General features: G+C 44.6%; 12 protein-coding genes across 15 annotated transcripts; 6 read left to right on the top strand and 6 right to left on the bottom strand.

Moving 5' to 3' along the window:
• Positions 1 to 2,711: 2,711 nt before the first annotated feature.
• LOC310795110 (tubulin alpha-1C chain) lies at positions 2,712 to 5,591 on the bottom strand. The gene is made up of 4 exons (XM_083657140.1): positions 5,496 to 5,591; positions 4,289 to 4,511; positions 4,029 to 4,177; positions 2,712 to 3,942 (listed from the first exon to the last, which is right to left on the bottom strand). Exons 1-4 carry the CDS (start codon positions 5,496 to 5,498, stop codon positions 2,965 to 2,967), a joined length of 1,353 nt encoding a protein of 450 aa, XP_083513266.1. The 5' UTR covers positions 5,499 to 5,591; the 3' UTR covers positions 2,712 to 2,964.
• Positions 5,592 to 14,428: 8,837 nt separating this feature from the next.
• On the bottom strand, positions 14,429 to 16,218 carry LOC310794680 (tubulin alpha chain-like; the record flags this gene model as incomplete). Its single annotated transcript, XM_083656680.1, has 3 exons — positions 15,996 to 16,218; positions 15,494 to 15,642; positions 14,429 to 15,409 (listed from the first exon to the last, which is right to left on the bottom strand). The coding sequence occupies exons 1-3, from the start codon at positions 16,114 to 16,116 to the stop codon at positions 14,429 to 14,431; spliced, it is 1,251 nt and encodes a 416-aa protein (XP_083512806.1). The 5' UTR covers positions 16,117 to 16,218.
• A 4,214-nt stretch (positions 16,219 to 20,432) lies between these two features.
• On the bottom strand, positions 20,433 to 24,151 carry LOC310795160 (tubulin alpha chain). The gene is made up of 4 exons (XM_083657209.1): positions 24,067 to 24,151; positions 22,014 to 22,236; positions 21,509 to 21,657; positions 20,433 to 21,420 (listed from the first exon to the last, which is right to left on the bottom strand). Exons 1-4 carry the CDS (start codon positions 24,067 to 24,069, stop codon positions 20,440 to 20,442), a joined length of 1,356 nt encoding a protein of 451 aa, XP_083513335.1. The 5' UTR covers positions 24,070 to 24,151; the 3' UTR covers positions 20,433 to 20,439.
• Positions 24,152 to 26,687: 2,536 nt separating this feature from the next.
• On the bottom strand, positions 26,688 to 28,236 carry LOC310794807 (tubulin alpha chain-like; the record flags this gene model as incomplete). Its single annotated transcript, XM_083656859.1, has 3 exons — positions 28,017 to 28,236; positions 27,772 to 27,920; positions 26,688 to 27,668 (listed from the first exon to the last, which is right to left on the bottom strand). Exons 1-3 carry the CDS (start codon positions 28,135 to 28,137, stop codon positions 26,688 to 26,690), a joined length of 1,251 nt encoding a protein of 416 aa, XP_083512985.1. The 5' UTR covers positions 28,138 to 28,236.
• Positions 28,237 to 35,170: 6,934 nt separating this feature from the next.
• LOC310794678 (tubulin alpha chain-like) lies at positions 35,171 to 38,456 on the top strand (the record flags this gene model as incomplete). Its single annotated transcript, XM_083656678.1, has 4 exons — positions 35,171 to 35,251; positions 36,905 to 37,127; positions 37,224 to 37,372; positions 37,476 to 38,456. Exons 1-4 carry the CDS (start codon positions 35,249 to 35,251, stop codon positions 38,454 to 38,456), a joined length of 1,356 nt encoding a protein of 451 aa, XP_083512804.1. The 5' UTR covers positions 35,171 to 35,248.
• Positions 38,457 to 39,137: 681 nt separating this feature from the next.
• Positions 39,138 to 48,698, bottom strand: pmelb (premelanosome protein b; the record flags this gene model as incomplete). The annotated part of the gene is made up of 12 exons (XM_083656486.1): positions 39,138 to 39,297; positions 39,443 to 39,536; positions 39,652 to 39,857; positions 40,972 to 41,074; positions 41,195 to 41,332; positions 42,290 to 42,526; positions 43,452 to 43,784; positions 43,926 to 44,082; positions 45,988 to 46,124; positions 46,299 to 46,445; positions 46,696 to 46,791; positions 48,641 to 48,698. The coding sequence occupies 12 exons, from the start codon at positions 48,696 to 48,698 to the stop codon at positions 39,138 to 39,140; spliced, it is 1,866 nt and encodes a 621-aa protein (XP_083512612.1).
• A 2,309-nt stretch (positions 48,699 to 51,007) lies between these two features.
• LOC310794361 (SAP domain-containing ribonucleoprotein-like) lies at positions 51,008 to 56,453 on the top strand. Its single transcript, XM_083656352.1, has 11 exons — positions 51,008 to 51,056; positions 51,810 to 51,909; positions 53,828 to 53,877; positions 54,023 to 54,093; positions 54,453 to 54,504; positions 55,235 to 55,308; positions 55,400 to 55,437; positions 55,649 to 55,674; positions 55,772 to 55,840; positions 55,987 to 56,067; positions 56,275 to 56,453. The coding sequence occupies exons 1-11, from the start codon at positions 51,024 to 51,026 to the stop codon at positions 56,314 to 56,316; spliced, it is 636 nt and encodes a 211-aa protein (XP_083512478.1). The 5' UTR covers positions 51,008 to 51,023; the 3' UTR covers positions 56,317 to 56,453.
• Positions 56,454 to 60,908: 4,455 nt separating this feature from the next.
• Positions 60,909 to 70,676, top strand: LOC310794417 (trypsin-like). The gene is made up of 6 exons (XM_083656419.1): positions 60,909 to 61,024; positions 61,313 to 61,388; positions 67,898 to 68,054; positions 68,552 to 68,690; positions 69,337 to 69,594; positions 70,331 to 70,676. The coding sequence occupies exons 2-6, from the start codon at positions 61,322 to 61,324 to the stop codon at positions 70,478 to 70,480; spliced, it is 771 nt and encodes a 256-aa protein (XP_083512545.1). The 5' UTR covers positions 60,909 to 61,024; positions 61,313 to 61,321; the 3' UTR covers positions 70,481 to 70,676.
• Positions 70,677 to 74,294: 3,618 nt separating this feature from the next.
• LOC310794501 (cytidine deaminase-like) lies at positions 74,295 to 79,149 on the top strand (the record flags this gene model as incomplete). Its single annotated transcript, XM_083656485.1, has 4 exons — positions 74,295 to 74,490; positions 75,913 to 76,024; positions 78,107 to 78,164; positions 78,376 to 79,149. The coding sequence occupies 4 exons, from the start codon at positions 74,295 to 74,297 to the stop codon at positions 78,517 to 78,519; spliced, it is 510 nt and encodes a 169-aa protein (XP_083512611.1). The 3' UTR covers positions 78,520 to 79,149.
• A 7,714-nt stretch (positions 79,150 to 86,863) lies between these two features.
• Positions 86,864 to 94,235, top strand: pink1 (PTEN induced kinase 1). 4 transcript variants are annotated; one of them, XR_014553609.1, is made up of 9 exons: positions 86,864 to 87,287; positions 88,118 to 88,393; positions 88,546 to 88,649; positions 88,765 to 88,950; positions 89,130 to 89,293; positions 89,453 to 89,580; positions 90,290 to 90,520; positions 91,955 to 92,288; positions 92,673 to 94,235. XR_014553609.1 is itself a non-coding variant. In XM_083657235.1 (8 exons), the coding sequence occupies exons 1-8, from the start codon at positions 86,931 to 86,933 to the stop codon at positions 92,219 to 92,221; spliced, it is 1,713 nt and encodes a 570-aa protein (XP_083513361.1). In that variant the 5' UTR covers positions 86,864 to 86,930; the 3' UTR covers positions 92,222 to 94,235. The 4 variants fall into 4 exon arrangements, 1 of the variants encoding a protein (XP_083513361.1); XR_014553610.1 differs by having other exon boundaries at positions 91,955 to 92,672; positions 92,718 to 94,235; XR_014553611.1 differs by having other exon boundaries at positions 91,955 to 92,707; positions 92,871 to 94,235.
• Positions 94,236 to 95,225: 990 nt separating this feature from the next.
• agmat (agmatinase (putative)) lies at positions 95,226 to 98,765 on the top strand. The gene is made up of 7 exons (XM_083656721.1): positions 95,226 to 95,616; positions 96,381 to 96,583; positions 96,808 to 96,856; positions 97,010 to 97,205; positions 97,301 to 97,480; positions 97,620 to 97,704; positions 97,787 to 98,765. The coding sequence occupies exons 1-7, from the start codon at positions 95,267 to 95,269 to the stop codon at positions 97,858 to 97,860; spliced, it is 1,137 nt and encodes a 378-aa protein (XP_083512847.1). The 5' UTR covers positions 95,226 to 95,266; the 3' UTR covers positions 97,861 to 98,765.
• Positions 98,766 to 101,084: 2,319 nt separating this feature from the next.
• On the bottom strand, positions 101,085 to 111,017 carry dnajc16 (DnaJ (Hsp40) homolog, subfamily C, member 16). The gene is made up of 15 exons (XM_083656355.1): positions 110,932 to 111,017; positions 110,337 to 110,517; positions 110,151 to 110,217; positions 109,691 to 110,015; positions 109,021 to 109,205; positions 108,715 to 108,819; positions 108,385 to 108,543; positions 108,038 to 108,168; positions 107,470 to 107,653; positions 105,991 to 106,170; positions 105,657 to 105,733; positions 104,835 to 104,915; positions 104,485 to 104,574; positions 104,205 to 104,375; positions 101,085 to 101,869 (listed from the first exon to the last, which is right to left on the bottom strand). The coding sequence occupies exons 2-15, from the start codon at positions 110,507 to 110,509 to the stop codon at positions 101,419 to 101,421; spliced, it is 2,379 nt and encodes a 792-aa protein (XP_083512481.1). The 5' UTR covers positions 110,510 to 110,517; positions 110,932 to 111,017; the 3' UTR covers positions 101,085 to 101,418.
• Between the last annotated feature and the right edge of the window lie 24,856 nt (positions 111,018 to 135,873).

Raw genomic sequence — 135,873 nt, 5'->3', positions numbered from 1 at the left:
TTTAATTAGCCCGACAACTCCTATAGATCGACCGTGTGTTCACATTTGGAATACATTATGCGCCAGGTAGTTTTTCCTTTTGTCTACCAATATAGTACGTATATGGTAAGAATTAGATTAACTTCCTGGCTAGTGCAATATGATAGTATTCATACAGGTCAGGGTAATTTAGAGGCCATTTTGTTTTTTTGTCTGTGTTGTTCAGTGCATTTATTGAAAAGAGAAAAAAATAATTTCAATAGATGCATTTGATAAGTGAAAGCTGGTCAACATAAAAGAGAAAAATTGAATAACAATAAAAAATATTTTACAACACTTGTGAATGTGTTACACTTTGTGAATTCAAAACAGAAGGAAAATAAATCTCCGCATTCCATTTTTGGCTTCAGGAAATTCTGGATTTATTGGCAAGATTCCACAACTAAAAAAAATCCCAATATAATGTTTAACATTATCCAGTAGAAATTCAGTAGTAACTGAGGGAAGAAAGTATTTTTAAACACCAGCTGTCTGCCAGACTGAGACGCCCCCTCCCTCCCCTGGCCCACAGCAAATACTACGCCCCCTCCCTCCCCTGGCCACGCCCCCTCCCTCCCCTGGCCCACAGCAAATACCACGCCCTATTTTAGACCAGGGCTTTGGTCTGCAGCCCCTTCGCATGTACATGCAAAGCAAATTAGACCACAAAAACGGCAATATTAGATCGTGAAGGCATATGGATAGATTTACTTCCTGCTTTACACTTGTAAGCATGACAAGCTACCTGCACAAACTATTTAGAGATTTGAGAACACAGCACAAGTGAGCCATCTTGTGTTGGTCCCAAAACAAAGGCTGTACGACACTGCCACCTAGTGCTTAGGCCTGATAACACGGTCCTTGTATTTTTATGCCCAACTTGAATCAGAATCAGAATCACTTTTATTGCCACAGTATGCAAGTTACATACGAGGAATTTGTCTTAGTGTCTGTATGCAGCGTAGCGGTCATATCAATATACAGAGATAAGAAGTAGGAAGATAACTAAAGACAATCGCAAAGTTGCAAGTGCAATCAATCAAATCAATATCTACAGTAGCCTATGTACATGAGTGGTGAAGTGTTCTGTGGATGATAAATATTAATTTACATTGGATTTACATGAGATTTACAGACTGAGTTAAATAGACGTTGAACAAGGTGGAGGCAAATATCTGACACAATTTAAGAATGCAACAAAAGTTAGGCCAAAATGTTTCCATAGTATAGGGGGGTACGGTGGTGCAGTGGTAAGCGCTGTCGCCTCAGAACTCGAAGGTCCTGGGTTCGACTCCCACCTGGGACGCTGTGAATGCTGAAGGAATGTGTGCCCGTCCGCATGTCCTCGAGTGCCCACCGCCCGGGTGGGGTCGTCAAAAGGGCCTTTCTGTGTGGGGTTTGCATGTTCTCCCTGTGCCTCCCGGGGGCTTCCCTCATATAGGAACCCCTCACAAAAACATGCAATATCATGGTTGCTAATGTGGTTCCTCCTCTGGTCGTTAAGGGCGCCTGTTCAGAGGGAGGGGAACTGGTTGAAATAGTGTGAACCTCCCACGTGCTATGTCCTACCGGTGAAGCTTCCTCTGTCAGGTGAAAAGAAGCGGCTGGCTAACAGAGAGCCGCAGTAACGAGTCCTGAAATCATCGATGCTAACAGCCCTGGTTCTTCACAGTTTTCGCCTATGGGAGTTTTGAATGGGTTTTTGGCGCGATGCTTCTAATAATCTCTCTGGGCAACGCTGGCTTAATCAAACGCGAACCAGTGTTTAGTAACATCATCTTCACACACGAGGACCACTTTTATGAGTTTTGAAGCTTTTATGTGCCGTTAAAAGGGTGGCTAGCTAGCAAACGGCTAAATGAGACTACACTTTTGAGTCGATGGAGATATATACGTCAATAACGTCACCACTCAAAGGACGAACACGGAAATTCTCTTTCCCTCACCTGGTTCAGCCCGTTCAGCCCGGGGTAATCAGTGCACACATCAACAGTCCAGGTTGAGTGCTGACGTGACGTGGAAGCCTATGCGACAGTGTGTAGTTCTGGATTAGCTTAGCTCGAGCTTTTTACTTCTAGGGCTCGCATTTACGCTACAAAACTCATGAAAGTGGTCCTCATGTGTGAAGATTATCCCGCTGAACACTGGTTCGCGTTTGATTAAACTTGCGTTGCCCACAGACATTATTTGAAGCATCGCGCCAAAAACCCATTCAAAAATCCCATAGACAGAAACAGTGAAGAACCAGGAAGTTCGGGACTTCCGCATTCAGCCTACAAAAATACGTCATCCCTGGGGCTCTCTACTGCCCATGTCTCGGAGGAAGCACGGAGCCAGTTTCGGCTCTCCCCAGGTCGGCAGAGGGTGGAGCAGCAACCAGGATAAATAAATTGGATTAGCATTAATGGGGGATAAAAATGGGATGAAAAATCGGGGGACGGGGGGGCATATATATATATAAAAAAAAAAAAGTTTCCATAGTAGGACCCAGCACTATGCAAATAACCTGGAAACACATTTGAAAATATGACAATCTAAACAAGGAAAATTCCTACAAATTACATTTTCATAAGCGTTTACTCGTGTGCTTGAACCAGCAGATAGCCCACTTATTACACTTAACCAAATCAAGGTCAGAAAAAAAGGGAGCTATGATGAGACATAAAAAAAAAGGCAAACTAGTGCATTCAGTTAAAGTTAGTTTTATTTTCAGTTACACAGGCACAGAACAGATTAAATAAATAGGCAAAGTGAGAACAATGAGATCTTCCAAGAAACAACTGCATCCGCCAGTCCAGTGATCAACAACTTCTTTGTGGAGCGGCTGAGACATGAGCAACCTCAGGGCTTCAGATCTGGTGCTCAGCAAAATCAACTCAATAACTGTCAAAATAAAAATGAACTACAGCGACGTTTTAACATTGAGATCTCAAAATAACTGCCTGCCTAATACTCTTCCCCTTCATCCTCCTCTCCCTCCGCTGTATCTGCTCCCACCTCCTCATAATCCTTCTCCAGAGCTGCCATGTCCTCTCTGGCCTCAGAGAACTCTCCCTCCTCCATACCCTCACCCACATACCAGTGCACAAAGGCACGCTTAGCGTACATCAGATCAAACTTGTGGTCAAGACGAGCCCAGGCCTCCGCGACAGCGGTGGTGTTGCTCAGCATGCACACGGCCCTCTGGACTTTGGCCAGGTCTCCACCAGGCACTACAGTGGGGGGCTGGTAGTTGATGCCAACCTTGAAGCCAGTTGGGCACCAGTCTACAAACTGGATAGAGCGTTTGGTCTTGATGGTGGCAATGGCAGCATTGACATCTTTGGGCACCACATCACCACGGTACAGAAGGCAGCAAGCCATGTATTTTCCGTGGCGAGGGTCGCATTTCACCATCTGATTGGCCGGCTCAAAGCAGGCGTTGGTGATTTCAGAAACGGTTAACTGCTCGTGGTAAGCCTTCTCCGCAGAGATAACGGGGGCGTAGGTGGCCAGGGGGAAATGGATACGAGGATATGGCACCAAGTTGGTCTGGAACTCTGTCAGATCAACATTGAGGGCACCATCGAAACGAAGTGATGCAGTGATGGACGACACTATCTGGCTAATAAGCCTGTTGAGATTGGTGTAGCTAGGCCGTTCAATATCGAGGTTCCTACGGCAGATATCATAGATGGCCTCATTATCTACCATGAAGGCACAGTCAGAGTGCTCTAGGGTGGTGTGGGTGGTCAGGATGGAGTTGTAGGGCTCCACCACAGCGGTGGACACCTGGGGAGCCGGGTAGACTGAGAACTCCAGCTTGGACTTCTTGCCGTAGTCCACAGACAGACGCTCCATCAGCAGGGAGGTGAAACCAGAGCCGGTGCCACCTCCAAAGCTGTGGAACACCAGGAAGCCCTGAAGGCCAGTGCACTGGTCAGACTGAGGAGAGAGAAGAGAAATGTTACACTAACAAATTATATTCAATCTGAGCCTAAATAATAATTAATTCATCAGGATTTACCCACCAGTTTGCGGATCCTGTCCATCACCAGGTCAATGATCTCTTTGCCGATGGTGTAGTGTCCGCGGGCGTAGTTGTTGGCAGCATCCTCCTTGCCAGTGATCAGCTGCTCAGGGTGGAACAGCTGGCGGTAGGTCCCAGAGCGCACCTCATCTGAGCAGACAAACGCAGAGTAAATCAATTGTGGATCTGCAATTTTGAGACACTGATACTGACCACTTTCATTTGGTCCAAATTAATTTTTTAGTCAGAATTTGAGTTTACCGATGACGGTGGGCTCCAGGTCCACAAAGACAGCCCTGGGGACGTGCTTTCCAGCTCCAGTCTCACTGAAGAAGGTGTTATAAGAATCGTCTCCTCCTCCTGTCGTTTTGAAACTGGGCATCTGTCCGTCCGGCTGGATGCCATGCTCCAGACAGTACAGCTCCCAGCAGGCGTTGCCAATCTGGACGCCAGCCTGACCAACGTGAACTGAGATGCACTCGCGCTGGGGAGGAAAGAAAAACAAAAAACGCGTTATTTTTTATTTATTTTTAATAATGCGTTTCTGCCAGCAGCCACCGAACGATTTCCAGTTGGATTTAGGTTGTCACCCCTCATCACATGCTGCAGAGAGAAAGCTAGGTCGAGTCGGTGGGATGTGGGGGGGGGCGGTGCCGGGGGGGGGGGGGGGGGGGGCAGGGAAGAAAAAGGCTCTGTTGTACAGCAGGAGATAGCTGAGCATCATGGGAAAATCACCTGACACAGGCTGCAAGCTAAATTCACCACACAGAAGGAGACTCATTCAGAGACAACTAGCCTACCGGCAATCACATGGTGGCCGATTATTCATTCATGCATCAAATGATAAGCTATATATAGGCCGGATATTTTAGAATTAGAATAGTTTTAAGATTTCCAAACTGTCATGAAAAGACAAAGATATTAGGATGTTTTGTTTGACAGGAGGAGGGCCCACTAAAGAGGCCCGGGCCTCACGTCAAACAGGGGGGCGGTCAAAAGTACCGGAATGTGGCCGTCAGGTCCGGTCCGGTCCGGTCCGGTTCAGGCGCACATTGACCTCACACATCACTAACCGCTGTTAGCTAACTGGGTCAGTGTGAATTGCAGAAAGGGAAGGAAAAAAAAGAGCAAAGCGGCGGTCACGACTGAAGCTATAACGGTTAATCGTCTTTGAAACTGATTTATAGGCTGCAGGCAGGATGCGCGCGCTGAAATATTAATGAACAACAATAACTCATGTAGAGTGATGGAAAACGAGACTTACGATGAATCGTCTCGAAGCACAAGTCGACGCCCTAAAAGTTTTCTTTCAGTGAAAGACGGGGAATTGTGCTGATTCATTGAATTAGTGGTAAATCTGGCCTGCCCCACGCGCCTCCAATCACAATGATAGCGCCGAGACCGGTGATGCTCTCTTGGATAACAGAGCAGAACGTTCCTCTTTTGATAGCCTATGAGGCCTACTCACCATTTCTCCTGATGCTGAGAAGAAGCCTGGAGGGAGAGTTGGAATGAAAAGGAAGAGGCTAAATTAACGCTTACAGATAGGCCTTTATGAGTCCTGTGTAAGACGTTAGTACTGAGATTTTGGGCTGGGTGGGGCATTTTATACTCTCCGACTCCGAAAAGGGGGTCGCGGAATCTGATTGGCTGAGCGTCGCACGAGCTACTCCCCCATTGGTTAAACGAGAACAGTTGTCTTCCGCATTGGCACGCCACCCTCCCAGTGACGAATCTATTTGTCTTGATTCTTCAGAAAGTAGGGCAATCATCACAAGAGAGGGTGTCAGCCTCTCACTAGTGTTATGGAATCAGGATACTAACGTGCGTAGCCATTTAAGAGAATGGGAGGTGCTAGTGATTCTACGTAGCGAGTGAGTGGTGGAGAGAGAGAGAGCGAGTGGGCGTGTGCGTGCGTCAGTCAACGTCGGGTCAGTCAAGGAAGTGGCTGTGTTTGAATGAACGAGAAGTCTAACGTAGTACCAAGTTAGCACGTAGCATAACAATAATACTGTACTGTACGGAAGAAGTGGTCGGAAATAAAGGAAACATCATCTCAAGGCTAAAGGTGTGTCCCGGTGTGCTGCTGTGTCTCCCGCTGCTGTGTATTGTGGGTGGTTGGTCCCGAAGCTAAAATACTATAGCCTACTTCGGCCCTGGAGGAGAGCAAACCTCCCCTGTGCTTCTCGACCACGGTCTGGGAGCAGAAGCAGGAAAGATCTTCCAACACTGGCGACCGCGGCAGGACGTTCTAACGTCCAACAAGCAGCAGTGGTGAGCACAAAAACAGTTAAATAAACCGGGAGAATTAACTAGCCCACCTGGCTAAAAGCTAAGCTAACATGGCGGCCGCTAACCAGCGTCATGCAGCTGAAGACACGTTTGAGTATGTAATGAGCCATTTCGATCCATTCATGATACTGGATACAGTAGAAGGAAGTCCTGTGGGAATAAAAACGGACTGTGGGATTGAAATGAATGAAGAATGTGAACATTTTCGCCCCTTCCCCGGTGAAAAAGAGACAATGAAAATGAGGGGAGGAGGGATTCACACGCCATATGAGTCCGCTCAGCCAGAGTTTTCAAGCAAGAACCCCTTTGCTAATGCTGGCAGGGACTGTTATTGTGAGTTGGGAGGAAAGGAGCCGTGCTACCAGGTGTACAAGCACCAAACTCATGCTCCGCCATTAAAGCTGCACAACACAGCCATGCCCCATGCAGCCCCCACCATCACAAACCCATTTTCCTCTGCCCGCCCGGGGAGTTTCATCCAGAGCACGCCCGTCTCATGTCATCCTCCATGCTCCACATGTCCAGTGCTGCACACCATCTGTTGTAGCCCACCAACAGACACCAACTACGGACACCAACACTCACCAGAGCAAAGACATAGTGAGACTGTGCAGTTAAAGGGTTTCTCCTCCAAAAGTGAGCGGCCAAAATCACATGCACGCCGAAGCCACCGTGCACAATTCCAACTGTCATCGGAGAGTGAGGAGGAGTACGACCCGAGGGAAAGAGTGCCCACCTTGCGTCCTGGACAATACGATGGGACCACCCCATGGAAAGAATTCCTGCACAGGTTTGAGAGCTGTGCTCAGGCTAATTGCTGGTCGGAGAGGACTACGGCTGTCCAGTTGAAGTTTTGCCTGGTGGGTGCAGCAGGGGCGATCGTCCACAGAAATCCACGGTCATCGCAGTGGGATTACTGCCGCCTGGTGGAGGAGATGGAGATTGCATACGGCCCCTCTTCAGAGCATGCAGTTGCAGTGGCTATCGAATTGAGACAGCGTGTCCGCAAAATGGGTGAGCCTCTTCATGTTTTAAGAGATGACATATACGGGAGAGTGTCAATAGCCTACAGCAACCGGAGTGAGAGTGAGCAGGACGCAATAGGCGTTGAAGTTTTCACTAACGCTGTGGGAGATGCAGAGATCGTACAGAAACTATTGGAGCAGCGGCCACACACGCTAGCCCAAGCCTATGACATTGCCCGCCGTCATGAAACCACCAAGCGGGCAGCGTCATATGTCACCAGCCTCATGCACTCAGGAGCGCACAACATGAACGAGCGGAGGCCCCGTGCTGCTGTGATCAGGGAGGGAACCGAAGAGGAGCCAGCGGAGGCTGCTGCAGCATTCCCAGCAGCTAGATGGAAACCTAAGCCCTCTAACCCCAGCCCACAGCACACTTTTCATGGCCACGCCTACGCTCCAGTCAAACAAGGAGGCCGTAAAGACATTAATTGGGAGGAGATTCGCTGTCATAACTGCTCGGGCCTGGGTCACATGAAGAGGAATTGCCCCTCCCCAAAGGGAAATATGAGAGCCCCAGCTTCAACAGTCTCCCCTGACCCCACCGAGCCAGCTGTGCTCCACCTTAAGTCTCATAATCAGGAAATGAGCATCCACATGCTCGTGCATGGGCTGGAAGTGTGTGCTGTTTTGGACAGTGGGGCACGGAGAAGCGTGTTGCCTTTACGCCACTACAATGCTATTCACCCAGCTGAGCGGCCTCCACTCCAGCCCTCAACCGTAGAGACTCTGCTTGGTGTCGGGCCCGGCGATGTTCCTGTGCTCGGTGAAGCTCATGTCCCCGTGCAGATTAACAACCGTCAGGTGGGCGTGCACTTCCTGGTGGCCGACATAGCTACCGATGAGGCCCTGCTAGGCCATCCATTCCTGACCCAAGCCCAAGCACGCCTGGACTTTGGAAAACAGCGCATGGTGCTGTTCGGTGAGGAAGTGCCATATTTCCACTCACAAGGCAGGAACAGGGGAAATGCGGTGAGAGTGGCCCGGACTGTAGTGCTGGAGGCCGGACAGGAGTATCTGATACGAGGCCACGCCCGCTTCAATGAACCAGTCAAAAGAGAGACAATGCTGAGCCCCACCAAGGGCTTTGTTGAAAAACATAGACTGCTCGTAGCGCGAGTCCTGGTGGAAGCTCAAACGTCTAAAAATGTGCCACTCCGCATCTTCAATCCTGGAAACACCGCTGTAACCATCAAAAAGGGGGCCATCGCAGGGTTCCTCCACCCCGCCAATGCTCTGCAACCTGCGGGCACCACTGACCAGTCAGCAGAGACTGGTACTAGCTCCACCACTGTTCCCCAGCACCTGCAGGAGCTCTATGCCCAGAGTTCTACTGAGCTCAACACAAAAGAACAGCTCCAGCTGGCACAATTGCTGCGCACCTACGACAGTGTGTTCTCCACTGGCCCAAATGACCTCGGCCGCACCAGCCTGGTGCAACATGACATTTTAACCCAGCCTGGCGGCGTCCCAGTCAAGCAGGCACCACGCCGGATGGCGATCGATAAACAACAGAGCGCTGACCAGCAAATACAACAGGGCCTGGAAGCGGGGCTGGCCCGCCGCAGCAACAGCAGCTGGGCATCGCCTATAGTGATGGTGCGTAAAAAGGATGGAACGTACCGCCTCTGCATCGACTACAGGGCGCTGAACGACGGCACCATTAAGGACGCGTACCCGTTGCCCCGCATCCAAGACACACTTGACACCCTCTCCACTGCAAAGTGGTTCAGCACGCTGGACCTCGCCTCCGGCTACTGGCAGGTCGAGCTGACCCCCAGAGCACGCAAAGCAGCAGCCTTCTGCACCAGAAATGGACTGTTCGAGTGGAATGTCATGCCGTTTGGATTGTGCAACGCTCCGGCGACATTCCAGCGCCTGATGGATCGCGTGCTGACCGGTTTGCAGTGGGAGACCTGCCTGGTCTACTTGGACGACATCATTGTGCTGGGCAGGGATGTGTCCGAGATGCTGGAGCGACTGGGCCAGGTTTTCGACCGACTCCACCAGGCCAACCTGAAGCTGAAACCTGCTAAATGCTGCCTCTTCCGCCGCCAGGTAGCCTACCTGGGGCACATTGTCTCAGAGGACGGTGTGGCCACTGACCCCAGCAAAGTCCAGAAGGTGCAAGAGTGGCCAGCGCCAACATCACTCCAGGAGGTCCGCCAATTCGTCGGCCTTGCATCATACTACCGGCGGTTTGTAAGAGACTTTGCATCCATAGCGGAGCCCCTCCATGCCCTGACGAAGAAACACGCACGTTTTCAGTGGACTGAGAAGTGCCAGGCGGCGTTCGACGAACTCAAGCGCCTGTTAACCACCGCACCAGTCTTAGGCTATCCACTTGACCAAGGCGACATGATACTGGACACCGACGCAAGCGATGTCGGCATTGGCGCCGTCCTCTCACAAGTCCAAGAGGGCAGGGAGCGCGTGCTGGCGTATGGGAGTCGCAAGCTGTCCAAAACCGAACAGAATTACTGCACCACGCGGCGTGAACTGCTGGCCGTGGTGGAGTTCACATCACATTTTCGGCAGTACCTCCTGGGGCGGCCCTCCATCGTGCGCACCGACCACAGCAGCCTTCGGTGGCTAACAAGAATGAAGGAGCCTGAGGGACAGCTCGCCAGATGGCTGGAGAGACTGGGCGAGTACAACTTTGAGATCGTCCATCGCCCTGGCCGCTTGCACAGCAACGCAGACAGCCTCTCCAGGAGACCCTGCCGCCAGTCCTGTCCATGTAAGCTGTCAAGCCCCTCCCGTCATCCAGTGAGTGTCAGTGATCAGGCTGTGCAGTGCGATTTGGACTCTGACATCAATCAGATGATGTTGAGTCCAGTGGGGGTGGAGAGACACTCAGTTTCCACAGAAGTGAGTCCAGTGGGGGTAAATGAAACTCCACATACTGAGAAAGACAATTTAAAATCCCCTGAAAGAATCTACCGGACTGAGACAACCAACAACGCTGAGCTGTTCGGCGGCTGGTCTCCAGAGGAGCTGCGACAGGCTCAGGAAGCAGATCCAGATATTGCACCTATCATGACCTGGATGGAGGCCAGCGGAGAGCGCCCCCCATGGGTAACAGTCTCCCCATGCAGCCCAGCCACAAAGACATATTGGAGCCAATGGAAGCGGCTCTACGTCCGAGATGGAATACTGGTTAGGAGATTCTACTGCCTGGAGGACACCCAGTTCTATCCGCAAGTTGTGCTGCCCCGTGCCTTCCGGCCCGACGTCATGAGACAAATGCATGATGGGCAAATAGGTGGACATTTCGGGGTGGAGCGCACTGTAGCCCGGCTACAGACCCGATACTTCTGGTACCACATGAGGGAGGACGTTGCCCTCTGGTGTGGCACCTGTACCAGCTGTGCATCCAAAGCCAGGCCCCGTAAGAGACCACAAGCCCCCATGGGTACTGTTCGCGTGGGAGCCCCCATGGAGCGCGTCGCCCTGGACATCATGGGGCCACTGAATGAAACAGAACGCAACAACTCTTATGTGCTCGTGATACAGGACTATTTCACAAAATGGGTGGGAGCTTTCCCCCTCCCCAATCAGCGCGCTGAAACTGTGGCTCAAGTGCTGGCATCAGAGTGGGTGTGCCTTTATGGAGCGCCACAGTCACTGCACAGTGACCAAGGAAGTAATTTTGAATCGGAGGTGTTCCAGCAGATGTGCAAGCTGTTCGGCATCGAGAAAACACACACCACACCTTTCCGACCACAGTCTGATGGCCAGGTTGAGAGATTCAATGCCACCCTGCAAAAGATTCTAGCCACAACAGCCGAGCGTTGCCACTGGGACTGGGATCTCATGATTCCCTACGCTGTCATGGCCTACAGAGCAACAAAGCACAGTGCAACCGGTTTCACCCCCAACTTCATGATGTTTGGCCGAGAAGTGAGTGAGCCAGTGGATCTGGTGGCTGGCCTGCCTCTGGACCCTGACACAGCCCCCTCAGCCCCTGAATATGTCCGAAACATCCGGGAGCGCCTGGAGCTGGCACATCAAATCGCCAGAGACGCTCTCGGTGAGTCTGTGAAATGTGCAAAGAGACAATATGACAAGAACTGCTGCCGCACACAGTACCAGATCGGTGACGCTGTGTGGTACTTAGTCAAAGGCACACAGAGAGTGAAGAACAGAGTCAGGAAGTTCCTTCCAGCATATGAAGGGCCATACTTTGTTCTCGGAAACTTGGATGATCTGGTGTATCGCATCCAGAAAAGCCCAAAGACCAAGGTGAAAGTCGTTCACCACGACCAGCTCAAGCCCTATCGCTGCCGCGACCCACTGGACAACGCCTGGGCCGTGGAGCGTGCTCAGAGATGGACACCTGTGGAGGTGTCACCCCCAGCCTTGGACGACGTGGATCCTGCAGACTCTCCCCTGGGTCTATCTCAACTGTTCTCCGGCACTGACGCTGGGGAAGCCTCCAGCTGCACCTCATCAGATCCAGCAGTGGACAGTCCTGCAGCTGCCGTTTCACCTTCCTCCAGCCCTCCTCCTCTGGACTCTGCTGCTCCTGGGGAGTCGGAGGATAGTGGGGGTGGTGTGGCGGCGCAACATCAGCGGAGCCCTCGTTCCCGAAGGCCGAACCGCCAGCGGCAACATCAGCGGAGCCCTCGTTCCCGAAGGCCGAACCGCCAGCGAAGATCACCCACCAGGTATGGTGAGTGGGTGGAACATTGAGTTGAACAGTTCATGGACAGTTGCTAAGTTCAAAGGATAACTCATCCTGACAAGGTGTAAGCCGAGCGCTGCCTTGCTCAGAAGAAGAAGGAAATAAGTTGCTCAGAGTTACACTAACTGAAGAGAAGAAAAAAAGAGTTCCTGCACTTTAAAAAGAAAATAAATGTTTTGCACTGTTTTGCTGCTGTCCAAATGTTTATATGTTCTCAAAGAAAAAAAAAAAAAGCCTTGAGTAGTGGTTTGCATACCACCTGTGATGTGATCAGAAGCTGTGCTATAATTCCCTGGGAGGGTAATGTTTTTGAGTTAAAAGAAGTTTAAGTTTGGATTTTCACGCTCGCTAATTTGCTCAAGATAAGCCATAGCCTGTATTATGGGTGTTATGAATGCCTTTGTGATGGTTTATGTTCACTGTGATATATGCTCACTTTAAAGATTATTGCTGCTACTTAATTAGATTGCACTGAAGACCTGCACCTTTACTATTGCCCACTGTCTTACACCTAGAGTGAATGCAATAAGGATTGCTTAAAGGCATGTTAAAAAAAAAAGAAAAAGAAAACATGTATCTACTGTGCTGGAGTGCAATTGTTGTGCTGAAAATTGCCATCCAGAGTGGGGGTAGTGTTATGGAATCAGGATACTAACGTGCGTAGCCATTTAAGAGAATGGGAGGTGCTAGTGATTCTACGTAGCGAGTGAGTGGTGGAGAGAGAGAGAGCGAGTGGGCGTGTGCGTGCGTCAGTCAACGTCGGGTCAGTCAAGGAAGTGGCTGTGTTTGAATGAACGAGAAGTCTAACGTAGTACCAAGTTAGCACGTAGCATAACAATAATACTGTACTGTACGGAAGAAGTGGTCGGAAATAAAGGAAACATCATCTCAAGGCTAAAGGTGTGTCCCGGTGTGCTGCTGTGTCTCCCGCTGCTGTGTATTGTGGGTGGTTGGTCCCGAAGCTAAAATACTATAGCCTACTTCGGCCCTGGAGGAGAGCAAACCTCCCCTGTGCTTCTCGACCACGGTCTGGGAGCAGAAGCAGGAAAGATCTTCCAACACTAGGCCGCCACAGACATCATGTCAATTGTAAATAATTTCTGATGGAATGACGCTTCGTTGCGTTTTTGTATTACGTCTTTATTCGCATTATCAACAGTTATTCGACTCGGTGGCTGGCTGAATCCACCCAGTTCTTTTGTGCGAATTGAAACCAGCTGCTCATCCATGTCGATTACCTAGCGTTAGTAGACTAGACACATCATCAGCTCACAAATCAAGCACAATAATACACTCTTATAATGCACCATTCTTCCAGTTTCACTACTACTACTGGTAAATATATACGTCGTATAGGCTACATAACATGTCTCTGGGCGAAACGAAGTGTGTGGCGATAGTCTGGCGAGCCAGACTGTCATGCAGCTCTTCAAAAAAAGAAGAAGAAAAAGTTCCTAGTCTATCCGCTTGGTGGCGCTGTAGCTATATCTATGGCCACAGCCCCATGCCACAGCCCCCCTGCCTAATTCCATCGACAGTCAATCACAAGAGGTCGGCATAATGAGAAGATGAATGACTATTTCAATGATCATAGGTTGAGTTCTCCTATGGGCTACATTACAGATAGCCTAGTTATGAATCAATGTAACCACAAACATATTTACAGGTGCTGCTCCTACTCATCAAATTGAATGAGGGTGCATGGTGTAATGCTTATCCTTTGCATGCAAAAGATTTGTGAGCCAGTAATTTAGCTGGGGCGGTTAAAATGATACTGCTGCGTGAAACAACCATTTAAAAGCAGTCTTTCCACAGTCAGACTCAGACCAGCAAGGGGCTAGCCCCCATTCGCTATTCATAAATGTTGAATTCACTCAACCGTGCACTGTGCTGCCTTCTTAATCACATGAAAAAGAAAATATATAAATAAGATGGTGTTTGCTGATGTAGGCTATATTCTCATATACTTATGTGTACTTGGCCATCAGCTATATTTGCCTCTGTATAAGAATAAAAACCTGGGTCCCTCTGAGTACACTAATGGTGTATCTCATAAATAAGTCACAAGCTACAGTGTAGCAAGAGATGAAAGGGAGGATATAATGCAGGCAAGCAAAATATTCTTCAAAGTGAAAAGGCAAGCTCCAATAAATGTGTCAAATGGTGATGAAATGTGTCTTCAGGATGTTGGTGCAGTTATGAAAAACACCACAATTATGTTCATTCAGAATTTTATTCACAGGCCAGAAACAATACAAATACTTTTCCAATGTTGGCTGGTGAAGTGAAGAGATAACACATCAAAACATCGAGACACTGACGGATTTAAGTGCATTGATTTTAGATATTGTGCTTTTGTAAGATTATTTAAGCAGGTATGAGCACAGAAATTCAAATGACTTAATACTCCTCTCCTTCCTCCTCTCCCTCGCCCTCGATGGAGTCGACTCCCACCTCCTCATAATCCTTCTCCAGAGCTGCCATGTCCTCTCTGGCCTCTGAGAACTCTCCCTCCTCCATACCCTCACCCACATACCAGTGCACAAAGGCACGCTTAGCGTACATCAGATCAAACTTGTGGTCAAGACGAGCCCAGGCCTCCGCAATAGCGGTGGTGTTGCTCAGCATGCACACGGCCCTCTGGACTTTGGCCAGGTCTCCACCAGGGACTACAGTGGGAGGCTGGTAGTTGATGCCAACCTTGAAGCCAGTTGGGCACCAGTCTACAAACTGGATAGAGCGTTTGGTCTTGATGCTGGCAATGGCAGCATTAACATCTTTGGGCACCACATCACCACGGTACAGAAGGCAGCAAGCCATGTATTTGCCGTGGCGAGGGTCGCATTTCACCATCTGATTGGCCGGCTCAAAGCAGGAGTTGGTGATCTCAGACACTGAGAGCTGCTCATGGTAAGCCTTCTCCGCAGAGATAACGGGGGCGTAGGTGGCCAGGGGGAAATGGATACGAGGATATGGCACCAAGTTGGTCTGGAACTCTGTCAGATCAACATTGAGGGCACCATCGAAACGAAGAGAAGCAGTGATGGACGACACTATCTGGCTAATAAGCCTGTTGAGATTTGTGTAGGTAGGCCGGTCAATATCGAGGTTCCTACGGCAGATATCATAGATGGCCTCATTATCTACCATGAAGGCACAGTCAGAGTGCTCTAGGGTGGTGTGGGTGGTCAGGATGGAGTTGTAGGGCTCCACCACAGCGGTGGACACCTGGGGAGCCGGGTAGATGGAGAACTCCAGCTTGGACTTCTTGCCGTAGTCCACAGACAGACGCTCCATCAGCAGGGAGGTGAAACCAGAGCCGGTGCCACCTCCAAAGCTGTGGAACACCAGGAAGCCCTGAAGGCCAGTGCACTGGTCAGACTGAGGAGAGAGGAAATAAATGTTACACTGTAACAAATGATATTCTGAGCCTAAATAATAATTAATTTATCAAGATTTACCCACCAGTTTGCGGATCCTGTCCAGCACCAGGTCAATGATCTCTTTGCCGATGGTGTAGTGTCCACGGGCGTAGTTGTTGGCAGCATCCTCCTTGCCAGTGATCAGCTGCTCAGGGTGGAACAGCTGACGGTAGATCCCAGAGCGCACCTCATCTGGAGAGAGAGATGGAACCACACATTTGGGGGTTTTGATGAATTGAAATGAAGAAGCAATAATGGCATTTATCTTAAACATGAATGAGCAAACCTACATACAGTATGTATCTCTGATGTGTCTCTGTTTCCATTGACTCTGACACTGTCGGCATGACAGCTTTCATATTTGTGAATTGGATAATTAGAATACAAAAATGTCTAATTAATGGCCAAAATGAGTGAACACCGGTTCAGCACCATGGAGAGCTCAATTCGTTAGCTGCTGTCACGTCGGTGAGCGAGGCCTCACTAAATGGTTAAGTGATTGTGTGCTCCAACTGCTATCAGAAGTCGTATTTATGAGAGTTTACCGATGACGGTGGGCTCCAGGTCCACAAAGACAGCCCTGGGGACGTGCTTTCCAGCTCCAGTCTCACTGAAGAAGGTGTTATAAGAATCGTCTCCTCCTCCGATGGTCTTGTCACTGGGCATCTGTCCGTCCGGCTGGATGCCATGCTCTAGACAGTAGAGCTCCCAGCAGGCGTTGCCAATCTGGACACCAGCCTGGCCAACGTGGATGGAGATACATTCGCGCTGGAGGGCGCAGAAAGAAGATTTAGCATCTGTCCATTGAAATCATCATGTACCTCCTTCAAAAGAAACCGGAGGAATTGAACATGAGCAAACTCAAACAATAGGGCCTTGCAAACCTCGGTGCCCAGTGCATCGAAAATATAAAGATGAACAAAACCGTGACGAATAGATTCCACAAATAATTTTGTCATCGTGAAACTGACCATGCATGTTTTTTATGAAACTGTTTGGCTGATTTCTATTCTAACAAAATCTGTTCATCTGTTTTGCAGCAATCCAAACAAGTTCATTTCGTCTATCTATTATTAACTATTAGTTTTTCTTATTGAAAGACTGTGTGTGCCATACAGCACGTCACAACAACATCACGTGACGTCTCTGAGGAAGACTGCAGGAAGCAGCAGTCGAAACTGTCAGGTATGACAAAATACACACAGTGTTTTGCAGCAATCTATCTATTGTATACATTTTCTTCTGATCTCTGCTGTGGCATAAGACCAGACCACATACTGTGCATATGCTTACAGGGAGAGAGGATTATCTAGGTCAGACTGTTGTGCTGCTGTCTCTTTAACAGATACAAACGCAGCATCTATCTCCACATGAATTATTTGTCCTTGTTTTTTTGTTTTTTTTTACATTTGTTTTTCAGTGTAAAGATAAGTCATTTTCAGTTATTTGGTTTGATATAATATACCAATATGTAGCTGAATAAAGATGGCCTAATCAGGCGTGCCATATTCACTGCAGTTCAAATGCTCAGAACAAAGAAAGGATGCAAGGGGCTACATTTTTACATGCAACTGCACAAAAGGGTCTAATAGAGAGACAAACTGCCTAGTAACAACCTTAGTATAGCAGCTAATGACAAACGATATGTCTAATCTGATTTCAAGAGCTATGAGGGGAAGAGGATTACGCTTGGCAGGCATGAAGGCATGCTGCACTACGACATTGATTTAAACATGTGAAAAACATAATTTCCATTTGTCTGAAAATATGGACTGAAAATGAAAATCATTCAGAGCTATTTAAATTGGCGATATATAGGCTGCAATCTAACAGTCTGGCTGCAATATGACAGGTGAAGAAGACAAGAGAAATCTCATACAGGCTACGCGGCTACGCCCATACTCCCCTCTCCCCAAATCCCCATCTAATGTAGCCTAAATTAGCTTTTGAAAGAAATATATTTGGGGATGGGAATCAAAAAACGAAATAAATGAAATGTAAAATTGTGCTTACCATGATTGCTTGTCGAGATTATGCAATGTAATGAGACAAGTCTGAGCGAGGAGTGTGTGTGCTTCTGAGAGATGCACGGAGTCTGGAGCTGAACTGATGACGCGTCGCGCTGTACCTCTCTGGAGGAGGGCAAGGTGCATGGCTGCCTGTAGGCTATAGTGCGCAAAACCCAAACCCGCCATCTGTCGCATCGCAGTAAGCGCTTCTTCCCATCGCCCCCTAATCGTCGAGGACCCTCAAATAGATTCGATAAGATTTTAATCCCCCGCAAAAAAAAGAAAGGAAAATAATTGACCTGTAGGCTAACGACAGGACAGGGAACGCCCTAAATCTTAAACCTCATTGGGACCCCCCCCCCCCCATGGAACAACACCAGTTTTTTTAAGGCTTGAATATCTTAGATATATATATATTTATATTTTATATTTTATATTTTATATATTATATATATATATATATATATATATATATATATATATATATATATATATATATATATATATATATATATATATATATATATATATATATATATATATATAAGGATATACAGTGGTAAGAACATATAGCCTACAGTGTTTTAAGATGTAGGCTACAAAAAAAAATCACAGCTGTTTTTGGAACATTTTAAGTAAATTGTGTTTCATCTTTCATTGGACAGTTTTCTCTGGACATATTTTAAACAAATTTACTGAATTGGTCAACGGCCCATTTCAGTTGGTGCTTTTTACAGAATTTCTATTTCTCGAGGTGGAGCTGCTCTAGGCATTAATAACCAAGTTGAGTTAAACCTTGACTGAAGTCCAGTGAAACAAGAACAGGCAAGCCAGTTAAGCCAGACTGCTGCTACTCAGTCAGGAGTGAGTGAGTCATCAGTCAGTCTCTTGGCTCTTCTAGGCTGGCCCTCCTGGGTCTGGCAAAAAGGGATAAATAAACTTGTTGAAAAAGATCATCCTAGACCAGCTAGTTTCTGATGGACATGCTTTTGCTTTGATTTAGATGTGTGATGTATGATGCTGGTAGGCTACTAAATTAACCAAGTCCATATTCCACGAATGAAAACACATAATTTCCATGTATTTGTTATTTTGTTATCTTAGCCATTTGAGTCTGCCAGTTTGTTCTCAGAAAGATTTATTCAAATAACATTGGTTCATTGAGGTTGGATAAACCAATAAAATAATGAATGCCTTCAGGGCAACTCTGCTTATGAGAAATGTTAAAACTCTGCACCCATTTTGACACATAACCATCTTATATGCTGAGCTACAAAAAAAATCCACAATTTACAAAAGGAACTATGCTTGTAGGCTACATATTCCAGGCTACCAAGATCACAAAGAACATACATAGGGGTTTGGAGATTGGGGCCTAATTGAGGATTAATCCATAAAGCATAGACTGTAGGCCTACACAATATTGAGACATTTGGAGTATATTAAGAAACATACAGTGTTAAAGACATACATATTTCTCATATATCTCTGTCCCAGATACTGTGTCCTGAGATGCATTGATCTTTGACATCTGCCTTTGGAAACAGCTGGTTCAGATTTGAACCCCAGCAGAACCATGAACCAGCATGAGTTACTTACTTCAACTGCTGCCTTTTTTTGTTTAGGCATTTAGCTGCTACTGTCATCCCCAACACTTTACAGTGAGTGAGATTCATGTTTTGTGTCTTGCTCAAGTAAGCCTACTCTTCGAGAGCCACTGTTGCTGACAGGCAAAATGGCTGTCGCAAGCATCAAACCTACGCTCTTTTAGTTCAAGCTGTTAGGTCACTATGTCACCTCATCATCTTCTGAGCTTTTTCTGGACACACATCTCACCTGATTGATGCGACAGTGATGCCACACCTCGTTTTGCAAGGACTTTGACTAGAACTTGCATATTCAAATGTTTCATCTAGCTCAGACACACATGGGTAAAATGCGGCCCCAGGGCCCGACCCGGCCCCTGGACCATCTCAATCTGGTCCCCAACATCCTCAAAGAAAAACAAAACAACCCCCAAAAACTCAACAAAAGGCAGAATTATGTTAGTAAATCTCATCTGCTACAGCCATTGGATTTCTATCACTATTATATCGGGAGATGAATGAGAAATTACCAATAACCTAGGACGTCGATTCTGAAAGCTGGCTATATTCCACAAAATGTTAACAGATTTTCAAGTGCATGCATTGTGCTTGTTGTATAGCTATCGGTCTCACACATCACAAGTGACTGCTGTTCTTCATGAGAATGATTGTGTAGTTTATTATTCAACATTTTACTGTTTTACAAAGTAAATATTTTCTATTCTATTGTAGAGCTTATGATGATACAAGAGAGATACTCTTCAGTCAAATGTCCTCTATTTATGCTGATTTTGTTTAGATGGATGATTATGAAAAACTTGAGTTGTGTTTCAAGAAAAGGGAACTTCTTTGTAGGAAATGTTATTTCCCAGGCCTGGGAGCAAAGGCAGAATGTTCTGTTCAGAAAGTAATGATCTGTTTTGTTATTTAAATTGTACTGTGATTTAGTTGTATTTTTATAGTGCTAGCTTATGTTATACTGTATATCTTGTGTGTCTTGTAAGCCCATGTGGGCTGAACACTGTTAAGTGTTAAGTGCATGACACAATGAAAAAAAACAAATCAAAATCAATCATATAAATTAATGCTAAACATTCTCAAGACCGTGTTTACTATTCATGTTTCACCAGTAAGAGCCATTTTTATTATTACCAGACAATAATAATAATAATAATAATAACAATAATAATAATAATAATAATAATAATAATAATAATAATAATAATAATAATAATAATAATAATAATAATAATAATAATTAATAATGAACAACTTGATGTCAGACAGGAACTTTATTCAGTAGATAGCCAGAGTGACATTTCTTGTTGGAATGCATATCGAATGACACTGTAATAATTTCAGTTTCCTGTTCAACGAGCACCTTAGTTTCCCTTTCAATACTCCTCTCCTTCCTCCTCTCCCTCACCCTCGATGGAGTCGACTCCCACCTCCTCATAATCCTTCTCCAGAGCTGCCATGTCCTCTCTGGCCTCAGAGAACTCTCCCTCCTCCATACCCTCACCCACATACCAGTGCACAAAGGCACGCTTAGCGTACATCAGATCGAACTTGTGGTCAAGACGAGCCCAGGCCTCCGCAATAGCGGTGGTGTTGCTCAGCATGCACACGGCCCTCTGGACTTTGGCCAGGTCTCCACCAGGGACTACAGTGGGGGGCTGGTAGTTGATGCCAACCTTGAAACCAGTTGGGCACCAGTCTACAAACTGGATAGAGCGTTTGGTTTTGATGGTGGCAATGGCAGAATTGACATCTTTGGGCACCACATCACCACGGTACAGAAGGCAGCAAGCCATGTATTTGCCGTGGCGAGGGTCGCATTTCACCAACTGATTGGCCGGCTCAAAGCAGGCATTGGTGATCTCAGACACTGAGAGCTGCTCATGGTAAGCCTTCTCTGCAGAGATAACGGGGGCGTAGGTGGCCAGGGGGAAATGGATACGAGGATATGGCACCAAGTTGGTCTGGAACTCTGTCAGATCAACATTGAGGGCACCATCGAAACGAAGGGAAGCAGTGATGGACGACACTATCTGGCTAATAAGCCTGTTGAGATTGGTGTAGCTAGGCCGTTCAATATCGAGGTTCCTACGGCAGATATCATAGATGGCTTCATTATCTACCATGAAGGCACAGTCAGAGTGCTCTAGGGTGGTGTGGGTGGTCAGGATGGAGTTGTAGGGCTCCACCACAGCGGTGGACACCTGGGGAGCTGGGTAGACTGAGAACTCCAGCTTGGACTTCTTGCCGTAGTCCACAGACAGACGCTCCATCAGCAGGGAGGTGAAACCAGAGCCGGTGCCACCTCCAAAGCTGTGGAACACCAGGAAGCCCTGAAGGCCAGTGCACTGGTCCGCCTGAGGAGAGAGGAAATAAATGTTAGACTGTAACCAATGATATTCAATCTGAGCCTAAATAATAATTAATTTATCAAGATTTACCCACCAGTTTGCGGATCCTGTCCAGCACCATGTCAATGATTTCTTTGCCGATGGTGTAGTGTCCGCGGGCGTAGTTGTTGGCAGCATCCTCCTTGCCAGTGATCAGCTGCTCAGGGTGGAACAGCTGACGGTAGGTCCCAGTGCGCACCTCATCTGGAGAGAGAGATGGATCCACAAGTTATTTGGGGGTTTTGACGAATTGAAATGAAGAAGCAATAATGGCCTTTATCTTACACATGAATGAGCAACCCTACATACAGTATGTATCTCTGATGTGTCTCTGTTTCTACTGACTCTGACACTGTCGGCATGACAGCTTTCATATTTGTGAATTGGGTAATTAGAATACAAAAATGTCTAATGAATGGCCAAAATGAGTGAACACCGGTTCAGCACCATGGAGAGCTCAATTCGTTAGCTGCTGTCACGTCGGTGAGTGAGGCCTCACTAAATGGTTAAGTGATTGTCTGCTCCAACTGCTATCAGAAGTCGTATTTATGAGAGTTTACCGATGACGGTGGGCTCCAGGTCCACAAAGACAGCCCTGGGGACGTGCTTTCCAGCTCCAGTCTCACTGAAGAAGGTGTTATAAGAATCGTCTCCTCCTCCGATGGTCTTGTCACTGGGCATCTGTCCGTCTGGCTGGATGCCATGCTCCAGACAGTAGAGCTCCCAGCAGGCGTTGCCAATCTGGACGCCAGCCTGGCCAACGTGGATGGAGATACATTCGCGCTGGAGGGCGCAGAAAGAAGATTTAGCATCTGTCCATTGAAATCATCATGTACCTCCTTCAAAAGAAACCGGAGGAATTGAACATGAGCAAACTCAAACAATAGGGCCTTGCAAACCTCGGTGCCGAGTGCATAGAAAATATAAAGATGAACAAAACCGTGACGAATAGATTCCACAAATCATTTTGTCATCGCGAAACTGACCATGCATGTTTTTTATGAAACTGTTTGGCTGATTTCTATTCTAACAAAATCTGTTCATCTGTTTTGCAGCAATCTATCTATTGTATGAATTTTCTTCTGATCTCTGCTGTGGCATAAGACCAGACCACATACTGCGCATAGGCTTACAGCAGGCCCGGCGCCACGAGGGGGCGATAGGGGGCTTTGCCCCCTCAGTTCAATTTTCTGCCCCCTCACTTGATTTTTTTTTTTATAGAATAGTTCATCTATAAAGGCCAGTTAGGCAATGTTTGTACCTGACATGTTTAGGCTGCTGTTTCTGCAGTCTTCATCAAATTTGATCAGTTTAAGTTGATGTAGGCTACCCCCTATAAACATAGCTCTGTTGTTTCAGAATTTGCAGGGAAGCACTATTCGCTGTGCTTTGGTTGTCACAAGGTGTCGGAGATGTAGCGATTTATTGAATTTGAACCTCACTGCATGTTGTAGTGCTCATGACGTGATTAAAACACACAGACACACACACACACACACACACACACACACACACACACACAAAAATTTGTTTATTTTTTTGTCGATTTTTGCAGCAATTGTTTATTCTATGACTTTTCATATAGACATATATGTTCAGAGTGCTCCAGACAGGTCCCGCATTTCACGTTATGCAAAGCTCAGCTCTATTAATGCCTTAATCTGCTGCTGTGAAATAAATGTTTTATTTGATTTTGAATAGTAGTCTTTCTTGTGTTGTTATTGCGCTTTTCAGAAGTTATTATGGTTAAAAAGTCCAGAAATAGGCATAGCGGGTATATAACCTATCTTTTACAATATAAAAATATCATATTAAAAAAAAAAAAAAAACGAAAGAAAGAAAAAAAAAATCAGCCCCCTCCCCAGTTATAACCGCACCCTCAGTCATTTCATTGTGGCGCCGGCCCTGGCAGGGAAAGAGGATTATCTAGGTCAGACTGTTGTGCTGCTGTCTCTTTAAAAGATACAAACGCAGCATCTATCTCCACATGAATTATTTGTCCTTGATTTTCTTATTTTTTTTTTTACATTTGTTTTTCAGTGTAAAGATAAGTCATTTTCAGTTATTTGGTTTGATATAATATACCAATATGTAGCCGAATAAAGATGGCCTAATCAGGCGTGCCATATTCACTGCAGTTCAAATGCTCAGAACAAAGAAAGGAGGGGCTACATTTTTACATGCAACTGCACAAAAGGGTCTACAGCCACACAAATAGAGAGACAAACTGCCTAGTAACAACCTTAGTAGCAGCCAATGACAAACGATATGTCTAATCTGATTTCAAGAGCTTGGCAGGCATGAAGGCATGCTGCACTACGACATTGATTTAAACATGTGAAAAAAATAATTTCCATTTGTCTGAAAATATATGGACTGAAAATGAAAATCATTCAGAGCTATTTAAATTGGCGATATATAGGCTGCAATCTAACAGTCTGGCTGCAATATGACAGGTGAAGAAGACAAGAGAAATCTCATACAGGCGCGGCTACGCCCATACTCCCCTCTCCCCAAATCCCCATCTAATGTAGCCTAAATTAGCTTTTGAAAGAAATATATTTGGGGAGGGAATCAAAAAACTAAATAAATGAAATGTAAAATTGTGCTTACCATGATTGCTTGTCGAGATTATGCAATGTAATAAGACAAGTCTGAGGCTGAGCGAGCAGTGTGTGTGCTTCTGGGATGTACGGAGTCTGGAGCTGAACTGATGCTGCGTCGCGCTGTACCACTGGAGGAGAGAACAGTGTGCCGTGAGCAGGAATTTCTGACTTCCGGTCAGGATTTTTCAGAATAAAAGCTGTCATTAAAAATCGATAAAATACACAAATTGAAGTTATGTCACACAAATTGAATAAATACCCATGCAAACTACACACTAAATCAAATATATGTAAAATTCACTCTTTTCACACACATTTTACAGCCTACGGTAACGGCCACACAGAGTCTGACCAGTATAATGAGACCATGAAATATTGGTCAAAAATTCAAATGTTGGTGCGTTGGGGAAAATTCACTGCAGTCATGTACATCAGTAGATCTTATATCATGCCTAACTAGTGGCTAACCCAAACAGGTGTAAAATTCACTCTTGTTGACATTTGAAAAAACACATTTTACAGCCTATGGCCGCACAGAGTCCGACCAGTAAAATAAGCCCATTTTGAAATATTGGTCAAAATTATCAGAATTATGTTAGTAAATCTCATCTGCTACAGCCATTGGATTTGTATCACTATTATATCGGGAGATTCATGAGAAATTACCAATAACCTAGCCTAGGACGTCGATTCTGAAAGCTGGCTATATTCCACAAAATGTTAACTGATAGATTTTCAAGTGCATACATTGTGCTTGTTGTATAGCTATTGGTCTCACACATCACAAGTGACTGCTGTTCTTTATGAGAATGATTGTGTAGTTCATTATTCAAGATTTTACTGTTTTACAAAGTAAATATTTTCTATTCTATTGTAGAGCTTATGATGATACAAGAGAGATACTTTTCAGTCAAATGTCCTCTATTTATGCTGATTTTCTTTTTTGATGGATGATTATGAAAAACTTCAGTTGTGTTTCAAGAAAGGGACCTTCTTTGTAGGAAATGCTATTTCCCAGGCCTGGGAGCAAAGGCAGAATGTTCTGTTCAGAAAGTAATTTGAGTGCCAGCGACGCCAAATGGCGTCAGGAGAAATTTACCGTAGGCTGCCAGCGACGCCAAATGGCGTCAATAACTCCAAATTCATATTTTGACGGGGGGATGTCGATCTAAGCCTCTTACATCGCCTCTTACAATATGGGAGCTATTGAATGTGTCTAACCTATTTTACAGAACCCTTAGGTGGCGACAGTGCCCTCCCGATTAGACAAAGGCCAGGAGAAAAGAGAGAAGTCATGAGGAAACGGAATACGGAAATCGCATCGATATGCTTGAAGCATAACGTTAGCTGTGCCTGTGAACAGCAGTCATCTGCTGCCACAATTGAGCCCCATCCGTGTCCGCTGCGATAGTCCATCCATATGATTTAGTCGCCGACACGGCGACACCAGCGTCTTTCTGAAAAGTTACATTATTCTCAGCTGGGAGCCGAGGACACGCTGTAAAAAAGCGGGGGGATGCAGGCAGCGGACTTTTCAGTGCAGATCAAACTCAGAGCAAACCGCAGCAGAGACACGACTCCTCCCACCACGGAGGAGGAGGAGGGGGGTGGGGCACGCAGGGCACAACAGCATACAACCATTGACAGTACACACACACCCAGGCAGCAGCAGGCTCGATGCATAGAGAGCAAACAAGCTAGAATAGGCTATCTGATGCCCACCAGCAGTAAATCAAGACCAGCAAGAAGGTGTAGGGTCTGCGCACGCAGGGGCCAGCGCTGCTGGTTGCAGCTAAAACATATTATTTGGCCAAACAAAATTCCTTTGTTTTCACTCTTTTATTGAAGGAAATTATTTTTGAGGTGTCATTATATCAGAAAATATTAGCTTAAGAGTCAATGATGTGCTTGAAATGTTTAATTTCACAAAAGGCTCATTATCTCAGCTTCAAGAAAAAAATTGCTGTTTTTGGCTAAATCAAGCTATCTTCTCCGGCTCATAACTAAAGAACGGAAAATGGGATCAATAAACTTTTTTTTGCAGATGATAGAAGAGAGTCTCCTCGTTCTTTGTGCCTGTTCGGTGTTTACATAGTAATATCACACAATATTCTGTAGGCCTCGAGAAATCACTGAAAACGCTCTGAAACTCTGGCACTGGGAGCGTCCGTTCTCCAAAAGTGGCTGGCACTCAATGTGTTTGTACTGTGATTTAGTTGTATTTTTATAGTGCTAGCTTATGTTATACTGTATATCTTGTGTGTCTTGTAGCCCATGTGGGCTGAACACTGTTAAGTGTTAAGTGCATGACACAATGAATAAAAACAAATCAAAATCAATCATATAGATTAATGCTAAACATTCTCAAGACCATGTTTACTATTCATGTTTCACCAGTAAGAGCCATTTTTATTATTACCAGACAATAATAATAATAATAATAATAATAATAATAATAATAATAATAATAATAATAATAATAATAATAATAATTAATAATGAACAACTTGATGTCAGACAGGAACTTTATTCAGTACATAGCCAGACTGACATTTCTTGTTGGAATGCATATCGAATGACACTGTAATAATTTCAGTTTCCTGTTCAACGAGCACCTTAGTTTCCCTTTTAATACTCCTCTCCTTCCTCCTCTCCCTCACCCTCGATGGAGTCGACTCCCACCTCCTCATAATCCTTCTCCAGAGCTGCCATGTCCTCTCTGGCCTCAGAGAACTCTCCCTCCTCCATACCCTCACCCACATACCAGTGCACAAAGGCACGCTTAGCGTACATCAGATCAAACTTGTGGTCAAGACGAGCCCAGGCCTCCGCAATAGCGGTGGTGTTGCTCAGCATGCACACGGCCCTCTGGACTTTGGCCAGGTCTCCACCAGGGACTACAGTGGGGGGCTGGTAGTTGATGCCAACCTTGAAACCAGTTGGGCACCAGTCTACAAATTGGATGGTACGCTTTGTTTTGATGGTGGCAATGGCAGAATTGACATCTTTGGGCACCACATCACCACGGTACAGAAGGCAGCAAGCCATGTATTTGCCGTGGCGAGGGTCGCATTTCACCAACTGATTGGCCGGCTCGAAGCAGGCGTTGGTGATCTCAGACACTGAGAGCTGCTCATGGTAAGCCTTCTCTGCAGAGATAACGGGGGCGTAGGTGGCAAGGGGGAAATGGATACGAGGATATGGCACCAAGTTGGTCTGGAACTCTGTCAGATCAACATTGAGGGCACCATCGAAACGAAGGGAAGCAGTGATGGACGACACTATCTGGCTAATAAGCCTGTTGAGATTTGTGTAGGTAGGACGCTCAATATCGAGGTTCCTACGGCAGATGTCATAGATGGCCTCATTATCTACCATGAAGGCACAGTCAGAGTGCTCTAGGGTGGTGTGGGTGGTCAGGATGGAGTTGTAGGGCTCCACCACAGCGGTGGACACCTGGGGAGCCGGGTAGATGGAGAACTCCAGCTTGGACTTCTTGCCGTAGTCCACAGACAGACGCTCCATCAGCAGGGAGGTGAAACCAGAGCCGGTGCCACCTCCAAAGCTGTGGAACACCAGGAAGCCCTGAAGGCCAGTGCACTGGTCAGCCTGAGGAGAGAGAGAGGAGATAACATGTGACCAATACAGTCAAATGATTTACATTGACATTCTGAACCTACATTGGGAATAACTTCCTCCTTAAGTTACCCACCAGTTTGCGGATCCTGTCCAGCACCAGGTCAATGATCTCTTTGCCGATGGTGTAGTGTCCACGGGCATAGTTGTTGGCAGCATCCTCCTTGCCAGTGATCAGCTGCTCAGGGTGGAACAGCTGACGGTAGGTCCCAGTGCGCACCTCATCTGGAGAGAGAGAGAGATGGAACCACAAGTTATTTGGGGGTTTTGATGAAGTTAAATGAAGAAGCAATAACAGTATCTATATTTATGAGAGTTTACCGATGACGGTGGGCTCCAGGTCCACAAAGACAGCCCTGGGGACGTGCTTTCCAGCTCCAGTCTCACTGAAGAAGGTGTTGAAAGAATCGTCTCCTCCTCCAATGGTCTTGTCACTGGGCATCTGTCCGTCCGGCTGGATGCCATGCTCCAGACAGTAGAGCTCCCAGCAGGCGTTGCCTATCTGGACACCAGCCTGACCAACATGGATGGAGATACACTCACGCTGGAAAGAGAAGAGAGACATTTGGAAATGATTGAAAAAGTTTCAAAATTTCATAATAATAAAAAAAAAAAATCAAAAGCCACATCAGTTTTAGTGAAATGATAATCAAGTAAAGACTTAGTAGGTTAGCACCATAGTGCGACAAAATCAGCAGCAGCATGACAGGGCAAAACTGACAACAGAAGATTGTCACCTTTTTGACTTTAGACCGAGCAGGATAAGTGGACAATTCAGCAGTACCCATTAGCATGCATTTTTAATGGCTTGCTGGTCGCCATGCTGACAGTGCGTTTCATCCACTCTGCCCAGCAGGGATAGGGTTTCTCTGGGCGTGGGCCATTTGTGTAGAGTACCGCCTCTGGCAGCTTCTCTCAATTTACAGTCTGATGCTGTCATGAGCATAGTGAGGAGGACCAGGCTTAGTCAGGACCAGGCTTAGTCAGGACCAGGCTTAGTCAGGACCAGGCTTAGTCAGGCCGAGTGAGAATCAAAAAGACCATTATTAACGTTATTTATTCTATCCATATTGCAGCATGCGGGTTCAAAACTGCTTCTGTTCGGGGTCAGCCTGCCCACCACATAATGTTATATCATCTCCCCACACACACACACACACACACACACACACACACACACACACACACACACACACACACACACACACACACACACACACACACACACACACACACACACACACACACACACACACACACACACACACACACACAAATCACATTGAATTGCCAGGAATATGCTTGTCTTGTATTCCATGTGACATCGACTTTTATTATTGTTGTTTGTGTAACTGATGTAATTTCTGAACTGATGATTAATTCATGTTATTTTTCTTGTGATATGTTTACAAATATCACACACACACACACACACACACACACACACACACACACACACACAGGCCTACAATGACTCAGAATAATTTTCTTTGCATGAATGAGGCTCAATTGAGTAAAATATCATTTTCATTCATAGTCAAAGTTCCAACGAAGTTTCTACCTCCCCCCCTCTCCATATTACGCATGGACAGTACTAGTACTGCTATGAATTGCTGTGACAGCAAAATAAACTAAAATATGGCTATATTTTTGAATGGAATGTGAACTTACCATGCTGTTACGTTGCGCTCGGCGGTTGCAGATGCTCCTTGAACGGGCGTCTTACAGTTCGACAGTTATGGGTTCGATGTAAGAGGTTAATGCCGCACATGAAGGTGGGCCGCTCTATTTATCCCAGCGCAGCCACGGCTGCTGCGTCTGCTTTCGTGCCATTGGTCCGATCCCAGTCACTCTGGCGCCTGCGGCTTTCTATTGGACAAACGAGAGCCGTCATTTCCTAAGGACCACCTCCCAGACCCCGCCCGACACGTTCCCGGTTATTGTGCAGCAGCAGCATGGCGCTTTTGAGCTATTGTGTGAAACTGGTGCGTAATTTTGCGCATTGGGAGGCCTGCTACTAGCGCATTGGCCCAGTCTGGTACTGAGCAAATAGTTTGTAGGCTATGCACTCTCACAGTCAAAAGCCTTGGCTATAAATACAGAATAGTACATCAGAATGAAACAAAGAATAGAATAGAATAGAATAGAATAGAATAGAATAGAATAGAATAGAATAGAATAGAATAGAATAGAATAGAATATATGAGACAGAATGCTTACTAAGTAGTGGCTCATTTTCTTTCATCTTTAGGCCTTACATAATAGACATTGATGTATGAACACCTGCCAGTAGTCAATCAGTTGATCTGCCCCCAAGTGTTGCCCCTAAATATCAAACACAGAAGAAACCTTTCTGCAGAGTGGGTCTATTTGAAAAGTTTGCAAATAATCAGAGATTATCAGAGAAATCAGAGAAACTGGTTTCCACAGTCTAATGTGCTATTTTGACTCATCATCAAGAAATATGTAAATATCTGCAACATATCAACTAAATGATAGCTACAATATGGGAGCTATCTGATTCCAGGCTATACAGTCTTCTCTGCAGATAATGGAGGTCAAACTCCCCAGTAGAGATGAGGATCTATACGGCCCACAGAGCCGCAGACAGACACCCAACCCCCAGCTAATAACCCCCAGCCCCCCGCCCGCCCAAGATCCAACCGTTGCTAGGAAATGAATAAGGCAGTTGCCTGGATACAGCCTATAGTATCCACATAAACGCCCCCTTTATCTGGTGGTCACATGACCCAGCTTAAATAGCAGCACTAACAGGCAGCATTGCAGCTGCCCCAGTGGGGGGGGTTTGGGACTGCCCCAGTGGGGGGGTTTGGGACTGCCCCCTGCCCGTTTCACTGTCAAAGTCTTTCTGCCTGCTTGTCTTGTGTCCAAGGAGACAAGTGAGCCTGCTTGATTGCCTATAAAGTACGTAAGTGACGTCCTCTTTTCAAAGTGATGACAAGAAATAGGCTATATATATCAGTGGTTCTCAAATGGGGGTCCAGAGAACCCCAGGGGTCCTTGAGGGGGTTCCAGGGGGTCCCCAGCCCCCAAAATGGGGGCAATTTATTTTAGCTAGAATTCCATTCATAAGTAACCAGTGTTGGGGGTAACTCATTACAAAAGTAACATATTACATGTAATATATTACTTTTAGCAGTAACTCAGTAATATAACTTATATAGGATTTCAGTAATATTATACCAGTTACTTTGTCAAGTAACTCAAGTTACAAATTGAGTTACATTTTATTAAACCAAAGCACATATTTAAAACAGATACAATCATTTCCTAATCAAACTGTGTGTTTTTATGCAAATAACCAATATAGATGACAATAACAAAGGAAAAGAATAACATTTAGAATGTTGTATTGTTTACACTGACTTCAAGGCGGTTGAAATTATTTTTCAGGTTGGTTCCGGGGCGGCGATGTCATTCTGCTGCTGCTGTTGTTTTGGTAATAAAAGTAATGAAAAAGTAGTGTAATAAGTAATGAGTTACTCTACACAGAAAGTAATATTATTACTTTCAAATATTACTTTCAAATGAAAGTAACTAGTAATATGTAGTATATTACATTTTGAAAGTAACTTGCCCAACACTGTAAGTAACACAATGACTATTTTGGTCATGGGTTTTATACACTTTCTGTAATAAAACATCTAAAAGCATCAATCTTATTATCATATGGGGGTCCGTGGGACAAAATCCTATCAAATGGGGGTCCGTGATCTAATCTTTGTCAGTTTAGGGGTCCTTCATGTGAAACAACTTGAGAACCACTGATCTATATTATGAGGTGGAGCGACCGGGGGGGTTGCCTCGGTGAGACACAGTGCATGAGAGGGAAGGGAATGTGAGTGAACTCACATAATAGGCTACTGATATATACTGACATATAGGCTAATTCACATATTTGTCAAGGCAGTTGGTTCTACACCTAACACCCATCACCCATTTACTTGAATCCCTATACAATTTCACTGGAATTCTGCTGCTATAGGGAACAGTTTGAAACCTATAGCTTCTACTTCCTGCCAGTTATTGTATTAGCAAATGCTGCAACAGGAAGTACGCTAGACTAGAGGCCATGTAGAGTTGTCAAGTTGAAATGGTCTATTATGTTCCTGCTTTAGCCGGATAGTAGGGATGTCACAATATATCGTCCCACGATATATCGCGATATCAAAATGTGACAATATGTATCGTTGAGATGAAATCTCATATCGCGAGAAAAAGAAGCTGAACATGGTGGCACTGATCTGCATCTGATTGCATGCTCGCTCTCCTTTTCATTGCTTTGTTTGAACAGACGAGGGACGTTACAGTCAGACACGGAGGATGAAAATGGTGAAATTACTCAAATTAGCGTGGAGGATGCCCCCTCAACTTACAAATCGATCGCAAAAAATATTGTTAAAATATCGTATTGTATCGTTATCGTGAACCCAATATCGTGAACTGAGTGTATCGTGACACCCCTACCGGATAGTAATTGATGCTGGTTATGCATAGCGTCTCTGTTTATGTGCGTCTTCAACATTCAGCTTTCAGTGACAAAGACCACAAACATGTCTTTCATAGTCCAGCAAACTACTATAACCTGACATTTTTAAATGCCTTGGTTGCTAACGACAACAAAGGAGTCTCTATGACAACAGACACTCTTACGGTTGCCCCAGGGCTATAAATAGTTTATAGTTTTAAGAGAGGGGACGTAGGAGAATCACATTTGTCAAGGCAGATTTTGTGATACAAACTCAAGAGAAGTCGATCTCAGATTAATGACTGCTAGGTGTTTTTTGTGTGAATATCATGTCTGCAGTACACGCTGCTGCCATCGTAACAAAGCATGCCAAGAAATATCAAGTAAAAATCTGATTTTATGCATACCGTGCATAACCGTGTAATAATCATGTCAAAACCATGACTCGTTCATTTTGTAATCAGACATAATATATACACAGAATTCTCCTCTGACAGGCTGAGAATAATGCATTGTCACTTTGTTGGGTATCATATTCTCTGAGCAGCATGTAGTGCGGTGGAGGAGGACCACTCCCATCCTCCCTCTCTCCTCTTGGTAAGCAGCTGCTCAGACACTCCCTGTCTCACAGCTGCTGGGGAGGAGTGGTGGAGGAGGGGGGGGGGGGGTGACCTCGGCTGGGAGCCATGATTGCTTCCTGTCCTGTCCTGCTCTTTCATCCCCTGCAGGTCATACTGAGTACAGCAGTCACAAATTGGCCACTGTAAATAATTTCTTCAATTCCCTAGAACAAATTAGCAGAACTCCCATGACACGGAGCGTTCTCGAGACAGCACACCCTGTTGGCTCAGTGGTTACTATAGCACTGTTGCCTCACAGCAAGCGGGTTTCTGGGTTCGAACCCCCGGTCCATCCCAGGTAACTTTCTGTGTGGATTTTACATGTTCTCCCCATGTTTGTGTGTGGGTTTTTCTCTGGATGCTCTGGTTTCCTCCCACCTGCAAAGGCATGGGTTATAGGGTTAATACTCCTGTCAGTGCCCCTGACGAAGGCACGAACTGGGAGTTGGTCCCTGGGCGCTGCACTGCGGCTGCCCACTGCTCCTATAGTTCTAGGAAGGTTCCTAGTAGAGGATGGGTCAAATGCAGAGGATGCATTTCCCCAATTCAACTGTGAGGATGTTATCCAGGCCCGCTTCCAAGGCAGGAATCACACTGGACACTTGAGTCAAGCCTCTTTTCAAATGGCTCTGTGGCTCCCTGCAGGAATCCGGAAGCTTCAGAAAGGCAGCGCTATTCAAGCATCTCGTCTCATGTTGTAACCCAGGAGGCCCAGCTGTGAGGAGGACCATGCACTCCGCACTACAGTGCTGCCATACTCAACTGCACCAGGCACTTTTACTTCCCTCAGATAAGACACAATCAGGCAAACGGGGGGGGAGCACCGGCCAAAGCCAGGCCAGCAGAACAGCAAGGAAGGCACAGAGGGGGGGGAGGGGGGAGAGGGAGGGAGGTGATGGATGGTGATCACGTGATCTGCCCACTGAATGACATCATTGCGGAGAATCTGGGACAAAGAGGGAGGAGGAGAGGAGAGGAGAGGAGAGCTGGCAGGCCCGGCTCCAGACCCAAGTTACAGAGGGGGCCTGCCCCTAGCTTGGGGGGGCCAAGCTACCCAAGGGGGGTCCGGGGGGATTCTCCCCCGGAAGAAGATTTTGTACATTTTAAAGTAAAATTCGTCAACCTGGTGCATTTGAGAGCAAAATGAAGAGGCTAAATCTGTGAAGAACTACACACATCTCTAATGTGTTGTGACTTTACAAATAATTAGGCCTAAACAATTAATATTAAGTGTATTTACACATTGTGCACAAATTGCATTCATTGTGACAAATTTACAATAGTTAATATCCAGCCAGAATCATTGCAAATGGATGTTCAAAGTAACAGTTAGCAATAGCATTCAGTTAATCAATGCCTAATGAGAGCCAGATTCCATGTTAAACTTTAAAACAGAAAAACGGAAAAAAAATTTCTTTTTCTTTTTTTTTTTGAATGGGGGGGGGGGCAGTTTGTTGAATGGGGGGGGGGGGCTATAGAATGTGCATAGCATACATCATATACACTGGTCATCTGCAACTTGATATGGCCACTGGGCCATTTCTTAATGATTTTTTCCATCTATAACCTTGTAATCTTTGTTTGCTCATTGCCTCGCATTATGCAGCAGCTTTGCTTGAGCTGTCTCTTGCAGGAATGAATGAGAATTACCTAAAATGTGTGGATATTTTGATTTAAAAAAGGTTGGGTTATTTGTTAGCTGCCTGCTCACGTCTCTTTGTATATGCCTGTATCTACACTGTGAACCCTAAGTCTATGCACATTAACTAATGATCTTATTGTCTCTGTGGGTGGGGGTGGGGGTGGAGACAAAAGGGAGGGGGAGGGGATCAAACCAATGCAGCTCTCTTTTTCTGCACAGATTTTATTGTCATTGCTTATAATTGAAATAAAGAAAATGCATAATATGAAATTCAGAAATGCAAAAATAAAACAAGAAAAATGTCACACGGCATTAAAAAATATATGCAAGAACTCACATAATCATATTTTCCCAAAATATGAATATACTAACCCTCCTGTCATCTATAACAGGTGCACAGGCAATAGATAACATTGGAGTAGCAGCTTTAGCAGGTGTCATTTTCTTCATTGATGAACGCATGGGCTATGTAGTAACAGCACCCCTCCCCCCTCCTCCACAACCCCCCTCCCCCTCTCTCTCCCCCCCCCCTCCCTCCTCCCTCCCTGCCTCCCCCCTCCTCCACAACCCCCCCCTCCCTCTCCCCCTCCCCCTCCCCACTCCCCCCCACCCTGGAGAGAATCCCCTGCCCTGGCTGAGCTGCATGTATAAATCTGCTAGCACCGCCCTCCCATTCAGCAGTTGTTGCATCGACCCCGTTGGGTAGAACACGCAACGAAACACACACAAAATAGCCTATTAAAAAGGATCTTTCTTCGTATTTTTTTCTCTCTCCCTTGCTGTTTGAACCTCTGGAGAGAACATGGTAAGTGGAGGAGTTGTTTTTTTCCAGCCGTATGTGTCGGAAACAAGTTTATGTTTTCCATCTCTGTAGGCTGTAGTCTCTATGATTCTGATTCATCTCTATATATTTCATCTTGTTCCCCCCCTCCTCCTTTTTAAAATCTTTCAAAGTGAAACAGCATATAGATCGGATTTGTTGGTGCACAGATTATAGGCTGCAGTGGCACGAAGTGATTTGCATTGTGTGTTTAGCAAATAGAACAATGCACTGACGCAGCTTTCAGGCTGGTGTATAGTGACAGCCAGGCCACGACAACATAGCTAGCCTACATTAACAACAACAGTATTCTTCAAGGTAATAACAGATGCAATCAGATATTCTCATATCGACTGTGTTAAAGTGGGAATAGCCGAAAATCAGACACACCACCAGACATCAGACACCCCTGTCTTGAGATGCAGCCTGGGTGGGGTCGGGATGTTGATAACAGATTCCAACTGTCCATTATTTTAATTCACACAGCATCGATTATTTATTTTGAAGCCTATATCCATATTAAAAGGCAAAGTAGACCGCTTTAAAGGGTGTAACGCGACTTCTGCTTTGATTGAAGAAGACAAATAGCCTAATTAAACAAACGCGCTTTCGCTTAATTGACTTTCACCTCAACTGCTCCGCTCGTCCGTTAGGCCCGTCTCATTCTACAAAGTAATTAAGCGTGATAGGCAGCACAGTTCGATTCATTTCATTGCTTTACCAACAGATTCTGCATCAAGTCATCCGGGCGTGACTGTTCTAGAATGTTGACGTGCACCACGCGTGTGCAGGGGACGGCCGGGCCCGCAGCATGAGAATAATAATATGAATGGACGGCATGTGTGTCCATGATGCTAGAGAGAGACAGAGAGAGACAGAGAGAGAGGAGGGTAAAGTAAAGGACAGGGGGACCAAAAGACTGGAGGAAAGACGTAGACGAGAAGCGAGACCGGCATTTGCTGCTGTCAGACATTTGTCCCCTGCAGATCCCAGTGGAGGGTGGTGCCTCTGGCTGCAGTACCAGCCCATCTCACATAGGGGGAGCAATTGAATAATCCAATTTATACAGTAGCCTGTAGAGATAAAGATGGGAGTGCTGCATTGGGTCAAGACATCAATATAAGTTAGCAGAGTAAAAATCAGGTGCTCTTCCAGGATGGTGCATATATAGATACAAGATAAACAAAAAGAGGTGTTCAATATGGTTGCAGGGAGTTCCTCAAGGTGCACATATAGGTGCACCTGTATGTGATTGCTTTCATTACCCTGATGAAGACTCTTTGAGTCGAGACGCGTTGGTATATATATCCCTGTAGAAGAAAGGATTTTTAATATCACTCAGAGTGCCTCGGATGTCTTCCCTTTTTGCTGCCTTCAACACCTGAGGAACTCCCTGCAACCATAACGGACAGCTACCTCTCTTTTTTATAGGCTACAGTAGATGTGAAGATGTGCATTTAATGCTATCAGCAGTTAAAAAGAAAAGGAAAAAAGAGTGATGCAACGTGCTACTGATCCACCATAACTCTGAATTTAGAAGTCTTTGTTGGATTATCATTTCTGTAAACCTGATTTGATATTTTTATGATTGTGAAATGATGAAACACGTTTTTCAAAATGTCTCTCTTCTCTTTCCAGCGTGAGTGTATCTCCATCCATGTTGGTCAGGCTGGTGTCCAGATAGGCAACGCCTGCTGGGAGCTCTACTGTCTGGAGCATGGCATCCAGCCGGACGGACAGATGCCCAGTGACAAGACCATCGGAGGAGGAGACGATTCTTATAACACCTTCTTCAGTGAGACTGGAGCTGGAAAGCACGTCCCCAGGGCTGTCTTTGTGGACCTGGAGCCCACCGTCATCGGTAAACTCTCATAAATATAGATACTGTTATTGCTTCTTCATTTAACTCCATCAAAACCCCCAAATAACTTGTGGATCCATCTCTCTCTCTTTCCAGATGAGGTGCGCTCTGGGATCTACCGTCAGCTGTTCCACCCTGAGCAGCTGATCACTGGCAAGGAGGATGCTGCCAACAACTACGCCCGCGGACACTACACCATCGGCAAAGAGATCATTGACCTGGTGCTGGACAGGATCCGCAAACTGGTGGGTAACTTAAGGAGGAGGTTAATCCCAATGTAGGTTCAGAATGTCAATGTAAATCATTTGACTGTATTGGTCACATGTTCTCTCCTCTCTCTCTCCTCAGTCTGACCAATGCACTGGGCTTCAGGGCTTCCTGGTGTTCCACAGCTTTGGAGGTGGCACCGGCTCTGGTTTCACCTCCCTGCTGATGGAGCGTCTGTCTGTGGACTTCGGCAAGAAGTCCAAGCTGGAGTTCTCCATCTACCCGGCTCCCCAGGTGTCCACCGCTGTGGTGGAGCCCTACAACGCCATCCTGACCACCCACACCACCCTAGAGCACTCTGACTGTGCCTTCATGGTAGATAATGAGGCCATCTATGATATCTGCCGTAGGAACCTCGATATTGAACGGCCTAGCTACACCAATCTCAACAGGCTTATTAGCCAGATAGTGTCGTCCATCACTGCTTCCCTTCGTTTCGATGGTGCCCTCAATGTTGATCTGACAGAGTTCCAGACCAACTTGGTGCCATATCCTCGTATCCATTTCCCCCTGGCCACCTACGCCCCCGTTATCTCTGCGGAGAAGGCTTACCATGAGCAGCTCTCAGTGTCTGAGATCACCAACTCCTGCTTCGAGCCGGCCAATCAGATGGTGAAATGCGACCCTCGCCACGGCAAATACATGGCTTGCTGCCTTCTGTACCGTGGTGATGTGGTGCCCAAAGATGTCAATGCTGCCATTGCCAGCATCAAAACAAAGCGTACCATCCAGTTTGTAGACTGGTGCCCAACTGGTTTCAAGGTTGGCATCAACTACCAGCCCCCCACTGTAGTGCCTGGTGGAGACCTGGCCAAAGTCCAGAGGGCCGTGTGCATGCTGAGCAACACCACCGCTATTGCGGAGGCCTGGGCTCGTCTTGACCACAAGTTTGATCTGATGTACGCTAAGCGTGCCTTTGTGCACTGGTATGTGGGTGAGGGTATGGAGGAGGGAGAGTTCTCTGAGGCCAGAGAGGACATGGCAGCTCTGGAGAAGGATTATGAGGAGGTGGGAGTCGACTCCATCGAGGGTGAGGGAGAGGAGGAAGGAGAGGAGTATTGAAAATAATGACAAATGTCATGAATGCTGCATGCTCTTCTGGTAACTGATACCTAATAAAGATTGATCTTAATTGGCATTTGGTGGATTTCTGTATTTCTTTAATTATGTAATACAATTATTTAATAGCAGATTCACTGATCTGGGGGGAGATACTTGTGTTTATGTAATTTTGTTTTTCAGAGGCTTATGGACTCTGAATGAATGGGTCCCAAATCAACAGATTAGTTGGAGGAAGGTTGGAGTCTCGCACAGTTAGACAATCCCTCACACAAGTGTAGCGGTTTCATTAATTAGTGTATTAACGGGCGTTGGAAACCTAATAATGAATTACTTGCAATAAGACAACACTACAGACCCATTTTGAGCAAAGTTTATTGGAAAAAGAAACACTCAAATTCAGTTTTGCCCAAATTCAAACAAACACTGTTACGACCAAACTTACTTCAAGCAGGTACAAAAAGAATCATGTCAGGTTTAAAATATAATTCACGGGATCAATACTTGATTGAAAATTTAGGAGAAGCCAAATCAGACACTTTCATGACGTTTTGTTTTACAAAATATGTATAAAAATGTAAAAAAGAAAGAGAGAAGACATTCCAGGTGACTATAATGTAAGTCAGATGTAGGCTAGCTTGGTTGTGTATGAGGTTGGCAGTGTTGTGTTGGTCTGTTGGTCAGTCACACCAGCCTGTCCTGCAGCAGCGGGCAGTGGTCCACCGCCCCCCGTCGACTCAGAAGGTTCCAGATCGCCTCCGTTCCAGAGCAGGTGTGAGCCTGGCTCACCTGCGCGCCTCCAGACGCTACGTCCTCCTTCAGGGGACGATAGGACTTGAAGCGCCTGGTGAGAGAGAACGGAAACATCCTCGTCGTTTCTTTCGCATGTGTCTGAGCCTGAGGTGAGTAAATAAGGAATAAGCTAAGATGTATGCCAACTTGATTACTTCCTGGATCATTATAATAGCATAAGACGAGTCAGTTCTTACTTGTAAGAATATACCACTGTTCCTACTGCCAGAGCAACTAACAGGACCCCCAACACCACCATGGCTATAGTTCCGGATGAAGACAGACGAGAGCCTGAAACAAGAATAGACCCAACGATTATTATGCTGTCAATCGAGATAGAGATCCATCGTCTTACCAAACATGCACATTTGTGCAAACGTCTCGTACGGCGAGTGAAGTGGCGTACCCATGCTGACGGTGACTTTGGCGCTGGTAGCAGCTAAGCTGACGTCGTTGGCCACGGACACGTTGATGCAGTAGACCCCGGAGTCGTTGAAGAAGTGACGCAGCACCAGCTGGCACTCTGGAGACGGCTCCACCATGTTGCACACGGTGTGGATGGGCCTCAAGCACTCTGCATCCAGAATCACACTGCACACCTCTTTGGGAAGGCTGGAGGAGGAAGACAGGTAATACAGTGCGTTTCATTTTCACATGAATTCAACATGGCTCACAGTCCTTTTTGTAGATGTGGCTCAAAGCATCTCAACATGAGGTCCGGGGACCACCAGGGGTCCTCGAGGGAGTTCCATGAGGTTCCTCCAGCAAACTGACAAATTGTTCAACGTCACCATTATTTCATCTACAAGATGTTTAGACAATTAAGAGAATGGTTTCACTCAGGCCCGGTTTTACAGGGGTGCAAAAGCACGCATTGCACCCTTATTTTAATTGTCTGCATTCTCAGTTGAAAAGAGTGGTAAAATAAATAAATAAATATATTTAAATAAATGCTGCAGCTGCACACTTACTGTTTAAACTTGAATAATAATTGTTGTTTTTCTTTGTTATTTGATGTGAATTTATGGCTTTTTGGCACCTACATGTAACCTTTCAAGGTTGAGATAATTGTATTATCATTATATGGTCCAAATATTTCAGTAAAGCACTTGAAACACTTGAAATATTCTTGCTTGGCTGGTATCATTCTACTTGAAATTATGGTAAAATGCATTATTTTTAGTAAAATAACATGTCAAATTTTTCACGGGTCGGCCCGTGCATGTGCACCCCTTCCTATCTAGGATGCATCCCTAGTCATCTTGTTCTGGAACCGGCCCTGGTTTCACTGTTGTGTCTCTACCCACAATATTCACCTTATGTAGCCCCGCCCACTTGACCCATTGTGTCACGACTTCCTGTTCGGCTGTTTTACTAGTCTGACTCACCTGGTCAAAACCTAGTTTGACTCACATTATGAGTCAGACTAGGTTTATGAGGAAGTGTAAACACAATCAGAACCTCCGATTGCGTTTACACTTCCTGTTAATCTCTCAAGCCAGACTGCCTCTTCTCCATAAGGTGAATAAATAGTCGTGCAATTCTGAACCAAATAAAATCTGTCAATAAATATATTCTCAGATTTGGGTCCGAGAGACAAAATCTCATCAAATGGGGGTCTGTGGCTCTGCCTGGACTAAATCAGGGGTCCTTAATATGAAAACGGTTGAGAATCACTGGCGTTAAGCATCGCGATATACTGATGGTGTCGTACGGGAGCACTCACCTTCCCTGGCAGGTGACAGTGAGATCAAACACATTTCTCTCAGCTTCGAGTGTTGTCGTCACAGCGTTGTCCATTTGCACGATGTCAACTTTCTCAATGCCCCCTGAAGACAAATACATGAAACAGAAGAGGATCGTCATTGAAAACAATATCAACAGCCGGCGTTACCCAATGGAGAGTTTCTAATCATGATGAACGTGGGATTTAAGTCATAGCGACTCACCAACCACTTCGATGCCAGTGCAGAAGGAGCCATAGCGATATATCACACAGTCATCGTCTGAGGGCTCATCGTCCGCATCCCGCTTAGCAACTATCACCACTGCAGCTTGGCCTGTCGGTGGCGCTGTCCCCTTCGCACCTTGTGAGGAGAAACAGTAGTAGGGGATCAATACTGTAAGATCAATACTCATAGCAGACTCCACCGCCAAAGCAATTCAGAATGAAACCACAATAGAACTCAAAGCACAACAGAGCTATCGTTCACCTTGAAGGCCACATGCCCCAATTGTGTCACAGCGAGCTTCCTCCAACATTTATTTACATCTGATTTGCATTTGAGGAATTCAGATCATTCTGCTCTGAGGGTCAGCTCTAGGAGGTCAGCCTAACACTTTATATGAAGGGGGGTGAATTAAAGCTGACATAAAACACTTTAAATATGAACACATAAATATGACATGGCAATTGACATGATCATGAAATAGACGTTATGAATGTTGTCATTAAGTGTCATTCGGTTGATAAAGTCACTTTCCATGCAAAGGTGACACTGTTCTAGATGTTTGTGCATTGAAAATGACATGATCAACCGAATAACCCGAATAATAAAGTGTAGTGACTATGCTGGGTCCAACACTTCATCACTCAGCTGGGTGGAGGAGAGGTGTTTCTGACGCGCTTCAAAACACTGATGTCCAGGCGATGTTTACAGTTTGGGTGAGAGGTTCAAATTTAATTATGTTTACAGGCAGCAAAATTATTAAAAAATTAACTATCGAGCTTAACCTGAATCTATTGCAAAACCTGATAAGCGTTAAAAACCATGTGATCTCCGCATGGCCCAAGCATGATGGCAAACCTGTGACAGCTGTGCAATATAGACTTCACCAGCTCACCTGCCCACACTGCTGCCACCCAGTGGAAAACTTGATATAGGCTAAAACTAAGAAACAGAAAATGACATGAACGGCTCCTAGCCTCCGACATAAAGTGTTACTGAGGTTCTGTCGGTGTCTTGCTCAAAGACTGGCAGTGAGATGCCCCCTGCTGCCCTAAATATGTGCAACTGACCACATTTATTTTGCTTTCAGCTTACCTGTAACAAGCCTGGCTACCGTCCCGTCGCTCAGAGCCTCGGGCGTCATGGAGGCTGCTGCTGTGGCCGAGTCTGCTGGCATGTCGGAGTGGACGGAGGAGGAGGAGGGAGGTTCCTGGGCAGGCTGAGTGGTGGAGGAGGTCTCCTCCTCTGTGTTGTCCTCCTCCGTGTCTGATGGACCCACGTTCACGTTCACACCGGCTGCCTGCGTGGACAGCAGCAGTGCAGCAGCTCTCACTGCAGACAGGTAAGGTTGTCGAGACTTTTTTCAGATCTCGAACCGACATGGTGGAATGAGCTCCCCCCTGCAGCTAGAACGGCCACATCTCTGCCCATATTTAAAAGAAAACTAAAAACTCATCTATTTACGGTACTATCCACTTTCCTAGCTCTCCCTCTACTGCATCTCTTTGACCCCTGAATTGTTTTATACACTGTAATAATCTGCACTCCTGATCATCTTTTATCTATGCATATTTTTTATCATGATCACGTATTGTCTGTTTTAATCTATTTCCATTATTCTGCTATGTTTTATTGTGTGATGTATTAATCTGTTGTACGTCGCTTTGGATAAAAGCGTCTGCTAAATGACACTAAAGTAAAAGTAAAAGTAAAGTTGTGTGAAGTATGTTGTTAATGTTTCAGGGGGGCATCTGGGTAGTGGACTAGACTAGAGGTCAAAGCACGGTGGAGACCCGGGTTCAATTCCCAGCAGCGGTACTTCCGGGTTTTGGTCAGACACTCCTATATAGACACAATTGGCCGTGTCTGCGGGTGGGAAGCCAGTGGGGTATGAGTTCCGGTCATTGCACTAGCGCCACCTCTGCTCGGTCGGGGCGCCTGTTGAGGGGGAGTAGAACTGGGGGGGGGAATAGTGTGATCCTCCCACGCACTACGTCCTGCCGGTGAAGCTCCTCACTCTGAGGTGAAAAAAGAAGCGGCTGGCTGCACATGTATCGGAGGAAGCACGTGCTAGTCTACGGCTCCCCCCAGATCGGCAGAGGGGGTGGAGCAACGGCCAGGACAGAATTGAAAAAAGCTGTTTCCGTTCGTCAGGAGTGCGGTGTGTGTGTGTGTGTGTGTGGTGTATTCATAGCCTGTCAGTGCATATCAACGCTTCAATAAGCTCCTCTTATACAGTTTGTCACCTGTGCATTACCTGTGGTGCCCACAAGGGCAGGTGGGCCAGGGGCCTGGGTGGGCGTGTCCACCGGCGGGTCACAGGCCTTATCGGGGATGACGGCCTGGATGACCACCTTGGGCTTGTAGGAGCCGGCGTTGACGTAGGTGTGGGTGACGGTCAGCTCCCTGGATATGAGGGCTCCGCTCGCGTCGCCAAAGTCCCAGTTGAAGGTGACGTCGGCGTTGCCGAGGTACTCGCTGGGGTCGTGCAGCGTGATGGTGAAGGCGATGGCTCGGTTCTGGATGAAGTGCATGTCCCCCGCTACGATGTCGTCCACTTGGTCCAGGGAGACGGCGAAGGGGATCTGATCTGAGGGGGACACAGATGGACAATCACCCTCTCAGACACAAGATGAGTCTCGACTGAACAAATGACGGTGGACAAACAGACAACTGGACCTGGAAGCTTACAGCATGTAAATGCATGAAAGTATAAATGTGAGATGTGAACCTGTGATGGAGAACTGAGTGGAGGCGTATCCCAGAGGAATGAACTTTTGCTTGCTGCGGTAGTGGTAGATGACGATGTCCATGTTGTAGGAGCCCAGCGGGATGTCGTCGGTAGCGATGGTGAGGGAGGAGGAGGGGCCGTCTGACACCTGCCAGTACTGACCTGCACAAGTTCATCAATCATCAGCCAGTGAAGTGGACTTTGAAGACGTGACTGTGATGAAGTTCGGATTGACTAATATGGACGATCACTAATGTGCCAACAACAAACTCTGGCTCCTCACCTTTCATCCTGGTATATGCATCGTATACTAGGGTTGGACAGATAACAGTCTACAAGTACATTGGCCTTCATGAAATATTGTGTATTATATTATATATTATACTATATTGTGTATTGGTTAGTCAGTATTATCTCTGATATAATGGAGGTTTCTCCCTGGCCACAGCTACATAAAATCAGGGTGTAAAACACGCAATTAAATCTTATCTTCTTTGTGTGTTTTTGAAGGAGCTGCTAACTACCGAAAATAAATCATTACTGTGTGTTTTAAATGGAGTGTTTTTCTATCATGCTGTTCCCACCCAGCCAAGTGTCACATGTTGAGGGAAACACTTTTATGTCTAGTCAAGAGAGAGGGTCTGATCACATGACCATTATTTAAGGCTCTTACATACATAAGCCATACTGGGTCATATTTCAGGTCATGTCATGTGATCAAGAAACTCCCTGACCCACAGAAATCAACATGATTTAAATTTGAGAAGCTGTTTGGACTGAAATCAACATGATTTAGATTTGAGAAGCTGTTTGGACTGTAATGTGAAATCAACATGATTTAGATTTGAGAAGCTGTTTGGACTGAAATCAACATGATTTAGATTTGAGAAGCTGTTTGGACTGTTAGTAGAAATCAACATGATTTAGATTTGAGAAGCTGTTTGGACTGTGATGTGAAATCAACATGATTTAGATTTGAGAAGCTGTTTGGACTGTAGAAATCAACATGATTTAGATTTGAGAAGCTGTTTGGACTGTAGAAATCAACATGATTTAGATTTGAGAAGCTGTTTGGACTGTGATGTGAAATCAACATGATTTAGATTTGAGAAGCTGTTTGGACTGTAATGTGAAATCAACATGATTTAGATTTGAGAAGCTGTTTGGACTGAAATCAACATGATTTAGATTTGAGAAGCTGTTTGGACTGTTAGTAGAAATCAACATGATTTAGATTTGAGAAGCTGTTTGGACTGTTGAAATCAACATGATTTAGATTTGAGAAGCTGTTTGGACTGTAGAAATCAACATGATTTAGATTTGAGAAGCTGTTTGGACTGTTAGTAGAAATCAACATGATTTAGATTTGAGAAGCTGATTGGACTGTAGAAATCAACATGATTTAGATTTGAGAAGCTGATTGGACTGTGATGTGAAATCAACATGATTTAGATTTGAGAAGCTGTTTGGACTGTAGAAATCAACATGATTTAGATTTGAGAAGCTGTTTGGACTGTAGAAATCAACATGATTTAGATTTGAGAAGCTGTTTGGACTGTAGAAATCAACATGATTTAGATTTGAGAAGCTGTTTGGACTGTAGAAATCAACATGATTTAGATTTGAGAAGCTGTTTGGACTGTAGAAATCAACATGATTTAGATTTGAGAAGCTGATTGGACTGTAGAAATCAACATGATTTAGATTTGAGAAGCTGATTGGACTGTGATGTGAAATCAACATGATTTAGATTTGAGAAGCTGTTTGGACTGTGATGTGAAATCAACATGATTTAGATTTGAGAAGCTGTTTGGACTGTTGAAATCAACATGATTTAGATTTGAGAAGCTGATTGGACTGTGATGTGAAATCAACATGATTTAGATTTGAGAAGCTGTTTGGACTGTCGAAATCAACATGATTTAGATTTGAGAAGCTGATTGGACTGTGATGTGAAATCAACATGATTTAGATTTGAGAAGCTGTTTGGACTGTGATGTGAAATCAACATGATTTAGATTTGAGAAGCTGTTTGGACTGTGATGTGAGAGGAAGGCTCCACTTTACCCCAGGTCTTCCACACAAACACATAGCTGGGCTCCTTGTCCTTCTGGAAGGGAGTCCCATCAGGGAAAACATCTCCCCACTCTGTGCTCTGTGCTGCTGGGTAGACCGCCTCAGACTCACGGTGCTTCGTTCCTGCAGCGAGAGAAAGAGCATTGTGATTGTTAGAGACTCTGCCACAAATAAGTCAATAAAAAGTGTTAAACATGAAATATGTCGCTTTGAGGCCTGATTAGAAAGGGGAAAAAAGTCACATCAACTATCATGGTAGAGTGTGTGCGTGTGTGCGTGGTAGGTATGGTGTCTTACCGTTGACTATGCAGTCCTCAGCCCAAACCACCTCTCCATTGGGCTGCAGCTTTTGGTTGTGTGGGAACTCCAGGTCGATGGTGAAGGTCACCTTGGCTCCAGTCAGAGTTGGAGCATCATTGCCCACATTGAATGTCACTTTTCCACCTGTATGGAAGCAGACAGGAAGACATCCATCCATGGATACATGACATGACAAACAGCTCGAGAACGTTTATGATGAAGTGCAGCATGTCGTCGAAATATGACCATGGAAAATGCATAAGAAAGTGTTAAAGCTGAAGTCAGACATGGCAAGAGAGACATATGACTGATATAACTTTTTGATTTATGCAGGACATTGACAATACAGGCAAATAAAAGTAATTCATGCCGACAATATTGGCAACATGCGAACCTTTCCAGGAGTCTCTGTAGCGTGGGTCTCCATCTTTCCAGATTGGGTACATCTTAGTATTCCATGATGGATATCGAGTGAAGCGGTTTTTGGGCTCTGGAATATCAGAAGAAGCATAATATATTTGAAAAATAGAACTTGCATACTCCATAAATGTTGTCCTATTAGTAAGAAATATGCAGGATATTTCTGAATCTTTGAGCACTTTGACCTTCTGCACTTTTGAAAGAATAGGCTTTTCACAGACTACCTCATGTGACAAAAGGTGAATGTGACCGAAGGTGCCCACTAGTGACCGAAAGATGGCATTGTCGCTGTAGGTGTTGTTTGATAAGCAACATAATTCTCTGGTCCCTCCAATCCCTCTCATGTGACGGTCAGCTGAGAGAGCGAGCATGTGTGTGTGTGTGTGTGTGTGTGTGTGTGTGTGTGTGTGTGTGTGTGTGTGTGTGAGAGAGAGAGAGAGAGAGAGAGAGAGAGAGAGAGAGAGAGAGAGAGAGAGTATGTGTGTGCGCGAGTGAGAGAGAGAGAGAGAGAGAGAGAGAGAGAGAGAGAGAGAGAGAGAGAGTATGTGTGTGCGCGAGTGAGAGAGAGAGAGAGAGAGAGAGTATGTGTGTGCGCGAGTGAGAGAGAGAGAGAGAGAGAGAGAGAGAGAGAGAGTGTGTGTATAAGCATGCATGTAGCTATGTATGTGATTTGGTCACAGATTAAGAAGACTAATATTCCCTCTCAAAACTCTAGCAGAACTAAGCTATAACTAAATTCGATTAATTAAAATTAATTCTGGATTATTAGCCTCCAGAATAATCATACCCATTCAATGGTTTGGCTTCAACCGTTGGTACGGTGTAAGTAAGTGATCAATTATAAAATCAGGATGAATAACTTCTATAAGATGTTGTTGAGTCAGGTGGCAAAATGACTCTCTAAAAAGCCAAAATTGTAGATAAACTGACTTCAACTGTGCTAAGAATATCTTTAACTTGAGTGTCTTTCATGTGTTTTTTTCTATCCACACTCATAAGGCGAAGTTATACATCACATGACACAGATTAATACTTTGCCCTACAAAGGGAACATTCTTGGCATTCATGCTTGGTTGAGTGCAAATGTCACAGGAATTATTTGAAACTTAAACAGATCTTGAACTAGACACAGATTATTTAGACGAAGACAAGTGTTTCTCGGTTGGAAGTGATGAAATGCAGCAGCTGTTTATAATACTGGATTTACTTCCATTTATAAGAGAAAAAAATCATGGCCAATTAAATCAAAATGATGTCCTAATTTGAAGCCACTGTGTCTTAGTCTTTAGAGCACCTTTTGACCTTTCAAAGGCAGAATCCTTACTCCAAGCAAGTCTCAAAGGTAGCCCCTCAGACTGATTGACAGTCAGAGCTCTAGACTAAATACTTATGAAACTGCTAGAGGTTTGCATTTTCCTTCTTTGCAAATATTTGTGTAAATGCAGCTTTTTATGATTGTGCATTAAAATGCACAGAGGGGGGTCCCATGAACGTCCTGTTTAAATGTTATAATAAAGCAACAGCATCATTAATAACGATGGAGGGCTTTTCTCTGCCATGCTTTTTAGTCCACTTATGTCCTGGTGCTAAAGTTCATATTAACTACCTCATGATGTAAGAGTCATCGTTAGAATTTCAGAATTTCATAAAGCTTGATAAGAATGTTTGTTAAAACCCTTACTAAAAGTATAAACGGTCATTCACAATTACTTTTTATTATCTTCGCTAGCAATAATTAGAAAATATCTCAAGGTGTTTGAACTTGAGCCATGCCCTGAAACTACAGCTCCATGTCAGTACCAAGCCACCAGAAGAATTCAATACTCCACGTGGGTCCTTCCATTATTTTAAACAGAGAAATTTAATTTATAATTGAAATAATTGAATTTCAATTGAAACATTGTATCATCTGTACTTACTTGCCCCAGCGTATGAAGCTACTGCCAGCAGCACCAACAGTACAAGAGACGTCCGCATGGTCAGAATGATGAAATATCCCTTCTTGTCTGAGCAGCGGGACAAAGCAAACTGGCCTTATAAACTGGTCAGATGTCTGAGCTCAGACAGAGTGGCAGGAGGAGGAACCCCCCCCCCCCCCCCCTCTCCCACAGGAAGCCCACCTCGTCCCATAAGACCAGAAGGGAGAGACTTAGGGGCACCTGGGGTCTACTGGTTGTGTGTTGAAACGTTACAGTCGTAGTACTGTACATGCCAGGGATTATATAGGTCTGATACAGTAGTGCAGTGCAAGGCAAGCACCACATAATCACATCAAGAAATGCTAACGTCCATATTTTTGGCTACAGATCGGGTTCTGCCTTATTGCCTATTGCTGCTTAGTATTGCTTATTGATGCCTATTCCTTATTGCCTATTGCTCATTGCTTGTTGCCTATTTGTACTATGTCGTAAACGGAGTCCACAGCACAAGAATTTCACACGTGATACTTGTACCATGGAGTGACAATAAAAATCTTGAATCTTGAAATCTTGAATCTTGAATCTTGAGTCACAAGGTTACTAGAGCAGTGGTTCTCAAAGTGGGGTCTGGGGGACCCCACGGGTCGTTGAGGGAGTTCCAGGGGCTCCCCAGCAAAAAGGGGGATACATTGTCTCTTGTTGTTTTTGTCATGGGTTTCATACACTTTCTGTAATGAAACATCTCAAAGCAAAAATGTTAATTTGTGTCCGTTTAGGGTTCCTTGACCTGAGGAAATTTGAGAACCTGACTGTACTAGAGGGTGTATGATTTCAACATTTTCAAACAAGCCTGCTACTGCAATGTTGAAGGAGACATGATTTATCATTTTCTTTTCCTCACCTGCTCAAATTGTACTCAATAGATCTAGTACAGCGCACTGCATGGCTGTATACTTTTTCATTAGCCTTATGTAATCATAATCAGTCTACTCTACTCACATGGCAACATGGCCATTTTTCCAAGGCCTCTGTGCTGTTGCGTGGGCATATTTGCAAGGCTTCTGTGAGTGCATTGAACATTTCAAAAGTGAAACTAGTGTTACATGTTATGATATCCCCAAAGTATATAATGACTGAAATGAACTGTACCGAGGATCAATAGAATATTTAGATGATGAAGTTTACAGTGTTATCAGTTTGACTCATTTATCAATACACAGATATGATGTCAATCAATACTATCCCTTGTGCCATAATCCACGGTGAGCAGTCATATGGAGGCCCAATTCTTGACATTTTGAAACTGGACAGATTAGAAATGTGGAATCTAGCAACGTTAGTGGGTCACCACTCGCAATGTGAAAGCATGTGCTTATACGAATAGCCGTCTAAATCTCTTTTTAAATCACATGACCCATTTTGGACTGCCTCTCCAATTAGCCCTAATTATTTGGGGATTTACACTGAAAATTCACGTTGCTACTTTCAACCGATGATTATCTGTCATCCAATTTACAGCACGGAAGACGTTAAACAATGATATTCCTAATAGGTTAAATGGGTTGAACATTTTGTACGCCTGCGACGTCAATATGGGATCTGCTGTAATACCTGCAATGTAAATGTGTGGGGCGGGGAGCCGCGGGTCATTTTCTGTGTCACGTCTAGAACAATAGGTCACATAATACTAAGACAGACTGTGCTTACAGAGGAAAAATGGGAGGAATGCAACATTAATGGGGATTATCGAAGCACTTAAAGCGCTAAATTCATCCAGCTTTGTCCTACAGAAGTATAAAGTCACTTTGTTGGAGTTTTTTTTGGGCTATAATATATATATTATGCCTATATGTGCCAAACTGTGACACTGTTTAAAGCTCTTTTCAACAATGGCAGTATTCAAAACAAATCCAAGTCAAATCCGTTTCTTTTCTCATGCTAGGTTAGCTGGGGAACCCTGTAACTCCACTAACGCCTCATCGCTTTAGCACCATGATGTGGAAATTAAAATCCAATCGAGAATGTTGAAAAACATGTTTTTTATGTCACAAAAAAACAATCTCAATACTCGTTAAGAAATACTGTCAGTTACACCTTTTCTCTGCTTTTCCGTTAATTGGAATTAATTTTTATGCATGCGTTTATGCATCATGTGGAACTGATGTTGTGATAAATAAGCAGAAAATAAACGAATATTTATCTCAAAGTGTCCCAATGATGATGATGATGATGATGAAGAACATGTAGCCCAAGGCAAGCACATTCAAATCCATCGGTAGATTGCACGCCCGGCCAGTTGGCGGTGCTGTGGGGAAACGAGTGACAGCGGAAGGTCTCACTCAGAAGTAGGAGGAAGTTATTCCGAGTTCGACAACAAAGAAAGATGGCTGAAGTAATAGAGCTCCAGAAGCTGAAGGTTGGTAATGTTAGAAATATGGATTTTACTACTAAGATTAGGTCAACTCGCGTGTAAAGAATGGCTTCTGGTTTTTGTTAGTTGCTGTTTCCGAGACCGCGGTGCGACGCGACTGAACGGCGTAAAGACAAAATGTGCATTTAGCTACTGTGCCGGGTCGGAAGGCCGGCGTGTGTGTGTTCACGCGCTGCTCAATCAGCTGAGCTAGCGTTAGCGTAGTTAGCTAGTTGAATAGTCCTTATGGAATAGGCAACTGTAAATGCGTTAAGTTGCGGTCTAAACGGACAGTTGCATGCCAGGAAAGCTGTCTAGTTAGTCCTTTCATTTGGTTATATGCACGCAGATGTAGCATTCCTTCCTGGTGGAGGGTTTGACTGACTCCTAGCCTCATGAACGCTACGTTTCCATCACGCATCGCCTTTGGCTCTGGGACTCGGTCACACAACGTTACCATCTGTGCTCTGCTGTGTGTGTGTGTGTGTGTGTGTGTGTGTGTGTGTGTGTGTGTGTGTGTGTGTGTGTGTGTGTGTGGGGGGGGGGGGGGTGTAACTGTGTTGTTTCCCCGATCCAATTGCGATACGATGTTGGGAAACGAGTTAAAAAAAAAGCCAAAGCCGATGGGTGAGGGGAACGTAAGGGGCTAACTTGACTCCCAGAATGCACACAAAAAACCGATGAGTGCAAGTGAATATAAGTATGTTGTTTGTTACCGCGTCGTGATCAGGATCCTAACCATCACTTTTGCTGTTCCAGCTTGCTGAGCTGAGGCAGGAGTCTGAGGCGCGGGGCCTGGAGACCAAGGGAAACAAAGGGGAGCTCATTGCCCGGCTGCAGACCTATCTGGAGGAGCACGGTGAGGCTGAATAAACCACAAAGTAGACAAAACACCAACATTAACATGTGCTGTTGGTGGTGAGTGGAGTGTAATCAAATAGTTAAAGTAAATGCACCATGACACTTTGAAGGTTGGCTCACCCAAACTATCTTCAGAAGTGATAAGAGATGCATTTGATTTGAGCAAAGTCTAAATGCCTTGCACATGCGTCTCGACTTCTCACATAAATCAACTCTGGAAATGGATCCAGCCAGCCAGCATTTGGCCACATTGACTGGAATTCAGTCCAACAACAGTGAGAATGGAAATACAATCAATCAAAACCGGTTACAGGCAGTTTGGACAGTAACGTGCTTCTCAAAAATGGATTCTCAGAACACTCGTGGATCAGGAACAAGTGGCACGAGATACTGTCAAGTTGAAAGAACTCAGAGACATACGCTCACAGCAATCTGCATTTTACAGAGGAAATGAAATCTGATTTGAGTGTCTGTAGTGTAGACGTTACGGGGAATGTAAATGTGATTTTAGTGTCTATAGTGTAGACGTTACGGGGAATGTAAATGTGATTTTAGTGTCTATAGTGTAGACGTTACGGGGAATGTAAATGTGATTTTAGTGTCTGTAGTGTAGACGTTACGGGGAATGTAAATGTGATTTTAGTGTCTGTAGTGTAGACGTTACGGGGAATTAGGGCATTCACGACTAGTGAATTTTACTAGTCGACTAGTCGTCCCTAAAGGTAGTCGACTAGTCGACTAGTCGTTTTTAATTTATTTTTAATAAAAATTTTTTTTTTTTTTTTTTTTTTAATCTTTAAGAAAGAACATGAGGTATTTACACGACATACAATACATGGACTATCATATCCCATATCCCCCACAAAGAACATCAAAACACAACAAAACAAAACAAGAAAACTGCATAAGATACACAATAATCCAAGAACAAACAAGACTATTGGACAAACAAAAACAATGCATTCAGCTCCTATCCTGATAAGCCTAATGACACTGGGGTAAAAAGTTCTTAAAGTCAAACTCTGTATGTGGTTGCCATATTTTGGGGATGTCTAAGAATCTGCCTTTGCTCTTGTAGTAAATGTTATCCAACGTATGGTAGCTTGAGAGTTCATTCCACCAGTGAACTACAGCTGGGGGATTGGATGGTTTCCAATTTAAAGCTATGCATTTCCTAGCTGCCAACAGGGCAAGATCTATGTATTTACTTTGAATGCATTGTTTTTGTTTGGTTGTTTGTCCAATAGTCTTGTTTGTTCTTGGATTATTGTGTATCTTATGCAGTTTTCTTGTTTTGTTTTGTTGTGTTTTGATGTTCTTTGTGGGGGATATGGGATATGATAGTCCATGTATGTTCTTTCTTAAAGATAAAAAAAAAAAAATTTTTTTTTTTTTTTGCTAAAACGACTAGTCGACTACTAAGCACAGTGTCGACTAGTGGTTTTACTAGTCGACTAGTCGACTAGTCTGTGAATGCCCTACGGGGAATGTAGAAAAACGACATTTGTACATTTCCCAGTAGACCGAAAAATGTGGATTAAAAAGCAAGCCCAAAAAAACGTCAGACATGGCGTGTTCACATGCAGGACACAAACCCAGCCCTCCTGTGTGAAAGGCAAATAATCTATATTTCCCTGGAAATGTACAGATTTACCTCTCTTGGGAAATGTATAGATATCGCAGCAAAGTACAGATCATTTACTGTTTTTCTGGGGAATGTATACATTTTTCTACATTTACCGTTAGAGACATTTTAAAATCAGGGGTACAGGAAACACATCAACTCAAGACAGAATCCAGATCGGAGATGCATGTTATCTTGGACGTGTAAAAGGGGCCAGTGTGTCTTTTTTACGTTCCTTATTTTAAATGAATCTCCCTCTCTTTCTCTCTCTTCAACATGTGCAAAATAACAGAGGAAGATGTGGATGTGAACATTGATGACGTTTTGGCAGAGGATACAGAGGTAAAGTGAATTTGACGTTGGATGAACATGCAGAACTCTGAAACTGATGTGAAAACATTTCACTATACTCTACGCCCCTTCGCAAACCTCATGTGACCATTTTGTGAAGTGGAATAGTCGTTGATGTTTCTCCATTTGACTTTAGGACTTTGCTAAAGTCGAGAGTGCCACCGACGCAAAGATCGACAAGGATCCTGAATCTGCTGAGGGTGATCTGTGAGTTTCTCTACCAGAACATCTCGCTTTTTACTCTGGATGTAGTTCTGCTGGTGGATGTTCATAACTTGCTGGAAGATTTTGATTCATTTTTTAATTCAATTTTCAAGATGTTTATTGTCACTCCGGTTGCACGAGTACACTCGTGTGAAACTCTTAGGCCAGGAGGCTCCGCAGGACATAAAATATAGCAAAGCAACACGTGATACGTATGAAACGTAGCATAATTCATACACATTTGTTTTCTTTGGCGATGTACTCATTTCCTTTTAAATATTCATGGAGAACAAATCTATAAGTTGCATCATTTAAAAAAGTGGATCCTAGCTTAGATCATCTAATTTCCTTTTCCCCCCCAGAACTGGTGACAAGAAGTTGGTGAAGATTTCTGCTCCAACAACTGCCACTGAAGTATGTATGACATAATGCATAAAGCTATTATCTTCTCAAGCAATACAGTTTTCCTCACAAACATTTTATGACTTAAGTCACAGCGGTAAGATCAAACCCCTGCCTAGTAGGGGTGGGAATCACCAGATGCCCACGATACGATACTAAAACGATAGTTGAGTCACGATACGATAGTATTGCGATATGCTAGTATTGCGATATATTGAATATTGCGATATATTGTCTAACTCCTTTTCCTACCTTTTCCTTGGCCCCACCGGAAGTAAAACATGCAGTGTTGTTTTGTTTTTGCCCCACATGTAGGCTACATTATTAAGCTTCTCTGAACTCAATACGCCACTGCAGGCGCGGACTGCAACATCGGGCAGATGCCCGGTGGCCTGGCATGGCATGGCCTGCAATTATTATTTTTTTATATCGATACTTGGCGTCCAAATATCGATACAATATCGTCAGGCAAAATATCGTGATACTATGGTGTATCGATTCCCCCCCCCCACCCCTACTGCCTAGAGTTTTCAGGGATGTGGACATTAAATTACAAATGTAAATCAGACAAGTTTCTTTCATCTGGAATTTTGGTCTCCACATAAGTGAGATATCCAAGAGCACATAATAGTATCTGAAACATAGGAGATATTCACTAGTGCAACCCATGCCTCTGCACCTGCACCTTCAGCTGCCGTCTGTGCAACTTACGTACTTTAAAAACTGTACCTTCTGTCATCAGAGGCTACAGAAGAGAGCTGAGCGCTTCAACTTGCCTGCAACAGCTGAGAGCAAGAAGGCCGTACGTGCTGCAAGGTCAGATCGTCATTCCTCACTGTTCTGTTGAAGAGTATTAAGCAAATGTGCACGACGTTCACGTTGAAATGACTATGCTCCTTCTCTCCAGATTTGGCTTGCCCGACAACACTTCCGGTCCCTCTCCAGGTCTGTCAATCCATCCCGTCTTCACTAAACACTTCATTTCGGTCTTTGTGTTACTGAGCTGGTTTGTGTGCTAGTTGCCATTTTTAATACACCAATAAGTCAGCTGACTGTGGTGCTGATGAATGAAGAACAAAGTGATGTTCTGATGGTGTTATATTGGTCCCTCCTCTTTCTCACCCGTCCACTTTGTTCATCTTTGTCTCCCCCACAGGTCTCGTTGCCAACAGCAAAGCTGCTGTAAGTCTTCCAAATATTTATCTCATGCATTTCCTTTCCTTATGTCGTTAATTTGAGACGATATTTATTGAAATGTCTTTGCTGTGTCCCACAAAAGGTGGACATCGATCAGCTGAAGAAAAGAGCGGAGCGATTCGGCATGAACGTTTCATCCATTTCGCAAAAGGTGAGAATGCTGAAAGCTGGGAAAACGTGGTTGATCGATCGATGTTGGAAATCCTCTCATGGCTTGACAGTTTTTTGAAGACAAGTTTTCTGTATTTTGATGAAAGAGGTTTTGAGTGACTTTATTGGCACCACCATGTTTTCCAGGTTGAAACGGATGAAAAGCTGAAGAAAAGGAAGGAGAGGTTTGGAGCGCAGACGGGTGCAGTCGCCACGGGTGACGTCGAGGTAAATATTGTTCCTCTCTTTTCACGTTTTCATTATTGTTCCGCTATCCGATTGGTCCAGAGGAGTGGTTGGGTATATTTGATCAACTAAACAAGTGGCCAGAGAGAATGTATGGGTTTTTCATTCATATTTTACGGTAATTATATCATGTAAAAGGTGCGAGAAAGACAACAACGTATTGTTTTTTCCCCCCTACTTTTTCTACAGGCAAAGAAAATGAAGCGCGCCGAAAGATTTGGAAAAGTGTAAATAACGAGTGTTGGGTTTTAGTGCAGATTTTGTTTAGTTTTTATTTCTAAAGCATTTTCATTACTGTACACTGCTTCATTTCTCTGTCCATTTTGTAACATTTTGTGATTTAAAATAAATCGTTACCAATTTTTTGACATCTGCTTCCTTGTCTTCCTATTTTGATAACCTTTGATTTGCACTGTATTTCAGCCACTGGGAGCGTATTACTGACTTCACAAGCTGATTTGTGTGGATATTTGTGATTTGTTTTGTGTTGAACCTGAGAGAATATTAAAGATCCACTGCTGTCTTTAGATGTATTCCCAGACTGTTCATTTGGTCGCCTACAGTTGTGACTATTGTTCAAATGTGTAAATTAGAATAGATGGGACAAGTGACATCCAGTTAGGATCCACAGGAAGTAGGAAGAAAGGAGTGTCCTGAAATTAATGGTCGTGTATGTTTCCAAATTGGTTATAGCAGTATTATGGTTAACCCTAACCCGCATTTCACATGGACTCCTAATAATTACTTTGAAATAAATTTTTTGTGAGTATCTTTAAAAGATTTAAATGTGGGTTTCACTATTTTCCCACACATCACAAACTGCAGTTGCCATATCAAATTCTTAGAACATTTGATCTTGCTCCCAGATTTGAAAAGTGACCTGCTGGTGGCCTAGATAAGTGAATGGTATACACAACAAAGCATCAGTACTCTAGAGACAAGACATGACCACAATGAAAAGTGACATTCTATTGCAGCGGTTCTCACCGTGGGGTCGGCGGGCCACCAGGGGTCCTGGAGGCAGGTCCGGGCGTTCTCCATACAAACTTCAGCCTCATTCATTTAAGAAGTTAAAGGAGAAGTCCGGTATTTTTCAACCTGGACCATGTGAAATCTCAGCCATGTGGGAAAAGTGGCTGCCAACTGAAGTGATCTTTGTCAATAATGCACCAATTTCAAAGATTTCTGTTTACATTTTAGTTCTACATAAAAATGTGAAAATAGGCTCCAGGTTGAAAAACAAAAACTGAATTCTCCTTTAACCAGGGTGGGAATTACATGGAGGCCATGGCCTCTGTTGCCCCTCCCTCTGGCCGTGATGCCCTGAGATCTCTACGGTCACCTTGGCAGTGCCCTCCTACCAGCCTGCTACTGTCAGCTGCTTTAAAAGCATCAGTGGTCTCAGTTTAATATAGCCTAGCCTGCCCTATGCAAAGGATGTGTCATTAGCTCATTTTAACACACATTTCAGAAAAATCACTCTTCACGATGTCAATAGAGCAATGGCCATTGTGCCCTGGCATGTGGCCTTGTGCCCTAAAAAAACGATTGCAACGCGAAGGCCAGATGGCCACGCCCCTAAAATGGCGAAATTAATAAAAAAATAAAATGGATAATAAAAAATATTTGATTCCGTGTTTGAGAGACGATCATCTCATCAAACGGGGTCTGTGGCCCTAAGGGGCAGTTTATTATAGTACAGCAATTTATGATGGTCGCCACCGACCAATATTCTATCATCAATGTCCAATGGACATCGATGATGGAATATGATCATGGTCGGTGGCGACCACAGATTACTGTAGTTATGAATTCACATGCTTGAATTTTTAACTTGCATTCAGTATCAATTTGATGTTGACTCAAGGCGTTTGTCTTTGTGTGCATAACTGAGGTGCTCAGAGCCCACATACAGTACATACTGTATTACAGGTATCCCTGTTAGAGTTAATTGACCTGCTTATGGGAGACACGATGTCTGCAGTCAGTGGACTCAGCATTACTCAGAGAGTATGAAGAGGAGAAACCAGAGCTCTTTGCTATGGTTACCTGTGCCCAGAGAACAATGGAGCTGGAGTCAGAGGTCAGGAATGAGAGAACTGAGTGATAGTGAATACGGCCTGAGGCGGCTGGGAATGTGAGTCCTAGGCCAGCAGGGACAGAATCACGTGTGTCTGAGGTAGCTGATGGTGCAGTGGTTATAGGTTGAGGCCACGTCTCGTCATAGACGCTGGGTTTAAGCTGGCTCAGCCTGGCTGGGGGGCGGGGTCAGGGTGGGGTAAATTCCCCCGTTCTATCCATTCAGCAAAGTTAGAATTTAGCTGATAGCCCAGCCCAGGCAGACACGATCGGGGATTTAACCACCGCAGTAAACGCACATCTGAGCAGACGTCTTGTGTTCTGCTCTAGAACCCCCAAACCTGTAGTTTAGAGCCGCAGCACCGTCTTTTGGTGAGTCAGCCCATGAGATATATGGGCGGTTTTACCCCACTCGCGCGCCAGCCGTTTAACATTTTGTGGGCGTTCCCAGACATGCGGACTGTCTCTATTGCAGAAGAGATGGAGGTGCAGCAGCGGTCAGAACCTGAGGGTGGCTTGGTAGAGCAGACTCTAGAGGAGGAGCAGTGGGCAGCTGAAAGTGCTACAGAAGCTGTGTTGGTAGCTGAAAAGGCTCTGGAGAAGGAGCAGTGGGCAGCTAAAGAAGCTCTGAGTGAGTGAGTTAGCATTAGCATGCAAAAGTACTTCAGAGAAGTTAAGTTATCCTTTGGGGAAATTCCTCCTCTGCATTTGACCCATCCTCTACTAGGAACCTTCCTAGAACTAGGAGCAGTGGGCAGCCGCAGTGCAGCGCCCGGGGACCAACTCCAGTTCTTTTGCCAGTACCTTTGTCAGGAGCACTGACAGGAGTATTAACCCTAACATACATGTCTTTGATGGTGGGAGGAAACCGGAGCACCCGGAGAACATGCAAACTCCACACAGAAAGGACCTGGGAGGGACCGGGGTTCGAACCTGGGACCTTCTTGCTGTGAGGCAACAGTGCTAACCACTGAGTTAGAGCCTGGAAAGGCAGTTCTGTCTCAGTGGTTGAGAAGAACAGGGAGGCGGAGTCTCTAAATAGCAGCTTAGCTGAGCCAAGGCAAACAGCAGCTGAGGGAGAGCACTATGGAACTTAAGAGGCCATTTACACCTAGCACTAACATGCGTTTTCTGTGATCAGATTGCAATCGGATAGTGCTGGTATTAATATGTGTCTCCTGAGTGTCCACATTGAGATCCGATCGCGATCTGTTCAGGCAAGCTCCATAGAGCAGAGCAGTAGAAAAACAGCGGTGAATGTTGCTGTATGTGATTTGAGAGGACGCATTGCATTTACACCCGTGTTCAATGTGGTCACAATGCGTCCCTGGCCACCTCCGGAGGCGGTTTGGCCGATCAGATTGCAATCCATGCTCAATGTGTAGATCCTCCAACCTGTACTTTCAAGTGGTCAAGCACTATCTGATTGCAATCTGATCACAGAGAACGCATGTTAGTGCCAGGTGATTCAGCTGGTCAGTTACAGTTAACTGCTGATGCTTCATCTCGCTCCTGGTGTGTTTGCATCCGTATCAACCGGGCTTTTTGAGAGAACAGAACCTGAACTGGTTCCCTCCCAAAAGGCTGTGATGGGAGGAGGTTGGTTATTCTCCTCGTGAGATTGTTAGTTCGAGGCATAACAGCCAAGCCCATGCAGATCCAGAGAAAGTACTGCACAGATTTCCTCCATGCAAGAAACTCTCAACACAGGAAGTGTTGGGACTGCTGGTGGAGGGGTGTGGCGGTCACGGTAACTTGCTACGTCACACATGATTTAGGAATGATCGATGGTCAGATAAATGTCAGCTGATAAGATGACATCACTCAGTGGCGTTGCTTCAGGATGAGTCTTTAGGGGCAGAGTAATGACAAACAGCCATGTTGGTGATTGGATAAAGCCTTCACACGTCTTAGAAGGGTTGGGGCTGTGATGAGTGTGAGAGAGGTGTTCCTATGAGCTTGTCAATCATCATTTACCCCGAGAGGCGGGGAGATGATTGCGTGGATGAATGAGAGACTCAGTGAGGAGACACAGCAGGGCTCGTGTGTTTGGAGATGCAGGACAACTGATCAAAGCATGGCCAAAGGAATGTTTGGTCATGTGGATATATATGGACTAACTCTCTTCACCTTAAACCGAAGCGAGAAGACATTTATGTTCTTTGTATGTTTTGGACCCTGGGGTCCCTCGTTCCACGTTGAGATCCCGCCCGGCACAACCCAAGCGAGGCTTTGGGGACGCCGAGCAGAGCGGGCTGGGATGGTGCTGGCTGGGAGCCAGAGAGATCTGACCATGAGAAGCGGCGTGGACCTGCGCAGACCACCAGCTACGAGCAGACTCACGGCGATATGAAATGCAATTGAGTGAGCGTTCGTTTACATTTTTTTAATCAAAATAATTCCAACTGAATTATGGATTGCATTGACACTTTGCATATTGAATTGGCAAATTGCAAAATGCATTTTCAAATAGCATGAACCTAATTGCACGCTGAATTGCCAATCGCAAAATAGATTACAAAATGTCATTGTGACAACAAAGCCGTGGATCCTGGTGATGGGGACTATGTGGAGGTGTTCAGTTTCAAGTCACCGTCATTTCCCAAGAAGAAAAAGGAAGAAAGTGAAATCCTAGAAATTCACATACAATACAATACAAAACAAGATGAGAGGCGCAGCATTGTCATGTACTAGGTCAGCAGCATTGTTGTGCTGTGGGAGATAGCCCCAGAGAGATCATGTAAACAGACAAATTGGACAAAGATACAGTTACATTATAAAAGGAATCAGGAGTGTCTTGGCCGCACCAGTTGGAGACACAGTAGCCTGAAGGTGGTTGTGTGTGTGGGGGCTGCCATTGGTGAGTAGCAATGTTCATTTTAATAATTGATCACCTTCATTTGTAATGAGTCATTCTCTTTGTAACATTGCTGGACTCAGACTGTTATCACCCAATAATAGGAGTGAGCTCATGTTATATAACTTACTAAAACAAGTAGATTGTCAACTTTTTTGTCATCTTGATTGGTAGAAAACCGTTAAAGAATAACATTGATAACTGTAAGATAGCTAATGAGTGTCAGCGTGAATTATTTTGTCACGCTATAAATCGGTATAAGCTGCTGTCATTCACTTTTCCTCATTACAGGTGAAAAATATGAAAATGGTTCAGCTGGAAAGGTCTACTGTGACTGTGCTGCTACTTTTGACTTTCTCAGGAACATGTAAGTTCCCCACTTACCTAAAAGGCACCATTATTCCTCAGTGCGTATGAATTCATAGATTAGTTATAGCTTGCTGGGGGTGAGGGTAGGGTGGGGTGGGGTGGGGTGGGTACATAATATGCTAGAGAACGGTCTATGGCAGAAAGATCCCAAATAAATTATAAATTATTTTTGCATTTACAATTTCCTATTTGGCAACTATAGCAATATTGTGCCAGCGATGATGTAACCTGAATCCCTGATGAAGGCCAAGAGGCCGGAACATTGCCGTGTGTTTTCGGCCAAATAAATTGGTGAAACTGAGAGTTCCTTTGTCCTGAAGTTCTGTGAGTGCTACTTTGTGCCTTCAGCACGTTATGCTTCAAACTTGATGTGGGTTTAGCACCACCAACAATACAAACCACCAGGGAGGAGCAACCTTTCAAGGAGCTAACTCGCTCTTTGCTCTTGAAGAGCGAACCTGAAGAAGCAATGATGTAAAACGCGTTGTTTTCTTTGCTCAATTTTATATGAATTGAATCAATCTAACACTCCTGGTGTGCGCTGGATTACTTCCTGAATGTAAATATTTTCACACACACACACAAAAAGTGTGTGTCTGTTAGGGTTGCCAACATTCCATCCCAGCAATACGGGACGGTCGGACCAACCCCCCCCCCCATGATATGATTTTTTTTTTACATTCAACTCTAAAAAATGTGTTATGTTATTCCCTTTACAGTGTTTATTTTCTGTTTTCATTACTAGCTGTTATTGCCATTTCCCTTGATAGAGAAACATTTCACATAATATTGAAAGGTTTGAAAATGCGTGATTTGAATCTGGTCTTTCAAATGTGACTTTGAAAATAATCACACACCAAAGAAGATGGCATAACTGCTGTAAATTGTAGTGCACATACATTAGTCCGGGAGCCATGGGGTTGAACCTCGCTTCGTCGGATAAAGTTTTTTTCTCTGCTGATTCTTGTAGTTTGGGGGTACCTATTCAAAATACAGGAGGGTGCCCGGTGAGTACCCTTGAGCATTTTCAGATATTAACCCCTTAAGTGCCAAAATCGCAGAAAAATAAGGATTTATGAGATTTCACGCAAAATTCTCAAATCAAATGCATCACATTTGTTTTCTCCAATGTCTATTCATAAAGGAGGTCAAGTACAATGTATTTCATTCCAAATTACATAATATTAACCCTTTTAGGCCGTGCCAGCAAAACAAACTTTTTATGACAATATGGGTCGTGCTGGATGAGAACATCCATTGAGCCTTTGCTCATCTCAAGTAGAGATTCAGAGTAGATGATACACACTGGGAGGTGTGACGGGCACATTTTGCTCATGGTCTTCACGGTAGTTAAGCCTATTTGGATCTTGAGCATCCTACTCTAAAACATGCACAGAACATTGTGCATGGCAAACCATGCACTTCACACAGTTGCACTTATTGGAGTTAGAAGGGTTTTCACCTTCAAAATGTGTCTGGGACAAGTTTGCAATCTTCCGGTAGAGTGGTTGGGCTCAGTGACCTGTTGCATGTGTCTTTTTTTGCATCCAAATTCCTCAGTGTTCAATGCTAGTGGCAGATTTACATTGAGATTTCACCACAAGATTGCATGAAAGTGGGCCCTTCTTAACATTCTCAATGAATGCTTCATTCGATGGCGGTAGAGCAGCTAAGTTTGGAACAGGCTGAGATGAAGGCAGTGACTTGGTCGAGGACCTGCTGGAACAGTGCAACCACATTGTCAATGGCCGATAGTTTGTACAGTTTTGAGGACTTTGATGACAGAGCCTTTTCCATAGTAAGACGCTACAGTGTCGCATCCCAATATGCCATGGGCTGGTAAAAGGTTCTTCACAACTTGTGAATGCTTGGCCAGTGTTGACTTGATGTCCACTATTGCCCTTTCCTTGTGGGGCGATTCCATGATGTGTGGGACATCCAGTCCTTCCTGATGGTAATGGTGAAGGAGTAGGATGAACACATCTGTGTCATCAGAAACCACTGAGATTTGATGTGCTTCTCCAGCACACCGGACCTTTTGGACAATGATGGTCTCAGCTTCCTCCTGCTGAGTTTGTAGATTCAAAAAACACAGGATAATAAGATGTAAATATCCCTTGTGCAAGCACTTACTAGAGAGTCTTTTGATGGTATCTGCAACACTGAAGTGGCTAATGATGGAATTTGACACAGAGGGGCAAGGGTTAAAAGAGTCATTGGAGTCATCAGGTGGTAACCCCCCTTCACCGGCGTTTCGACGACAAAACCACTACACCTCTAGAGGGCTCGTCGGCAACACCTGGCGTCCCAGGTGTGCCCTCCTCTGCTTTCAACCCTCCCCTCTGTGTCGTCTCCCACAGTTTATCAGCAGCACCGGGCAACAGCTTCCGTGCCAACTCCAACTCCTCCATGACAGTGGTATTGATGCACTGCAAACTTTGGTTTACATCCCGTTGCTGTGCTTCACTCGACTGATTTGACCTTGCCTTCGCAGATGTATGACAGTCAGAAGGGTATAGTCAACGCGAGGCCTCTGTCCCTCCTCCCTCCAACACGGAAGCCTGTGGGCAACAGCCTCCGTGCCCGAGTCAGACTCCTCCATGACACCATTCTCCCTCAAACACCGAAGCTTGTGGCCCGCCGCTGCGATTCCTGTGGTGCTCTCTTGCACTGTGCTCGTGTTGCTCATAGTCGTTTCCGGTCCAAAGTCTATTACCGCGATATCAGCCGATGAGTCCTCTTCCGCCCCCACTCTCGCAGACTCCGGGGGTATTCTCTTATATTTACTTTTCGTAGCTAAAGCGGGTGTTTCCAACGTGCTGAAAAGCCTGGGAAACTACAGCCATGGGAAGCTAACCCATGCCTGTCCCGGTGGGGTCTGTTCCCTCCTGTCAGCGGTCTCTCCATGCCGCCACAAGGACTTTCCCCTGTCGTCAGCTGACCTTTCTCAGCAGTCACTGGACAAATCCAGAACATCAGATTCAAAAAACACAGGATAATAAGATGTAAATATCCCTTGTGCAAGCACTTACTAGAGAGTCTTTTGATAGATCATATCGGCTCCTTCTTTCTTCCAACCTGATCTCAATGGGGCATGGCTCCTCCCCTGTCACATGGCTCCTCCCCTGTCACCACCAACTTGTAGATGGAAAAGCCGATCTTGGGTCAGCTCACATAAGAGCTAAGGGATGGTGTTTCTAGCTGAGCTCTGTCTCTGTGACATCTCAGGTGATGGACTTGATACTGTAATCATAGCACATGTCTAAGATGAGGTAGACGTCACTGTCTGATAGATATAAAGTCAGCCGTGTCATAACATTTTTGATGAAATCAGCTATGGTGCCATCAGCTGGCCAGTGGATGGTCCAAAGAAGGGCTGATCCATCAATGACAGTGACATCTGCAACACTGGCATTCCTCCTGGAGATTTTGACTTGGAGTGACTTCTTCAGTGTAGACTTGGATTTACAAATTCACATTCCGTCCTCGGTAAACATGGCAGTTGGGACTGGTGCCAGCTCATAGGCGAGGACATCCTTCATGTCAACTTCATAGTCACTAGACAACAGTATGATTACCCTTGAATCGATGGCATTTAGGTCATAAATTGTGGAGATGCCAACTTGGATTGATTTGGTTGTTGTCATTGTCTTCACTTTGTTTGAGATGGTGAGACTTTGTTTGAGATGGTGTTGTAAGATCCCTCTGACCAGGTCTTCTCAACATCTTCTAACATTGCCTCCTCAATCTTTATGGCACTGTCTACAATAGACAGTTGGTAGGGCGATCTTGATGTTCATGATGCTTTCCCCTGGGTGTTCATTGGGATCCAATGGATGGAGGCAGGTTTCCAGTTTCTGACAAAGTCCTTGACTTTGGCATGTGCTTAACCCATGGCTTTAGCCTCCACCTTGTGATAGAGATGAACCTATCTGTCTTATCCTCTTCTATCTCCTTCATGTCTGACACAATCTTGCAGCATATGTGGTGGCTCAGGGCCCATATCTTCAGTGCCTATGGCTTCACGGTAATCCAATGATCCCTCCATCACTGTGGCCGTACCTCATGAAAGTGGACTCTATGAACTGGTTGCTCCACAGGCCATTCCATATTCCACTAATGTGTCGCATCACATGCTGCTCCTGGAGAAAATTGCTTTGTGGAGAAAGCTTCTCCATGGAATGAAGATACTGTAGTATGGCCATACCTGATATGGTTGACATGGCCAGCTGCAAAGTAGTAGGTAAGCATCTTCTGGAATGTGGTCAGATGGAGAAGCCAGTCACCCTCACGTTCAGCCCAGATGTATGACATCATCAGCATCATTGGTTTCACCAAGACCTAAACCCAAAGTCTGGCTGTTCTGGTCTGACTCATAATCTGATCCAAGGCTGCTTTCTGGAAATTTCTTACCGGAACTCCAGAGAGCCCACTATCAGCCATCAGTGAACATATAGCCCCAACAAAACTCATCAATGTGTGCATACCCCCAAGTAGGGATGTAAGGATAACCGGTTTAATGATAACCGTGATACAATTCCTTACAATAACTGTACCGTTTAAAATGTTCATTATCATTAAAACTGTGGTACCGTGATTACCGTGGTACCGTGATTACAGTGCTTTGAAAAACATGGTAAATACTGTCCATCATCAACCAAAGTTGGCAACAGTCTCCCAGATGCAAACGTGCAGCCTTTGAGAAATTATTTCAGTGAGTGTATCAATCCTTTTTGGATCTGAGTTTTCAGTATAAAATGTTGTAAAATGATTTCAGTGAGTCTCTCAGTACTTTTTGAACATTTTCAGCATTTTCTTTATGAATACAGTGATAATACAATAATCGTGATAATTTTAGTCACGATAATCATGATGTGAAATTTTCATATCGTTATATCTCTACCCCCAAGACGTTTTAAGCGGCACAGCCGCATCTATAAGTGACGTGTGTCTGTTTGAGGCGAGATGTGTGTGAGGCGAGATGCAGTGTCCCAGTCATCTTGACTTGGGTGGCCCAAGTGGGGCACAGACTCAAGAAAGGGTAGCACTGATTGTGGCATTTAGAAAGGATGTAGAAAGTTTTCCCTCACCAAAATTTAGCCTAACTTCACTCTAGCTTAAAAATAAGCCCACTACAGCCTCTGAAAGACAGTATTGTTGGCCACAGATGCCAGCATCCTCAGGATTTTGGGGTGGCCAATTAGATTTCAGGGGTGGCCAGTGCCACCCCTGGCCACTCCCTAGAAACTCCCCTGCCGAGATGTGGACACAGGATTTGAGCAGTGCACCTAGACCCCTCCCCCTGGCTGTACAAGGAATTGAGAGTGGAGACAGAAAGTGTTGCAGCTCAAAGCCAGTGAAACATGCACACACCCACACAGTCGCGCACATGCACACACACACACACACACACACACACACACACACACGTACACACACACACACACACACACACACATACACACAGACACACACACACACACACACACACACACACACACACACACACACACACACACACACACACACACACACACACACACACACACACACACACACACACACACAGTGCCAGAGAGAGGGGAGTGGGGGAGAAGGGTCTGACTTGTGCAAACATGCACCACTTCAACACCTGGGAGTGATTTATCAGACTAAAAGTCATCTGCTTATTTCATGTTTTTATTGGGGGGGGGGGGGGGGGGGGGGGGGGGGGCACATGGCGCGGGAATCAAATAGGCTACATTATACATGACATCCTAGCTCCTTTATGAATAAACATTGGAGAAAGCAAATTTGAGGCATTTGATTTTGCATGAAATCTCATAAATGCCGATTTTTATGGGATTTTGGAACTTAAGGGTTAATATCTAAAAATGCTCAAGGGTGCTCACCGGGCACCCTCCTGTATTTTGAATAGGTACCCCCAAACTACAAGAATCAGCAGAGAAAAAAACTTTATCAGACGAAACAAGGTTCATCAAAAAAACAGCCTTTGGCTCCCGGACTACATGTACAGACAGATTTGATAAGATAATACTTTGGGTGTGTTATTATGTGGTCCATGGACAAAAATGAGTTTATCACGCCCGCATCGCCGTCTCCATCTCTTTCATGCTCATGTCGTGTGCTCATTTTTCCACATGAGTGATACTGTGGCACACCCAACAGCTGCACACCACACGCTGCCAGAGAATATAGCCGCGCCCACCTGAGAGTCTCACAAAACAAATGTTTGCAATTGATTCCGAATTATCATGAACATCTCCTAGTTTGAACCTTTACAAGCTGCAGAAGCAGAATTAAACATTTTCAGTTTTTCCTGGACAACGTTCCGGACATCCCAACTTTCAGCAGTGAAACAAGTCTTTTTGAAATGTCTTAGTAGACACCTTTACGAACACATTGGTGAAGACATTTCTTGCAAGGAATTTGTTCCCAGATTTGCCTATTGATTACTCTCTACTGATGACTCTCTATTGATTACTCTCTACTGATTACTGTCTACAGGTGCATCTCATTCACAGAGGATTATCGGTGGCCAAGAGGTTGCGTCGTACCACATCAAATATCAAGTGTCCCTGCAGTATGAGACCGGCTATCACTACTGTGGAGGCACCCTGGTCCACCCTCAGTGGGTGGTGTCTGCTGCCCACTGCTGGAGACCGTAAGTACTGACTGACTTCAACCGGACAAGCTAGAGTTCCAGTAAAGCCATTTAAAGCAAGGATTTCTTTGTTTCTTTCTTTCTTTCTATCTATCTATCTATCTATCTATCTATCTATCTATCTATCTATCTATCTATCTATCTATCTATCTTTCTTTCTTCTGATCAAGAAGGCAGCAGGCAGTTTCACGTAACTTTCGCACGAATAACATACAATACATAAAGGCTCCATAGGGGAGGAGGTGATACAAGATGGGAGGTAGTAGCCGCCTACCAACCATCATAAAAAAAAATTTGTTTGTAAGTGAGAGAAAGATATACATTTCAGCTTTCAAAATTGCATCTGCATTGTGCACAGTAGTCATACAATACCTTTGTAAGAAATGTCTTGGGCATAAGAGACCGCAGACTATTGCCATGATCAGTGTGTTTTTGTGACATTTTTAGAGATTAAATTCCGAGGATCCTTATTTGACCGTGTCTGCTTTGGCCCTCAGGAGCCATTTGATGAGGGTGGTGTTGAGTGAACACAACCTGTACGTAAAAGAGGGTTTTGAGCAGATCTTCAATGTCTCCAAGTCATTTATCCACAACTATAACCGCAAGTCGTTCAACAACGATATCATGCTCGTCAAGGTAAGCCGATAGAGGAAGATCTACAGCGAATATTGGATAGTCGCACTACATCAGATTTTAATGGCAGAAGACCCTATTACACACCAGTGTTGGGGGTAACTCATTACAAAAGTAACATATTACATGTAATATATTACTTTTAGCAATAACTCGTAATATAATATAAGTAATATAACTTATTACTTATAGGATTTTAGTAATATTATACCAGTTACTTTGTCAAGTAACTCAAGTTACAAATTGAGTATATATCTTTTTTTTAATCAAAGCACATATTTAAATAAAGATATAATCATTTCCTAATCAAACTGTGTGTTTTTATGCAAATAACCACTATAGATGACAATAACAAAGGAAAAGAATAACATTTAGAATTTTGGATTGTTTACACTGACTTTAAGGCGGTTGACATTATTTTTCGGGATGGTTCCGGGACGGTGATGTCATTCTGCTGCTGCTGTTTTGGTGAAAGTAATGCAAAAGTAGTGTAATAAGTAATGAATTACTCTACACATGAAGTCATATTGTAAAGTAACTTATTACTTTACAATGAAAGTAACTAGTAATATGTAGTATATTACATTTTGAAAGTAACTTGCCCAACGCTGTAATGGTCGGCATCTAATCACTTTGGTTTGTCTCTCAGCTGAGTGAACCAGCAACACTCAATGACAAAGTCCAGCCGGTCCTTCTGCCTGATCAGAACACGCCTCAGCTCCGGCGCTACACCCAGTGCATCGTGAGCGGCTGGGGGGTGACGCACAGCTACAGTTACACCCTCTCGCCTGTGCTGCGCGCCGTAACCGTCGAAATCATCCCCTACTGCTACTACTACTACTGGGGCAGGATCACTCCCAACATGCTGTGTGCCGGATCCCTTTACGGAGGCAAAGACTCGTGCCGGGTACAAAAAGACCACTGACAGATATTAGGGCTGTCACTTTTTATTCAAAATTCAAATTTAACTTCGAATGTGGGGGGGGAGGAGGAGGGGCATGTTCAAATGTAATTTGCCATGTTCGAACTTCGTATTATTATTAAAAAAAATATATTAATAATTTTTTTTTATTTTTTAATTAACCAAAATTAACCAACTGCTGCTTGCTGGTAATGTTAATCCAGTGTCAGAAAATGTCTCCAGATTTGTCGCGTTAGTCTCTTCCGAGTCTCCAGGGTCTGAAAAGTTGTCTCGAGTTGGATGCAGCCAAGTTTGTGAGGCAGTGTTGTGACTGTGAGCGTCCGAGCTAACACAGCAGCGGAGAGGAGCTGACTGACTGGACCATGAGGACAGCTGAGGATTTTTTTTAAATATTCTTTTAATATTTAATATTATATATATTTATACGACGTAACCGGCAGACGCGGACTGCGTAATCGGGCACGTCGGGCCGATGCCTGGTGGCCTGGCCTGCAAAAAACAAACAAAAAAACAAACAAACAAAAAATATATTAACCAAAAAACTTTGAATATATTCGAACATTTTGCGGGCAATTCGAAGTTCGTTCAAACTTAATTTTGGGAAAAAGTGACAGCCCTAACAGATATACAGACATTCACTGAGATTTAAAACATGATGTCACAGAAGCACCAAAGGGTCTCGTTTTGTTCATTAGCTCTCGTTTGTCTTGGCGTTCCACAGGGCGACTCAGGCGGCCCCCTCGTCTGCAATAACTACTTAGAGGGCATCGTCTCATGGGGCATCAACTGTGCCGACCGGTACTACCCTGGGGTCTACACCAAAGTGAGGCAGTACACCAGCTGGATCCACTGGGTTATCGGCACTCAATGACGGATCCTAAACACTCAGCGGCACCGTGGCAGAGAGGGGCTTTGATTGATTCTTTTAGGTTGCTACTGAAAACACGCTGCTTCTCTAAACTTGTACTCAGCCAGTTCATTCCATTTATTTTTGTCTTCTGTGTCATCTTAGTTGCAAAATGTTCGTTTCTCGTCTGTACGGTCGTCTGAGGTGATTTCTGAACTGTCCCAACAGAGAGAGCAGCATCACTCAACCTGCTCCACTCAGTGTAGGAATTTAGCCAGGAGGGACAAGGGCAAAAAAACCCCCAAGAAATCTCAGAATTCCCCCTAAAAACCATGATCCATTTTGATCATTTTATTTTCATTCAATTCATTTCATTTCCATCTCTAACAGAACACACACTCAGCACCTGCAAGCTGGTTGACAGAAGACGATGAAGAACACACTCACACAAACAGTGCTGTTGTTCACACTACGCTTTAGCAACTTTATGCACCAATTTTTTTTTAAATTAAGTGCCCGCAAAATTGTGTAAATGCCCCCAATTTTTAGACAGTGCCCCCAAAATATTTTTTAAATTTCCTACACTGGCTCCACTTCATTATTCAATTGCTTTCACTCGGTTTTCTGTACAATCTGAATGTAAAGATGTTAATTGTATCTACTGTATAGTTGAACTGTGATTCCTAAAAGGGACGGCTATAAGAAGCCAGTGTTATCGCCCATCTCGAGGTTCAGGCTTTATGGAAAATGTTCATAATTGGGAAGAACATTTGATCTCCGATGAAAACATTTGATTGGAAAGCATTTTTTGTTGCGCGCTATGCGTGCTCGATTCCTAGGCTCGCCCCGCCCTGCAGCTCGCCTGCTGCGCGGCCTCGCCCGCAGCTCGGCTGCTGCGTTGCCTCGCCTGCTCTATTGGCATGCGCAGCGCACAATAGACCCTTTTCACGGGGGCCATTTTGTGTAGAAAAGGCAGGGTAAACACAGGTGCAAGCAAAACAGTAATGAGGGTTTCCAACTTCCAACCAAGGAAGTTGGAAACCCTCATTAGTGTTTTCCAAGCTAATCACCTCAGTGCCTCAGGAACCAGCACTTTACATCAACCTGTCGAGGGACTATTGATGAAAATGAGCTAAGGCTACAATCTGGCATATTTACATGCAAATGTTCATTAATGTTGCACTGTCCCTATGAAAAATAAATAAACCAGTGCTCCAGTAATAAAGTGAGAGATGTTTAGTTTGAATAGAGACCGTGGGGGTGGGGGGGTTGAAAAGGTGTTCTGAAGGACATTATGTGGGTGGGTATGAGTGGGTGGAGGTGGGGAAGGTATTTTGCACACCATCGGATAGTAGTTACCCTGTATCAGTAATGTGGCTGTTTTGAATGAACGGTGCCAATAAAAAATGTATCAACATTTTTTTTTTTTTATAATTTAATCATTCAAAACGGTTCATTGCCTCATAACAATATGTGATCTGTTGTTGTCTGTCGTATGGTTTTTAATTTGTCCCAGTGTTTAACAGCGAAATCTGAGCAGCACATCCGACTTGATTAAAGGAACGAGACTGCAAAGCAGTTGAAGTGGAAAAGCAATAAGAGGTAGCTTGTTGGCCAAAATGCTTAATTATGAGAATAATGATAATAAAAGGCAGAATAAACACAGGTGCGAGCAACACACTAATGAGGGTTTCCAAATTCCAATTTAAGTTTGAAACCCTCATTAGTGTTTTGCTTGCACCTGTGTTTACCCTGCCTTCTCGACACAAAATGGCCCCCGTGAGAAGGGTCTATAAAATAAGTCGAATACAAAGTAGATGAAATAGTTAAAAAAGAATATGATAATATTCTGGAATAGAGTCTTCTGCACCAAACCTCTCAGTCTGAGCTGATGGGTCAGGAGTGCAAAAGCCTGTCGATTGTCCGGAGGCTGCATACAACTTTATCCACCAACATTAATGGGTGTTCCTTACACATTGTGCGTCAGTAATATCAAATGATCAAGGTACAGATACAAAGTAACTGAGCAATTGTTCAAATATCCAACCGCCAGTTTCCTGTGTACGCAAGCAGCCAGCATTTCTTCACCCTATGATTTGAGAAAAGTGTCTTGTGGTACAAATGCGTAAATGCCTTCTGTTGTTTACGTCAAAGCATAGACACCTGGCCTCACACTGTCATCAGCAGCAGCCCATCATTCGCTGCCCTGTGTGTCTGCAGTCAGCACTTGAACAGGACGTCTCCCCTGTTTACCAGTTTCTCCTCCCGTGTGGACAGGAAGCACCACACACTCTAGAAGCAGAAGTGACTTTATAACAGGGTGATTATTAAAAGCTGCTGCAGTAATATATAGGGATGCACCGATATGAAAATTTTGGCCCATGCCGATAACCGATATTAACATTGCTGTTATGGCCGATAACCGATATTTACCGATGTCGATATGATCTGTATAAAACCACATTTTTATGATCATCACATTTTGTACATACTGAAAAACACATGTTAACACTGAATTTGAAAAAGTTATGCATTTCTTTATTTGCAAAGCCTTTGGAAAAGCCCATAAATCATAGATTTACTGCATTATTTCATATCAATGTGAAGAATTTGGCTGATAATGATAACCGATATTAACATTACAACATCTGACCGATACCGATATGACCGATATGTTAAAAAATGACTAACATTGGCCGATACCGATATGATTGCCGATATATCGTGCATCCCTAGTAATATATATATTAATTAGGGTTGTCAAAAGTATCGATAGTATCGAAAAAATCAACACTAAAAATTTTAAACTGATATAATACTCATTTGCAACAGATATCGATAAGTATCAATACTAAACATGTTAAACTGATACAATACTAACTTGCAACAGTATCAATATGAGCAGTGCTTTCTCTTAATGAAAAATCAAACCTACTACCGATTTGCCCCTCCCTGTCATTGGTGGGTATCTGTTGCTTCAACAAGCTCAACGTGTTCTGATAGGCTGATGACTAGATCAGGTGTAATCTGCTCTGTTATGATAGGCTGATCACTAGAGCAAGTGTAATCTGCTGTGTAAGGTCAAAGTTTTTAATGAGTTTTATCAAGCCTAGATTATGGAGAAGCGTGCGTCTGTCCGTCCATCTGTCTTTGTTTATTTTTTATGCCTCTTGATGTCTTGTCGCATCCCCCCGCGTGGTATCAAGTATCGATATTTTCCTAGGTATCGGTATCAAAGCAGAAATTCTAGTATCGTGACATCCCTAATATGAATGATACTATATTACTATAAGGGCATTAAACAAATTAGCCCTTAATTAATTAAATTGTATTAATTACCCAATAATTAGAGCCACTAAACAATTTCTAGGATGAGGCCTATGGACCAATAATGCATGTTGTAATCGTGCCACAAGCATCAAATCAAACACATTTCTTATCTTCATTGATTAAATACCACTGGAACATTCATGGCGACAATAAAGAGGAGTTGTTTTTCTTGTGTTGGCGGCTATCTGTTTGTCACGATCTCTGGTCCTGGCATCACAAGAGCAGCTCGAGCCAATGAATGAGCTTCTTACACACAAACTGCAACAGCTCATTAGCCACGCTTCACTTCCCCTAAACAGCTTCGGGCGGGCTGTCCCATCCAGACCACGTGTGACACAGCGTGCGGGGACAGGCCACCACCCAGACCACGTGTGACACAGCGTGCGGGGACAGGCCACCACCCAGCAATTGTTCACTATCTCTCTCTCTGTCTCTCTACCTCACTCTCTCACTCTCCTTAAAACACCAACAAAGAGGGACCCAGTAACGCGGAGCTCAAATAGCCAATATGGCAAACGTGGAGAGCGGTGTGCGCTGGGTGACTGAAGCGGTGGCAGGAGCCAGTAGACTCCCCACTGAGGCGGACAACTGGATCAAACCTCTTATTCGCAAATCCCAGAAGGCCAAAGAGTTTGCCTACTGTCCATACAGCAAGTTCAGAGTAGGAGCAGCGCTTATGGCACACGACGGAACAGTCTTCACAGGTACAGTTATCATTTCTCATCATGCATTTTCAAATTGTTACGCTGAACAAAATTAAGACTTTTATTACAGTATAGAACAGCAAGTCAAGTCAGAACAATTAAGAGGTGCGTATCAACTCAATATCTTATGCCTGTGATACACTAGAAGACTGGTTCATTAAGATGTTTTATCACGACTGAGAAAACGGACTGAATTACACTGCACAACTGACTCAGACGAGGCAGTATACACTACAAGACTTTTCACATTCAAATTCAAACATGTTTGATATCATCTTTGTGGCTTCGACTGGTGTCGGAGGGCAGTTTACACTTGAAGACTAGAAATGTGTACCCAGTATACACTAACAGATTTAACTGCAGACAACAACTGCAGACTAGAGTCAACAAAGACAGACTGAGCCCAAGTGGAAATCCTGTGTAAAATCAGGGGGGAAGTCTTGTAGTGTAAACTAGGCATTAAAGAAAACTAAATCTGGGCTGGATTAGGCGAGTGCCCAGGGGCACCAAACTCCGGCATCTGCGGCCAACATGACTGTCTTTCAACATGACTGTCTTTCAACATGACTGTCTTTCAGAGGCCAACTGTCTTTCAGAGGCCAACAGTCTTTCAGAGGCCAACAGTCTTTCAGAGGCCAACAGTCTTTCAGAGGCCAACAGTCTTTCAGAGGCTGCAGCGATCTCATTTGTAAAGCTACACTGAAGATATTAGAGCCAGACCGATACTGGATTTCTGAGGCAGATGCCGATATTAGGGACTAAAAAAATTCCGATATCGATATATCAGCCGATATTCTTATTATATTTACACATTATATTACACAATTGTTTTTGCAATGATCCCTCAAATATCAAACACTGGACAAAGATATGACTTGACATGACTTGAGATATGTTAATGTAGGCAGGATATTTTACAGCTTATCAATCAACTTGGAATTTTTTTTTAAATGACATCAATACAATGAAACAGTAAACTTCACTGGGAATTTAATAATTTTAAATAACTAGAAATACAGAAATGCAAATATAACAAATATAAAATATAAGTTGAGTTAAGAAAAAAGATCAAATACCGGTATACACAACATGCTGTAACTTAAAAAATACAAAATAAAAACATATCGGCAATATCGGCCAACAGATCGGCCAATACCGATATATCGGTTAAATTTCTTTTATTTAAACAACATTTCAGAACATGTGGATTTTTGTGAAGTCACCAAGGAGGACTCAAACAAATCTACAATATGAACAAGTAAGCAACTGGACCTCATTGATTACAGGCAGTGCGAAACACCTTTACCAACCAAGCCAGAAGCTGCCCTTAAATTGGTATTTTGTAATTTAAGGTAAGTTTAAGAAGAGACCCGTAATGATGACTATCCTTGAACTCTAACCTCTTTTCTATTTTTCCAACAGGTTGCAATGTTGAGAATGCATGCTACAACCTTGGTGCCTGTGCAGAGAGGACAGCTATAACCAAGGCTGTGTCTGAAGGACACAGACGTTTTAAGGCTATAGCCATCGCCAGGTAGCCTACTTTATTCATATAACCTCTTTCCTGCATACCTTTATGTTGAGGTCAATATTCACTGATCACTGTGTCTAGTAAGGCTGTGAATCTTCACTGGCCTCACGATTCGATTCGATTACGATTCAGAGGGCTACAATTCGATTCGATTACGATTATCGATGCATCTCGATGCATCATAAAATCGATGCATCACTTTTTCCCCCAATACATGATTTATTTTTTCTCACTTTCTTTTTTCTCACTGTGTGGCTACTTTTAAAATAAAAGTGCATTTGGAATTGCATTGTATTATGATCCATAATTAAAATAAACAACTGCATGTACTTCCATTATATTTTATTTGATTATTAACACCTTGATTGCCAGCGACGAGTGTACTCGTCAAACACAATCCAGCTGTTAACTGCCAGCGACGAGTGTACTCGTCAAAAAAATCGATTTTTTTTTTTTGACGGTAGGTTGTGCATCTAAGCCTTTTACATCTCTTATATAGGTATTGGACGTGTACAACGTGTACAACCCATTCCACCGACCCACTAAGTGGCGACAAGGAAGGAGGAAGGCAAGCAAAAAGCAGTGTGACTGAAGCCATTCTCATGAAGGTGGATTGGCGAAGGCGCTTTTATTTTCGCGCTGATTGCTGGCGATACGGGATTGCAAATTTACATAATACATTACAGGTGGAACACACTTTGAAACACGCAGCATAAATATGACCAGAATCGCAAAAGCTTCTCTCAACCAAAACTCCAAGAAGCAAGCGAGTCCATGCCGACTTCCTCAAACAGCAGCCGTGCAGATCGACAGGCACAGGACAGCAGCAAAAGCACTGAGACTGTGACGGCCGCTGCAGGCAAGAAGAGGGAGGAGTTGAAGCAACTCTGCCTCTCGCTCTCTCCCTCTCTCTCTCTCTCTCTCTCTCTCTCGCTCTCTCTCTCTCCCTCCCTCCCTCTCTCTCTCTCTCTCTCTCTCTCCCTCTCCCCCTCTCACTAGGATTAAACCTAGTGCGTCTCCCTCCCGAGAGGGAGGGAGAGAGAGAGAGAGGGAGGGAGAGCGAGAGGGAGGGAGAGAGAGAGAGAGAGAGAGAGAGAGGGAGGGAGAGCGAGGGGGAGAGAGAGAGAGAGAGAGAGAGAGCGAGAGGGGGAGGGAGAGAGAGAGAGAGAGAGAGCCAAAAATGAATGGTTAAAGTGACAGTTCTATCGAATTTCACAAAAAGCTGTTTATCTCTGAATATTCTTTCTGACGCTAAAACCATGCTGTATTCAACTGCTAATGCTTACATAACTACTAACTCTACAAACTAACTCTTTTAGACAGAGAAAGTACACATTCTATTAGTACTTTTGAGATATTGTATGTTCACAAACTCCAAGCAGAAAATAATTCTCGGCTCCTGTAAAATGAGCCACAATCCTCAAAAAACGGCTTGGCAGAAGCTACCTACAGCAAGAAAAAAACGGCTGGCAGTCAATGTGTTAAAAAAAAAAATAATAATAAAAAAAATAAATAATAATAATCGATTTTTGACATTTGTGAATCGATGCAGAATCGTGCACGTCCGCATCGCGATGCATCTTATAATCGATTATTTTTGACACCCCTAGTGTCTAGATGCCTACACAACTATTGATTCATCCAAACTCCATATATTTAGGCCACAATATAACTGAGACACTGAGTAAAAGGTTTCTTGCTATTGAAACAACTGCGCTGTTACTGAGGCAACACGTGTGTCTGTTAAAGCATCTGTAAGAAATGGACTGCTGTAGAAAAAGGTCCCTTACAAAAATGTGAAAATGACTTCAAATGTGAAAATTTCAATGTATAGATTAAGTGTTTTTTCCCCATGTAAACTTTTTTCACATTTTCACATGTTGGATCATGTAAATGTTTGTCGCACATGTGTCAATGGGAAATGTCACACGGTCACATGAAAACCAACATGTGCAAAAAACAACATGTGCTTTGTATTCACATGTGGATTTTCTCATGTACCTTTTGAGAACGATGACTACAGTACTGTGACACGCGTGACATTATAGTTTCTTTAAGTCCACTAAATAGTATGACTTTCTGCAGTGACCTGGAGGATGAGTTCATCTCTCCTTGTGGTGGCTGCCGACAGTTTATGAGAGAGGTAATGTATGTCTATGGTTTATTCAGCATCACAACAATTTGATCAAGAATTATACTGCTCCCAGTGTTACGGTTTATAAGCCATTGATTGATTCCCTCCACGTTCCATCAGAAATACAGTACACACACACTATGCATATGACATGCATCATTAGACTGTTGAAACTCTGGGTTTTGCCCTGATCGTTCAAAACTCACCTCTCCCCATTCAGTTCGGTGATCAGTGGTCCGTCTTCTTGTCCAAGCCGGACGGATCCTACATGGACATGACGGTAGAAGAACTGCTGCCGGTCTCATTTAGTCCTGATGACCTGAAGAAAAAGAGAGTTTCCAGCACACACAATGGCTCAACATGACACTTTCCAAAAAAGGAATGGATAAAAGCCCTATACATACAGGCTACAGCAGTTCCCCCCCACCCAATATGGGGTCCTTAAGGGGGTTCCAAGCAAAATGAGGAATAAATTCACTGTTATTCCATAATTCATTTGAAGCAAATCCAGTAAAATGATGTAGGAATGACTTTTCCAATTCAAGGTTTCACTGCCACCTACAGTATATAAACTGTCTACAATTGTGCAGCTCTGTGCAAAATCATATCCAACAAAAAACAACATAACACAAAAGGACTTGAATATGTACTTTTTTGGCCTTTTTAGTCATCTTTTATAGAAATTGTACTTTAAAACACATGCGGAACTCATTTATAAATAACATAAAAAGTGTATTGCCTTTGCACTTCTAAAAGTGGGTGTGATATTTACAACAGATATAATTGTGTGTGAAGTGGAACATCGCTGAATTTTAGTGATGCCCAGCTATGCATGTCAGTCAGACCAGAAACGTTCAGTGTATGTATGTATGAACCCTGGAAACAAAATATTGTTTTACTTTCTGAAAAACAGTACAGGGCTCTAACTTGAATGTAAATCTTTTGTAGAGAAAATCTGTGACATGGTAAATTCCAGTTTAGACTTGAAAGTGTGTCTTTGACCCTTGGTGTACTCATGTATGTTAAATAAAAATAAAAGAATACAGTAGTCAATTAAATGTACGTACATATGTATGTATGTATGTATGTATGCATCTATCTATCTATCTATGCACATTTGCAGCTTGCTGTGAGGTCAAATAATTCTGCAAAATGTGATGTCTAAAATTATTATTACGAGTGCAGTGCCCGTTCCCCTCGCTCCCCTTCCCTCCATTCACAGATCATGCTCTCCCACTCTTCACCCCCTCCCGATTGGTTGAATTGCACAAAATTTGACACTGCACTTTCTCGGGTCCCCAGCAGCGCACCTGCCAAGTTTGAAGTCGATCGGACCAACAGTGATTTATAACCTCATCAGTGATGTCATAGCAGTGTGAGCTGTGATTGGTCTATGTAAGAAGATGTCATAGCAGCGTGAGCTGTGATTGGTCTATGGATCGTGTCTGGGGCCCCCCATCCTGTCGAGGGTATAGCCCCTCCGGCCATAAACGAACACAGCAGAATACCGCTTGAGGGGGTGTTCGGTTGGAGTGGACTCATCTCGTATTCACCTGTATTGAACAAATGAGCGCTCAGTTTCTCGTCTGTGTCACCTTGTGTCACCTATGCTGTGTGCAGTCCATCCATGGTTCAGTCCATCCATGGTCCAGTCATCCATGGTCCAGTCCATCCATGGTCCAGTCATCCATGGTGCAGTCCGGTGCACTCGGTGGAGATGAACTGCGGCGCCTCGCTCTGCTCGAGTCGGGTGTCGGGTAGCCCTGTTCGGAATTGGTCCCTATGACAGAAATAGTGGACTATTTAGTGTCGCCTTTTTTTTTATAGTGTCCGAATTCTCAACTGTTAATTTGATTCACTATTTAGTCCACTAAAAAATACCCACAATGCACAGCGATTTCTAGTGAACAGGGAATGTACCCTACATTTTCGCCGGTATACCACAATGCAATGCGGTACTCATGGAATGTAACTGTTACACACAAGAAAGAGAAAGGCTGTATGCTGCTGTATTAAGCCTGGGCACAAAGACTGTTTCAATGAAGAGCTGCTGAATCCCACTGAGAATCAGGCAAGGACTGTGAAAGCAGTCCTTGAATTCATCGCTGCCACAGGAGTAGGGAATTAGAAACACCATAAACAGTACCATCTCACTTCCGACCAGTGAGAGGCAGCAATGTGCCGTAAGGCATCTAGTCTGCCGGAAAGCTATCAGAAGAAGCAGAAAGAAAAAGAAGAAATGCAATGCGGTTGTCTTTACCGAAGGAGAAGAAGAAAGTCATTAGCTCGCGAGCTAATGAATCACCAGCAAAGCTTGCTATTAGGAGACACTAGCACCACAGTTGACAAAACCACACATGCACGTAATTAGAATGTCAATGATTGATTTAGAATAGTAAATCTATGAAGCCTCGTTTCTTCTCAATGTCACCAGCTGATATTTATGGCTGTTTGTGAGTGACATTGAGAATTTCAGAGGGTTACACACTCCAAAAACATGTCATTTCTCTGTACTTACAGGCTAAGTAGAGGGTATGATGTGAATTTACCCTGTAAGAAGCCTACTTGTACCAAATCTGTACTTAGGTTACAGGGCAAGTGTTGTGTTGTTGTGCAATTAGGCCAAATCTGGTACCCTGTACTTATAGCCTATGTAAGATTAGTCTTTAAACAGTAGCCTAATGTTGACCTACGTTGGGAGCTGTGTCTCACAACTCAACCCCCCCCCCCCCCCCTCCGCTCGCTCTCACTCGTTATGAGACAAGGAAACGAGGCTTCATAGATTTACTCAACCCCCCCCCCCCCTTCCCCCCCCCCCCCCCCCCCGCTCGCTCTCACTCGTTATGGAGCAGGGGGGGGCATTCTCGCCGGGGGGGCATTTCTCGGCATAACACAGGCGGAGCAAGTTGGACAACTTTTCTTCTAACCATCATGCAACGGGCCTTTGTTGTCTTTTTGTGACGTCGCACAAGATGGCGGCGGCCGGTGTACGCAAGGGAAAGGAATAGCTAGCAGTAGCCTATTATTTATTTCCCGGTTATATCGGTCCTTTCAGAAGTTTAATTTACAAACAGAAGACCCGTATGTGCGGATGATATCATGAATATATAAACTGGAACTTAACTCTGAGAGGAAGTAGAAGCTCCTCTCTTATGGACTCAGATTCGTTTTTGTTTTGACTCGTGAAGCTAACGTTAGCTGAGGCTATATTGCGTGGAGCTTTGAAGGATAACGATTGTCAGTAAATAGTGCAGGAGGAAAAGTCACGGTGTGAAAAATGAAAATATCTAAAGACAAGTCCAGAAGCTGAGAGCTGTGGTGAAGCAGCGACTAACTGCGGCTGTTGAAGAGATATTTGGGCTGTTTGAAAGAATGATAGCTGAGTACGATGAGGAAGCTACTCATTCAAAAGAGGAGATCGGCTGACAACGAAAACTGCTGGACGCTGTGCGGTTACACAGAGAAGCCTTGCCTCCAGACCTCCAGCAGCTGTCGGTCATTAAAGAAATGCCTCCCCCTGAGCAGCAGGAGTGGAGCCCCAGTCTGGACCAGGAGGACCCAGAGCCTCCACACATCAAAGAGGAACAGGAGGAACTCTGGACCAGTCAGGAGGGAGAGCAGCTTCAATGGCCAGAGGAGGCCCATATCACCCAGTTCCCATTCACTGTTGTCACTGTGAAGAGTGAGGAAGATGAAGAGAAACCTCAGTCCTCACAGCTTCATCAAAGCCAAACCGAGGAGAACAGAGAGGCAGAGCCTCTAGCCAGCAGCTCAGCTGAAGACAGTGATGATGAATGGATGGAAACTGGTGAGCCTCAGTCAGGTTTATACTCACAGAAAAACAGTGAAATTCTTGGGAAGAAACACTTGAGTTGCTTAGTTTGTGGTAAAATATTTGGTCATAAATCACACTTGAAGACACATGATAGTCCACACAGGTGAGAAACCATTTCATAGATACAGTCTGCGTGGGGGAACGTGCACACAATGTTACTTCTGTTTTACATCAGTGGGGGATTTCCCCCACGCCGACCCATTTATTCTTAGTGCACTGACATGACCACGCCTCTATGACAAGACACCACCTGAATCTATTGCTCAGTCTGTTGTAAAGGTTTTCATCAAATAAGCTTGAAGAGGGGGGGGGGGATGCATTAGGCCAGTGATACTCAACTTGCGGCCCGCGGGCCACATGCAGCCCACGATGGAATTGCAAAAAATAAATAAAAAAAATACAGTGCACCTGAACGCAACATGCAAGATACCCGCTGAATAAGTGTCCAAATGTTCATGTCATTCTGGTCAATACTCCACTTCTGTCATAGCATTTCAGTCTGGAATATGGAATATCTTTCAATAATCTATGATTTAGCTGCTAAATTGTCAAATACCGCCATCTGCTCGCTACCCAGGCACTTATGTATGTACTTAACCTAACTAACTTAACCTACCTAACTATCCGGCATGCACAACATTGTCAGACTAAACTCCGGCTGACACCCCAAAAACCTACAATCCGCTACAGAAAAATGTATATTGTTTGTTTATTAACTGGCCCCTGGCCTTCTATCATTTCACGAAAGTGGCCCCCGGGCAAAGCAAGTTGAGTATCCCTGCATTAGGCTATAAATAGTACATTTTAATCTTGTCTGTTAACGGCTAATGATTGGTTAACGAGTGTTGGGTTGTCGGTCAGGAAAGAAAAGGTCTGGGTGGGGAAAGTGAAAAGGCAGCGCTTGCCCCTCCCTCATTACCACCACTGAGGTGCCCTTGAGCAAGGCTCTTAACCCCAACTGCTCCAGTGGAGCTGATCAGTGGCCAGCAGATCAGACTGTGGTTGTACTGGTCAGCTTCCAGGTATGAATGTGTGTGTGAATGTGAACAGGGCACACAAAAAAAAAGTTTTTTCACCACGATCCCTAAATGGCACATTTAGTTACTTTCTGCTAATTTGACAATTTTTTTTCTTGGATCTGATTGTTTCTCAGGAACTGGCGAAGTTCGTGTTAAGGTCTTGGACTGGGACTCTAGTGATGATCCGACTCCCTCTGCATGTGAGAACCCGAAACCAAAGGCAGAGAGCAGCATGTCAGACAGGTGCTGCTCCATCTGTGGGAAGACATTTGAGAAACCTTCAAGGCTGAAGAGGCACATGCCGGTGCACATGAGGACGCCCAAGACCCGCTATCAGTGTGAACTTTGTGACAAGAGTTTCACACAACTCGACAAGCTGATGCGACACCAGAGCAGTCACAGGAGTAACAGGCACCCCTGCCCCGACTGCGACAAAGTGTTCAACAGACCGTCGAGGTTAGAGAGGCACAAGAAAACTCACTTAAAGATCCCCAAGGTGCCTCATCAGTGTTCGCACTGCCCCAAGTCGTTCGACAAACCGCACAAACTCCTCCGCCACGAGCGGATGCACACCGGGGAGAAGCCTTTCACCTGCTCGACCTGCGGGAAGGCATTCGCCGAATTGGGCCACTGCAAGGCGCACGAGAAGACGCACGAGGAGCAGCCGGACAAGCCCCACCGCTGCACGGACTGCGGGATGTGCTTCTACAAAGCCTCGGCGCTCCGGCGGCACTTCCGCTCGCACACGAGGGAGAAACCTTACCGCTGCTCCCTGTGCGACAGCTGCTTCTCCCGCTCGGAGGGGCTGAAGCGGCACATGAGGATCCACAGCGGGGAGAGACCGCACAAATGCCTCGCCTGTAAGAAAGGCTTCTACTGCCGGAAGGATTTAAAGAACCACTCCCGGGTCCACACGGGAGAGAAACCACACATCTGCCCGGTGTGCGGTAAAGCTTTCTCACAGATGGGCAACATGAATGAACACAAACGGAATGTCCACATCAAGGCGGAGAAGTACGTCTGCAACGATTGCGGGGCGACGTTCACGCGGTACAAGTCATATACGTATCATCAGCGCTGCCACACGGGAGAGAAACCCTACCTGTGCCTCACCTGTGGTCTCCGGTTTAGATGGAGCCACTGTCTCGCAAGACACCGGAGGACGCACACACACAGACAGATGTCTATGGAGGACACATCCAAGGACATGAGTTTTGAAGTACCCTCTGAGCGTTCCAGTTGTTAAAAACTGCAGACTAAATGTGATGATAACATTTCATCTTTTACCGAGGCAGAAGTCAACATAAGATTTACTTGTTTTGCATTAAGGTGAGGACTAATCTTAAAGTCCCTGGAAACCAAAATCCACAAAAACCTTCTAACTATTAAATTGAGGGTCTTATGTGAGTAATTGTGTGCCTCAGAAAGTATTTTGACATTACTTTCAACCCTAACCCCAAAAATCAACACTTTTCTACAAGGTCTGGATTTCCATTTCCTCATTGAAGAGAGTGGTGCGCACGGTGCTAAAATGATCATGATCTTATCACGTCATAAGATTTAATCGAATCACATGCACGCACGCGTGCACACACACACTGACACACGCACAGTAGCGCTGTGCACTCGCAGCGGCAGAGATCTCTTCCTCTCCGTCCCTCTCTGTCTCTGCCGTGAGGTTATGCGCCGAGCAACGCGCGAACACACACACACACTCCATCTCTCTTTCCTTCTCTCTCTCTCTCCGTTTTCCTCTCTCTCTCTCTCTCTCTCTCGGAGGAGACCTTCTGCAGATGGGACACGCCCACACAGTCCGCGGGAGAAAATACACTGTAAAATCTAATTGATTCTCATCACTTTTGCCATGACTGTCAAACCTAAATTTATATACTTTGCGACGTTCATCATCGTTCAAATTTGGCTGGTGGCTTTTATTAATTAATACACAGGACAAGATGTTACTATCCCTTGTGCCAAAATCCGAGGAAAAACACATTTAGAAGCCCAATCCAGAATAAAACAAGCTAACAGGCTAACAAACTAATAAACAAGACACAAATCACCAGTTACCTACCCTAGCCAACAGCAGTATGAAGCATGTCATTGGGGTTTTCAAGTGGGCACCTTCCTTCACCGCCTTTTCGTTAAGTTAGGCCCACAACACCTCAAGAAGGCTTAACGGTGTAATCCAGCGTCCTGGAAACACCCCCCTCCATGCTACCACCGCACAACTGCATATTACCTCACTATCTAAGCCTAGCTATCCAGGTCGGTTCGGTATGACATTCCTGACTACACCACCACTGTCAATGATGTGGTGGTGTAGTAGCTTATTAACATAGGTTCCTGTGATGTGATGAACTCAAAATGCTAAATAATCAAAAAATATTTCTGGTTTCCAGGGACTTTAACTGAAGCTGACTTTTCACCTTGCTGTTTGCTTTGCTCATTGTAAAAACATTTGTGAAGGAATTAATGTTTACTACAGGGCTCCAGACTAACCATGTCCTTCATCAACATGTTTAGTTATTGGCACCAGCAGACAATAGCATGGCATCAATATTTTCAGGGTTCCCACGGTCAGGAAAAACCTGGAAAGGTCGTGGAGATTCAACATCTTGTTTTCCAGGCCTGGAAAAGTAATGGGATTTTGTTGTGTGTAATGAATTCATTGTGACAGTAATCTTCCGCGACATTCTGCGTAATGTAACAACAGCAATTTTCTTTTCTGTATCTGTTGACATCATGTAGCTCTAATGTGTCGATGCGTGACGTTTTTTGTTGTTGTTTTTACTATTACAGGTCATGGATTTTAGAACTTCCATGTAATGTGACCCACTGACTCCAAATCAATAGCAAAAATGATTACTACACTGGATCAATATAAGACACAGCTCTTTATATTGGATTTGAGTGCTTCATTTTATTTACATTTTTATGGAAAATTCACATTTTATTTCAATTGCTTCCATGCACTGTAATGTGATACAGTGACTCGAAAGCACTAAAATCCTATTCCCACTGTAGTAGTCATTTCTGGTATTGATTCAGAGTCATCGCCTAACATTACATGGGAACTCTATTATGGATCTTTGACAAGTCATGGAAAATGTTTTGAAATTGTATCCACTAATGCAGTGCTCGTTCCCCTTCCCCCATTCACACATCATGCCCATGGCGTGGATCAACTTTTGTGATAGTGAAATTGAAACTCCAGATCACCTGGCTGTTTGTATATACTGTGACTTTCTGGGTGGATTTACATGACTGGCTGTCGACCAAAATCCAACTACATGGCCCTCTCACAAGAGAGAACATTTGTGTTTGGTATCAACATGGACACTAAAAGTGACTTGGTACATTGAACAACCTGGTACTCCTGGCGAAAATGTTCATACAAGGAGGAAAGTGAAACCCCTTTTCACTGTCTTTAAAAGGGACCTTGTGGACACTCATCTAATGAAAAGAAAACGTGCAAAGTCGAAGCTTATGAAGACCTGAAAATATTTGAGGACGTCTAGTATAACTATGGACTTAGAATTACATTTTTATTTTACTTGTTTATTTTACTTATTATACTTTATTTTTTTCTATCATTTATGCCTTTTGTTTATTTTGCTAATGTGCCTTGTATGTGAAGAATATTATGTTTTATTGCCTTGATGTTGTAAATGATTCTAAGTTTTTAATAATAAAAAAACAAAAAACGTTCAACCTGGAAAACGTAGCACACGGTGCAAAACGTTTTACAGCTTGAACATGCCCCATGTCATGAAAGGTCACCTGACATCCCACGCATGCTCAGTAGCGGCTGCTGCTTTGTTTTCGTTTTCGTTGCCCTTGCGATGGTTGAGGGCTGACCTGACAGTTGGAGAAACGGGTACCAAACACTGGACAAAGTTGACCGTTTACGGGTAAAACATGTCTGTGAAACACGCCATTAGCCGGGGGATTGAGCTGGGGCGCTCGGTCTTTCAGCTGGGTCTTCTCAAACCGGTCGGCCGAGTCGCAGCAAAGCTCCGAGCTGACCGTCTCCGTGTCGGCCAACCGGGCCGCACCGTTCAGCCTCAGGCTTTCCTGCCGTCTCGGTACCGGTATTACCGCACCTCTCTGAGGGGCTTCGCTGCTCAGCTACAGTCCGCCGGTTTCAGTAGGAGGTTTGGGACCGGGTCTCCACGAAACAGGGCCGTGTTTTTGGCTTTTGGTCTCGGCGTGGGACTCATCGAACAACAGCTGGAGGATGACAGGAGGAGTGCAGCGACATGCCAGGAGATCCAGGTAAGGATAGCACTAACATGTCTGCTTTTCTGCTCTCATTTCTTAACACACACACTACATGTCTATGTGTGTGTGTGTGTGTATCGGTGTGTATATGTGTGTGCGTATATATACTGTAGGCTATAATGTATATACCCAACATAAATGGGAGCTCGGGCTCTGTCCCACTGTGACATCATCAGTGATGTCATAAATCCCACTGTGACATCATCAGTGATGTCAAATCCTACTGTGACATCATCCGTGATGTCATAAATCCCACTGTGACATCGTCAGTGATGTCATCAATCCCACGGATGACATCATCAGTGATGTCATAAATCTGACATCATCAGTGATGCTGGTCTCATTGGCCACACAGCAGCCGAGTTGCCGAGCGAGCAGAGATTCCTAGTATATATAAAGGGTGTATGTGGACTGTTTAAATTTTTGTCCCACTGATGATCTCACAATGTCTATGATGTCATCAGTGACATTATTGACCTTAATCATCTTATGACATCACTAATGTCAGGCATTGTGACATCATCCGTGATGTCATAGGCATTGTGATTTCATCAATGATGCGAAGTTGAGCGTTTAATTTGTGCCAATAGTGCAGGCGAGGCCACGCTGCGGGCGAGGCCGCACTGCGGCCGCGCTGCAGGCGAGCTGCGTTTTGTTTCTCTGCAATTTTTGTCCCACATTGGATGATGTCATCAGTGACTGCAGTGTGCGGAGAGCCTGCGCAGCGGGTGAGCCTAGGGTTTCGTCCAATACCCTAGTGTGTATGTATGTATGTGTATATATATATATATATATATATATATATATATATTCTCCACCCACAGGCTGTATTCAAGAAGAAGAAGTTCCAGAGCCCGCTCAAGCCCTTCACCTCTGGATACAAGCTGGAGGATTATTCTATTGGGAAACAGATTGGGAAAGGCTCCAATGCAGCTGTGTATGAGGCTGCGGCTCCGTTTGCCCGACCCCAAGAGAACGACAACAAGCGCCCCCTGGTGGAACTGAGAGACGATGAAGACGAAGGGGAGACGGCTCATTCTGTGAGATGCTGCTCACTAAGAAACTTCCCTCTGGCTCTCAAGATGATGTGGAACTTTGGGGTGAGTATTCTGTCATATTTGGATATTCCTCCACAAAGATTTTGCTTCATAAGGATGTCCCCGCTGTTTTAGCCAATCTGGGCAAATAGATGATAATAGACGTCACATGAAGATAGTATTGTTGATGCCTTTGACCCTGTGTTCGTTTGCAGGCAGGGTCATCAAGCGAGGCGATACTGACATCCATGTCGCAGGAGCTGGTGCCTGCTGGGCCACTCGCCTTGAAGCAGGAAAAAGAGCAAATGACTCTGGATGGGTGAGTTAAATGTGTTTAATCGTGAGGGGAGAAAGGCCTATTTTCACTGTTTAGTTCTGCAGTGCTGGACCGAGTAACACGAATAATAGCTGTGTGACCTCTCTTCTCCTCGCAGACACTTTGGAGTCCTGCTGCCCAAGAGAGTGTCAGCGCACCCCAACGTGATCAGAGTGTACCGAGCGTTCACAGCCGACGTTCCGTTGCTGCCAGGTGCCCACGAAGAGTATCCAGATGTTCTGCCGGCCAGGCTGAACCCCGCCGGGCTGGGCAACAACCGCACCCTTTTCCTCATCATGAAGAAGTAAGAACTGCCATCATTCGCTCTTTTGGTCAGATCTAAATCACAATATCAATCAAATTGCTTTGATAAATATATCCAACTTCTGCTTATGCGGGGTGTGTCGAAACTAAAAGCATTCCAGTTCGCTTTTTTAAAGTGATCCTCGCAGGTCATTCCCTAACCCTAACCCTGTGCCGTAGCTATCCCTGCACGCTGCGTCAGTACCTGGAGGCGTCCACGCCGGGCCGACGGCAGGGCTCCCTGATGCTGCTGCAGCTGCTGGAGGCGGTGGACCATCTGTGCAGACACGGCGTCGCTCACCGGGATCTCAAGTCGGACAACGTGCTGGTGGAGTTCGACTCGGGTCAGAGAATTGACTAAATGTAGCGTGTGTTCAGTCAGTGAAAGAACAGCCTAAAAACAAAAAAAACAAGCCAAACAGAAAGGATTGTGATATTACTTTGAGATATGGTTTCCATCGATTTCTGCGTTAAATCTTTTACCCGATGTCCACATTGTCCAGGCGGTTGCCCTCGTTTGGTGATCACTGACTTTGGCTGCTGTCTGTCCCAGAGCGACTCCACTCTCCAGCTGCCCTTCAACAGCGTGTGGGTCAGCAGAGGAGGGAATGCCTACCTGATGGCACCGGAGGTAGGAAGAAGCAGCAGACATTTGTACGGTCTAAAAATGTTTTCTGCAAGCTAGTGTAGATAAGGGGAAAAATATATAATAAAAAAACAAGAGAAATCTAGAAAGATTGCTCACTAAGTGGATACCACAAGGAACAAATTTGAGTTACAAAGGTGACCATGCTTTATGGGAATTTTGTCTTAAAAGAGAACTCCCCAAAAAACAATGCAGATTTATTTTGCACATACTATCACACATGTAAAAAAAATTGTTTGACAGTTATTGACAGTTGATTTGAGTAAAGTTGTGGACCAGTGATGTCATTTGTGCACAACCGACATCACTGGTCGACAACTTTACTCAAATCAACTCTCAATAACTGTCAAACTAAATGAACGCCTGCAAAACGGTTTCGTTTTCAGATATGTGTGAGATTATGTGCAAAATAATTGTACATAATTATTTCGGTGGAGTGCCCCTTTTTAATCATTTAAATGGTTTGGCTTAAACTTCGGGCTTGTGACTATGTGGGCCCAACCCACACACACACACACACACACAGAAGTTTGAAGTTGTTGAAAGTGAATTGGAAGTTAAAGTGCTTTGACACTTGTGGAGAAACGTGCAATAACCAAGGAAAGCGAATGAAAATGAACTGAAATATTGTCTCCCTATAGCTTTACGGTACAGCTCCGGCATTTCTCCTGATCGTCTCATTGTCTCTCTGAAGGTGGCCACTGCGGCTCCAGGGCGTGGTGTGCTCATTGATTACAGCAAGGCGGACGCCTGGGCCGTGGGGGCCATCGCCTACGAGATCTTCGGACAGCGGAACCCATTCGATCGAGCGCTGGGCCTGGAGAGCAGGAGCTATCAGGAGAAGCAGCTTCCTCCTCCGCCTTCCGCCGCTCCAGCTGACGTGCAGCTGGTGATCCGATTGCTCCTCAGGAGGAATCCAGACAAGGTGAGCAGGAATGAAGGTTGGTCTGGTTGGACAGGGTGTCGGCAGGTCCTGATCTAAGCCTTAAAGGGAGAGTTTGGATTTTTTTGACGTGGGGTTGTATTTGGTACTTATCGATAGTCAGTGGCCTACCCACTGTAGAATGCACCCAGCGCGCTCCCACATTGGGGCAGCGGAGAGCAGCGCTGACAGGGAAGTAGAGCTGTGTGCTTCTGTGAACGGGGTCACGAGTAAAAACGTAATTTAGCCACCTAAAAGAAGGCCCACCTAAACAAATCAATGTCAGTGTACATGTACACTATATTTTGACAATTTTCAGTGCCTTACTTTGTCCTCAAACAGCCCTTTTATTTGGCACTGCATTTTCTCTCAACCGTGGAACTACCGTATTCCTACGCATAAGCAGTGCACTGTGCCGCTTTCTGAATTATGCCGCAGACCAGCTGCTCTGAATAAATCTGAACTATCCCTTTAAAATGACTTAAATCATGTTCATAAACTCAACACTGGCTTGAAAGGTCTTGAATGCAGTTAAATCATTTTTGCAAGGCTTAAGCTTAATTTATACTTATTATAAAGTGTCGCTCAGCACATGGTCGCAGACGAAAAAGAAAGTGTCGCTCATGGTGTTGCATTTATACTTCAGAGGACGTTCGCCTCGGTTCAACGGTCACGTGACACTCGAACGCTATAAGCAGCTGCAGAGGGAATGAAATGCACAGTGAAACCACCTCGGAGGCAAGATGTAACGTACTTGGCTGCAGCCGCATATAAACAGCACACAACTCACCTCCTCTCTCTCTGGACAATTGGTCACGACGTTCTTTGTGATTTTCACGAAGTCATAGCCTACATCAAGGAGAGACTGATCAAAAATAGCGGGGACACGTTCATTAATTTCAATCGAGTGAAAACCAAAACAAGGAAATCAAGCGCGTGCCGCCTATATAGCCAATCAGACTTGCGCGGTACTGTGACGTAGTCAGCGACACTAGACATTTCACCAGGTAGCAGACACTGCTCGCCGACACTTGAAAGTGTCGACTCAAGTCCTCATTTCTGACGGCGACCGTTTCAAAAGTGTCAGCAGACGAAGCATAAATTGGGCTTTAGAAATGTTGTGGTTTCTTGGTGCGTTGTTTTTCTGGTGAGAAGTGAATCCACTTCTGCAGAACTACATGCTTTATTTTCACATTTATTTCCAAATTGATTATTCTAACTTTCAATTCAATTCTAAATTGATGAATCTTCAAGACACCCTGATGGATAAAAAAACGAGCGCATTTTGCAGTTTATTTTGTCTATATAACAATTAGAGGATACACACTGGATACTCTTGCCTGGCCTACATTATAAATAAATGGGCTCTGACAGTAAAATCAAATCTATGATACTAAACCCCTCACTACTCGCACGCATATCTCCTTGTGTCTGCAGCGTCCCAGCGCCCGTGTGGCTGCCAACATGCTGCATCTCAGCCTGTGGGGACGGAGAGCCCTGGCCAATCAGGACGGCGCCGGCTTGAAGAAGCTAGCCGATTGGCTGCTGTGTCAGTCGGCCGCGGTCCTGCTGACGGGCTGTGGCGTGGAGGCGGAGCTTCAGAGGGGCTTCCTGGTGAACGTGGAGCTGGAGGAGCTGCGCACCGCCATGGGCTTCCTCCTGTACGGGCGAGAGCAGCGTCAGCGCTGCATCCTGTCTGCATAGGTCCACTTCCTGTCTGCATAGGTCCACTCTCATCCTGTCTGCATAGGTCCACTTCCTGTCTGCATAGGTCCACTCTCATCCTGTCTGCATAGGTCCACTCTCATCCTGTCTGCATAGGTCCACTTCCTGTCTGCATAGGTCCACTCTCATCCTGTCTGCATAGGTCCACTATCATCCTGTCTGCATAGGTCCACTCTCATCCTGTCTGCATAGGTCCACTCTCATCCTGTCTGCATAGGTCCACTTCCTGTCTGCATAGGTCCACTCTCATCCTGTCTGCATAGGTCCACTATCATCCTGTCTGCATAGGTCCACTCTCATCCTGTCTGCATAGGTCCACTTCCTGTCTGCATAGGTCCACTCTCATCCTGTCTGCATAGGTCCACTATCATCCTGTCTGCATAGGTCCACTCTCATCCTGTCTGCATAGGTCCACTTCCTGTCTGCATAGGTCCACTCTCACCTGTCTGCATAGGTCCACTTCCTGTCTGCATAGGTCCACTCTCATCCTGTCTGCATAGGTCCACTCTCACCTGTCTGCATAGGTCCACTCTCATCCTGTCTGCATAGGTCCACTTCCTGTCTGCATAGGTCCACTCTCATCCTCTCAAAGGAAGACCTCAGAAACCTTGTTGTAGATCGATGGCAGGGGGCTAGAGGTTAAAATCCTTATCTTGTTGAATAAAACCACTAGATTTGTAGTGGTTATAGTCTGAGCATTTACATCTAATAATGACTAGGTGAGCAAATAGGAAAATTCCACTCTCAGATACTTACTATTTAACTTCATGTTATATTATATCAATCATCAAATATCAATCAATCTGTGACTACTTCAGTCAGTGATTTCTAACATTCTCCAGAATGTGTTTCGACAAGTTTCTGGCTTTGTGGCCCCGAGTACGTGTACAGATGTCGACAGCATCTGCAAGAGAGTTTTTCTAGTTGAGGAAAAAGTGAAAGTCACAGCCGTTACTCAAACAGCACGTCTTGTGTGGCTGCTTTGGATTCTGGTCGAATTATTCAAGATATGTATTGTCACTCCGTTGCACATGAGGCTACTGTTGATGTAGAAATTGGTATCTCTGTCTCTTCTGCAACGGATTTCTCCCTGTATGATTGAGGACTGTTGGTGCCAAACGGCGAGTCTTGATTCTGAGGATCTTGACACCAAAACCGAGAGATGTTTTTTAACAGGCCGTTGAAGCATTTTGGGGTGAAGTTTTCCTTTTAAAAGCTTTTGAATGTTGATGCACTTTCTATGGTATGGCTAGACAATACCCCCTTTTTCCCTTTGTGCTTCACTGACCAAAACAGGTCTGTGTGTAGGAGGCTTAGAAGATATGGATTTTTGAAGGCCGATACAGATACTGATGTTTTGGATGTAATATATGGGTCTGACTCTACTGTGTAGGGCCACATACAGTAGAGGTTGTGTGTATCTACAGGTCACAGAGATAGTCTTTGTAGACGCTAAGAATATTCATCACCAGACAACGCACAGACATAATGAGCTACTATGGTTGTCTATTCAAAGGGGGAAAACCCATTCGGTCAGTTACACACATGTTCTGCACACAGCGTAATGCAGACGCAACAAAGACCTGCATGTCACTATGTCACGATCAAGAGGACCCAGGAAGGAGCAGCGTGGATCATGGAGGTTATAGACCGACCTCAAGGGATTTTGTTTTTGTTTTTCTTGGTATGGTTTTCAGCACTTTATCTCAAATTTGCACTTGTTCAGTGCCGTCCTGATGGCGTAGTAGTGTTTTGTTTATTCCCATCTTGTCTGTACCCCTCCGTTATTATTTAGCCATGCGTACTCTGACACTAGATCTCTATCCTGTTGTAAAAACAATAAAATCATGCTTCATGAAATATTAGTTAATTCTCAGAATGGTGAACAATATGCAATACAGAGTGTATACCTTGTTTTAATACTAAAGGTGGTGAGGAATATTTTGCATATGAGGAGTGTTTTTACTGCTGTGTTTACAAATAAAATATTAACTATGAAGAAAAAATGCTCAGTTATTGTAGTTAATATGTAGTTAGGCCTATATACCGTAGTTAATATATAAAGTCAGTTAGGTTGGTTCCTCTTGTCCTCTTTTGCACCCACTGGCCACCTTGTAACAATGCATTGTGTAATAACACTAAGATAACATGACAAAATGTAATACATTTTCACTTCAATATATAATAACCAATTTATTGCATATTGGGTTCAAATGGTCTACTACAACATGCAGCAGATTATTACAAACTGCGGGTGTTATAATGAAGTGAAAATATATTACATTTTGTCTGTTACCATGGTGGTTATTACATAATCATGGGTTGTCACACACACACACACACACACACACACACACCCCTCCCACCTGCCCAGTGAAAAGTGATACATGGAGCCATGCTGCCTTCAAGTGCTCCCGAAAATGCCAGAATTCCATGTTCTACTCATGCAGGATCCAACAAAATAGTTTCTGGTATTGGACCCTTTTCAATGGGCAATTTTGTGTCGAAAAGTCAGGGTAAACAGGTGCAAGCAAAATACTAAGTTTCCACGATTGGAAGTTGGCAACCCTCTTTTGCTTGCACCTGTGCACCCTGCCTTTTCGACACAAAATGACCCCGGTGAAAAGGGTCTATTGGTCATTTTCACTCACAGCCCAATTGATGAGATGTGGCCTTTATGGCGCAGACATGTCAGTAATTTATGGTAAAGTGCATAAAGAGACAACTTTTGGCATCAATTAGGATAATGTTAACATTGTCTACTGTCTTGCTGTCGCAACAACACAAAGTAGCTAATAGGCTACTTGAATTCCACAATAATACAACGGCCACAAACAAAACGTATGTTGTTATTAGCCTATCCCTGATTATATCTACGACCCGTGAAGCCAGCATTGCGAGCTTCCGAGGAGACACTGAAGGCAGCATCCAATCTGTTGATTAGTTTCAGCTGAAGTCCATGCCATAAAGTGAGTTCATGTACAGTGACAGACAGTCGTAACAGAACTAACAAGAAGTAAGGCTATGCTGTCAGTTTGGAGAAACCTGACCGTACGTCGCAATGTTACTCCGGGAGCTGCGCGGTCATATTGTGGGAGAAGAACTGCAGAGATCTTCGCTCTACGCTCAAGGCAAACTGTGCCTCTGTGCAGCCGCAGCAGCGACTTTGACAGACGGGCTCCATGCAGCATAAAGCCCAGCAGAAAGTGCTCTGGGAAGCCATACAATGTTCCGCCCAGCGCTGAATTTGTTGCGAGGGTTTCAGGGATCGCCACCATGGCCAAATTACCTTACCAAGAGACAGCGGACGGACTTGATGCTGCGTTTATTGGAGTCCCAATTGATACTGGAACCTCCAACCGACCCGGAGCAAGGTGGTGTATTCCTCTGAACTCTGCTGGGATGGTTGAAGGGAAATGGGCCCTTTTCACAGCAACCGTTTTGGAAGCAGGAAGTAAAGCAGATATAAGTAACCAATTGACGCTATAATGAGGGCCCTGACACTGGAACACCAACATTTAATGGATAGCATCATTCCCACCTGCGTTACCACCTCAAAACCGTTGCTGTGAAAAGGGTCAATGACTGTAACCCGACGCTGCCAGATGGATGTAAATTCGTTCACATTTGTTTCTCATTGTGCATTTGTGGAACAATGCCGCCCCCATCTGGTGGAGTCAGGCTACAATTACTGGTCATTGCTCTCAATTTTGAAATGATCTCTGCACATCTGTGGCACTTCCTGGTATTTTAACTTAACTCGTTTGTTATTGTCATATTTGTAGCCTATAGACTTTCCTTCTAAAATGTACCGGATTATTTGTCTGTGAGGGTGGGTGTAGTCAATCCAAAATATAGCCTAAATTCAAATGTCAATTTAGTTTGTAATTAACATTCATTCTGTTATTTCTTACATTGTTGGGATAGGTCATCAAGAGTTGTGACTTTTGAAGAACACCTTTTTGCTAAACTGATTGAATTGAAAGTGCATAAAGCCCATGCAACATGTTGCATAATAAGCAATAGGACTATCAAGTCAGTGGAATTGTTAGAATGGCCGACAATAAGCTTCTTAAGTTCACCCAACCACTGCAGCGATGCACCTGGATGATCTACTCCCTCCTTCCACCTCACACAGGTTTGGGCCCCGGCAGATCAGAACCGAGTCTGCCCTGTTGAGGTCTTACAACAGCGGCACCAGGGCGGCACCGTACGAGTCCCTCATGGTGGCTGATATTGGGGACGTCAACGTCAACGTGTACGACCTGAAGGACACCTGCAAACGGATCAGAGAGGCCTACCGCAAGATCCTGGCCACCGGCTGCATCCCTCTGACTATGGGTGAGAACGACTAGACGGGGAAGAGCTTCTATGCCAGTTGAATGGTGCATGGTGGTAAACGGGAGCAACAGCTTTTAAACATCAGGATGGCTCAGTATTTGTTTTTATAACATTAAATGTTAATTTTTATATTTCTGTGCCGTTATTAGCCATTCAAATAGTCTCATAAAAGGCATTGCACAGTAGATCCAAGTTCAGGATTTAGGACTGTTTGATGTCCACAGGTGGCGATCACACAATTGCATACCCAATCCTGCAAGCTGTTGCTGAGAAGTAAGTTCACTTTAATAATAATAATAATAATAAGGGCTGCTTTCCCACACATGGAGCTAGTCAAATAAGATTCCATGCCTGTTGGTGTGAAACAATATACGCATATCACCATTTAATATTTAATGTAATAACTTTATGATCCATATCATCAAGACATGGCCCAGTGGGTCTGGTCCATGTGGACGCCCATGCCGACACGAGCGATGTGGTCCTGGGGGAGAAGATCGGCCACGGGACTCCTTTCAGACGCTGTGTGGAGGAGGGACTGCTGGACTGCCAGAGGGTGGTCCAGATCGGCCTGCGTGGCACAGGCTACAGCGCAGACTCGTATGAGTGGAGCCGGGCCCAGGTAACTGTCCCGCAAGCGTTTGTTCTAAAACTAGATGAAACACAAATCATGATCGGCTTTGAACAAAGTGTCCCATATTTGCTGATGTGCTGCAGGGCTTCCGTGTGGTCCAAGTGGAAGAGTGTTGGTTCAAATCCCTCGCCCCTCTGATGGCCGAGGTCAGGACTCAGATGGGCAGTGGGCCAGTCTACCTTAGCTTTGACATCGATGCTCTGGACCCAGGCTTCGCCCCAGGAACAGGCACACCGGAGATAGCAGGGCTTACACCCATACAGGTAATAGACTTGGTGCACCGGACTGCATTTTAAGATACTAGTGTTAGAAATGCGTTGTTACTTTGCATATTGTGCTAAGATGCATGTCTTAGGTGACAGAATTCAGTATTATTGTATTGTTGTTTTTGATTGGGACTAGGGCGTGGAGATCATCCGGGGATGTCGCGGCCTAAACCTTGTTGGCTGTGATCTAGTGGAGGTTTCGCCACCCTATGACACTACAGGTACTCGGCACACTGCGTTTCCTATCAAATACAAAACTTTAATCATCATTATTTATACTAATCTTCTTTTTCCCCTCAACAGGAAACACAGCACTGACTGGTGCCAACCTGCTCTTTGAAATGATGTGCGTCCTCCCAAAAACTAAATATTGCTGATCTGTGGAGACACAGGACACATGTTGATATGATGCAATACAAAAATGAATGAATTCTAAATGGACTGTATGTGGAGTAGAGGATACATTCTGTAAAATTACAATCGTATGTGTTAATTATTAAACATAAAGCATTTTATTAGAACCAGCAAGAGGATATATGCACAGTTGGAGACCTACTGAAACATCTTGCCAGTAGGAGACATCTTTTCTTTCACTGTAAACTTGTAAAAGAAACTCAATGTAAACCACAAACCATAAGCACAGTATTATGATCGATCCGTGTAAAACAGTAAGTCATCTTTCAAATGACAGAATACAGGTCCTATAGATAATGTGACTTATGTACAATATTTACATTTCACAGTACTGTATTGACAAAAGAATATTGACAATATGATCATGTTGACCAGACAAACCAATACATTTATGAACCAAGCACACTTGTTTTACTTGAATGTCATCGTCTTGAATAAATGACATAACAATAAGAGGGCATTGTTCTACATATCAGTCAATCGTAGCCAAACATCCAGAACAGGAAATGGGACGGCCCACATAACTACTTGTTTGCTACATCAAGCTACCGGCTAAATGAGTTTGTTACATAGACCAACGCTACTATAGAATTCTTGTTTGTAACAAAACATATCATTTCTATATACTTTGTATCTTTTTCATGAGCAAGGAAGAACATAAACCCGTTGAGCTCAAGGCTAAAAGGCATTGTCATGACAGCAGTAGGTTATATTGCACAAGCATGTAGCGTTAGCATTCAGGAAGTCGTTAACTAATCAAAGAAAAATGCGTTTAGACTCGTTAAAAAAAAACGGGTAAAGAAAGCTATAGTGCTAGAGACATGCATCTCTATTCACAGTATTCACCAATCAAGACTAAAAGTGGTTACAAGAATATCCTGCCGACATCAGTGTGTGACTGAGGAGACTACAGGTCAGTGTGTGTGTGTGTGTGACTGAGGAGACTACAGGTCAGTGTGTGTGTGTGTGACTGAGGAGACTACAGGTCAGTGTGTGAGTGTGACTGAGGAGACTACAGGTCAGTGTGTGTGTGTGACTGAGGAGACTATAGGTCAGTGTGTGACTGATGAGACTACAGGTCAGTGTGTGTGTGACTGAGGAGACTACAGGTCAGTGTGTGACTGAGGAGACTACAGGTCAGTGTGTGACTGAGGAGACTACAGGTCAGTGTGTGACTGAGGAGACTACAGGTCAGTGTGTGTGTGTGACTGAGGAGACTACAGGTCAGTGTGTGTGTGTGACTGAGGAGACTACAGGTCAGTGTGTGACTGAGGAGACTACAGGTCAGTGTGTGACTGAGGAGACTACAGGTCAGTGTGTGTGTGTGTGTGACTGAGGAGACTACAGGTCAGTGTGTGTGTGTGTGACTGAGGAGACTACAGGTCAGTGTGTGTGTGTGACTGAGGAGACTACAGGTCAGTGTGTGTGTGTGACTGAGGAGACTACATGTCAGTGTGTGTGTGACTGAGGAGACTACAGGTCAGTGTGTGTGTGTGACTGAGGAGACTACAGGTCAGTGTGTGTGTGTGTGTGTGACTGATGAGACTACAGGTCACTGTGTGTGTGTGACTGAGGAGACTACAGGTCAGAGTGTGACTGAGGAGACTACAGGTCAGTGTGTGTGTGTGACTGAGGAGACTACAGGTCACTGTGTGTGTGTGACTGAGGAGACTACAGGTCAGAGTGTGACTGAGGAGACTACAGGTCAGTGTGTGACTGAGGAGACTACAGGTCAGTGTGTGTGTGTGACTGAGGAGACTACAGGTCAGTGTGTGACTGAGGAGACTACAGGTCAGTGTGTGTGTGTGACTGAGGAGACTACAGGTCAGTGTGTGTGTGTGTGTGACTGAGGAGACTACAGGTCAGTGTGTGACTGAGGAGACTACAGGTCAGTGTGTGACTGAGGAGACTACAGGTCAGTGTGTGACTGAGGAGACTACAGGTCAGTGTGTGACTGAGGAGACTACAGGTCAGTGTGTGAGTGAGGAGACTACAGGTCAGTGTGTGAGTGTGACTGAGGAGACTACAGGTCAGTGTGTGAGTGTGACTGAGGAGACTACAGGTCAGTGTGTGTGTGTGTGACTGAGGAGACTACAGGTCAGTGTGTGACTGAGGAGACTACAGGTCAGTGTGTGACTGAGGAGACTACAGGTCAGTGTGTGTGTGTGTGTGTGTGTGACTGAGGAGACTACAGGTCAGTGTGTGACTGAGGAGACTACAGGTCAGTGTGTGACTGAGGAGACTACAGGTCAGCGTGACTGAGGAGACCTGACTACAGGTCAGTGTGTGACTGAGGAGACTACAGGTCAGTGTGTGAGTGTGACTGAGGAGACTACAGGTCAGTGTGTGACTGAGGAGACTACAGGTCAGTGTGTGTGTGTGACTGAGGAGACTACAGGTCAGTGTGTGTGTGTGACTGAGGAGACTACAGGTCAGTGTGTGACTGAGGAGACTACAGGTCAGTGTGTGAGTGTGACTGCGGAGACCTGACTACAGGTCTGTGTGACTGAGGAGACTACAGGTCAGTGTGACTGAGGAGACTACAGGTCAGCGTGACTGAGGAGACCTGACTACAGGTCAGTGTGTGTGTGTGACTGAGGAGACTACAGGTCAGTGTGACTGAGGAGACTACAGGTCTGTGTGACTGAGGAGACTACAGGTCTGTGTGACTGAGGAGACTACAGGTCAGTGTGTGACTGAGGAGACTACAGGTCTGTGTGACTGAGGAGACTACAGGTCAGTGTGTGTGTGTGACTGAGGAGACTACAGGTCAGTGTGTGACAGAGGGGACTACAGGTCTGTGTGACTGAGGAGACTACAGGTCAGTGTGTGTGTGTGACTGAGGAGACTACAGGTCAGTGTGTGACTGAGGAGACTACAGGTCTGTGTGACTGAGGAGACTACAGGTCAGTGTGTGACTGAGGAGACTACAGGTCTGTGTGACTGAGGAGACTACAGGTCAGTGTGTGACTGAGGAGACTACAGGTCAGTGTGTGTGTGACTGAGGAGACTACAGGTCAGTGTGTGACTGAGGAGACTACAGGTCAGTGTGTGTGTGTGTGACTGAGGAGACTACAGGTCAGTGTGTGACTGAGGAGACTACAGGTCAGTGTGTGACTGAGGAGACTACAGGTCAGTGTGTGACTGAGGAGACTACAGGTCAGTGTGTGTGTGTGTGACTGAGGAGACTACAGGTCAGTGTGTGACAGAGGGGACTACAGGTGGCCACAGTGATTTGTTTTGTAGAAGCTAAATCTAAAGGCGGTAGCAGCAGCATTTTGTCTGAATAAATATGAACTGCGGCTGGGAATGAACAGCATGCGGGGAGAGGAACGGTCCCACAGTAGTTGCACCGAATATAGTATCGACCCGAAGCCCAGCATGTAATATGGACCCAGCTTTCAAGCCCGTCTGTAACTAACATGTCTCCAGTGCAAAACAGAAACAAGGCAGCTCCAGCCTCACTTCAGCAGAACATGAGGTGAACCGTGTTCAGCGTGGCTGGCGGCACACGGACGGTCCTATTTGCTGGCGGTGATCTTGTCCAGGCCCGGCCAGGCAGGGAGGTAGTAGCGAGGCAACGTGCCCTCCATCAGCCTCTCCATCCACACCCCCAGGCGGTCCAGTTTGTGGTGGATCTGCAGTGTGGACGTGGAGCGGGACCGGTTGGATCGGCGCGGAGGCGGGTGCTCGTCGCGGGAGCCCGACCTGGCCCTGCACGCCGACGTGGTCGACTCGTCCTCGGACGACTTGCTGTCCAGGTCCTCGCCGGTGTAGACGGGCTTGAAAAGACAGAGGTACTTCTTGTGGCCGTTGAGGGCCAGCACGTAGCCGGTGTAGTCCGTCTTGTGGTTGCTGCCGTCGTCGTCGTCCGCGTCGATCTGCATGGCGTCCTGCGCGTACTCCAGCAGCGCGTTCATCCACTCGCTGTGCTTGTCCATGTTCAGGAAGGAGAAGTGTAGCGTCAGGCTCCTGGGAGACAAAAGAACGAATGTGATCCAGGATCTAGGAACATGATCGTTTGATAGGCTCACTGTTTTTGAATGTGATCCAGGATCTAGAAACATGATCGTTTGATAGGCTCACTGTTTTTGAATGTGATCCAGGATCTAGGAACATGATCGTTTGATAGGCTCACTGTTTTTGAAGCCATTAGCATCGCTTGTTTTTCTTTAAAGGGACAATGCCGCTGCCTTTTGGGAGCATCTCTGTTAAAGTGATGTACAGGATGTTGAGGTGGGAGGTATCACTCCAAAGGGAAAGCAGTGGCATATCAGTTACGGACAGAAAGGCAGTTTTCTTTCATGGGAAGGGCGGATGGGCGGGATCATTGTTTAAAAAGAAAAGTTTCATTGGTCTGAATTTTTATGCTGCTCCTGATACACAATGAAGTCATCCCTAAAGTCTTTCTGTTTTCAGGAGAAAAACAAAATGCAAGAAAACTCTATACAGAATCTACATTGTATTTGTAACATTTCAACAGCTTATTAATTGATATTCAACAATTCAACTGTTTAACCGTTAAACAGTTTAACTTGACCAGATGATCCGTAGAGAATGTGACAGTTCATGAACATAATATGACACTTAAGTGCAGGTGAGTGGAATGGGAAGTGAACAGAATCCGTTTGTTGAATCTCAAATAATAAGCTGTTAAAAAACATCTACAGACAAACTGTTGACTGTTCAACTCGTTTGCTCTTACAAATACCCTGTAGACTCTCTGTAGGTGGACTATCCAAATCAAGTGTTACACATTTCTTCTTATCAGAAATTGTGCATGATGTGATATAAATGTGTGAATAGGCAAAAAGCATGACTTGAAGTGTAATCGTGTATGTCAGAGGTTTTCAAAGTGGGAGGTGGGCCTCCCCAGGGGGGCTCCAAGTATTTTCAGGGGAGGCTCAGTGAATGGAATTGAAAAAAAACAAAAAACACACACACACCACATTAGTTATTAACACGTTCACTGCCAACGACGTATTACTCCGTCAAAAAAAATCCAACGGTTCACTGCCAATGACGTATTACTCCGTCAAATTTTTTTTTTTTTTTTTTTTGACCGTGGGATGTGCATCTAACCCTTTTACATCTCTTATATAATTATTGGAACCACCGAACGTTTACAACCCATTCCACCGACCCACTAAGTGGCGACAGTGCTCTCCTGACTAGAGGAAGGCAAGCATTTTCATGAGAATGGCTTCCTCGAAGCCATTCTCATGAAAATGGATTGGATAAAACGCTTTCGTTTTCGCGCTGATTGCTGGCGGTGCGGGATTGCAAATTTGCATAATAGATTACGGGTGGAACACACTTTGAAACACGCAGCATAAATATGACCAGAATCGCAAAAGCTTCATCAAAGCTCTCAACCAAAACTCCAAGAAACGAGCAAGTCCATCCAGACTTCCTCAAAGAGCGGCCGCGCAGACAGGCACAGCAGCAGCAAAGCAGTGAGACTGGTGACAAGCTTGTGACACGGCCGCTGCAGCCAAGAAGAACGCCCACGGAGGGAGGAGTTGGAAGCAGAGGGGGGTTTCCTGCTGTTATGGAGGAAATTACTGTTCAAAACTATTGTTTAGATGTCTGACGTCTTACTGATGCCAAAAATGAATGGTTAAAGTGACTGTTCTATCGAATTTCACAAAAAGCCGTTTATCTCTGAATAATTTTTCAGACGCTGAAACCATGCTGTATTCAACTGCTAATGCTTACATAACTACTAACTCTACAAACTAACTCTTTTAGACAGAGAAAGCACACATTCTATTAGTTCTTTTGAGATATTGTGTGTTCACAAAATCTTAGCAGAAAAGAATCCTCGGGTCTTGAAAGATGAGCCAGAATCCTCAAAAAAACCCTCTGGCAGAACCTACCTACAGTAAAAAAAAACGGCTGGCAGTGAATGTGTTAAAAGGAGATCACATAGAATAGCATAAATGTGTGTGATTTGGTTAAAGAGACAGTTCAGAGATACAGTAGTTTGGGGGAAATTTACAGTTTTGCCCACTTTCCCAGAGTCCGAAAGAAAGAAATGCCTTCAGACTGACCTTTCTATGTATTTGCTGTAGTCTGAAGTATCTCAAACAACAATATCAGGCTATCTTTGCTCAGTTGTTGAGTGTCTATGGGATCAAATAGCAATCATGATCCCATAGGCATCCAGGAATTGAGCAGGGGGGATGCCTTTTTCCAAGCTTTGTCTGAGGGGAGGCCCACAGTCTCAGACTTTGAAAAACCCCTGGTGGATGTCCTACAGTAGTGCGTGTTGTTCCACACGAGCTAAAGCGACGGCTGAGCTCACCCGGTGAAGGAGTAGACCTCTTTGGCGAACTTGCTGAGGAGGATGTTCTTGGAGACGTCGGTGAGGACCAGCACTACGTTCATGTGGCCTGGCCTCAGCTTCACCAGGTTGCTGGTGTAGGTGATGTCCGTCAGCTCCGTCACCTCCACAAAGTTCTTCTTAGGAGGCCGACTAAGAAGAAGCACAGAGCAAGTAAAAACACGGTATGCTACGCTAGCCTAAACAGTCAATCCTACAGCTGATAGAGCAGGTAATGTGTGAATTAGAAACGCAGGCTTGCCTCGACGTGCCGCTGGTCCCCGGTGAGCCATTCTCTGCTTTTGTTAGATCCTTTGCCTTGGGTTTCGTGTGCTTATCTTCACTGGAGTCACTGAGAGACACAAAGAGATAGCAAAGCTGTTTCTGCTGGGTGAACGTTTCCCCCGAGGCCGTGCGCTGGAGCAGAGTGAAATTAATAATGCCTTGTTTTCTCTTGCTCGTTTTTAGCTTTCGTCGTGCTTTTTGGTCTTACCCTGACCCCAGGAAAATGAGCTGTTGCCATGGTTACAGTTTTTGGTGGTTTAACTAGACAAGTGAGGCGCAAAAAAAGAAATATATTTTTTTTAATTCTTCCCCGGTAAATAAGCTCACCTGAAGGCCTGGATGACCACGGTTCCAAACAAGATGAACAAGGCAGAGAAGATTAGAGACAGAAGAGGCATCATCTCTCGCCTGCAAAAAAAAACAATAAAATAAATAAATCACAATGAGCAAAAAGGCTCATTAACATCACAGACTGACTGAACACTACAGGCTTGCTTGCAAATTCTTTGAACTAATTAAAAACGGTTTTAGCTCGATTTTCAACACCAGGGAGCAGCAAAAACCACCTGAGAAAAACTCATAATGGGCCATTTTCATTCCAATTTCCTTTTCTTTTTTCTCCCCAATTGTGCTTGGCCAATTCCCCCTGCTGCCCCGGTCGTTGCTCCACCCCCTCTGCCGATCTGGGGAGAGTTGTAGACTAGCACATGCTTCCTCCGACACATTTGCAGTCACCAGCCTCTTCTTTTCACCTGACAGCAAGGAGTTTCACCGGAATGACGTAGTGCCTGAGAGGACCACGCTGTCCCCCCCCCCCCCCCCCCCCCCCCCCAAAAACAGATGCCCCGACCAACCAGAGGAGGTGCTAGTGCAGCGACCAGGACTCATCCCCCACCGGCTTCCCACCCACAGACACGGACAATTGTGTCTATAAGAACGTCTGACCAAGCCTGGAAGTACCGCTACCGGGAGTTGAACCAGGGTCCCGGTGGTGGTAGGCGAGTGCTTTTACCTCCCTAGACACCCCCTCATCTCAATTTTCATGGTGCAACTTAATTGGTTAAAATATGTAATTTTGCTGATCCACTCTACAAGTTACAGTATAATTATGCCAGAAGTTAAAGAAAATAAATACTAGCTTAGACTTACCAGTTATTATGCAGAATATCATCAATGACTTCAGAGAGGTAATCATAAGATGCATAGATCCACCGGATTAAAAACATCTGTAAAGTAAGAATATCACATAGTATCTCGTCTAATCAGCCCCATTTGAAACTGAATGGTTCAACTGGCAGAACCCTTCCTGGGTCAACTAGCAGAACCATTCCTGGGTCAACTAACAGAACCCTTCCTGGGTCAACTAACAGAACCCTTCCTGGTTCAACTAGCAGAACCCTTCCTGGGTCAACTAACAGAACCCTTCCTGGTTCAACTAGCAGAACCCTTCCTGGGTCAGATATTTCACACAACAAGAACCTACAGAGGCAAACTCGTTGTTGAGCTCGGGCAGCATTGCATCATGGTTGAGGATGGACGGGTCTTTCTGGAGCCGCTCCAGCTCCTCCTGGAGCCGCTGCTTGTCTTCCTCACTGCCGTTCCACGCCGTCACCGGCTTGTACAAGACCTTCCCCGCAGAGCTACGCCTCTCCAGGATCACAACCTGCACACGCACACACACACACACACACACACACACACACACACACACACACACACACACACACACGCACATTAAGGGTTGCCAATTCTTGGCCTTTAAACCAGGACAGGGAGGACAAGAAGAGCAATTTTCCAGCAAATATATTTGTTCTTTTTGACTTAAAGCAGGACTAAACCCCCCAGATTTCTTGCAAAACGGCACTCCACTCGATTCAAAATCCCCGTAGGCAAGATGGCCGCCCACACTCAGCTCCTTAGCTGGCAGAATTCCTCCCCCATAAAGTAACATATCTTGGCCACTAAGTATGTAACATACAAAATAAAACAACGTAATATCGTAATTTTATGTAGAATGCAGAGGACATGTAACTGTTTAGTTAAACTTGCATTCCAGGAATATTGTGCTCTAAAGATAACGTTAGTGGCTCGAGACTGTTTCGTCCGGAAACCCACACGCTTTGCGCCAGCGTAACCTATGTGGGATTCGAAATAACGCATCCGAGATAGAAAACGTTATGAATATAGCCACGTTATAAACAACAAACTAATGCTGGTGATCTGTATGGAAACAGTGTTACTCAAAATGGTTAAAAGTTATATCAATTTGGTCATTCAGTGGCATTTTGCTGCCATATAACATAACTAACTAGTGGCTAATATTAGCCACAGTAGGCATTACCCAGGGATGCATTGGTCTTAAAGGGCTCGCCCCGCGTGAACTACAGTAATAATCAATGGGGAAAAAAAACTATTTTTCACATGAGTGGGGCGCGTGCTAACCCCACCGTGACGTCATGATGTACCAAATATCCCATTCATTTGAGGGCACAAAAAAAAGCAGTGTTCAACCCATAGAGGGAACTTATGCTGCTGAAAATGATACAAATGGTACAATAGTAACAGTTTGGTCTCAAATGTGGAAATTTTGACCAGAATTCTTCACACACCACCCCCAAAGTCATATTGGTTAAAAGCTGAAAAAAAGTGTTTTGGGGTTTAGTCCTGCTTTAAATGTTTTTCATTATACCTTTTTGTAATGAAATGTAATTCGATTATTTTGTACTCTTCACTTCATCTCAAAGTTAATTCCTAGCAGCTTTTACATAACTAAAAATATTGTGCATTTCGCATACTCATTTCTAGCGTGCCTCTCACGTACGCAGCAAATTCTTACAGTAGTTAGATTATATACGTATATAGACTCAGCATAGAAGCAGCAAACATGGTGGATTATTGGAAAATAATATCAATATTCTAGAGTAAGTGGCAGTGTTATCTGTCGTGCTATAGCTGTGTGTACCTGTGGGGGCAGTGGCACGCTCTCCTTGTTCTGGATGAGGATATCACACAGTGGCTGCTGGAGCCTTTCGTAGACGTAGGCAAACCTCACCACCTCCTTGGTGTTGGTGGAGGCGAAAGAGAGGAACGCCTTGTTCCCAGACGAGAAGGTCTCTTCTTCACCTGTGATCAGCAGGACACAGTATCTGAAGGGGGGACATGTATTACATCGAGTTAGTCAATACTCGCTATAGAACTGTTAAGACCTCAAATATACATCTTAAATACAACATGAGAACACAATCATGGCTTTAATTCAGTCTAGTCATTTGTACTATTACTGATATTGTATATTTCCTATGTAATGTATGTGTTTTCTGTCACTTTGCTTTTTCTTTGAATTACATCAACCTGCCAAGGGACTCCAGATGGAAACTAGCCTTCGAACTATAATCTGTCATATTTACATGTACTGACTGTAGTAATACTCATTAATATGCACTGTCCCTTTCTCAAATAAATAAATAAATACATAAATAAATTTTGATACATATAGATATAGATTTGAAGGATACTGGCAGATCTCTTACTTTCTGCGTCGATGGAACTGTTTGACGGGACAGAGCTCGTCAAAGAGCTTCTGATTGACCAGTCGTGGCACGAGGAGGAACTTGTTGTTCAACATGAACTCCTCGATAATCTGCTTCTTCATTCCTCTGGCCTGCAGGGAACAGCGGAGTGGCTCGCGTAAGAGAAACACATGGCACGGGTGTGGTCTGACACACTGTCACTGACTGACCGCATGCAAATCCAACAAACACAACTAATCCAGCGTTCAGGTGCCATTGAATAATTAAACCAAACCCGGTGGAGAGGAAAGAGGTCAGGAGATCGCCTTTCTCTCCTAGAGTTCCTCGGTGCTGCGAGGGAGAAGTACCTGTATGATATCAGCTGGCTTGTCTATGTTCTCTTTGAAGACCAGCATGGTGGGAGCGTAGGTGTTGATGTTGAACTGCTTCAGCAGGTTGGCGGTCTCTGAAAGCCCTTGGTCCACATAGCCAAACTGCAGGTAGTCCTTGTAGGCAAAGGCTGTAAGCTGTGGAGAGGGAGCCATAAATAATGTGGTTAACGGCGACTTCATCACATTGCGGCAAAAACCTCAAAAGGAAAAAGTCGACCAAATAAATGTTATTATGATGACCAAATAAATGTTATTATTATTACCAAATAAAGTTATTATTATTATTACCAAATAAAGTTATTATACCTTGAACAGTAGAGGAACTACAGGCACTTGATCGAACAGAAGCACGTGCGGCTTGTTGTGCTCGTGCCAGCTGTTCAGGAACTGCAGGTCATTCTTGTCTGTGACCTGAACCAATCAATTATTATTATGAATACATAATACACAGATCCACTTGTAAATAAATCAATTAACCTACATTTCACATACAAAGCATGGCTCTCGTCTTCCTTTCTGTAAAGCACTTCACAATTCTGAAAAGCGCTATAATATAAGCCAACGTGTTTTAGCACGACTGTAAGTACAGTATTATCAGAGGGAGATGTTTACCTTCTCGACCAGTCTCTGAGGAAGCAGGTCCTCCACAAACTGCTTCAGGTGCTCCTTTGCCACCGAGTAATGGAAAAAGGTCACCCTGCCGTTCAGCACCCCGAGTATTGACGGGGTGCGGTGAGCACCAAGGTGATTGGCTAGCCGTCTCTCATAGCCAACATCCACCACACCTATCCCCACACCTGTGGTGATAGGACACACCCACCCGCACACAGACACACACCTTTAAATCATATTCCGTATATGATTTCAGACCACATCCCCACATCACACCCGCTATGAGATTTCAAAACAAGAATGTGAAATAAGATAATATAGGAGAGGGCTACGACGCTCTGGATCAAAGTTAAAAAAACTTAAAAAAGAAGGTGCTCTTTGCAACTCAAAAGGGGAAAGTCCATATAAAATTTGAAAAAAAAAGTCCAAGACAACTCTTCTTATGATTAAAAAGCCTTTATTCTATCATGGCTAGTTCAAATTCGAACACTCCAATTGTCCCTGATGAAAGTCGAAACATGTTGGGAGTGTTTGAATGTTGAACTAACCATGATACAATAAAGGCTTTTTAATCAGAAGAAGAGTTGCCTTGGACTTTTTTTCCCCAAATTTTTATAGGAATGTGAAATAGTTTGGGATGATTTGTAGTTGATGGTTTCAGTCCACACACCTAGTGCCTCCATCTCCTGCACCACCTCCTTCCAGACCGGCTCGATGTGGATGCAGCTGAAGCACCAGTCCGAGGTGATCTTGATCAGGTACGGCCTCTTGTAGCTGTCGGGCACCACGTCGTTCACATACTGGTTAAAGTGCAGCGTGTACTTGCTGTCGGCGAAGTCCCTGTTGTTCTTGCTGTTGAAGGGGAAGCTGAAGAAGGACTCCTCGAAGTAAAAGTTGTCATGGCGATGGCTGTAGTGGCCGCCGCCGTACGGCTGCGTGTCGTCAGTCTGTCCGTAACGGTCATAATTGGCCCGTTTCTCTTCATTGGATAAGATCTAGAGGTTGGGGTAGAAGTTAGAACCCACAGTTGATACCAGCAGAGCACACATTTCTGATACTATCAGCTGCGCTGTATGCCAGCATACTGCTGAGCATTATGTTTGAAACATAACTCAAAGGAAACAGCTAACCTCATAAGATTTGGTGATCTTGATGAACATATCTTCTGCATCTGGGTTTTTGTTTTTGTCTGGATGCCTAGAGAAGATGAAGGCCATTAGTTTAATCATTGCTCTCATTCTCTTTACTGTGGCCTCCATTAGCCAATAGCCATTAGGTTACTGCATGGCTTGTCGGTGTGGTTTATAGTCCCTTACCATTCTTTCGCAAGGCGCTTGTAAACCTTCTTGATCTCAGCTTGGCTGGCACTCCTGGTCACGCCTAGGATTTTGTACGGGTCTGCCTCAGGCCCAGCATGGGCTGGTCCTACCAGCAGCACTGAGAGGACCACCACTACAGCCAGTGGCAGAGACATCCTTGACCCAGCCATATAGCTACCTACAGGACATGATTAGATTAAAAAAAAAGTCATTATCAAGTTACTGTGGGCTAAATCTGATGTCCTACAATAATGACAACCGTTTTAACGTTATATCTGCTCGTAAAGAGAACTAGTAACTGGATTATTATTAGCTAGAAGGATGCAACTGCAACAAGGTAAATATGGTGAAATAATTAGCATGCTAGTAGCTAACTAACATGTTAGCCAATGTAGCAACAACAGAAATACAATATGATAACGACGTTATTGCTAAGACGTCACGACCATGTGGCTTGTTAAGATTATTTCTCAGCAACCTCGGGGGGGGGGGGGGGGGGGGGACGTTGACGTTTAGCTATTTATTTCATTAGTTGTCTTTCCACCTTGCGAGCCGTCTCAAGGCCAAAGACCTATCAAATGCAGTCAGTTACCTCGAGCAGATGCGTTCAGCCGGTCCTATGCCACATATTTGACTGTATGGTTCCTCAGTTTGTCGTCTGTCAACGCTGATCTGCAGACACGGCGGGTTGCACAGGGTGTGTTTATAAGCAGCATCCTACGGCTCCTCCAGAGTCGGGTAGCTTGACAACCTGCGGAGGAGGAAGAGAGGAGAAGAGAGGAGAGGAGAGGAGAGGAGAGGGGGGAGGTGCCGACAGGAACCTTGGGAGTTTGAGTATTTCATCACGCTTCATGCTTCCCGGGTGTGCTGGATTTGTTGTTCACTGTGCCGCCGTTTTCGTGTGACTGCAATGTTGTGGCCCCGTGCAAGCGGTGCTCCGTCATAACAATATCAAACACACCCTGGATGTTCTGCCTGTACGCTACCAGTCGACCAATCAGAGCAAAGAGTGATGTAAACAAGGAAATGGCGAATGCAACCTCAAACTGAACCAACCATGGATGTATTACCATGTATACCCTAGCCTAGTGTCCTCTAGAGAGAGGGTAATAATTTAATATTGAACAAAACAATCAGGAATAGCAAGTCAACATACTGTACTGTATATGACACATAGAAGTGGTACACATCATCTGAAAGCTGGGAAAGTGAAGATTAATTTGAGATGCAGCTCAGCACTCTGTCAAGTTTTTCTAGTCATAAATCTGTAATAAACATTGTGTTTTAGGCATCTATTCAAATGGTGAAAGTGTAGAGTGTATAAGGGCTTAGATTAGAACATTATGATGGAACTTATAGCCTATGATGACCATCCCCATGTTCAATTATGTCTCTAAGTTTTTGATTTGATACCATTTGTTACCAAGATTTTGTGCCTTATCTCACCATTTTTTTACTCTAAAATGGATAAAAATGGTCAGAAATCCCACCAAAATCCCACATTATGACAGCAAGACCTTGAGGAACCCCATAGAAAAACCCATGCTGTGATTTGGTATCAAAAACATTTGACATTTGGAGATTTCTGTAAGATTAGCATTTTTCTGCATTTGGTGGCGAACACTTCTGTTCTGGAAATGGCTTAGAAACCCCCTTATTGTCAATATAGGTAGGAAAGCCATAGAGCCCCTATAATCTGAGTTTTCGAGATACCCCTACCCGAGGTAGAACAAATGAAAACAATGATTTTTCTTATCTTTAGGGTCTCCCATTAATGAAATTGATTCTTGTCAAATTTTATTTTTGGGGAAAAAATGTTTTTTTGGTTGTTCTTTAGAACTACCCCAATCCCTCAAAAAGAGCCAAATATAGGCCAGTCCGAATAGGGGAAAGGTGACAAAAAAGCCAATAACTTGAGAATGCTCACTCTTTTCCTCATCAGATTTGCTGAGGTATGAACCAGGTGGCTGCCCTACATCACCAAATAGTCAGAAAATGATTTACCTAAAAACCCAGGGGTCAAATGGCAGAACACCCAGACGTGTGGTTCCCTAGTTGGACAAACTGTTGTCTGTCAGTGAGGTAGGATGCAAACCAGGAAAGTGCAACACCAGTGATTTCAATGTTCACCAGGTGCTCCAGAAGTGGTGGGAGATGGTATCGAAAGCAGCGGAGAGGTCAAGGAGAGGATGGTGAGGAGTCCAGAGTCAGCTGCATGGAGGAGGTTGTTAGTGATTTTTACCAGGGCTGTTTCAGTGCTGTGATTAGGGCAGAAACCATATTGAAATGGTTCCTGGAGGTTGTTTGAGTCGAGGTGGGACTGGAGTTGGGCGGCAACTAATATCTCCATACAACTACTGGTTAGTGTTCAATAGCCAAACAAATTGGCATAAGCCAACAGCGAGCACACTCACCGGTGTTTCTAAAGTTTCGGTGCACGGCACAGGAGAACACTTGGTAGGAGAAGGAGAGCCAGCACACAAAAATGTCCTTTCGTCAGGTTTATTCCAGCTTTTCACCAGGTACAACACACGGACGTTTCAGCCTAACGGCCTTCTTCAGCGTCATTGAAGGACGTCGCTGAAGAAGGCCGTTAGGCTGAAACGTCCGTGTGTTGTACCTGGTGAAAAGCTGGAATAAACCTGACGAAAGGACATTTTTGTGTGCTGGCTCTCCTTCTCCTACCTAGTGTTCAATAGCACCTTAGACAATTCAGTAATGGTATTTTCAGGGATTTCTGTTTTTCTGATAAATGAGAGAAAAGTGATGGATCATATCATCATCACTTTATTTGTCAGACACAAGGTCCATTAAAAAACACACAATACATATAAAACAGGTAACAACACAATAAGAGCACTTAACAATTCTACAGTAAAGCACTGTACCAGTGTTTCCAGATGGAAGACATGTATCTCGTGTCACTGAGATTGGGTTGAGACAGCAACATAATGAGCATATTCTGAGACATATTCAGACCACAGATAAACCTATACATCAGGATTCTCAACAGGGCATGAAAGGTGTTAACTCCTGCTCCACAAAACATTTCACTGGTGCTGCTACACCTTGGCTTCCTAAGAAGGATCCTCAGGCAGTCATTATAAGCAACCTGGAGCTTTTGAATGCTAGCCTGCTTAAACTTGACCCACTGGGGGGCAGTATACAGAGGAGTACAGTAGGCTCTAAACAGGTTTACCTTTAAGAAAAAAAAAAAAGCCCGTCTTTTATTGTCACACGAACACCACAATACATGCATGCGGCCACAACACACTCATGCTGACGGTGGCCGGTGAAAAGTGTCCTCTGCATTTAACCCATCCAGGCATGTCCTTTCCTCCGAGGGGCAGGCCAGGAGCAGTGGTCGCTTTCTCGTACAGCGCCCGGGGACCAACTTCGGATGTTGTCGTCACTGGTCGGATGACGATGACGATCTGATCTTCTGCATGTTTTTAGTTGGGGGGTTATATATGGAGGAACCCCCTGGGGGGTACGGGGAGAACATGCAAACTCCACACAGAGAGAAAGGCCCTTACCGACGAGATAACCCACCTGGGCAGTAGGCACTGAAGATATGGGGGGAACACAACCACAGCACTCACAGTGTCCCAGGCGAGAATCGAACTCAGGACCTTCTAACTGTGAGGCGACAGCGCTACCACTGAGCCACCGTACCCCGTACACCGTACCTTTACATCATCTGAGCAAAAATAAAACTTCTTCCTCAGCATGTTAGCTTGAGCATACAGTACACGCCTCTGTCTGTACATGTCATCATCATCACTCATTTGATCAGTTATAATATGACCCAAATATTTAGTTCTACAGCAAACTGCCAGCACCTGCCCAGACAGATAAAAAGAAGGAAAGGAGAGATCCTTATCACCTCTTGTTCTGCAGATCATATAGTGACACTCTTTTTAGCATTATATTTCACATCAAAACGACCTCCATAGTCAGAACAGATATTCAGCAACTGTTGGAAACCAGTACTGCTTGGAGACAGGATAACCAAATCATCGGCATACATAAAGTGATTTACAGTGGTGTTACCAATCACATATCCCGTTCAGCAGCTGCTGAGCTGTACAGAGAGTTCATTCATATATAGATTGAACAGGGCGGGGGAAAGAAGCCCCCCCTGACAGACGCCATTCCCGACACCAAAAGGAGCAGAGACCGTATTACCCCACCTTACCTGCATGGTCTGGTTAGCCATGTCATATGTTCTTATCATCACAAAGTACAATTTCCGCCTAAACTGAAGCTATGTTTACAGGACTATAATTCATGATCTTTTTAGGTAAATCATTTTCTGACTATTTGGTGATGTAGGGCAGCCACCTGGTTCATACCTCAGCAAATCTGATGAGGAAAAGAGTGAGCATTCTCAAGTTATGAGCTTTTTTGTCACATTTCCCCTATTCGGACTGGCCTAATTTGGCTCTTTTTCAGGGATTGGGGTAGTTCTAAGGAACAACCAAAAAAACATTTTTTCCCCCAAAATAAAATTTGACAAGAATCAATTTCATTAATGGGAGACCCTAAAGATAAGAAAAATCATTGTCACTTGTTCTACCTCGGGTAGGGGTATCTCGAAAACTGAGGGCCCTTTCTGCTAGACGACTAGGTCTCTAGTTAGTGGAAGTAAAGTTTCATGAGGCTGTGATTATCCTAGAGGTCACATTAGGTCATTTTATTCAGTCAGGTCAAGTTTTGAAAAATGGTCTCACTACAATGAAATGGCTACTGTACTATGGAGACTAACATCATCACACATGAAGACAATTGAGCTCAGTAAATCCACAAGAGTCTCAGCATTCCAGATACCCAATTTATGCAATTCCAAGACTGTTTAGGGACCTGAGTGTATGCAGAAATATTCACATAGAATAAGTGAAAATAACACATTTATACTGCATGCAAAACATGGCATGGATTTTACCAATAACTGAATGTGATTAGCAGGAAGTGGGCATGTCTGTAATGGGGAGAGTCGTGGGTACCCATACAAGCCATTCTCATTAAGATATCTTGAGGTGAGAGGTCAAGGGACCCCTTTGCCAGTTTGTCCCTCTCCAAATTAGGCTACCATGGATGGACCGACCACAAAATAACTATCCAACCTTTGAATAAACATGCATGCACAGGCAGCCACATTTTTAACATAATTTTTCATATAATTTGACAAAAAAAAAAAAAACATTCACAGTGTTGGTGTGAGTAAAATCTCATCTCCTCTCCACAGATCTAGACGAGCCCTTGGCTGACCTGCTTGATGATTTGCTTCCAGAGGAAAGCAAGACACAAGCTAAGACGAGTGTGCAGAAGACTAAAGCTGAAACATCAGAGCTATCTCCTTCAGCATCCCCATCCTAAAGGAAGTGGGTGAGCCTGAAATACTATCACACACACACACAGGATAACACAACAAAGCGTGCTTGTACGCACACTTTATACTTGCATACATAAACACTCAAATGCCCCTCCACCAGATAACAATGAATGTTTACTTTCCTGTGTGGATTATCATGTGTTTCTTCAAGTCTCCTTTACGACCACAACCTTTACCACAGACTGAGCAAATAAATTGTTTATCTTCTGTGTGGATTATCATGTGTTTCTTCAAGTATCCTTTACAACCAAAACCTTTACCACAGACTGAGCAAATAAATTGTTTATCTTCTGTGTGGATTATCATGTGTCTCTTCAAGTCTCCTTTACGACCAAAACCTTTACCACAGACTGAGCAAATCAATTGTTTATCTTCTGTGTGGACTATCATCATGTGTCTCTTCAAGTCTCCTTTACGACCAAAACCTTTACCACAGACTGAGCAATTAAATTGTTTGTCACCTGTGTGGATTATCATGTGTGACTTCAACTGTCCTTTACGACAAAAACCTTTACCACAGACTGAGCAAGTAATTTGTTTCTCACCTGTGTGGATTATCATGTGTGACTTCAAGTCTTTTTTACGACCAAAACCTTTACCACAGACTGAGCAAATAAATTGTTTCTCTCCTGTGTGGATTATCATGTGTGGCTTCAAGTCTCCTTTACGACCAAAACCTTTACCACAGACTGAGCAAATAAATTGTTTGTCACCTGTGTGGACTACCATGTGTGACTTCAAGATTCCTTTACGACCAAAACCTTTACCACAGACTGAGCAAATAAATTGTTTATCTTCTGTGTGGATTATCATGTGTGACTTCAAGTCTCCTTTACGACCAAAACCTTTACCACAGACTGAGCAAATAAATTGTTTCTCTTCCTCATATTCACTATTCACAGTGACAACAATGAATGGGAAGTTGGTGATATCAGCCTCCTCCAGCCCTTGAAGCTGCTCTCCCTCCTGACTGATCCAGAGTTCCTCCTGTTCCTCTTTAATGTGTGGAGGCTCTGGGTCCTCCTGTTCCTCTTTAATGTGTGGGGGCTCTGGGTCCTCCTGTTCCTCTTTAATGTGTGGGGGCTCTGGATCCTCCTGTTCCTCTTTAATGTGTGGAGGCTCTGGATCCTCCTGTTCCTCTTTAATGTGTGGAGGCTCTGGGTCCTCCTGTTCCTCTTTAATGTGTGGGGGCTCTGGGTCCTCCTGAAGCTGGTCTCCCTCCTGACTGGTCCAGAGTTCCTCATGTTCCTCTTTAATGTGTGGAGGCTCTGGGCCCTCCTGGTGCAGACTGGGGCTCCACTCCTGCTGCTCAGCGGGAACCGCAGTTAGGCGCTGCTCAACCACAGCTCTCAGCTTCTGGACTTTAGACAAACTGGATAAGGAAAAGATGGACGCTTCTTTGTGGGACTCCCCTCCCCATGCTGAACACAGCGGGGGGTCACCTTCTTTGTCCTGTTGAATAACAAAGACATACTCTGCAATTGTAGGCCTCTTACAATTATTCTCTATATATGTATATATATCTATATATCTATATATATATATAGAGAGAGAGATAGATTGAGATATATATATAGGCTAGATATACACATATATACACAGGTACACACGCACGCACAAACAAACAAGCACACACACAAAGTACTGTTTGGATCAGGTACTATTGATACATACCTCCATTGTGTCCGGGACATACTCCACTCTGGGTACAGCACTTCTCTTCAAATTAGTACGCTGTTTTTCCTTGGTGGGGTCTCGAGCCCAGAATGGCCCAGAATAATCCTCAGGAGTAAAATGTGCACTGCAGACGCGGAGGTCGGCTTGTTTCAGCTCTGCGTGCGTCGTTGTGTTTGGGTCCCTCTTGATGACGACTAACCATAATTTCACGATGTCCATATTGTGTAACGGAAGTCTGTGGAAGCTGAACGGTGTCCACCTGGTCATTTTGTTGGTGCAATTGGGATATGCACAAAATCGAACCATGTTGTAAGATTTCTAAATCTATTCTCCGAAAAACGGGCTGAGCTAGTCTTCTGCTTGTATACAGGACAGACACGCGAGAGATATGAGCGTTGGAGCTGTGCTTCCGTACACAGGCCAGCCGGCAGGAAAGTCTCGCGGGACTTGACGAGAGTTGGTGACCCAGACCACGAATGAGGAAATGACATCCCTGGTAGACTACTGGAAATAGCCCGGGGGAGAATAGCAGTCTGATGGTTCTTTAGGGATCATATCATGACGATATGGGTTGAAAACGGGAATAAAACTGTCTATTTACATGGAGGAACAGCACGCTGCCATGTGGCCCCGACGGAGCTCCATTCTAGGACTGGCTTGGACACTATTGATCTCAAAACAACACATAGGACGCGCAAAAACGCTGCGGAGAACACTGGGTGAGTCTTCAGATAATAATTAATGTGAGGAGAGGGCTCCAGGTTAAAAAAAAAAACGAAATTCTCCTTTAACTTTCACAGTGACAGGAACTTTTCCTCCTGAACTATTTACTGTCAAACTGTATCCTTCAAAGCTCCAATAGCTTCACAGCTAATGCTTCACAGCCATGGAGTTCACAGCTAATACAGCTAACGTTAGCTTCACAGCCATGGAGTTCACAGCTAATACAGCTAAGGTTAGCTTCACAGCTAACGCTTCACAGCCATGGAGTTCACAGCTAATACAGCTAACGTTAGCTTCACAGCTAAACCACTGAAGAGAAGAGCTTCTTCTTCCTCTCAGAGTTAAACGGAACTCCTGTTCCAGTTTATATATTCGTGATAATATCATCCGCACACACGAGTCTTCTGTTTGTAAATTAAACTTATTAAAGGATATAACCGGGAAATAATACGATACAGCTCCTTTCAGCAACATTTGCAATGCATACGCCGGCTGCGATATTTTGTTTCCCAATTTCCCATGATGGCGAAGGCTACGCGACGGCATGACCCGCCCCTCTCTGCCTCTGATTGGCCTAGCGTCAAATGTTCATCCAATCACATTCGCTTAGCTATCCTGCATCTCTTTCTACAGTCTGTGGTGAGACTCAGTGGATCAGACAGACAGCAGTGTTGCTTGCTGACGCCATGTGTGTTTATGTTACTTTTTAATATAGTCTGGCCCTGTGGTTTATAACGCTGCTGCTACTCTTGGCAGTGCACGCATGTAGCCTATTAGGGAAATCTAAAAACAAAGATAAAAGACTCATGAGAATCAAGGTTGACACAAGAGTCACATGTGTTTGAATTGCAATATAAATCAGAAGAAACAAGGTGATGACATTTAGAATTAAAAGAAAAAATACACATTCAAGTGGCTATTGATCTCACACATAACCTTTTGATTCTATGCTGCCATCTGCCATCTCATGGTTGTTGTTGATTTGATGATTGTTTTGCACCTGCTGGCTGCTCACTTTATGAACAAATAATGCTTAGTGACTGAATGAAATATAGTACTAGGCTCGTTTGAGATTACTTCTGACTCGCCTGGGAAGCAGGCGAGAGCAGCCAGTGCAGTCAGCCAATCAGAGGCAGAGAGGGGCGGGTTATGCCTTCGCCATCATGGGGGAAGAAATATCGCCAACAGGAGGAGAGGAGAGGGGGTTGGTGCCGACAGGAACATTGGGGGAGTTGTATTCGGGGTTGTATTTCATCACGCTTTGTTTTCCGGGTGTGCTGGATTTGTTGTTCACTGTGCCGCCGTATTCGTGTGACTGCAATGTTGTACGTGATCGCCCCGTGCAAGCGGTGCTCCGTCATAACAATAATATCAAACACACCCTGGATGTTCTGCCTGTACGCTACCAGTCGACCAATCAGAGCAAAGAGTGATGTAAACAAGGAAATGGCGAATGCAACCTCAACCTGAACCAACCATGGATGTATTACCATGTATACCCTAGCCTAGTGTCCTCTAGAGAGAGAGTAATAATTTAATATTGAACAAAACAATCAGGAATAGCAAGTCAACATACTGTACTGTATGACACATAGAAGTGGTACACATCATCTGAAAGCTGGGAAAGTGAAGATTAATTTGAGATGCAGCTCAGCACTCTGTCAGGTTTTTCTAGTCATAAATCTGTAATAAACATTGTGTTTTAGGCATCTATTTAAATGGTGAAAGTTTAGAGTGTATCAGGGCTTAGATTAGAACATTATGATGGAACTTATAGCCTATGATGACCATCCCCATGCTCAATTATGTCTCATAAGTTTTGATTTGATACCATTTGTTACCAAGATTTTGTGCCTGATTTCACCATTTTTGACTCCTAAATGGATAAAAAATTGTCAGAAACCCCACCAAAATACCACATTATGACAGCAAGACCTTGAAGAACCCCATAGAAAAACCCATGCTGTGATTTGGTATCAAAAACATTTGACATTTGGAGATTTCTGTAAGATTAGCATTTTTCTGCATTTGATGGCGAACATTTCTGTTCTGTTCTGGCTTAGAAACCGTCTTGTCAATATAGCTAGGAAAGCCTATGTCTCTAGTTAGTGGAAGTTTCATGAGGCTGTGATTATCCTAGAGGTCACATTAGGTCATTTTATTCAGTCAGGTCAAGTTTTGAAAAATGGTCTCACTACAATGAAATGGCTACTGTACTATGGAGACTAACATCATCACACATGAAGACAATTGAGCTCAGTAAATCCACAAGAGTCTCAGCATTCCAGATACCCAATTTATGCAATTCCAAGACTGTTTAGGGACCCGAGTGTATGCAGAAATATTCACATAGAATAAGTGAAAATAACACATTTGTAGAAACTGCTTGAGGTGTTGGTTAAAGGTATAGCCTCAGCAAGTGGGGCATCGGTAAGAATGAGGACTCAGAGGAACCAAATGCAAGGGTTTTATTTCAAGCAAATCCCTTTGTAGATGGATAATCATCAGACAGGTGTAGACCAATGACAGATGGTAGATACAGATGATTTTACCTAAACACAAAAAGGTATTAACAAAGGTTTCAAACAAACAAGGGAAAACTTCAACTGTAAAGTAATAATACATCTAATTCAAATATACAAAGGAAATGACTAACTATAACAAGACTTACTGGCAATGATGCATCTGCACATTGGTGACCATCAAGGGAAGGACAACGCAGCCTCCTCCACTGCTGTCTGGAGCCTACTGAGCCTCACCCAATCAGCCGTCCTTTATTGAGCCCAGGTGCGGCCCAATCAGGGCCCCAGGTGTGGCTGATTGGGTGAGGCTGAGCTGATGGGGGGGTTTTGTACAGCCGCCCCTCAAATATAGCATTATATTTGATAAATAAACTCAGGTCAGGGTCCAGAAAATCCAGGGTTAGCTGTAGGAGGAAAGGCTGCCATACATCACCCAAGGGAGATGGGCGTCCCGCCGCCCCATGAAAAACAAGTTTTGGGTTCACAGGCTGGTCAGGCAGGATGGCTGAAGGGCACCACGGGTCCGGAGGGCGTCCAGGGGGCAGGCCAGTAGGGTGGAGCAACCCTGGACGATGGCCCAGACGCTGATGACACAGGTAGCAGCACCCTTCCGGAGGCCGACCTGGATGCTGGTGGTGGAATGGTGCCCGGGGGGCCACCAGGGCTGGCGGTGCGGGGGGCACCAGGACTGGCGGTGCGGGGGGCACCAGAACTGACGGTGCGGGGGGCACCGGTACTGACAGTGCGGGGGGCACTGGGACTGGAGCCAGGGGGGCCACCGGAACTGGCAGTGCGGGGGGCACTGGGACTGGAGCCAGGGGGGCCACCGGGACTGGCGGTGCGGGGGGCACCGGGACTGGCAGTGCAGGGGGCACTGGGACTAGAGCCAGGGGGGCCACCGGGACTGGCGGTGCGGGGGGCACCGGAACTGGCAGTGCGGGGGGCACTGAGACTGGAGCCAGGGGGGCCACCGGAACTGGCGGTGCGGGGGGCACCGGAACTGGCAGTGCGGGGGGCACTGGGACTGGAGCCAGGGGGGCCACCGGGACTGGCGGTGCGGGGGGCACCGGAACTGGCAGTGCGGGGGGCACTGGGACTGGAGCCAGGGGGGCCACCGGAACTGGCAGTGCGGGGGGCACTGGGACTGGAGCCAGGGGGGCCACCGGGACTGGCGGTGCGGGGGGCACCGGGACTGGCAGTGCAGGGGGCACTGGGACTAGAGCCAGGGGGGCCACCGGGACTGGCGGTGCGGGGGGCACCAGGACTGGCGGTGCGGGGGGCACCGGAACTGACGGTGCGGGGGGCACGGGTACTGGCAGTGCGGGGGGCACTGGGACTGGTGGTGCGGGGGGCACCGGAACTAGGTGAGGCACAGGGAGCGCCTGGACTGGGTCAGGCACAGGGAGCGCCTGGACTGGGTGAGGCACAGGGAGCACCTGAGGCTGAGGAGGAGGCGCCTGGAACAGCTGAGGCGGAGGAGGTGGCGCCTGGAGCACCTGAGGCTGAGGAGGAGGTGCAGGGAGCACCTGAGGCTGAGGAGGCGCCTGGAACAGCTGAGGCGGAGGAGGTGGCGCAGGGAGCACCTGAGGCTGAGGAGGAGGTGCAGGGAACACCTGAGGCGGAGGAGGTGCAGGGAGCACCTGTAGAGGAGGAGGTGCAGGGAGCACCTGTAGAGGAGGAGGTGCAGGGAGCACCTGAGGTGGAGGAGGTGCAGGGAACACCTGTAGAGGAGGAGGTGCAGGGAACACCTGTAGAGGAGGAGGTGCAGGGAGCACCTGTAGAGGAGGAGGTGCAGGGAGCACCTGAGGTGGAGGAGGTACAGGGAACACCTGTAGAGGAGGAGGTGCAGGGAGCACCTGTAGAGGAGGAGGTGCAGGGAGCACCTGTAGAGGAGGAGGTGCAGGGAGCACCTGTAGAGGAGGAGGTGCAGGGAGCACCTGGAGAGGAGGAGGTGCCAGCCTGGGGGTGGGCGCTTGGGCCACCTGCTGAGACAACGGCTGGTGGAGGTGAGTAGGACTTAGGCCCGCCCGAATAGCAGGGTCCGAATATGCTTTCATAGGAAGCCTTAGTGTCTCTTTGTCGGGCGGGTGCAGTGGGCATGCACTCTGGGGCCGGGTTTGGGTGTACTTGCTCCGAGGTAGAGTGAACGTGCCCAAATCCCTGTCTGATTCATACTCACTTCCTGCATAGCTTGAGGCATTAGATCGGCCTGAGGCCAGGTATCCCTCCACAGCTTCAAGCCTCCTGTCAAGCCTCCTGACCACCTGCAATAGAATGTCTCTGGTGTCATTGTCACTTGGTGCAGGTTGGCCAGGATGCCGTTCAGGAGTGGGGCCCACTACTTGTTCATGGTAGTGCAGTGGGGGAGGGGGTTGAAAGGCCTCGTCCAGGGGGGCTGATTGGATGGCTTGACATGGATAGTCAAAATCCTGGAGGTATGATGGTGGTCCTCTGGCCCGTGTCCCCCTCCTGAGTTCCTCCTCTTGCTGGTTCCTCTGAGTCATTCCCACCTGCTGAGGCCAATCCGGGTTCGAAGGACCATGTAGAAAACTGTATAGGTGGAAGTTACAGGTATGGCCTCAGCAAGTGGGACATCATGGTGGAATGAGGAGGACTCAGAGGAACCAATTGCAAGGGTTTTATTTCAAGCAAATCCCTTTGTAGATGGATAATCATCAGACAGGTGTAGACCAATGACAGATGGTAGATACAGATGATTTTACCTAAACACAAAAAGGTATTAACAAAGGTTTCAAACAAACAAGGGAAAACTTCAACTGTAAAGTAATAATACATCTAATTCAAATATACAAAGGAAATGACTAACTATAACAAGACTTACTGGCAATGATGCATCTGCACATTGGTGACCATCAAGGGAAGGACAACGCAGCCTCCTCCACTGCTGTCTGGAGCCTACTGAGCCTCACCCAATCAGCCGTCCTTTATTGAGCCCAGGTGCGGCCCAATCAGGGCCCCAGGTGTGGCTGATTGGGTGAGGCTGAGCTGATGGGGGGGTTTTGTACAACATTTATACTACATGCAAAACATGGCATGGATTTTGCCAATAACTGAATGTTGATTAGCAGGAAGTGGGCGTGTCTGTAATGGGGAGAGTTGTGGGTACCCATAGAAGCCATTCTCATTCAGATATCTTGAAGTGAGAGGTCAAGGGACCCCTTTGAAAAAAGACCCTGCCAGTTTGTCCCTCTCCAAATTAGCCTCTTCTAAAGCCACCTATTTCTGAAGAAAATGGTGAAAACGACATACCCAAACTAAAATGCTTACTGTGGCTGAACCGCTAGGGTTACAGACAACTGCCTGACCTTTTCTGAAAGGTAAGACTTTGAAGTTTCTGTTCCAAGTGTCAGAATGACTCTATGTACCTGTGGTTGTTGTATTTATGGCTAGAAACCCAATGGAGACATAGCCACAGGCCTTACCACATCCCAACTCAAAGAAGATGAAAAAATACCAAAACATGAGTATTTGGCAGTGGGTTTTGTAGGGAGATACCTAGGCGGATTTCCAAAAAGCCATTTGAAAAAGCCAAATAATCTGAAATGTTGTCTTTGTACAAAGACAGCTATAACTTCTGCTGTGTTGATCTGATCTGAAAAAGCAAGACGTGGTTCGATGCGCAAGATTCAGCCGGTTAATTTGGTATGTAGCATGAACAGCATTGTTCAGAATTAACTACCTAATTAATCACATAAATGACAGATGAACAGCAAAAAATCAGAAACGTAACGCCGGGGTTACGGTGCCATGCAAGAGGCTTTAGGCTACCATGGATGGACCGACCACAAAATAACTATCCAACCTTTGAATAAACATGCATGCACAGGCAGCCACATTTTTAACATAATTATTCATATCATTTGCCAAACATCAGTGTAAACAAAACATCCACAGTGTTGGTGTGAGTAAAATCTCCTCTCCTCTCCACAGATCTAGATGAGCCCTTGGCTGACCTGCTTGATGATTTGCTTCCAGAGGAAAGCAAGACACAAGCTAAGACGAGTGTGCAGAAGACTAAAGCTGAAACATCAGAGCTATCTCCTTCAGCATCCCCATCCTAAAGGAAGTGGGTGAGCCTGAAATACTGTCACACACACACACACACACACACAGGATAACACAACGTGTGCACGCACGCACACTACATACTTGCATACATAAACACTCAAATGCCCCTCCACCAGATAACAATCTTCAAGTCTCCTTTACAACCAAAACCTTTACCACAGACTGAGCAAATAAATTGTTTCTCTCCTGTGTGGATTAGCATGTGTCTCTTCAAGGCTCCTTTATGACCAAAACCTTTACCACAAACTGAGCAAGTAAATTGTTTCTCACCTGTGTGGACTATTATGTGTGACTTCAAGTGTTCTTTACGACCAAAACCTTTACCACAGACTGAGCAAGTAATTTGTTTCTCCCCTGTGTGGATTATCATGTGTGACTTCAAGGCTCCTTTATGACCAAAACCTTTACCACAGACTGAGCAAGTAAATTGTTTCTCTCCTGTGTGAACTGAGTGGGAAATAAAAAATAATAATTTAGAAAGCAACTGGAGGCAAGATTGTGCAATCAATTCTTAAGGTCAATATAAGTCTTTTTGTGGCAAGTGACCCAGGTAAGTGTGGCAAGTGACTTCAAATTTATCTTGTTTATGCATAGGTTAACTTACTGAATAGACATGAATGTGTTAGTTATTTGGCCCCTGTTTTACTTGTGACTTTATGGCTTATTGGACAAGTCAATTAGGCCTAGTGTTGAGCTCATTTGCATATTTAAAATAGATTTTTCCAAGAAACTTGTAAAACAAAAAAGTTCCTTTTCATGTATACTTTCACTGTGTGAGGTTTGATTGTGATAGGCTTCATTTTTTCCTTTACTCCTATGCGGGTATATTTTGGGTAGCCTATATTCGATTAATTCATTTTTTTTTTAATTCATTTTTAATTTTCAAATTCATTTTCAAAGAAACTTGTAATTCAAAAATGTTTACTTTTCATGGATACTTTCATTGTATAAAGTTTTATTTTGATAGGAGTAAAGGAAAAAAATAGCCCCATTGGGGTGTATTGTTGTCTGGCCTTACTGGCACACATCTTGGATTGATGAGAATTAAACATATTTCCTCAACTAGGATTTCTTAGGACTTTTAGTATGTTGTTCTGGACACCTCATAGAAATGATCTAAGCTGCAAAAAATTATTTTACAATTAGTTTGTCGTAAAACGCTACTTTGCCTGGACTATTAGGCGCTGCTCCACCACAACTCTCAGCTTCTGGACTTTAGACATTTTAACTTTCACATAGTGACAGGAACTTTTCCTCCTGAACTATTTACTGTCAAACTGTATCCTTCAAAGCTCCAATAGCTTCACAGCTAACGTTAGCTTCACAGCCATGGAGTTCACAGCTAATACCATAGGCTAATACAGCTAATGTTAGCTTCACAGCTAATGTTAGCTTCACAGCCATGGAGTTCACAGCTAATACAGCTAATGTTAGCTTCACAGCTAATGCTTCACAGCCATGGAGTTCACAGCTAATACAGCTAACGTTAGCTTCACAGCTAAACCACTGAAGAGAAGAGCTTCTTCTTCCTCTCAGAGTTAAACGGAGCTCCTGTTCCAGTTTATATATTCGTGATAATATCATCCGCACACACGAGTCTTCTGTTTGTCAATTAAACTTATGAAAGGATATAGGAAATAATGAGATGAGAGATGAGATGAGATATACTTTATTGTCCCGGGAGGGAAATTTGTCTTGGGCAAAAGTGCTTTTATACAACAACAGGTGTAACAGACAAGTAATACAAAACAGAACGGTCACAGTCACATTCACAGCATTGCACTGAGAGCACAGGAAGTGTACCAGCTAAGGTACTGATTGCACAACCCTATTGCACAGTAAATATATTCATCAATCCCTAATACGATACTGCTCCTTTCAGCAACATTTGCAATGCATACGCACGCTGCGATATTTTGTTTCCCATGATGGAGAAGTCATGACCCGCCCCTCTCTGCCTCTGATTAGCCAAGCGTCAAAACGTTCATCCAATCACATCCGCTTGGCCGAGTGCAGTCAGCCAATCAGAGGCAGAGAGGGGCGGATCACGCCTTCGCCATCAAGGTTTATTTGTGCTCCGATCCAGTCTACGACTAACCTACATACGCGCGGCACAAGCAAGGACAACTTTGGAAACGCAAGTAAGACTGAATCATCTTACATAATTAGATATAAACTAGTGCATATAGACGGTTTTCAACAGCTGCAACCCCACAGCACTTCACTTTTTCTCAGCTTCTTCTTCTGTGTTTTATGGCGGTTTCTTTCTCGCCGAGAAGAGCCTGGTGACGCGAGGTTAATGGCGGTTGGCATCCTTAAATGTTGCATTACCACCACCTGAATTGTATCAGCTTCACAGTGCTAACTATTTACAGTGTTCACTTTCTCAGCTATTCAGGGGGAAACACTGACATAGCCTACTTCTAAAATACAAATAAAATGTTTTAATGTAAAGATAGGCCTATGCTGCACTAACGTACTGATAGTCAGCTTACTCTGTAACATGTAGCTTTTATTAGCCTCTCAGGCTAGCTCCGGACAAGACAACAACGCTTCTACTACTTAACAACTAATAACTAGGCTCCGATCCAGTCTACGACTAACCTACATGCGCACAAGCAAGGACAACTTTGGATACGCAAGTAAGGCTGAATCATCTTACAGAATTAGATGTCGACTAGTGCATATAGACGGTTTTCAACAGCTGCAACCCCACAGCACTTCACTTTTTCTCAGCTTCTTCTTCTGTGTTTTATGGCGGTTGGCATCCTTAAATGTTGCATTACCACCACCTGAATTGTATAAGCTTCACAGTGCTAACTATTTACAGTGTAGGCCAGAACCAGTGTCTTGAATTGGATGTGTGCCGAGATGGGAAGCCTGTGAAGGTCCCAGAAGAGGGGAGTGACATGAGAGAATTTTAGGTTGGTTGAAAACCAGACGGGCTGCAGCGTTCCGAATGAGCTGAAGCGGTCGGATGTCAGAGGCAGGTAGGCCGGCCAGAAGCACGTTGTAGTCCAGGCGGGAGATGATAAGTGACTGGACCAGGAGTTGTGTCGCTTCCCTGATGAGAAACGGATGGATTTTGCGGATGTTGTACAAAGCCCTAGAGGAGCGTGCTGTTGCAGCAATGTAGGCCGAGCAAGACAGCTGGTTGTCAAGGATCACCCCAAGGTTCTTAGCTGTTTGGGAGGGAAGCACAGTACAGTGGTATTGTCAATGGAGATGGAGAGGTCTGTGAGAGGGCAGTCTTTCCCTGGGAGGAAGAGTAGCTCTGTCTTACCAAGGTTGAGCTTGAGGTGGTGGGCAGACATCCAGTCATCGATGTGTTTGAGGCAAAAGCCATGAGATGAGATCACATGGCCAAGAGATCTGATATAGGAATCTGTCTTAATTTATTCATTGAAATCATCCTCTGCTATTTAAAAACTCAGAAATCTTCAACCTTTAGATTGTAATATTTGTATACCTTCAAACCTATGATTATCTCAATACATTTTAAGCAACATACCATTCAATTTTGAACAATTTCCTAAAGAGTTTGAGACCCCAATTTGTAATTAAATTGTATATGACTGATTTAATTTAACCCTGCTGTATCTACAGAGCTGCTTGGTGGGAGGACAGACATCTGGTGTAGGAGGGGAGGAGCATTGTCCAAATGAATTCTTCAGAAGAGGTGAGAAAAATATCACTGATGTATCACTGATGTTGCAGCACACACACACCTACACACACACACACACACACACACACACACACACACACACACACACACACACACACACACACACACACAGTCCCCATGCCCTAATTCTTTCTTTGTGTCTTTTTTAGAAACAGAGAGACACCAACAAGAGACCCAAACACATTCACACTGGAGAGAAGCCCTACCACTGTGACCAATGTGGAAGCAGTTTCAGTCAGTTAGGTAACCTAAAAATACACAAAAGCATTCACACTGGAGAGAAGCCCTACCTCTGTGACCAATGTGGAAGCAGTTTCAGTCAGTTAAGTCACCTAAAAATACACAAACGCATTCACACTGGAGATAAGCCCTACCACTGTGACCAATGTGGGAGCTGTTTCAGACACTCAAATGCCCTAACAACACACAAACGCATTCACACTGGAGAGAAGCCCTACAAATGTGACCAATGTGGAAGCAGTTTCAGTCGGTTAGGTCACCTAAAAACACACAAACGCATTCACACTGGAGAGAAGCCCTACCACTGTGACCAATGTGGGAGCAGTTTCAGTGAGTTACGTAAGCTAAAAATACACAAACGCAGTCACACTGGAGATAAGCCCTACCACTGTGACCAATGTGGAAGCAGTTTCAGTCGGTTAGGTAACCTAAAAAGACACAAACGCATTCACACTGGAGATAAGCCCTACCACTGTGACCAATGTGGGAGCAGTTTCAGTCACTCAAGTGCCCTAACAACACACAAACGCATTCACACTCGAGATAAGCCCTACCACTGTGACCAATGTGGAAGCAGTTTCAGTCAGTTAGGTAACCTAAAAACACACAAACGCATTCACACTGGAGAGAAGCCCTACAAATGTGACCAATGTGGGAGCAGTTTCAGTCACTTAGGTAACTTAACAACACACAAACACATTCACACTGGAACGGGCTACTGGTGTGACTGCTGTAAGAAAATGTTCACTCGGTCATCTAGTCTGAAGAAACACCGCTGCATCTAACCTGAAGAGCGCCCCCCACTGTCTGCAGACGGAACAAACTTCTCTCTGTCCAACCACATGTAATCAATGAATCAAAGTTCAGTGACAGTCTGATTATGAATAATTATGTTTGTTTCTGACATTGCATTGCTAGAATGTAAACAACAATGTAAGAATGTCATTACAAAGTAAATGGAGAGCTTGTGAAACTGTCTGATTTGTGATTACTACAACAGAATGACATGCAGCTAATATCACCATTATTTTTTCTGACCCACCATACAGAGCGTCATATTTTGCATTGACATATATTGAAGATATATTGTCCCTAAGGTTTACTAATATGAGATCTGTGGGGTTGGCGACTGTTGGATGTTGTTTACTTTCTCTACTTTTTCTGATGTGGCTTAAGACTGTTTCATGATGGAGATATGTTACGATGATATGAGTTATAATATGTGTGAATAATGATACCCTATGGTTGTAGATGAGAAATGTTGATATGGCAAGGGGGGAGGGTAGGGTGTCTTGTCTTGGTCCTGTCTTTTTTTGTTCTTGTTTTGTCTCTCTTTAGCATTTGTATGTATCATTTGTAAATGTTTATGTAAAAAAAAAACGATAAAAATGTGGTCACAAAAAAAGTGTACTAACATGAATGAAACAAGAACAGTGACATCAACAAAGGCAAGTTCTTATTAAAGGCACAATGAATTTAAACCCCATCTCTTCAGTGTATTACTTCTAGCCTGGCATTAACTAAAGTAACTTAAGTCACAACAAGCATTGCCTATAGCCTACATGAATGATCTGTGGCAGCATATTTGAATAATGTCTTCATCTAATGTTTAATTGAAAATCAAGTTTCGCTATTAAACTTGATTGTGATTTGGTTGTAGAGTTTGCCATTGGGGGCTCCATTGATGAAGCCAGCTGCAATGAGGAAACTCACTTCCGTTAGAATGTCTGCCTTCAAAATAAAACGCAAATATAAGTGTTTCAAATAAACGCAAGTAAGTGTTGTTTTATGCATCATCATTCAGTTACTGGAGGTGGAGCTCTTTGCCAAAACAACATTATAGCATTTTATAGCCTATTTATTACTCATTAGGAATACTGCATACATCATCCACATTCTGTGAATACACTTGAATATCCATACTAATTTCTATATATCCTATATTTTACTTTCTATTTACTTTCCCCTGTACAACTAATTTGACAGCTCATCCATCGTATTTAAAGTTTTGTATTATTTTTAATATATTTTTTATCAAGCACATTGTGCTTGTATGATGGAATATGTGACGCATGAACTTTCATCTAATCTAATATTGTTATGAAGCCATCTGTAGGGTTGTACTTATTGTATTAATTAAATCAATGTATTAATAAAATAAACAATGGTTTTCTGGTTCAAACTCCAGTTAAGAAAAGATCAAGTCAGTGCATCTGTACATCACCTTTATTATATCCTATATGCAATGCCACCTCACTACTACAGGAAACCATGTCATATAGTTCTTCAGCTGGATATCTTCATTGTGTTTCTCTTTCTACATACAGCTTGTATGCATGTAGCGTTGGCAAGTCTCAATTACAGGGAATAGTTTTTAGTGTTTAGCTACGCCCTTGAATAGAGGCCAGTGTGAAGGATATAATGGGATGTGTGGGAGCAGTGGATGGAAAGAAACTACTGGTCCGTTTTTGAGAGAAACTGGACTAATAATTAACAAGACTGTAATGGAGTAGGGAAACATTGGATGGATTAGTCCAGAAGGAGGCGGTAATGCAAAATCTTGGATGCCAACCGCCGTAAAACCAAACAGAAGAAGAAGAACACGATAATTCTTCCCCATGATAGCGAAGGCATGACCCGCCCCTCTCTGCCTCTGATTGGCCTAGCGTCAAACGTTCATCCAATCACATCCGCTTGGCCGAGTGCAGTCAGCCAACCAGAGGCAGAGAGGGGCGGATCACGCCTTCGCCATCATTGGAAACAAATATCGCTTCCCGGACAATAGACCAGGAGGACTAGGCCTCTGATCAAGGTTTATTTGTGCTCCGATCCAGTCTACGACTAACCTACATGCGCACAAGCAAGGAAGGAGAACTTTGGAAACGCAAGTAAGGCTGAATCATCTTACAGAATTAGATATAGACTAGTGCATATAGACGGTTTTCAACAGCTGCAACCCCACAGCACTTCACTTTTTCTCAGCTTCTTCTTCTGTGTTTTATGGCGGTTGGCACCACCTGAATTGTATCAGCTTCACAGTGCTAACTATTTACAGTGTTCACTTTCTCAGCTATTCAGGGGGAAACACTGACATAGCCTACTTCTAAAAAAAAAAAAAAATGTTTTAATGTAAAGATAGGCCTATGCGTGCAATAACGTACTGATAGTCAGCTTACTCTTAGTCCATGAGCCAGGTCACTGATCGGGCTCAAATGGGTGGGCAAATTCTTGTAGCTATTTTTTTCTTCCTATATATGTCCACATTATTTATTGGTATGATAACCTTTGCAGACTGGCAGCTTAGTGGTAGTTATCATGTGTTGAATATATGGACCCCTAGAGCAGAAACCTGAGAATCGCGCCTACTGCATTTTCGGTATTATGGGGCTTGGTGACTACCCAGGATGCCTAAATCCATGCAATGTACATTTTTCCTTGTACCCAGATATCTACCATGTTAATAATAATTGATTCACCTTAAAAATATGATATGTATGTCTCTGAATTTGATGAAAATCACAACATATTAATGAAACAAGCATACATTTTTCCATTTATGCTGTGTATTTAGTGACAGCAGAGTAATATCTATCTTTTGTTTGACACCAGATTAAAAATCTCACAGATCTGACCTTTCCTCAGGTACCAAATGTATGCCTGTAGCCCCTGTAGTTTTAGAAATATCCTTATTTAATTGAGGGTACTGTATGTTGTTTTAGGCGGAATTTCAAAAAACATGTAATATCCAAAAAAGGATCCAATTGTAGAGAAAAGGCAGGAAGATAAAGCAAAATATATATATTCATAGTCACATCAGGCAGACCACGTAAAACAGACTGACAACTAAACACTGACCAAACAAAGGGAACAAATTTATATACATAACATGGGTAATCACAAAACAAGAGACAGGTGGCAGACAACTAAAGACGGGCTAATGGCAGGATAGGAACAACCGTGACAATTAAAGTACTGTATTTTACTTTTCCAACAACAACTTAAAATGAACTAATGAGCTTGTTCCTTATGTCACAAAGAATGTGAAGCACACTATCAGTGTGTCAAGTGTGAGGGGTCCTTACTTAAGATCAGTCCTCCATTTCAGTCCTCAGTTTCAGAGTCAGTCAGGTCTTCCTCCATGATCATCGTGTCAAGGTCCTCTTGGGGCTGATTGTCGTCTGCAACTTGCACATGTCTGTACATTTCAAGCCACTGCTTAAGCACTGGCAGTCAGATCCCCGCATCCACTCTATGGTGAGCTGGCCATCGTCATTTCTGGCCCAGCCATGCTCGACTGGGCTTGGGACTTGTGGATGTTGCTGAAGACTGCCTCTCCAGATGCCAGTCTGGTAGTTGGCACGCATGGCATGCATGAAGAGGCAGTCCTCACACGGTGGCAGCTGGCTTGACTCAAGCTCCCCACGCCGCATGCAGAAAAGTTGGTGGCGGGCTGTGTTGATGTCCTCTGTTGTCATGGATGCTGTGTAGAGTTTGCATGTGAATGCTTGCAGCTTCTTGAATAGGTCTGTGGATAGTTCCCAGGACTGTCCCAGATCATGAAACACTTCTTGGAAATGCTCTGATGTCATGATGAGCTTTAAGGCTCTGAGCTTCCAACGGCTGCGAAGGGACTCAACGTGTCACATCCAGTGTATGTGTGCATGCCAATCAGAGCATTACAGACACCATCTCCCAGTGCTTGGCGTAGCTTGGTGATGTCAAGATACCTAACCCGGTTCTTCGTTCCACATTTCTGGAACAAGGGACAGGAGATATTGGCAGAGAACGCCAGGCAGAGCAACAACACATCAGTGTCATCAGCTGTCACTACAACAGCGCTGTAGCCTTCCTCTGCGGCATGAGCTGCATGCAAAATGATTCTTGTGTCAGCCTCTTCTTGGTTCGACTGCAGGCCTGCAACCTCTGCCCACTGATCCTTGGTGATGTGCAAGCAGCTTTCCTCACTCGCGACGTAGAGCTGCTTGTCGTTCAGCTTGTCCCTCAGCTTGGGTGTCTTCCACTCGGCCACCAGGAACCTTATGAGGTTGGCCTTGTTGGCTGAGCTGCTGAGAAACTTTCTCCATTGCTGTATCTGGTGACCTGGTGCAATGCTTCGGAACTGTATTCCTGTGGTGCACCCCCTGTTCGCTCTCTCTGCGTTCTTGATTGAGTCATCCAGATATACATTGAAGACCACATCGATTCTCTTGCTCCTGGCTCATTCATGCAGGATTTGAGTTAGGGCTGAGTCTGCAAGTTGAGAGAAGGTCTGGTCATTGCCCTTCATCTTCTGAACCAGACTCATCCTATCAATGATGGTAGCAGATGGCCCAGGGATGGTCTCTGCTGGTAAGACCTGCTTCTCCAGTTCCCTGGCCATGACAGCTTTGTTTGTCTTCCTCAGTGTCCCGTCTCCATTGGCGAGTGCCCATGGCAATGGCCCGAGTGGGTGGGAAAGGACAACACTCATCTGGAGATGGCGGCTCTCTGCCACCAGGACCATGTGGGCAAAGAGCTTCCTGTCAGCCTCCAGAACGACTTTGTTTGGGTTGCTTCTAGAGGGCTTCTTTCGGATATCTGAAAATGTCTTCAGCTTCTTCTTTGTCATCCTGTCATGGAATTGGGTCTTTGGTCTTTCGTCTTCAAGCCGATCCTGCTTGAATGCCTCGTATGCTTCCGTGCCAATTTTGTGGGCAGTAAGAAGATCCCTTGCTACATCTGGAGGGGGAAATGTGCCTGTTGAAATGCTGACAAACTCACTTTTGTTTGGGTCGAAAGGGTTCGTCCAGTCATCTTCAAGAAGCTTCACAATGGACTGCACATCTGCTTCATCCCTGGTGATTCTACAGTAGCAAGCTAGTGATGACCGACAGCAGTAATCTAGCTACGTAGCTATGAGCATAACTAGCTAATTGAAAGCAGTTCATCTTCACCATCATGCCATGATTATATGACAGAACCAACAGCAATAATCTGCTAGCTAGCTAATTAAATTGAATTAACTAGTTATGCTCGTAGCTAGCTAGCTACGAGCATAACTAGTTAATTCAAAGCAGTTCATCTTTACCATCATGTCATAACTATAGCTAGCTAGATATGACAGGACCGACAGCAGTAATCTAGTGCTAGCTAGCTACTAGCATAACAAGGTAATTCAAAACAGTTGATCTTCACTAACATACCATAATTAAATTATGAAGAGGTAAAGCTCTATTGAGCATATGCACTCACCTAAACAAAGTGTTGAATAATACCTTGTCATGGCTTCAACATATTGGAATGTATTGACAAAACTGCTCACAGCAGTATCAAAGCAGATTTTCTCCCACGCTCCTCCGCGTGGCTCCATCTAGTGGTGCAAACAAATACTATCTGCAGAACATCTCTGCAACTGAAAAAGTTATCTAAATTATGAGTACTGGCACACAAATTGTGAAATTTTGCAACATCGGAGAATGCCCACTATTCACGTATGACATTTCTGTGGTCAAAATAGTGAATGCATGATAAGTATTGTTAAGCTAACTCCTACAAAGGTTATCATACCAATAAATAATATGGACATGTATAGGAAGAAGAAAATAACAACAAGAATTTGCCCACCCATTTGATGCCAATTAATAACCTGGCTCATGGACCAAAAAAATCCTCTTAAGCCCACAAACATGCTTTTTGAAATTCCGCCTAAAACAACATACCCTCAATTAAATAAGGATATCTCCAAATCTACAGGGGCTACAGGCATAAATTTGGTACCCGAGGAAAGGTAAGATCTGTGGGATTTTAAATCTGGTGTCAAACAAAAGGTAGATCTTACTCATTAACTCTACTGTGACTAGATACACAGCAGAAATGGAAAATTTGATACTTGGTTCATTAATATGTTGTGATTTTAATCAAATTCAGAGACATACATATCATATTTTAAGGTGAATCAATTAATATTAACATAGTAGATATCTGGGTACAAGGAAAAATGTACATTGCATGGATTTAGGCACCCTGAGTAGTCACCAAGCCCCTTAATACCGAAAATGCATTAGGCGCGATTCTCAGGTTTCTGCTCTAGGGGTCTGTATTCAATGCATGATAACTACCACTAAGCTGCCAGTCTGCAATGGTTATCATGCTAAAATGTGAACTAGAGATGTCCAGCAAGTCAAAAAACACAACTAGAATTTGCCCACCCAAATGAGCTAA

This window comes from Poromitra crassiceps (genome assembly GCF_964638095.1).
Source record: "Poromitra crassiceps genome assembly, chromosome: 20".
Lineage (NCBI taxonomy): Eukaryota > Metazoa > Chordata > Actinopteri > Beryciformes > Melamphaidae > Poromitra > Poromitra crassiceps.
This window is presented reverse-complemented; position numbering and strand designations above follow the sequence as displayed.

What these genes read in the sequence shown, in the direction of transcription:
- LOC310795110 (XM_083657140.1), bottom strand. An exon ending in CCTGGAGCCCACCGTCATCG is followed by an intron (nt 4,178 to 4,288) that starts GTAAACTCAAAT and finishes TTGTCTGCTCAG; the next exon opens with ATGAGGTGCGCTCTGGGACC. An exon ending in TGGACAGGATCCGCAAACTG is followed by an intron (nt 3,943 to 4,028) that starts GTGGGTAAATCC and finishes CTCTCTCCTCAG; the next exon opens with TCTGACCAGTGCACTGGCCT.
- LOC310795160 (XM_083657209.1), bottom strand. An exon ending in CCTGGAGCCCACCGTCATCG is followed by an intron (nt 21,658 to 22,013) that starts GTAAACTCTCAT and finishes CTCTCTCTCCAG; the next exon opens with ATGAGGTGCGCACTGGGACC. An exon ending in TGGACAGGATCCGCAAACTG is followed by an intron (nt 21,421 to 21,508) that starts GTGGGTAAATCT and finishes CTCTCTCCTCAG; the next exon opens with GCGGACCAGTGCACTGGCCT.
- LOC310794361 (XM_083656352.1), top strand. Translation starts at nt 51,024, where the DNA reads ATGGCTGAAGTAATAGAGCTCCAGAAGCTGAAG. An exon ending in TAGAGCTCCAGAAGCTGAAG is followed by an intron (nt 51,057 to 51,809) that starts GTTGGTAATGTT and finishes TTGCTGTTCCAG; the next exon opens with CTTGCTGAGCTGAGGCAGGA. An exon ending in TTTTGGCAGAGGATACAGAG is followed by an intron (nt 53,878 to 54,022) that starts GTAAAGTGAATT and finishes ATTTGACTTTAG; the next exon opens with GACTTTGCTAAAGTCGAGAG.
- LOC310794417 (XM_083656419.1), top strand. Translation starts at nt 61,322, where the DNA reads ATGAAAATGGTTCAGCTGGAAAGGTCTACTGTGACTGTGCTGCTACTT. An exon ending in TTTGACTTTCTCAGGAACAT is followed by an intron (nt 61,389 to 67,897) that starts GTAAGTTCCCCA and finishes TACTGTCTACAG; the next exon opens with GTGCATCTCATTCACAGAGG. An exon ending in GCTGCCCACTGCTGGAGACC is followed by an intron (nt 68,055 to 68,551) that starts GTAAGTACTGAC and finishes TTTGGCCCTCAG; the next exon opens with GAGCCATTTGATGAGGGTGG.
- pink1 (XM_083657235.1), top strand. Translation starts at nt 86,931, where the DNA reads ATGTCTGTGAAACACGCCATTAGCCGGGGGATTGAGCTGGGGCGCTCG. An exon ending in GCTGGTGGAGTTCGACTCGG is followed by an intron (nt 89,294 to 89,452) that starts GTCAGAGAATTG and finishes CACATTGTCCAG; the next exon opens with GCGGTTGCCCTCGTTTGGTG. An exon ending in TCAGGAGGAATCCAGACAAG is followed by an intron (nt 90,521 to 91,954) that starts GTGAGCAGGAAT and finishes TTGTGTCTGCAG; the next exon opens with CGTCCCAGCGCCCGTGTGGC.
- agmat (XM_083656721.1), top strand. Translation starts at nt 95,267, where the DNA reads ATGCTGTCAGTTTGGAGAAACCTGACCGTACGTCGCAATGTTACTCCG. An exon ending in CTGCATCCCTCTGACTATGG is followed by an intron (nt 96,584 to 96,807) that starts GTGAGAACGACT and finishes TGATGTCCACAG; the next exon opens with GTGGCGATCACACAATTGCA. An exon ending in CTGCAAGCTGTTGCTGAGAA is followed by an intron (nt 96,857 to 97,009) that starts GTAAGTTCACTT and finishes CATATCATCAAG; the next exon opens with ACATGGCCCAGTGGGTCTGG.
- dnajc16 (XM_083656355.1), bottom strand. Translation starts at nt 110,509, where the DNA reads ATGGCTGGGTCAAGGATGTCTCTGCCACTGGCTGTAGTGGTGGTCCTC. An exon ending in CTCAGAGACTGGTCGAGAAG is followed by an intron (nt 108,820 to 109,020) that starts GTAAACATCTCC and finishes TGATTGGTTCAG; the next exon opens with GTCACAGACAAGAATGACCT. An exon ending in GCGTGCCACTGCCCCCACAG is followed by an intron (nt 106,171 to 107,469) that starts GTACACACAGCT and finishes GTGCGTGTGCAG; the next exon opens with GTTGTGATCCTGGAGAGGCG.